The following is a 117,424-nucleotide window of genomic DNA, read 5'->3' as shown; positions in this document are numbered from 1 at the left end:
AACAGGAAGGATTATACTTGATCCGGAGAAACAATATCTCCCAAAGTTGGTGTTCATGCCCAAAGAAGATACTAAGATCCGCTCCTGCTGAAGATGACACAGCTGTGGATGGAACGGAACTAGTAGGGTGCATCCTACACACTAGATCCTTTGCAAGAACCCACTGGAAACTCTAAACATTGAATCCTTTTTAGTCTTTTCTGCAAGACTGATGCCAAAAACTAATTTCTTGACTTCTTTCTCCCACAAAGATCAAATCTTGCAAGAGGGATTGGCGGCGGCTGGAGGAGAACTCTTGGGACGAAGATGGCTGAACAACTTTTCTTCTCTTTGGAGTTTTTGAGATCTAATCTTTGTATGCATAAGACTTTCTTCTCTCTCATAAAAAAAAACTTCTTGTTCGAAATCTAGTATATTTGAATTGCTTTCTCCTCCTTTCTTCTTGACTAAGAAATCCTCCTAATTAGGGGTTATCCCAATCCAAATCAATATTTGGATAGGGGATAATCTTAATCCTATCTGCAGATTAAGTTAGTTTACTCCTGATCTTATCAATAGGTTACTAGATTCAAATCTAATTTGAATTTGGTATCCCAGAGTGGATAAGGTCAAGAGCCCAATCCTTTTACTAACATCAATCTCAGATTCGCCCCTTAGATGGGTGATCATATCAGCCCAGCTCGTAATGGGCTTTTGGACCATTAAGTGTTCAGTGTTTAACCAGTTTCCAATCTGCTGCCCAGTTGGGCTTCTTTGTATGGCGTGGGACCCAAGAATTAATCTACACACCAGCCACATGGGTTCGGCCCAACCTTTATTACAAGGCCTAGCCGAATTCACTGAAAACTCAGTGACCCCTTGAGCCCATCACATGGACCCTATGGGCCCAACATTTACATTAGGTGGTCCCTGGGCCAAGCCATCTTATTAAAACCCAGGGACTGTGGGCAGGTGCAATATTAGCCCATCAGGTATTATCCTAAATGGTCTTACACTTAACCTCTCAGCCCTTAATGATTAAGCACTGCTCAACAAGAGAAGACATCTCCCTCGGTTGCAAGGAACAGTGCCTCACTCTCTACTCATGGATCCTGGGAATTAAAATCTTTTGAAACCGTACATGTACATTTATCCTAAATGGTCTTACATTTAACCTCTTTGCCCTTAATGATCAAGCACTGCCCGACAAGAGAAGACCTCTCCCTCGGTTGCAAGGAACAGTGCCTCACTCTCTACTCACATGGATCCTGTGAATTAAAATCTTTTGAAACCGTACATGTACATTTATATATATATATATATATATATATATATATATATATATATATATATATATATATATATATATATATATATTAATTTTGCAAAACAAAATTCCAACGATTGAAATCAATTGTCAGCGGTTTGGTTTTCATCAGAGAGAGTGCATTCCCGATCATTACCATTGTTCGACAAAAGGGCTGATCATGTCACTATGATCACTCACTCAGATGAATTCTCAAACTACCCCAACATATCTAGGTTTTGACTCCCGCTAAGGATTTCACTGATTAACATATCAAAGACAGCCTGATCCGACACCTAGTGAAGTGTCATAATCGAGCCCAGGGGTCAGGTGTAACTTTTTAGTTTTGCCCATCTATCTCCAAGGTCTAGGGCAATACTGGAAATCTGGTCTAGTTCAAGGATTCAAGCAATCTCATACTGCATGTGTCTTGGGTCTTACCTTGATGGCCGAGACAAGCCATCCCAACACTTGGTGTCACATCAGTATCAGCCTTGACAGGATAAATCTCCCTGTGAATATTTAAAACTAACATGAGTCTCTATAAATGTCCAGTTTTAGGGTCTTACAAAGAAATATACCAAACAACATGAATCAAACATGTACTTTGTTTATTTACACTAAATGTCAAAAGTACATCAAATTGGATTGAAACTAAGGGCATACAAAACTGTCTAACAATTCTGAGTTCAAATTAGCCCCCCACAAGGTTGTGCCCCACAATACATCCCTAGCCACCATATATTAGGAACATCTCCAAATGATGACATCATCGTTTCTGGTATTATCATTGGAAGATGTTCCCAATACATGGCAGGGATGTGCTGTAGGACATTATGGGGCATAGTCTTGGGGGGGGGGGGTTGATTTGATCTCGCGAATCCTAGGCTAGCTGTGAAATTGGATAAACTGCAAGATTCACCTAACTTTGAGACTTAGAACTACCAATCTCCACTTATCTCTAAAAGTCCATACCCTATGGGGCCCAATTAAGCCCTTTTTGCTTCCACCATAGACCATTATAAAATTTTGCTTTCAAGTTATTTGGGTGAGGATAATGAAACAAGATTGCAACAAAAATTTAAGGCACCAACACAATAGTGCTATATACATTAACATAACTAATGTTCATTCCTAATTATTAAGAAATATAAACAAATTAAAGTTCACGTATCAAAAAACAAATTAAAGTTCATTGTATGTACTTTTCACATCTCAATCACTTCAATATCATTCCCTGCTTAGCATATTTATTTATTTATTTGTTTTATAATTTGATTCAAGAGGGGATCAGTTGTGAGCAAAATTAGATTGGTCAGAGCTAAGAGGCGTGTTCAGTTTTTTTTTCTTTGACAAACCAGACTTAATTCTTTAATAGAGATGGCAAATACAAATAGGGGGAGACGAAATCCATTCCCCATGAAGTTCCAATGATAACACTTACAACTAAGGGTCCGTTCACTTTTTGTTAAGCTATTTATTTGGGTAAATGCATTTATCCAGGTAAATGGTTTTTGGAAAATATTTATCTAGGTAAGTGCATGTATCCATATTCTTTTACTTTCCAGGTAAATAATATAATGATTATTTTAGCCATTAAATTTCATTATTAAAGGGGCATTTTTGTCCCATCCAAGTATTGACAACTTTTTCCTAATTGGGAAAGTTGATTTACCCACCTAGGAGATGGGTATAACTTTCCATATAAGTGGTACCCAGAAAGACAAACTTTTCCTACATAAATTTGAAAAAAGAACATAGGTTTCCTGGTGAACAACTTTTCCCCTCTCAAAATCCTAAAAATGAATGTCCCCTAAGTAATTAACTAATAGAGTAAATTGCCTACGAATGAAAGAAAAAGTAATTGTTCCAATTGATTAAGATGAAGTTGGCATATCAATGCCCTTGAACTTCCAATGGCTTCTCTAATGTGAATGATAAATTCTTGGAAGAATGGCATACCTCCCAACATTTGTAACAGTTCAATCTTGGTTGTTCCAAAGCTCACAGTTCAGTGGTTGATCAAATGTCAATTGCAATTGATCAGTGATAGGATTGACTTTTGGCAATTAGTTTGCTAAACTTGATGGACAGTTTTTGGCAAGGAGGTGAAGGCAATAGAGCTGACTATACCACCCTTATAAAAACTTTTATTTGGTCTTATAAAACCAAGAACAAATCCCAATTGAATTGAGAGAACCCATGTACCACCTTTCCTAACCAAACTATATCTAGTAATTGTTAGGACTTTAACTCGAAACAAATCAGTCCATAAATCCTTATTCAGCTCAAAGAGAAATGTGAAAGAGTTAGCTTGTATCGTGTGGGACCTGCAGGAGTCTACTTAGAACCAAAATAGGTTACTCCAGAAGTTAGGAACTAATCCTAACATGAGTGGGACCCATATGGCCAAATTCTCACTTAGCAAGTGAGAATTCGCCCATGCCCATTAGGCCTATAATTAGGATTATTGTGTCTTACACTTTGGTCCTGTTTGCTTTTGTGTTTCCTAGGAAAGACTTATACGGATAAGTGCATTTACTCATGTTCTTTTATTTTTCATGCAAACAAGACAATGATCATTTTAAAAATAAAAATCCATTATTATAAGAGACATTTTTGTCCCATTCAAGTGTTGACAACTTTCCCCCAATGTGAGAAAGTTATTTAACCACCTAGGAAATAGATACTAAGAAAATAAACTTTTCTTAATTCCCACATAAATCTAAGGGTCTGTTTGGTTCACAGTTGAATTCGGAATTGGAATCAAAATCCTCCAGAATCAGAATTGGAATGGTCCATTCCCATAATCTGTTTGATTCAGACAAGAATGGGAATGAGAATTAAAATCAGCAGGAATGGGAATGGGATTCCAATTCCACCTAACCAAACAATTGGAATCAAAATAACCCATTCCAATTCCGATTCCAAACCCTTATTCCTGCGAACTAAATGGGGCCTAAAAAAAGAACATGAGATTATTGGTCAATGGGAATCACAATCCCATTGACCAACTTTCCCCCCTCTCAAAATCTAGAAAAAGAACGCCCCCTTTATGTTTCAGCTTTGCCACCCTCAAAGTCCAAATCCGTTGGTCCTAAGTGAATAGTGTCCATCACATTAGTATGGCATAATATAATCCCTTTGTCAATAATACTCAACACTAGATATGAGAAAATGACTTTTCCTTTTACAAGAGCAGGGGCTATGTTTCTTACCATGATGGATCCCAAGAAATTGCTAATTTGAGATCAATTTGAAATTAACTATCAACGAATTTAGATATTCATCAAAGAAAGCATTCCTAGGGCATTCACTTTATTTGGCAGAGTGACAGATCCTATCACAATAATCATTGACACATACCCAAGTGCAGATCCTAGGAGGATCTAAGTAGTTGGCATATCAAAAGTAGATGCCTCTTAGATTTGGCATATTATTATTATTATAGACTATCTACAACAATCCAAAGGTTTCATCAATCGCAAATTCTAAAAATCAACTAGAAATGGTCTAGTTCAGCATTTCATAAATACCCACATTGATGCTTTAGATTTAACTCTAGTATGTAGATGAGATAAACTACTCCTTCTCACAAAGTAGCTTAAGTGTGTTGGTTCAACATTTTATAAATACCCACATTAATGCTTTAGATCTAACCCTAGTAGTTGAAACAAACTATTCTCATAAAGCAACTTGAGTATGTCAACCTCTTCAAGATAAACTATACAAACTTACCCACTAGTTAAAACATTTGGACTACATTCAGTTTCATGACCATCTCTGATCATAAATATGATCATCACAAACCTATAATGTGGATAATGGTGGATCTAGGACCTTTGATCGATGGGGGAAGGGTATATCCAATGGGGAGGATGGGTACCCAATGAGGATGAGGAAAAGTGTCATCTCTAAGTTTGGGGAGATGAAGTAGAGGGATGAGATTGAGGTGTTGAAGGATGCCAAATGGTAAAAAATACAAAAGGAAAGAAAAGCATAAAAATTAAAATCCTAAATCCCAAACCTCATAACTTAGTCAATATGGAATAGAGACATAGTTTTTATTCTTGTATAATTTTTTTCTTTATTTCTTACCTATTCACCTTTAATAAAATGACCCCATTTAAGAAGCCAAATGTTCTTTGTAACTCCCTATTATTTTATTTGAGTGGGGGTAATTATAAAAAATATCTAAATTTCTTCATAATTTTTATAATTATATAAAACTTTTTGCAAATCTCAGTATGACCCCCAACTTCTATATAGATCCATCAATGAATGCAGATTAAGGACATTTCATAAGAATATACCCATTAACACATGTAAATGTACAAAAAAACTGGACTTTATTCAAAATATATGTGTTTTACAACTATATTGGACTTCTGGGTGAAAATGAATATAGAAAGCAAGGTTTTTAAAATCGAACCGGACAATGAACTGGTCAAGGATCCAGTCCTTGGGTTGAACAGATAGCTCATTTTGACAAAAAAAAAATTAAAAAATAAAAAACAACCAAAACTGCTGAACGACTTGAATGGTTCAACTGCCCAGGTCAACAGTTTGCTGACCAAATAAATATTTTTGGGGTAAAACGGAACCGGTCACCTGACTGATTCCCGGTTTTCTAGTATGACCATCTGGTCCAATTCAGTTTTGAAAAACATGATAGAAAGTGACTTTTAATAGACAAGCTTTTGGAGAGGGAGTCCATTTCAATGAACTTTTCAGATGTGTTATGGATATGGTGGAAAAGGATTGGAACATCGTTGTCAAGCACAAATATGGAGAAACCAATAAATATACTGGTGGGGTAGTAAACTTAGTCCATGTTTGATCCAGATCCAAAAAGGCTTTTTGAACCTTCCCCTCAAATTCTTGATCTGTTAAAGGATGCTCTTTGGATTCAGGATCTCCTACCCACTACCCACAAGAACTCTATCCACATCTATTCACAAAACACTATCTCCGTGCATTGAGTCTCCATGCATATAATAACATATAAGAACATGAGATGTTCTCCATGCATGTGGCTGCAATCTCACGTGGGTAGGTGTGGGTAGAGTTGTTATGGGTAGAAAATGATCTTTGTGGAATCTCTATAAAACTGTAAATAGAGAATGTACAGTGTAGTGCTGAATTTTTTTTTTTTTTTTATTTATATGGGTTAATTGATCAGTATAGATTAGTAGTGGAGATGAAGAAGGGGACATACTAGCCAGTCTTCAACGAAAAAACAAAAAGGGTTCATGTAGGCTAAGGCCCATTGGCGTGCTATTCTATTTGATCAATCCGGCTTGGTTTTATTAAACTACTTAAATATACCATACCATGTGGGGTAGTCCCACTTGACACAAAAATCCCCTTCATTAGTTAAAAATTTTGGGCAGTTGGCACTTTTATTAAAATTCTAGATCTAGTATATCTGTGAAGTAAGGATGTGTTTGGTTTGAAGGAAAAGTAAGGAAGGTAGGAAAACCTTTACAAACCTTGTATAGGTTTACCTACCTTTTCCTTCAAACCAAACATAACCTAAGTGAAACCAAACCAAATCATATAAGGCTGGTATAATAAGAGAACAGTACTTTGACAAATTACTTTCAATTCCCTTCCTCTTGGAGGCCGAATATTTGCCACCAAGATTCCAACTCTCTTACTCTACTGAATTTATAAGAAAAATAAATTTAATAAAGTTAATTAAGTAAATAACTTAAAGGTCTAATTAAACTACCCTGAAGTATTTAATTTACTTAATTAAGTTACACTAATTAAGATGATTATGCAAATTAAGCAATTAAATAAATTAATTAAGCAAACATAGTTAATTAATTAAATTAAATAAGCAAAGATAATTGATCTAAATAAGTAAATTAAGCCAAACAAGCAAATTTTAAAAAATCGACCCAAAACGAAACCTCTTTAGCCACTGGTTTCTGGGTCAATGGTTTGATCACCCAGTTTGAATGGATCAAACCATGATATTTTGAAAAATAAAAAATGACCTGAAAACCATTTATCAAATCCATGTTGGATGAGGTAAATTCTTAAACTCGATGACATCTTCATACAGAAAGGGGATTTTGGAGTGGCTTAGCATGGAACTCTGTTTGAAGTTAGAGCCCTGTCTAATTTATAATCATGACTTCATGATCATCTAAGCCATGTTAGATACCTTTATGTTACACTGCAGCACAGAGCTATAGCCACTCCATGTATTTGCCCCTTCTTAATGGTGCTTTTTCTTAATATGTATAGCCCCTCCCCCTCCCCTCTCTCAAGAAAAAGAAAGAAAGAAAGAAAGAAAAAAGCTTCTTAAAGTTCATTATGCCTTAATTTCCTTTGCCTAGCAATAGAAGCATGAGCATGTAGATGTGATATGGATTTAGCATATTATCTATAGGCTTTGCGAATTGGCATATCAAATTATTAATTAACTCTGATCCCAAATACATTCAACAATAAAAATGACTCCGGATTTCCTGCCCATAAGAACTCTGTCTACGTTAGAGGATGAGATGTTCTCCATGTGTGACTGCGATGTTATGTGGGTAGACGTGGGCAGAATTTGTGTGGACAGGAAATCCGACCCTGGCTAACTCAAGCAGTGAAAAGTAGGGCACTATAGCGGCAATACCAAGCTGAAAATTCTCAACCACACTGAGACAAATAATCCTGCTTGGAACTATCCAATAGTTCTTGACATCTAAACCATCATTTTTTGCTTCTTTGATAGAAATAATTGATGCTTTTTAAGTGTACCATACCATGGTTTGAGATAAACTCATCTTCAAGAAATCATGAATTGGCTAATCATTTTAAGTCTCATTTCTTCAAACAATGCAGTAACCAATTAAGTAACTTCCTTGAATCCTGATACATGGTGGAATAAACATGTGCATCCAATCCTGTCAATGTTTCAGTAACAACATTCCACTCATCATTCTGATGGAATTTTTAAATTACGAAATGCCTGCCTAAGTCAGACCTCATTTCTGGATAGTTGAAGATTCCTTGAACATTTGAGCTGGCTTGTTTGGCTGACTGATGATATTAGTAGGGAAATATGCCCGTTCAATAATTATACACAACATTGTTCACTGATTCTAGAGCCTTTTGCATTTATCTTGAGAACAGCTTCTGGGTATCGAGCTCGAGAAAGGCATACAGAGCAGTTAGAAAAGGTGTAAGACCATAGGCCAATTTGATGCTGAGTTACCGCCTACTGGTCATATTAGCTTTCGCTGTTTGGATATATATATATATATATATATATATATTTTGGCTTGTGGAGTAGAGAGTGACATGGACAACTTTTCTAAGTGATTACTATTAGTTAAATGTTGAACAATTTGAGGATACTTGGTTCCATCAAAAAGAAAAGAGCATCGGTATTATAATCTTGTAACCTAGTCCCAATCAGTTTCTAAGGCCTCAGGAACATCACATATGAGTATATGACTATTATCACCCTTTTCATAAATAAAACGATTAGTGTGCAGTTCCTCTAAAATGAACTGAAATGAAAGTCAGGTAGTCATGATTTGGGGCTGCTCCAATAACTGCATGAAAAATTCCAAATCAAAAGAAAAGGCTAAATTGAATTTACATTCTTATGAGAACTTCTAGCTCAAAAAAAAAAAAAAAAAAAAAAAAAAAAAAGAATGGTGAAGCTAGAGAAATCAATGGTTAAGATGAGAAACCGAAATTAATGAATAGTGTAAAGAGCTCAAGCCTTACTTAGACTGATAATTGAATAAGTATCTAAAGAAACTAACTACAATACAAAACATGGTTGGATTGAGCGCATGCTTGTACTTTTCTACCCAACTCTGTTATTTAAGAATGTTAACCATGGAAGTGCTTTATAGCCTCGAGAGATGTCTTCACAAATATTTCAAATCTTTCCATGAAGAGAAAAGACAAACGGGTAACTCCAAAAAAAATATGATAAAGAAAAGCATGGACATTTATGACTGTTATTGAAGTCCCTTCACCTTGGTCCTGATAGAACTGAAGGCAATAATGGAGTTGAATCTCTGAAATTCACCTCTTTATGGTCTACTGTTGTTCTTGCACGTGCTGAAGGTGAGAAGTTGTAATCTAAGTCAGGTGCAATGTCCATCACCCCCTCTAATACCTTCACCACCATAGACATGGATGGCCTTTTTAGATAATCACTCTGTAAACACCATGCAGCAACCTTCAACATTTTCACTGCTTCTGCTCTGTGTAACTGCATATCCTCATTGAATTTGTCAATCAGATCAAATAGCTCTCCCTCTCCTGCCTTTCTTTGGAATAGACTAACCAGGTGCATGCTGTCCTCCGGTTGAGAACGATCCAAAATTTTCCGTCCACAAACAATTTCCATGACCACAACCCCGAAGCTATATACATCTACTTTCTCTGTAATCATTGAGCTCAACCATTCAGGGGCCAAATAGCCAGGAGTTCCTCTCATGGTGGTAACAACTTGGCTCTGATCCCTGTCAATTAGCTTTGACAATCCAAAATCAGAGACCTTAGCATTGAAGTTGTCATCCAAGAGGATATTTTGTGGTTTAATATCCAAATGCACTATTCTCTGCCTGCAATCTTCATGTAGATAGGCCAGTCCCTTGGCTATATCAAAGATGATATTCCTTCTAGTTTGCCAATCAAGAGAGTATTCTTGGTTTCTGCAGAAGATCCATTTATCGAGAGAACCATTGCACATGTACTCATAAACTAAAAGCCGGTGTGATTTCTTTGAACAAAATCCAATCAGTCTTACTAAATTGACGTGGTGAATGCTCCCAATTGTCTCAACCTCGGCTAAGAATGACTTCTTATTCACTTGCCCTAAACCATTCAAGCACTTCACTGCAACTTTGGTACCATTCCCCAGAGTCCCTTCAAAAACCGATCCAAATCCTCCTTCGCCAAGCTTCTTATTAAAATTCTCTGTTGCATTTCTCAGATCTTCATAAGAAAATCTCGTAGGCATTCCTGGTAGTTGATGTAAATCCTCCTCATCTTCTTCTTCATCCTTTCTCTTCCTATAAAGAATAACCCAGATGCTAATTACAAGTAAAACAGCAAAGAAAGCTGCAAGACTGGATCCCAATATTATTGTAGTCTGGCTTGTTTTCTTTTCAGTAACGGATGGTGTGGGAGCAACACCTGATGAAGGAGAAGTCGGTGATATCTGCACCTTAATGAACGCATATGAACTATAGTAGAGCTTTTCATTGTCATTATTGTTCATCAGTGAGAAGACTTGGGATGGTAAAAAGCAATCCCCATCTGAAACATTATAAACATAAACAAATAAAGCAGCCTTGCAAGAACAGTTCTTCAAACAAGCCTGCTTGCAGTTTTCCATACTTGTACGGCTAGTGTTTGTCCTATCCACCTGAAAAATGAAGTAAGTAATGCTCGTAAATTCTATTAGTCTGTGATACTGAGAAGCTTCACAAGACAGGGGAGAAATTTCTGAACAGCCCAGATTGGGTTGCTTATCATCTAATTGCCTGAAATAGGTATTATTTTCAGTAGTTCCTCCAGGACAACCGCACTGCCCATTTGAACAAATACTATATTTCCCACAAACCGTAGGGTAATTACAGTCTCCATAAGACCCTGTCGTCAATAGATCAGCTACTTCCTTCCACCCTGTTGCCCATTCACAAACTCTCAAATGTCCGTCTGAACCCAACTTCATGTATTGAATTGATGACGCCGTAGGCACAGTTATATTGTCATCTGGCTTGTTTGGTTCGACAGAAAATATGTACAGAGCCAGACTTCCATTCAGGAATCTCGCATAGCTCGGTTCTTTGTTCATTTTGGTGCCAGAAATCGGCCGCCGTTCGAAATACAACTGTGGAGGAAGATCAGACCCAGCACGAGCAAACAATCCTTCACTGGTAACAAAGAGTGATACCACACCTTGAGTCCAGTTTGAAGCGGATATGCTAGCAGTGAGCTTCTCTCCCGCCACCAACGTTTGCCCGGGGACCAAGCAATCCGTTGGGTGATCGAAGGACTGCCAGACGGCCTTGTTGTTTCTGTCGAAGAGCACCAGGTTTCCTGTTTCAGTCATGTTTAAACCTACCACAGACTTACCAGTTGTGTTTGTTGACCAAACTACTGTACCATCAACGTCTTTTAAGATCAAATCACCATCTGCTGTGAGGGTCAAGCTCGCATTTACTCTAATGGGGTGGTCTCGGTTGGAAGACCAGACTACTTTTGGGTAGGCTAAAGTAGGCATCGTAATGAGAGCCCCGCTGTTGGTGTAGACAATGAAGACAGCAAAGTATGAGGAATCACAAGTACCACCTTTGCAGTAGAAGCCACAGGCAAATCCAGGGCCGTAGCCCGCTGCTGGACTTCTGAGAAGAATGGACCTCACCTTGGACCCATCCGAGAAGGGCACAGAATGGGGAAGGGAGTCGCTGTTGATCCAAGAAGTGGAGAGGTTGGCGATGGGGTAATCATAAGGTTGGGCAATGATTGAATAAGAAGAAGAGATCAAAAGAATCAAAAGGTGAAGAACGACATAATGAAACAGGGTCCATCTCATGTTCATTTATTTACACAGAAAGGGAGATCCAGATGCTAGCTAACAGGAGTTAGTCACGGAGAGTCAAAAATGAAGAAGGAACTAAGGAAGAACTCAAAGATTGGAATTACAGATTTTGAAGCTTGAGAAGGTAACGTTTGACTGTGAGGAGTTAAAAGGCATTTGGAGCAGTGATGGGATCTGCTCCTCACAAATGGGCGCTGCGCCTTACAGGCACATCCATCGTGCATTGGGAACATCTCCCGTGAATTATAACTAATATGTATGGAAAATATTCTGTGAGGCGCCAAGTGTTGAGGAGCAGATCCGGTCTCTTTGGAGCAAGGTGGGTATTTAAAATTAAATAAATAAATAATAGGATCCTCCCTGCTTCACGCGCGAGTGTGCACGTCAAACTGTTGCAACTTGCAATTTTCAGAATTGGGATCTGCAAGCACATGCAATATAAATAAAAACAAACTGTTGGCTCCCAAGCTTGTTCAACTTTTATATATTGAAGTCAATTACATTTATATTAATTGTTTGTTCAAGTGGTAAGATAGATGTATAAAATCATGAATAAATTAACAAAAATTTCAATGCATCAGACCAGCAAGGAAAGTTCTCCCTTCTCCTTACAAGAGACGGCACCTTCTTTTTGTTGTAATTTGAAAAGTTATCTAAAATATAGAGGGGAAATTACGAACCGGGCCACGGCAGAATGGTTAGTGCTTATTCCAATAAATATTTTTCTGTATTTGACACCTAACTTTTTCAAGTGCTTGTTTTTTAAAATGAACACTTATTTTATATTGAGCATTTGGTAGTCATTTTCTCTAGTAAGTACTTAAATAAGCATTTGCGGTATTTTGTCTTTCATTTTCTTTTAAATTTTCAAAATATATCATTTGAAAGCATTTTTATTAAATTATTTTTATAAAAGCACTTTTATAAAAGTATTTTTACGAAAGCATTTTTAAGAAATAAAAGTGCTTTCATAAAAGTTCATTCGTAAAAGTACTTTCATAAAAGTGTTTTTATAAAAGTGCTTTTATAAAAGTACTTTCTTAAAAGTGCTTTTGTAAAGTACTTTCATAAGTGTTTTTGTAAAAGTACTTTTAAGAAAGTGTTTTTATAAAAGTTCTTTCTTAAAAATGCTTTTGTAAATGTACTCCCATAAAAGTGTTTTTATAAAAGTAATCTCATAAAAGTTCTTTCTTAAAAGTGCTTTTGTAAAAGTACTTTCATAAAAGTGCTTTTATCAAGTACTTTAATAAAAGCACTTTTACGATAACACTTTATAAAATTCAACTAGGGATAATTTTGGAAGAAAAAAGCTAAAAATTTGGGCTTAAAAAATAAGCCCTTATTTTAAAATAAGCACTTATTTCGGGCTAATTTCCACAATACCAATAAGTGCTTAATGGCCCAAATAAGCACTTATTTTTAAGCACTAAGAGTTGCCACCTGACATGGCTTATCTCCTTTTTTTCCTCTCCTTTTTATTACGAAACTAGTTATCCCCCACTTTCTCTTAAATTATCTCTATCTCTCCCTAATTCCTATTTATCTCCTAAATTATCTCTTATTCCTATTTATCTTCTCCCCCACTTTTCACCTATATCTATCTAAAGAAAGTTTCAATTAAAACATATAAAATTTATTTAAGTATTGTAACGAAATTATGTTAATAACTTTAAAATATTTATTAAAAACACAAAAAAATAATTATAATAGGATTAAAAATATTCATAATATTAACAATTTTATATTTTTATGAAATTCATATAAAATTATGTAATAACAATATAAATTATAATTTTATGGATTATTCAACGAATTTAATAACTAAATAATATTTTAAAAACATAAATAAGAAGTATTTAAATAACAAAATAGTAAAATCAGATAAATAATTATGTAACAAAATATTAAAATGTTACATAATAAACTTTAAATAACAAAAAATATTAAATATTTTACATATTTTTTAAATATTTAAATAAAAAATATTTAACATAAATAAATTTTAAATAGTTAAAATAACGAAATTATGTAATAAATTTTAAATTTTTTTCTTAAGAGTAAAATAACAATTATAATGAATTTCATAACTTTTGAAATAATAATAATTTTATATTTTACAAAATTAATAACGAAATTATCTAATAACAATATAAATTATAATTTTATGGGTTATTCAATTTAATAACTAAATAATATTTTAAAAACATAAATAAAAATTATTTAAACAACAAAATATTAAAAATATCTAAATAATTATCTAACAAAATATTTAAAATTACATAATAACTTTAAAGAAATAAAATTTAAAAAACAAAAAAGATAAATACATTACATATTATTTAAATAGTTAAGATAAAGAAATTATGTAATAATAGTATAAATTATACTCTCATGGGTTATTAAATTTAATAAATAATTAATATTTTAAAATTTTAAATAATGGTATTATTTAAATAATTAAATAATATTATAAATAACTAATTTTTAAATACTTTAAATGTCAAAATATTAATAACTAATTCATATCTTATATATTATTTTAAAAACAAAAAAAAAATAGATTAAACAATAAGATTATGTTATAACTTAAAAAAAATTATCAAAAGTGCAAAAGTAATTATAACTAGTAGGGCCCCATCCGGTGTACAAGCTGTGGCACCCCTCCCTGTCCCTTACCCCTATAGTCAAGACACTCTACCCTATCCCTGCCCCGTCCTTGGTGGCGGGGTGGATGGAGGCGAGGCATCCAATGGCGATGGGGAATCCCCACCCCGAGGCAACCACCTAAAAAAATCTTATTTGTGGATATTTTACAAACAGGATTATGGGAAATTGGGGGTATTTTAGGAATTGAATTATGACAATTTGGTGGTATTTTATAAATGGAATTGTGGGATCCTACGATTATAAGAATATGAGGAAAAACTTAGAGATATTTTAAAAGGCAATATTAAATCTACTGACATTTTACCAATTCACCATCGGGTTTGGGGAATTTTATGCAAATTCCGTCCATTATCTATTCTTGATTTGGAGCAAAAATATTTTTCCCATCCCCACTTTGTCTCTTCCCCATCTCTATTTAAGATTCAAAAAAATTGGCCTCGTTCAGAGCAAGGCAAGGTATTATTTTTGTTTTATATACTATTTTTAATAAATTCTAATTCAATATAAAAAATTGAATACTAAATCATATTTTAAACATTTTTTAAAAAACGAAAATTTGATTAAATAACAAAGTTCTATAGTAACTATAATAAGAAAATAAAATATAAATACATGAAAAAATAAATATTATTGAAATATTGTAAGTAGATTAATTAACTTAGATGTATTAAAGTTTTTTATTAGTTATTTATTGTATTTTCATTATAAATATATTTTTAGAAATTGTGTATTTTTGCTATAAATTTTCAATCATTATTGGAGATTGAAATATTGTTTATTTGTTAGAGATTATATTATTAATTTAGTTGAAATTAGGAGTGTTCACTAGATAATTCAGTTCGGTTGGAGATTGTATGGCTAGCCAAAATGATCTGGTCGAGTTAGGGAGTTGGTGACTTGAAAATTATCAACCGTTAGTGAAAACTAACCATTGGTTAATTAATAAATGTTCAAATTTTTAATGTTTAGCGTAATTTACATTAATCATTAATGTAATTAAATAAAATTTCATTAAATTTTTACAACAATTATTTATTCATAAAAGATATTACTAATTAGTATAATTTAATAATTTCTATAAAATTAATAATTATTAACAATTATCAAATAATTCAGGGAAACTCTTTAACTAATAATCCATAATTTTTTAAATAAATAATAATTAAAAATTGTGAAATTAATCTCTGAAAACAATAATTCTCTAAAAGTATTTAAATAATAGTCCATTATAATTATTCAACTAAACAATTATTAAAAAATTAGGAAAATCAAATTAAGAAATTAATCTATAAAAATGTTTCATATTTATTTAAATAACAATCCATTATTATTATTTTAATAAATAATTATGAACTAATTGAGGAAAATTATTAAATCTATCAACATCGATCTAGACCACTTAGTTGACTTCAACCATACTTGGTTTTATATTAATTAACAACAAATTATATACTTTTAATTGAAATTAATCTAATTTACCATAATTACATTAATATACTATAATTACATTACATTAATTAATAGTAATTAATTTAGGCTTAAAAAGTAAATAATTTACATTAATTCATATTAATTTATTGTTATTGTAAATAACTAGTTTACTATACAGTTTTGCTAATCAACAGCAATTTCAATAATTTTTGGAAATTATCATAAAACATTGGAATTTATTGTTATTTAATTACTAATTGTTAATTAGTTATAGAAATTTATTAGAATTGTAGGGATGACAATTTTCCCTACAAAACTAGGACCCTACCCTGCCCCACCCCGAATGGGGCAAGTTCTCTCAAATTTTAAATAGGCATGGGGAAGAGATAGGGTGTGGACGGGGAAAATATTTTTGCTTCAGATTAGGGATGGGGTTTGCATATAATTCCTCAAACCCGATGGTAAATTAGTAAAATATTAGTATTTTTAATATTAATTTTAAAATATCTCCATGCTTTCTTCATATTCATATAATCCTAGGATCTTGTGATTCCATTTATAAAATACCCCCAAATTCTAATAATCCTATTTGTAAAATATCTACAAATTGGATTATTTTTAGGTGGTCGCTTCAAGGTGGGGAAAATTTGGGGATTCCCTATCCTTTATAGGGAATAGGTGCGTCACCTTGAACCCACCCCACCACCGGGGATAGGGTGGAGTGTCTTGACTATGAGGGCAAAGGACAAAGAGGATGCCCCATCCCGTGCATCGCACAGGGCCCTGCTAGTACAACATTTATTGGAAAGAAAAATTCTCCCTTTCAACGAGTTGACATGGCCCCACAAATGCAACCCAACCATGTGTTTGGAACATCTCCCAATATCAAGTATGGGAGATGGTTCCGACTTCCCAATGCAAGTCTGAATCTCCTACTCACAAGAACTCTGCCCCACATCTATCTACATAATATTGCAGCCACACATGGGAAACATCTAACCTCTTACATAGTATTATGCACAGGAGATGTTTCTAATTCATTGAGGTAGTGTGTTGTGGGTAGGGGTGATCATTTTTGCCTAGCCCAGCCTGGCTTGGGAATTCCGGGCTTGGGCCTAGACCCACATCAGGCCCACAATTTTTTGGGCCAGTTTTGGGCTTAATACTTCAAGCCTAACCTATATACATTTAAACTTACACATTTTGTGTATAATTTATACATATGCATACATGTTATTTTACATTATATTTTATATTTTATATATAAATGTTATAACATGACATGCATAATTTATATCATATATAATATATTATATTATATAGTATATAAAATAAATTTATATACATTTTATGTCATTTAATATATAAATATATAATGTTTTATATATAAATAATATTGGCCTAGAATTAAGCTTAACCCAGCCCAGGCCGGTATAGACAGGAGCTAGGATTTATGTTTCAGGCCCGAAGCCCAGGTGAGGCTGAGCCCAAGCATAAACTACATTTATCATAATTGCAAATCCCGGCCCGTGACTAAATAGCTTGTGCGTCGAAGTGAGCATTCTTTTATAGAAGAGATCCGGAGTCATGCTGATATGTGCATGTGGGGCGTAGAATGGGATCTGCTCTGCGCTCTGCGCCTCGCAGGCACATGCACCTTGCATTGGGAACATCTCCCGTCAATAATAAATTATAAATACGGGATGGTAGGATGTGCGTGTGAGGCGCACTCTTACAACGACCTTCCTGTTCTGATTTTTTTTCTCCTTCGTCATCTTCCCCCGATCCCATTCTGCTACAGCCTACAGGCAACGGCGTCCATGGTAGTCACCGGCGTACATTGACCGTATTCGAAGCTATTCTCCGTTTTCATAGTTTCCGTTCACGTCCAATCCCCCACCTAGTTCTACTGTTATTCTTCAAAGAACCTCGCCGCACTTTCATTCCCCTTATTCCTCTTCCCGGCATTCGGTTCCAAGCAAACCGGCGTCCAAGTTCGTCAGTGGTGTACATTGACTGTATATAAAGGTAGTCTCTGTCCAAGTTAATCGCCGTCTGGTTTCAATCACCCTCGTCGTTCCACTGTCAGTTTTTAACCTACATTGACCCTCTGCAGGTGTTGCATTCCATCTTCATTCCAGTCACGGTGGATGGTGGTAGTTCGTCTTTGAGGTGATCAACTCCACTGTAGTCGTTCGTCCTCACTGGTGAAGCCTATTCAGAGGTCAGATGTTATAGATTATTCTGGCCATCAACCATGGAGGGGAGTGAAGACAGTGCAAGTTGATGTTACTTGTATTGGAAGTAGGTCAAATATCGTATAAATTTTGTTGAATATATTAAGTATACACCAAGCTTTGGATTGAATGGGAATATAAATATACGCTCGGTATTTGGTGTAGATGATTGTGGTGTCTGCGATTGCTGGTTTTGGTAATACAAAATCCATTTGGTTCCAACCGTTAGGGTATTTTTACATCACAGACAGTTAATCAATGAAAGATGGAATGTGAGTTTGGGGAAGACAAGGAGAGATTTGCCCCAATATTATATTGGTGTCAGAAGGAATTTTTCCTTCACCCTGCCTTCGATTCCAATGTTTAACATGTCCAAGATGTTAATATTCCTTGGTAAATACGTGTAATCATGCGAAGTAATGTATCATTGATGTGTCTATGCTTTTGTATTTTGGTATTACCTGACATTCAGTTCCCTTGGTGCTTCTGTAAGTGTTGTAATGCTGCGAACAATGGAATAGTATGTTTTGTTTGATATTGTTTAAGTTTGGCAAACATTTGGTGGCGGGTCTTTTGAATTTTCCACCTTCTTGATACACTGAAATGACCCAAAGTAGAAGTTGCATGTGAAGTCATTGATTTGGTCGCCAGTAGGTGGAGTTCTTCATGCCCTGGGTGAGTAGAGTTGAAGTTAGACGTGTAATCCTTATTGAAGATATTGTTGAATATATGGAAATTGTTTACTGAATGGATTTCACCATGATTATGTTGTTAAATGATTGAATGAAATAATGTTATTTGATTGTAAATTGTTGTATATATTTATAATTGGTTTTTTCCGTCGTGGTGCAGGGAAAAGCTTTCTGACAATGGCAACTAGGGGGATTGGCATGAGGTGTTCCACAAGACAGTTCAGGTAATTGCTTGCAAGATTGTCATTGAGACACGAGCATATTGATGTAATCAAAGCCACTTCTTTTGGAACTTTCTTTGCATCCCACTCATAGCTTCAGAAAAGTTGATACTGGAGTTGGTGCAATGTTGGGACTTAGAGTATTGTTGTTTCAATCTTGGTGGGAAATCTATATCATTTACGAAATGCGACATTGCTGTGATAATTGTCTTGAGACTACATGGACAACCTGCAAATCTGGACAAGGATATTCCGAAATTAGAGTTCGTCAACCGCTTGTTTAGTACTAGTAAGAAAGTAGCACAACTGAAACTGTATCTGGCGGAGAAGAAGCTATTGGAAACAATGCACAAGCAATCAAAGGAAACCATCAAAGATGTGGTTAAGCTTGCTGATTTTGCATCTTTTTGGTTTAGTATTGTTCCCCCAAAGTGGGATGTCGATGTCTTGGTGCATATTGGGGATTATAATTATTCATGGGCTTGTTGTGTGCATTAATTCCTTGTATGTGCACTTGATAGAGTTGTTAGTGGTGTTCATCTGTCTAATAGCGATGGTCAAAGCATGTATTTGGGGAATTTGTTTGGTTGTGTTGTTGCGCTGTTGGTGGGTGGCTAACTTTGTCATATACTCATATTTATTTGTTCAATTTCTCATATAATATGGTATGGAACAATGTTGTCTGTTATTGGAAAAATAAAATATTTGTTTCCTTTCATTTGTAGGCATGGTTGTACGAGCATAGTACATCATTCAAGCTCACAGACCTAAATGCCATGCCAGACTATTCAGGTGGGGCAATAGTTGTAGGGATTGCTTAAGAAGACTAACTTCTGGAATGGCAGGTGCCATTAATGAAGCCTTGTATATTGTGATGATAATATCAGTTGTCATGTCTGGGTGTTCATCTTTCTCTTACCCCTAGTTATGACTATATTATTTATTGTTCAAGTGGTTGATAGTCTGATCCCGGTAGAATATGAAATGGGGTTAGTGAACGTGGATCTCTCAGGGGAGGTGAGGGATAATCCTCTTGTAATCTTATCATGAACACCATTTATTACCTTATGCAAATTTTTTCGTGGGGCATGTTATTCAACTATGTGTGTCTATATGATTTTAACACGTAGGGTATCAATCCCACCACCACTTGTGATGGGCGAGACGTAAAGTCCAGGTGGTTGTGTTGATGGTGATTCATTCGTGGAGCATGATGCGGCAAGACTAGTTCGAAGTCTTGAATTGCAGTATGTGTAGAAAATTTGGCTATGTGGATGGTGTGGTTTCACTCATGGTGGGGCTTGTTAGTTTCCTTGTTATGTAGGATCTCTTGCCTATCACCAATGTACCGGCTGATGAGAGGCCAGGCATAGAGCGATGTTCTGGGATTCTGTCACTTCGGAACAAAATCGTGGTGCACAAGAGTCAAAAAAATATTTTGTATTATTTGTGTATTACCCGACTAATGTGGGGAGATGTTCCTGGTGCTATAGGGTGTGTGTCCACGATGTGTTGATTCTATAAGTTCAAGCACTTGACCAGGAAGTCTAGTCAGGTAAGTTCCTATGTGAGGGAGATTGATTGGTTGCAGGATGAGGTTGAATGATTACATGGAATATTGGTAGCTAGTGGCATCGATCCTGATATCTGTCCCGGGTAGAGATATGTTGTTGATGAGGGGAATGAAATACAGAAGGAAGAGGTACCACCCTTTGAAGATGACACATTGACCTTGCCGCCTATTGGTTTAGATCCCACCTCACCCACTAAGTCATTTGGGGGAAGCATGCTGGCTTCGTGCATGATTGTTTCACCATGTACTAATGGTTTGAACATGGACAGACGTGGGCATGTTTTGGGTAAGCGGGAGAGGTTTCTAAGTAGCCTTGTTGTGTCCCTTTTTCGACCCCCTGGGCAGTGATGGGCAGGTGGCTAAAGAATTTGTTGTTGCGGCTGGTTCTACATGAGTGCTATGGAAAAAGGTGAAATGAAATCTAATATTTATGCAATTTTATCACTTTGTTGTTTAATCATTATTTCCTTTAATGTGACAGAGAGTGAGTGGGGTATCACTTTGGGCATCATTAAATGAGGAGTGATTGGCTGTGAAGGACGTGGAGTTGGTGAAGAGGTTCTTGCACAAGGATATTAGAGAGTAAGAATTGTATCTTTTTCATTCACCATATTAGTCATTCACCCATGCCACATATATGTTTACCCTTGTGTCTTTGTTGGATAGGGAGGGATCAATATGTATGGAAGACGAATGATCTATCCCTAGACGAAGCTAATCTCCTCTCTATTTTTAACAAGAAGGGATGGTTGTCCGAGGAGGTAAGCACTTATATTTGTGTACTTGTCTGGTATCAAATCAGTTGGTTGTAATTGATGATATATGTATGCCTGCCAAAACTTGATGTGGTATTGTTGTTGCTCATTTGGAATAGGTTATTGATGCCTATGGTAGCTTACTTAGGCTGAGGGAGCATAATACAGTGTACCTGCATATTTTACCATTTCACCATGAAATGCCCCTTTTGTTATACTGATGTAGCAAATTATTTAAACACAACGGCCAAAAAATGAATGCTCTCTGACGAAGCATGAATTTTACCCATACAGTGATGTGAGTTAACAAACAGCTATCTGTCTTTGTCTAGACACTGTCACACAAGGCAGATGTTTCCCAATAGGAGTTTGGATTGCTGTCCTGATAGGTTAAACGAAATATTTTTTGATAAGTTAGGTTAGACGAAATTGGCTTACAGAAGATGTTCACAGGAGCTCCAAGATCCTCAGCAACGGAAGGTGTGACCTAATCTATATTCATAAATATGAGAGAACAACTAACTTTATTGATCACTCTGAATAATCTGAACTGCAGAGGAAGGAACTTACCCATATATACCTAGTAATGACAATCGTTCCCTCAAGATTTAGGCACTAGAGGGAAGCTAAGCCAGCTTCATAATGGTGATTACAAATTAATTACAATATTACTACTTGTGATCTTCAACATTCTCCTTGTTGGAGAGTTATGCCCAATAAAACAGCCAGTCTTGGGCTTTCAGCCTCTAAAAAGCATAAGAAGAAGATCAATCAGGCTAATTCTTTGGTTTTCCTTAACACTAGGTCAAATATCAAGCTTACTTTCCCTATATCCTCCTAAGTCCTACCGAAGTCACTGGCTGACTATTGAGGAAATTCTTCCATAGACCCTTGAAATCAGCATTCATGTGCCTGGACTTACAGACTATTGTTGGTCATATTTAGCCCTTTTGAGGTCATCTGCAGTTCAGAAAATTTATAGTTTGTTCTTGCACAATTACCACCCACCCCACCTTTCCATTCTCAAGTATGTTAAAAGTGGCATGAGTATCTGCATTGCCACTGACCTTGCATGGCTGTCGTACATGATAGTTGTGCATGAATTGCATGATGAAGACAAATTGTTACAGTAGTTAATATAAAATGTTAATTATTGGGTTGCATAAGATTAGCTCTAATGTATCAATTTGACATGAATTGCAACTTCGGAGGGTCTTAGCATGGAACTCTTTTTAAACGTTAAAGTTGGAACCTTGTCTAATTCGTCATTATCATCTAAGCCACGTCCCAGCTATATGGGGTTGGCCACATGAATCCTTTTTCGCCATTCCATTCTGTTCAGTGTCAAATTCATTGTTAATTATGAGCACTTAAATCATTTCTTACTACTTCAGCCTATGTCCTTTTTGATCTGCCACAAGCCCTTTTAGCTGCTTAAGCTTGCGACAGATTGCTTCTAATTATTACATATAATTTGGGTCCCCTGAAGTTTGGTAATTACAATCACCTCCCCTGAACTCTTTGATACAGTTGCAAGTAGATCCCTTCTATTAGAATCCTCTAATAAAGGCATGAAAATGTCCAAAATACCCATGCAATTACTATTGAGGCTGGTTTCTACAGAAAGAAAAAACAATACAAACTTTATAAACTATAAAAAAAAAGAATTTAAAGTTGCAACTTTACCTTTGAGTGATTGATATGAAGGGTAAATTTGGAAAATAAATCTATTTTAGAAAAGAGATTGGAAGGGTTTGGGCTAGCCATTCATATGAGGTGAAAATTTAGAAAATAAACATTTTGGTCAAAAGTAACTGAATGGGTATTTTGAACATTTTTGTGCCTTTTATTAGAGGATTCTATTAAAGGGGGTATATTTGCAACTGTCAAAAGGTTCAGGGGAGCCAATTGCAATGACCAAACTACAGGGGAGGTTTCAGAAACAGTCAGAAACTTCAGGGGAGGTTTCAGCAGTTTACCCCATATAATTTTTTGAGTACTACTTGAACCTAGGATTGGATCCACTTGAAAAGCTCTATATGCCCTTATGCATGCATTGCAGCACCAATCAACCGCCCCGCCTTTTTTTGCCCGGTGCTCATGACGCGCTATGGAACCTCCACCGTGCCGGGGGACACTCCATGTCTTTGCCCCTGCTTTGCTTTTTCTTAATATGTATAGTCCTAAATCACAACCATAAAGAACTACAGTCACCAAAAACCAGCTTCTGTTCTCTAGTTTCTTAAAGTTCATAATGGCTTATGCTTCCTAGGATAGCACCAGAAGCATGAGCATCTAGAATGCCATGTGCTTAGCATATTATCAATTGATTTTGGGAATTGGCATATATGAATTGACTTTGGGAACCCAGATACAATGCTCAACAGCTCAACACCAAAAATGCATACTATCTAGGTTATGATGACACCAAACATGCTAATATTTTTCAATAACAGCTACTGTAGTTGGGTAAATATTTTCTAGATATTCACCACAATTACATGGAAGACAACATAGAGAAATCTCTTGACAGGAATGAAAATGAAGTCCTAATAGTTTCTCTATCTCTAAGCTTTCTGTAAGACCTTTGAGGCTGGTTTTGGTCTTCCTGGGAAAAGCTTGCTGGAATTCCTGGTGGCCACTTCTCCTTGCTTCATCTCTCTGGCTAACTAAGGTAGTGAAAAGCAGGGGACAAGAGCAGCAATATCAAACTGAAAATCCTTAACATACCAAGACAACATATTAGACAAAGATAATTCTTCAAATAAGCCTGCTTGCGTCCAATTGGTCTTGATAACTGCATTACTGCACCATCATTATTGATATGATGGGACTAATGGGCACTTTGAAGTGTACTACACCATGGGTTGGGAGGCTATGGAATGAAATAAAGTCATATTCAAGAGTTCATTGTTTGGATAATCATTTTAAATCTCTTCTCTAGTAAATTCTTCAAACATTGTATTAACCAATTAACTTCCTTGAATCCTGATACATGGTGGAAGTGGAACAAACATGTGCACCCAGTCATGTCGATGTTTTAGTAACCATGTTCTACTCATTATTCTGTTGGCATTTGTAAATTACCAAATTCCTGGCTAAATCAGACCTCATTTCTGGATCATTGATCATTCCTAAAACAGTTGAGTTTGCTTGTTTGGATGACTGATAAAATTAGTAATGAAATATGCCCATTCAATTATATAGAACTTTGTTCAGTGTTGTTTAGAGCATTTTGAACAGAGCTAGAGAACAACTTCTGGGTATCAGACTCAATAAAGGCAAGCAGAGCAATTAAAGAAAAGTAGATGACCGTCAGGCTAATTTGATGCTGAGTTACTGATCATATTAGTCTTTTCCATTTGGAAAGTTTAAGTGAGATGGACGACTCTTCTAAGTGATTGCTTTAGTTAAATGTCAAACAATTTGAGGAGATTTGAGTGTCAAAAGAAAAGGTCATTGGAATTATGATTTTGCAATCTATTCTGTTACTAAGGACCCTGGAAAATCAAATATTGGCTATTATCATCCCTAGTTTCAAAAATAGAATGATAGTGTACAGTTCCTCTAAAACGAAGTGAAACAAAAATCAGGTAATTATGATTTGGTGGTGCTCCAGTAACTGCAAAACTCCAAAACTAAAGAAATGGCTAAATTGAATCTGTATTCTTATGAAAATTTATAATTCAAAACATTAAATAAAAAGAATCAGGAAGAGAAACCAGAAGCAATAAATGGTATAAAGAGCCCATGCCTTAATTAGACTGATAACTGAGGAAATATCTTGCAAGAAACAAACCAAAATGTAAAGCACTATAGTTGGAGAAGCTGTATCAAGAATTTTAGTCTTCACCCATATTATTAAGGAACAATATATGTACACCTCAAATTGGTTGTTTGCTTGTACTTTTCTACCCAACCCCTCTATTATTTAAGCATGTTAATTGTGATGTTTAATATCCTCCAGCGATGTTTTGACAGCCATTTCAATTCTTTTTCTAGGTTCCAGAAAGGTAGAAACTGATGAAAAGGTAAATTCCAGAAGTATAATAGAATTTCCATGAAGGCACACAACAGCTAAAGAGGTTCCACTTCCATCCTCCCCAGAATAAAGAAGAAAGAAAGAAATAAAAGAAAAGGAAAAAAGCAAAAAAAATGGCTATTATTGGAGTCCCCCTCCACCTCACCTTGGTCCTGATAGAACTGAAGGCAACAATGGAGTTGAAACTCCGAAATTTACTTCTCTGTGGGCTACTGTTGTTGATGCTGGTGTTGGAGGTAAGAAGCTATAATCCAAGTCAGGTTCAATGTCCATCACACCCTCCAATACCTTCACCACCAGACATGGGTGGCCTTTTCGCAAAATCACCCTGAACACCATGCTGCAAGTCTCATCATTTCCACCGCTACTGCTCCTTGCGACTGCATATCCTCATTGCTTTTGTCAACCATATCAAGTAGGTGTCCTTCTTCTGCCTTTTTTTGGAATATACTAATTAGATGCACACTATCCTCTGGTTGCATACGATCCAAAATTTTCCGTCCACAAATAATTTCCATGACCACAACCCCAAAGCTATATACATCCGCTTTCTCTGTGATCATTGAGCGCAATTCAGGAGCTATATAGCCAAAAGTCCCTCTCAGAGTGGTAACAAATTGGCTCTTATCCTTGTCAATTAGCTTTGACAACCCAAAATCAGAGATTTTAGCTTTAAAGTTGTCATCCAAGAGTATATTTTGTGGTTTAATATCCAAGTGTCTGCCTGCAATCTTCATGTAGATAGGCTAGCCCCTTGACCATATCAAAGATGATATTCCTTCTAGTTTGCCAATCAAGAGAGAATTCTTGGTTTCCGGAGAAGATCCATTTATCTAGAGAACCATTGCACATGTACTCATAAACTAAAAGCCGGTGTGATTTCTTCGAACAAAATCCAATCGGTCTTACTAAATTAACGTGGTGAATGCTCCCAATTGTCTCAACCTCGGCTAAGAATGACTTCTTATTCACTTGCCCTAAACCATCCAAGCACTTCACTGCAACTTTGGTGCCATTCCCCAGAGTCCCTTCAAAAACTGATCCAAATCCTCCTTTTCCAAGCTTCCTGTTAAAATTCTCTGTTGCATTTCTCAGATCTTCATAAGAAAATCTCATAGGCATTTCCGGTAGTTGATGTAAATCATCCTCTTCATCTTCGCCATCCTTTCTCTTCCTATAAAAAATAAACGATATGCTAATTACAAGAATAACAGCAAAGAAACCTGCAAGACTGGATCCCAATATTATTGTAGTCTGGCTTGTTTTCTTTTCAGTAACGGATGGTGTGGGAGTAACATGTGATGAGGGAGGCACCTTAATGAACGCAGATGAATTATAAAAGTAGCGCTTATCGTTGTGATTGTTTATTAGTGAAAAGAGTTGGGATGGTTATGGTAAAAAGCAAATCCCAATCGAATCATTATCAGTGAATCGAAAAAACAAAGCAGCCTTGCAAGAACAGTTCTTCAAACAAGCCTTTTTGCAGTTTTCCATAGTAGTACTAGTTGTGTTTCTTCTATCCACCATAAAAGTGAAGTAATGTCCGCGTACTCTATAAGCCTGTGATACTGTGAAGCTTCACAAGACAAGGGAATACTTTCGGAACAGCCCAGATTGGGATGCATATAAGCCAATTGCCTGAAATAGGTATCGTTATTGCTGGTTCCTCCGGGACAACTGCATTGCCGCCCATCTGAGCAAATACCATATTTCCCACACTGTTGGGTAATCACACTCTCCACGATAATCTTTCAACAAATCAGCTACTTCCTTCCACCCAAATCATACTGTCGGCTCATAAACTCTCAAATGCCGTCCGAACCCAACTTCATGTATTGAATTGATGACGACGCCGTAGGCCCAATTATAATATCATCTGGCTTGTTTGGTTCGGAAGACAATGTGTACAGAGTCAGACTTCCATTCAGGAATCTCGCATTGCTGGTTCCTGCTGTTGCAGTCATGTTTAAGCCTGCTACAGACTTACCAGTTGTATTTGTCGAACAAACAACCGTACCATCAACGTCTTTTAAGATCAAATCTCCATCTGCTGTGAGGTTCAAGGTTGCATTTAATTTAACAGGGTGGTCTCGATTGGCAGACCAGACTACCTGTGGGAAGTCCACATTAATCCTTGTAATGTCAGCTCCACTGTTAACGAAGATAATGAAGACAGCAAAATAGGCGGAATCACAAGTACCGTTGCAGAAGAAGCCACAGGCAAATCGGTAGCCGGTTACTGCTGGAATTCTGAGAAGGGACCTCACCTTGGATCCATCGCCAAAAGTCACATAATGGGAAAGGTTGTCGTTGTTGGTCCAAGAAGTGGAGAGATTGGCAACAGGGGAATCGAGAGCATTAATTGAATAAAAAGAAGAGATCAAAGGAGTCAATAGGTTAAAAACAATGAAATTAAACAGGATGCACCTCAAGTTCATTATTTACTCAGATAGGAAGGATTCAGAATGAAGTGAAAGGAAGAACTTAACAGGGACGAATGGGTTTCCAAGATTGAAATCAAATTACAGTTGATTATGAAGCTTGAGGAGGTAATGCTGGCGTGTGAAGAGTTTTGAAGACGTTTGGAGCAGGTGAGTGGGCTACACCCCGATTTAGATTCGTTGACCTCGTTTTCCATTTCTTTGTTAAAGAAGATCCTCCTTGTTCACCTAATAATGACAAAATAATGCAAACCCAACGGCAAACTGTTGCAACTTGCAATCTCCTTGGCTCTCCCAAACAGACCCACATCGACATTTCAGCGTGCATTGGATTTTTTGGGAATTGCTATTTATTTATGGTTTTATCCTATACATTTTAAGTTTTAACTAACCACTTCAACGAACTGTTAGGCACTTTTGTATGCCCTTAGCTTCAATCAGAATGATGTACTTTATGAGTTTATTATAAATGAATAAAAATGCATATTTGATTCATGTTCCCTTGGTATGTTTCTGTGTAATACCCTTAAATTGGACGCTTAATGAGGATTATACTTGATACGGAGAAATAGTATCCCTTAATGAATGTATTCACGCCCAAGGAAGGATCCAAAGACTGTTCCCACTAAAGATGGCGCAGTGCAGGATGGAACAGAATCAACAATATTCTTCTCCATGAATTCTGTTCATCGCAAGAAACAACAGGATGGCACGTGAGCAGAACTTCCTATCAATTCTTTCTCAAAGAACTGATGTCAAGATCAAATCTTGACTTCTCCCACAACTGGAGATCGAACTAGATGTCTGGCAGCTACAGGAAGGAGGCGGCAAGAAAGATCTTTGCAAGGATTGCAAAAATCTTTCTTATTTTATTTAAGCTCTGAAGAGGATCTGATCATTTTTTATTCTTCTAAAGGCTGCTGCCCCCTCCTTCTTTTGTAAACCTAAAAGATCAACTCCTAATCCCATTAGGAGCTACTGATCCAAATCATATTTAGATCAGACCTTTCTTTAGGTGATAAGGATAAACTCTTATCTTATCTGCAGATTAGATCAGTTTTCTCATAATCTCATTAGGAGGTTTTTAGATCTGAATCATATTCAGATCTGGACTCTCTGAGTGGATAGGGTTAAGACCCTATCCTATCTGTTGACCCATCTCAGAATTCGTCCATATTTAATTTATTAAATAAGTCCAGTTCGAAATGGGATTTAGGCCCGTTAAGCTTATATGCTCACTTAACCTTTCTAACTGTTGCTCAGTTGGGCTTTCTTGTATGGCGTGGGACCCAAGCATTGATCTACACATCAGCCACATGGGTTCGGCCCAGCCTTTGTTACAAGGCCTGACCGAATACACTGTTATTGACAGTGCACCCCCTGAAACCCATCAAATGGGCTCTATGGGCCCAACACTTGCCCTAAGTGGCCCTTGGGCCAAGCCACCTTGTAACACCCAGGGACTGTGGGCAGATGCAAGATTAGCCCATCAAGTATTATCCTCGATGGTCTTATACTTAACCTCTCAGCCCATAATGATCATACACTGCCCAACAAGAGATGACCTCTCCCTCGGTTGTAAGGAACAGTGTTGCACTCTCTGCTTATATGGATTTCGGGAATTAAAACCTTCTTGCAAACATTTTAGAAACCATAATATATATACTTTTATATCCCATATAAAATATACTTTGCAAAACAAATCTCAATGATTGAAATCGGCTGTCGGCAGTCTTGGTTTTTATTAGTGAGAGTGCATCCCCGATCATTACCTATATTCGATAAAGGTGCTGATCCTGTCACTATGATCACCCACTCAGATGAATTCTCAGACTGTCCCAACATACCCAGGTTTTGACCCCCGCTAAGGATCTCACTGATTGGTACATCAAAGACGACCCAATCCGACACCTAGTATAGTATCATAATCGAGTCTAGGGGTCGGGTGTAACTTTCCAGTTTTGCCCATCAATCTCCAAGGTCTAGGGCAATACTGGAAATCCGGTCCAGTTCATAGATTCAATTAATTCTACACTGTAAGTGCCTAAGGTCTCACCCTGGCAGCTGAGACATACCACCCCAACCGACTTGGTGGCACCACAGTGTCAGCCTTATCAGGATAGGTCTTCCCAGACTGACCCACTGGTTGTGAACATTCTAAACTAACACGAGTCTCATTAAGTGTCTAGTTTAAGGGTATTAACAAAGCAGTTCATGCTAGCAGATACAATTGCAACTTGCAATATGCAAGTACATGATTAGATGGAGGGCTTGGCTTATAAATTGGAATTGTTATTTATTTATGGTTTTATATTTAAAAAATTACCCCTTCAACAATCAACTCATTAACAAATAAGTATATCATGGTAGGTTTTTTTTTGAATTATTTCTTCTCTTAATTGAAAAAAATAAAATCTATGAGTGGGCATGACACACCATTTTGTCTCCCACCATCTTTCAAAATGAGAGAGAGAGAGAGAGGAGCCCAGATCTCTCAACAAAATAAGTTCCAACACTCTTCCAATATGATTCGACACTGCACATCTCATACATGGCAGGTCCCAGTTTTTAGTAGGTCTCAATCTCATGGTGAGAATTGAGATGTACAGCTTCAAAGGTATTCTGTTGGCAGGAGATCCCAACGAGAGAGAGATAAAACATTTAAGCTATGGCTACTATTAAGATATCCCAAGTTTTAATAAAATTTATATTTTGTACTTGATTGTTCTTTAAATTTTCAAAATAAAACCAATAAATTACAATTGAAAATTTCAGAACAAACCCAACAGATCAGATTTTCAAGACAAGACTAGATAGCAATTGAAAAGCATTAAAGCTAGATAAATGAAAACATACATGCTCTGTAATTTCAAGGGTTGCTTTTATGTCATGATTCTTTCATTTGTGGTTAGAGCTTCCATCGCAGTAATACAGAACTCATTGGAACAAGTACGAAAAAATCATACAAACCTAGCACGAATGTCCAAATACGAGGAAAAAAAGAAACTGTCGTCTATTCTAGTGACTGGTAAAGTTTTGTGCGAGGCTTGTTTACGTGGGAACCTAGACTTCGTGAGTAGCTTGTCTTGGTTTAATTTACTTCTCGTCTTTTGCAATTTTGAATTACATTGCCCTGCTCTAAACAATATAGAAAGGAAACGGATTAGAGTGGCATAATGCATGTATAGCTATAAAACCGGATTAGAATGGCATAAAGAGTAAAGACAATTACGGATTTTGGCCATGTAGGGTTAGGGTTAGAGACTCAAAGTTGTATAAATATCATGACAACATCCACTTGACCATCTACAGGATCTTGCCCTAACCATGGGAATTATATCTTTTTATTCTGTTTTGACACTCTAATTCAATCCCAGCAACAATACCAGTGTTTCTTATGCTCCTATGAATCCGGATATGCTCCACACTTAGTGCTCGAGTCTGGATCTCCTGCCCATACAAACTTTATCCACGTCTACCCACATAACATCGTAGTTACACATGGAGAATATCTCATCCTCAGATGGTATATACAGGAGGAGATATTTCCAATTCATGGGGGTAGTGTGTTATAAGTAGACATGGGCAGAATTCTTGTGGGCAGGTGATCCAGAGTCGTAGTGCTCCTCACAATGACCCCACTGGCATATCCCACCATGTATTGGAAACATCTCCCATACTTTTGTGTATGAGGAGCAGATCCTAATTTTGCTCCTTTATTTGAGTTCGAAGAGCACTTGTGGGTTTTCCACAAAATGTTCAAGCACTTTGATATAAATCGCTGATGTGGCAACTAATTGGGATGTTAGCATTTCCAACTATCAACCAACTATCAGTGATGATGTGTAGAGACCTAAGCAAAAATATCTCACAGACAGCTGAGATCATACAACTGGATAACAATCGAATGTCCCCTAATCATCTGTAATAGTTTCCAGCTTTTTACTTCTAGCTGCTTATGATAATGGTCAAATCCCAAGAATGCCGTTAAATTGTAACATCTTTCATTAGTTAATGGACACCAACCATTTTCTTTTTGGCTGTGTTTGGTTGCAGTCCAAATTTACTTTTACTAGTATAAATGCATGAGAGTGTAAATGAAAAAAAATGCAAATTCTCATTTAATATTGTTCTTCATCTGTACTGTAATCAAACAAAATAAACTAAAATTTAAAACAAAAATAGGTCATAATTTACACTCAAACCATTTGCACTGCCATAATTTTGCAGCAGTGCAAATTTATTTGCATTACAACCAAACACATTGGTATGTGTTTATTTCCATTAGAGCCTCTGTGAAAGTGTTCTTTACTATAGATCGAGGTAGGAGCAAGGTCTCTTCTCAATCTCGAGGAGAGTCCAATACCATTTTGGTATCAAAGCCACAACCTTCGTGGATAGAAGCCATGCATAGCAAGCTTAGAAGATTGAACGAGTCAAATGGAAAAGAACCATGAAGGCATATAGGTTATATGTTGGTTGAGATCTTGGATCGATTGGCTACGATGAACTTCTCAAGGGAAGGCGATGTGGAAACCCAAACTCGAATTACCCTAGTTTAATGAAAGAAATCTAGATGGCTGGTTGATTCGTCTTCTTCGGCAATATTTTGAGTTGCAGACTATTCCAAAAGATCAATGGGTGGCGATGGCAAGCTTAAGTTTCAACAGGAGGGTGGTGAAGTGGTGTTCTTGGTCCATGGATTGCAAGGGGCCAATATGACCAGTCAGTTGGCAAAATTCAGCTAGTCTGGGATGGTGTAGGACAGTAGGAGTACATAGATCAGTTTCAGTTGCTATCCAACCGAGTGAAAGGGCTGAACAAGGATTTCTTGGTAGGAGTTTTCGTTGTAGGACTCAAACCGAAAGTTTGTGTTAGTGTGTAGAAGTTCAAGCCCTCAACTCTCAATCATGCTTTCCGGTTAGCTCTTTTAAAGAGCAACAATGGATTGTATTTAAGAGACAATTTGGGCAAAAGCCGCACAACCCAAACCACAAGGGTCAGCCCTCTCCATTATTCCTAAGACCACCCCTGAGATCAAGAGACTCACGCTTTCTGAAGCTAGAGAGTGAGAGAAGCATGGGTTGTGCTTCCATTTTGACTTAAATACACACCACAGCATTGCTATAAAACCCAAAAGCTATATTGGGTTACAAGCTTGCTAGAAGGGGAAGATGGTGACTCGGGTGGATTGAAGGGAGAAAAAGAGCAAGGTGGGGAAAAAGGTGAAGATCCAGAAATTTATTTAAACACACTCTTAGGCACCAGTTCACCTCGGACCATGCAACTCACGGGTTGGTTTGGTTCAGCTATACAGTATTTTGGCAATCGAACTGAACATTTTAGGTTGGCAATTGTGCCAACCAAAGCTGACCGACAAATAGTAAAAGTTATGTTGGATGTTTGGTTTAATTGGTTTAAACCGAACTGAGATCTCCATTAATATGTTCTAACGTTGCATACTTTTTTCTTATATTTTTGCAGTTTTTCATAAGATGTAGCTTGGGGTTTTGCCAGAAATGATATCAAAATTTGAAAATAAAGAAAGAGAATCATTATGAATCCTAGAGTTAGAGTTTTAGGACAATTGTTATGACAACAATAATCATTTGAATACTTTATTCAAATATTAAAATAAAAATCAAAGAAATGGTAGGTCATGGGGGTAGGGGCTAAAAATAGGCCTAGGGGGTAAGGGCTAGGTTGCAAACACAACAGAAAGTGGTAGGTTATATCATTGTAAAAAGTGATTTATGGGAAAGGGAAAGTAGGAAATTTCATATGAGAGAGAGAGTTCACTTTTTTTTTTAATGGCTATACTATATCACACTGTATATAGGCATTTGGGTTGGTTTTACTAAGTTTATAAATTCATAAACCACAACTCAAACCGATAAGTCAGTTTATCTATATTTTTAAACTGAGGTTGACCGAAAATTAAAGAAAACCGACCAACTCAGATCGAGTTGGGTCAAATTGATCATTTTGGCCCAATTCATGAATAGCCCTACATGCAAGTAAAGGGACTCTTCATCAATAGATTGTCACCATCTTGATAAACAATGAATCCACACATAATTTGCTAGATCCAAAGGTAGTAGAAAGGCTTGAAATCTACCACCTTTGTGGTTATTGCTAGTCAAATCTTGCGATCATACAATTCCCTTCCTAAAGAAGGTAAGGTCGTTCCTATTAAACTTAATAGATGCCTATTTTATGAAAAAAATTATTCTCTTCATTCGTGTTATTAGTTAAGAAGGATGGGGCCGGATGGTGTCTCTATGTTGACTACTGGGCATTAAACAAAGCTACTATTAAAGATATATTCCTAGTGTCAGTTGTGGATGAACTTCTAGATGAGCTGCAAAGGGGTAGAGATTTACTCCAAACTCAACTTGAGATCAAGGTATCACTAGGGGTATCAATGGTATTCAAAAATCTGATTTCGAATTTGAGATTCGACATAATCGAATTAAATTTGGATAATTCGATACCTAATCGGTTGAATTCGGATATCCTATTCATGTCGAATAGTTAATCAGATTCGAATTTAGACATGGCCTGATTCGAATCAAATCGAATATTCGAATATTTAATTGGATTTGACTTCGAATATTAATTTCGATATCTGTTAGATATCGAATTGAATTCGGATATCAAATTTTTTAATCAGATCCAAATTTGGATATTGCCTGATCCAATTCGAATTCGATCCATTTACACCCCTAGGTGTCATTAGGTTTGAATAAGGGATGAAGACATCAATAAGACAACCTTTTACACCCATGAAGGACACTATGAGTGAGTTTCCCATTATGCCCTTTGGGTTGTGAACACGCCCTCCACCTTCCGGTCTTTGATGAACCAAGTCTTTAGGGACCAACTGGGGTGACATGTCCTTGTTTTCTTTGATGATATCCTGGTTTATAGAAAGGGCTAGAGCGAACATATGATCCATCTCAAACAAGTGCTTAACACTTTCTGAAAGAATAAACTAATTGCAAAATGAATATTTGGGACATGTTATTTTAATTTGTGGTGTAAAAATTAACCATTCGAAGATATAGAGCATTATTTAGCGGCCCAAACCCAACTCCATCAAATGTTTTAGGGTGTTTCTATGGCTCACTAGATATAATAGAAAATTCATAAAAGACTATGGACGAACTCATTGCTCATCCTCTCACTCAACTACTAAAAGCGGGGGGGGGGGGATGGAAATGGGAAATTTAGGCAGAAGAGACGTTTCAAAGGTTGAAGGAAGCATTGACTACAACATCTATCCTTGCTTTACCTAATTTCCAAGAGCCCTTCACGATAGAGACCAATGCAAGTGAAAGGGGAATAGGGTCTACCTATGATCGTGAGTTATTAGGGGTAGTAGTAGCTATTCAAAAGAGATATAGCTTTCTAGGATAGAGGTTTCACATCCTAACCAACCACTATGGCATCATTCACATTCTAAAGTGGAAAATTTTGACTTTCCACCCAACAAATGCTGTTAAATCAACTCATTCAATAATGTTTTTCAGGTAATTTATAGAGATGGATGAGAAAACACTACATCGCCTCCTCCTTGATTCCTAGTTGGATCGAAGAATTTAAGAAGAAAGTTGTCACAAATAACCACAAATGAAATGATGTAGGGCATCATATAAGAACTCAACAAAGGATCTAGAACCTTAGATAAGTATTCTATTAAAAACTGGTTTAGTATAGGAGAACAAGATTATTATTAGCTTCCAATCGGTCTTCAAGAGACATTTATTCAAAGAAACCTATGCTTTCCCTAGTGAAGGCCATTCTAGCTACTATAACATCCTTCAAAGATTGATTAAGATCTATTGTTTGAAGGGACATTGATCAAAGGTAAAGAATTGGATCAAAGAATGTGACACATGCTATACGTAGACACGACTGAAATCTAGAAAGACCTTGAAGAGAGGTTAACATTGGTTTTTTGAATGACAATCTACATGAGGAAGTCTACATGGAAATTCCATTAGGTCTTTTTAATCTAAGAGACAACCAAGTGTGTAAATTAAACAAATCCCTTTATGGTCTATGACAAGTCTCTCGACAGTTGTTTGAAAATTTTCAGACGTCTTCAAGCAATATGGGTTTACTTAGTCATTAAATGACTACTCACTCTTCTTCTCTTCTAATTCAGATTCATACATTGTTGTCATTGTTTATGTCGATGATTTGATCATCATTAGCAATAATCTTGATTAAATTAATGATCTAAAGCAATACCTTCACAAGTGTTTCCATCTCAAAGATTTGTGACCATTCACTTATTTCTTGGGGATTGAGGTTCAATAGTCTCTATTTTGATTTTTTTTTACATCAACGAAAGTACCTACTTGACATATTACATGAAACCAACATGACTGGTTGTTGCCCAACATCATTTCCAATGGAACAACAACTACGGTTTGATGAGCAAAGTCCCTTACTTATGGACCCTAGTTGTTTCCACTATCTCATTGGCCGATTAGTGTATTTAACCATTACACGACTAGAACTTTGTTACTTTGTTCATGCCCTTAGTCAACATATGCAACATACAACTGAAGCTCACATGATTGTGGCCTTATACATCCTCAGATATCTTTTTGCCTCTTCAAACAACGACCTTTTCTTACCTTCATCAATTTTGACTATTGTTCGAGCCTATTGTGATGTTGACTAGGGCAATTGTCCAATGTCCCAATGATCCACAATGGGGTATGTGATCTTTGTTGGTAATTCACCTGTATCTTGGAAGACAAAGAAACGAAATACTATAGTCCGCTCATTAATTGTGGCAGAATATCGTGCAATGGCTTCCAGCACTACAGAGTCGCTATGGTTCAAACGCCTCCTTGCTGATCTCAACATTTCTGTTACTCAGTCATTATTGCTTCATTGTGACAATCAAACGATTTTTCATATAGTAGCAAATCCAGTTTTTCACGAATGAATGAAGCATATAACAATTGATTGTCACTTCCTGCGTCGTGAACATGTTCAAATCAAGACAATCAAAGCCTTAGGGGCTGATAGATTTCATTATCTACTTGGCAAGTTAGGCATTTGTTTCCTTCATGCCCAACTTGACGGGGGAGGGGGGTGTTAACAAAACAAGATTCTGTTAAAGAAAATTAAAGTTATATGCATCGTCATTTGACAAATAGAGAATGAATAAGATAGATTTTTTCTTTAACAAGTTTGTTTCTTCGATGCAAACTGTACTCTATTTTTTGTAAGTTTTGTATCATTTTACATATGCTAATGTCACAAGTATGAAAATGCCCTCTGTACAGGCTTGCTATAGCCACTCCCAATCTTAGATCAAGCCTAGATAGATGTCTTAATGGATTTTGTAGGTCTTCCAAGTCTAATAGCAAGACTATGATTTGGGTTGTAATAGACAAACATACAAAGTTTACTCACGTCATTGCTTTATCCCATCCGATCCACCCAGAGAGTTGTTTGATCGTTCGTTCATGAGGTTTACATGGGATGCCAAGGTCCACCGTGAATAATCGGAACCCTATCTTCACTAGCACATTTTGGAAGGAAATATTTAGATAGGCAAACCAAGGTGATCAGTGGGACCTTGGAGCCATACTTGCGGTGCTTCACCAATGATCAACCTCATTCTTGAAGTCGGTAGTTGCCTTTGGTTAGGTGGTGGTACGTCACCACCTTCCAATCGAAGAAGAGCCATACTTGCGGTCCTATATTCTAGGCTCTACGAAAGCCCTAACAATCGAAGAAGAGCTTCAAGATAGGGAATCTGCCTTCCAATAACATAAATAGAATCTTATCTTTACTAAGGGCATATGAAGAAAATAGCGGATAAGGGCCAAACAGAAAGAACATTCCAAGTAAAATGACTAATTTACTAAAAACTATGTTTGGTTTGAAGGAAAAGGTAAGAAAAGGAAGAAAATTGTAGAAAAACCCATACAAAATTTGTAAAAGTTTCACCATCTTTCCCTTCTTTTTCCTACATTTTCCTTCAAATCAAACACAGCCTTTAAGATTGTAGCCTTTTCGCCCAGTCTCTAATGTTTGTCGTCGGTCAGAAAAATTAGCAGCCATTCAGAGTATTGGAAAGAATTGGTCCTGTGGCCTACGGACTTTCTTAATTTACCTAATAGTTGCAGACTCCACCTCGGATTTCATGTCTCCTAGCTCAAGGCAAAGCTAAGAAAACAGACTATAAAGTCAACTTTACCCCTCTTACAACAAAAAGTAATCTACAACGTCTGCCTTAAGCAACTCTGGAGCATAGAATGGTTAAGAAGAGAAACTAAGTCATCACTAAAGTACTCATATACGGGGTGGGAACCAATGCTGATGTTACTTGATGTAACCGTTTTCGGCCATGTACCAATGTTTTGTGATGTAAAATTTTTTGGCTAAGTACCTCGTTATTTGACCCGGTGGTGGCGTGCCTTAGTGATGAGCTACTTGGTGGTGAACTGCCTACTGGCGAACTGCTCGGTGGAGAACTGCCTGGGGGCGAACTGTGGGTGGCGAACTGTCTGGTGGTGAACTGTCTGGTGGCGAACTGTCTGGTGGTGAACTGTCTGGTGGCGAACTGTCTGGTGGCGAACTGCTTGGTGGTGAACTGTCTGGTGGCGAACTGTCTGGTGGCGAACTGTCTGGTGGTGAACTGCCTGGTGGCGAACTGCCTGGTGGCGAACTGACTGGTGGCGAACTGCCTGGTGGCAAACTGCTTGGTGGCGAATTGCCTGGTGGCGAATTGCCCAATGGCGAGCTGCTCGGTGGCGAACTGCTTGGTGGCGAATTGCCTGGTGGCGAACTGCTTGGTGGCGAATTGCCTGGTGGTGAACTACCTGGAAGCGAACTGCCTACTAGGCTGCCGATGGCTTAGAGAATGCTGGAGCTCCCTGGTGCAACGCAGTCCGTCTGCCCTCAGCATGAGGTGGTCTTCTTTCCTTTGTAGGTAGTGGGAGCTGAGGGACCTACGAGAAATTCATCTTTTCCTCCTCTTTGTAGGTGGTGGGAGCTGAGGGACCTGCGAGAACTCCCTCTTTTCCTCCTCTTTGTAGGTGACGGGAGCTGAGGGACCTCAGAGAACTCCATCTTTTCCTCCTCTTCATAGGCGGCGGGAGCTGAAGGACCTGCGAGAACTGAATCAGAGGTCCCGGGGGTATTTTCCCGGTGGGGTCTCTCCGACGCTTAAGTTAGCACTCTTATTGTAGAGAGCTTTGAAGATAATATGAGAGAGCTAGAGAGTAGGGTTACTTCCCTTTTTTCATCCCCCTCCCCTTTGGGGGGTGAGGTCTTTATATACCGGAGTCCTCGCGGGTTAGGTAGGTGAAAAGCCTCCAAACAGTAAGACTCGTCGCATCCTGTCAGAACCGGGGTACGGTGGTGAACTCCTCAAGGTCGTCAGGCTGGCGCTTGTGTCAGGCGGCCAGGTCGGCGCCTGGACCGGGATGTCAGGGGGCGCCTGCGTTAGTCGGCGGGTCAGTGTCTAGGCCAGGTCGTCAAGTCGGCGACTGTGTCAGTCGGCGGGTCAGTGTCTAGACCAGGTCATCAAGCTGGCGCCTGTGTCAGTTGGCGGGTTAGTGTCTAGGCCAGGTTTGTCGGTGGGTTAGTGTCTAGGCCAGGTTTGTTGGTGGGTCAGTGTCTAGGCTAGGTTTGTCGGTGGGTGCCTTATGGGCGGCTTGGCCGGATCATGTGCTAGGCTGGTCCAAGTCGGCCAGGTCGCGCAGGCCGCACGCCGCACGCAGCTCGCGCAGGCGCGCGGCCTTGCGCGCAGGTCGCACCAGGCCGGCCAAACTGGTGCCCGGGTGGGTCACCAACTTCGTAAGTTTGTTGGCTGGGTGTTTTCCTAGTTGTCACGAGGTGCCACGTGTCACAATTTCACTAGAGGGCCACATCTGCCCTCATCAATATCCCCCCACTCCCGAGCTGATAGTAACTCAGCGAATGGAGTAGATTTCTTTTGGCCTGTAAGTCGATGAGCTATTAAATGCCGATCCAATTACTAGTGTGGCCCGTAGGCTTTGGGAGCGACTCGTAGTCTACTCTTCCTTGACTTTTGCCCGTGCCGGAGAGGCGACCGGGTCTTTAGTAGTAATGTGGCCCGTAGGCTTTGGGAGTGACCAGTGGTCTACTCTTTTCTAACTTTGCTCGTGTCGGAGAGGCGACCGGGTCTTAAGTAGTAATGTGGCCTGTAGGCTTTGGGAGTGACCAGTGGTCTACTCTTTTTCTAAATTTGCCCGTGCTAGAGAGGCGACCGGGTCTTAAGTAGTAATGTGGCCCATAGGCTTTGGAGTGACTAGTTGTCTACTCTTTTCTGACTTTGCCCGTACCGGAGAGGCGACCGGGTCTTAGGTAGTAATGTGGCCCGTAGGCTTTGGAGTGACTAGTGGTCTACTCTTTTTTGACTTTGCCCGTGCCAGAGAGGTGACCAGGTCTTAAATAGTAATGTGGCCCATAGGCTTTGGAGTGACTAGTGGTCTACTCTTTTCTAACTTTGCCCGTGCTGGAGAGGTGACCGGGTCTTAAGTAGTAATGTGGCCCGTAGGCTTGGCCTGCATCAGCTTCGTAATGCCGGTCACCTACTCCTACAAGAAGCTACTAGGGGCTCGACCTTCGAGGGCAGCACTACTAACTTTAGGTTGCCAGCTCACACGGGAGCCTTGGAAGGCTCGACCAGTAAGGGCGCCTATGTAGTCAGTTGGCCGCCAACTCCCACGGAAGCCACGAAGAGCTCATTTTTGTAGGCGGGACCTTGTGGAGAGGACTGATGTGGCATTATCTGAATTGAAAGTAAGGTTGGTAGAGCTACTTAGTCTGTTAGCTCCTTGCATAGTCTCTGAGTTCATAAAAAATGTAAACTATAAAGCGATAGCTTCAATTTCTAGAAAGTGAGGACTTAGTTTTGGCAAGATGAGAACTTAGCTTTTTGTAGCGTGTCCCCACAGACGGCGCCAATTGATGTCACCGTTTCCGGCCACATACCAATGTTTTGTGATGTAAAATTTTTTGGCTAAGTACCTCGTTATTTGACCCGGTGGTGGCGTGCCTTAGTGATGAGCTACTTGGTGGTGAACTGCCTACTGGCGAACTGCTCGGTGGAGAATTGCCTGGGGGTGAACTGCCTGGTGGCGAACTGCCTGGTGGCGAACTGCCTGGTGGCGAGCTCCCTGGTGGCGAACTGCTTGGTGGCGAACTGCCTGGTGGCAAACTGCTTGGTGGCGAACTGCTTGGTGGAGAACTGCCTGGTGATGAACTGTTTGGTGGTGAACTGCCTGGTGGCAAACTGCTTGGTGGCGAACTGCCTGGTGGCGAGCTGCTCAGTGGCGAACTGCCTGGTGGTGAATTGCCTGGTGGCGAACTGCTTGGTGGCGAATTGCCTGGTGGCGAACTACCTGGTAGCAAACTGCCTACTAGGCGGCCGGTGACTTAGAGAATGCTGGAGCTCCCTGGTGTGGCGCAATCCGACTGCCCTCAGCATGAGGTGGTCTTCTTTCTTTTGTAGGCAACGGGAGTTGAGGGACCTGCGAGAACTTCATCTTTTCCTCCTCTTTGTAGGTGGCGGGAGCTGAGGGACCTGCGAGAACTCCATCTTTTCCTCCTCTTTGTAGGTGGCGGGAGCTGAGGGACCTCCGAGAACTCCATCTTTTCCTCCTCTTCATAGGCGGCGGGAGCTGAAGGACCTGCGAGAACTGAATCAGAGGTCCCGGGGGTATTTTCCCGATGGGGGCTCTCCGACGCTTAAGTTAGCACTCTTAATGTAGAGAGCTTTGAAGATAATATGAGAGAGATAGAGAGTAGGGTTACTTCCCTTTTTTCATCCCCCTCCCCTTTGGGGGGTGAGGTCTTTATATACCAGAGTCCTCGCGGGTTAGGTGGGTGAAAAGCCTCCAAACGGTAAGACTCGTCGCATCCTGTCAGAACCGGGGTACAGTGGTGAACTCCTCGAGGTCGTCAGGCTGGCGCTTGTGTCAGGCGGCCAGGTCGGTGCCTGAGCCGAGTTGTCAGGGGGACGCCTGCATCAGTCGGCGGGTTAGTGTCTAGGCCAGGTCGTCAAGTCGGTGCCTGTGTCAGTCGGCGGGTCAGTGTCTAGTCCAGGTCGTCAAGCTGGCGCCTGTGTCAGTCAACGGGTCAATGTCTAGGTCAGGTTTTTCGGTGGGTCAGTGTCTAGGCCAGGTTTGTCGGTGGGTGCCTTATGGGTGGCTTGGTCGGGTCATGCGCTAGGCTGGTCCAGGTCGGCCAGGTCGCGCAGGCCGCACGCCGCACGCAGCTCGCGCAGGCCGTGCGTAGTTCGCGTAGGCCGTGCGCACCGCGCAGGTTGCGCAAGCGTGCGTCAGGCCGCGCACAAGTCGCGCCAGGCCGGCCAAACTGGTGCCCGGGTGGGTCACCTACTTCGTAAGTTTGTTCCTATTTGTCACGAGATGCCACGTATCACAATTTCACTGGAGGGCCACATCTGCCCTCATCATTACTGAGAAGAATGGAAAGGCATTATAGGAAAAATTCCCTCGAGTCTACCTTAGTAAAAGGCAAATCCAAAGGGGTACGATGATGCCTAATATTATAATAGTCACATATGTCACATGTGAATAGAATGTGATGGATTACTACTAGGTAAGAGGTATTTGTGATATTGTCATAAAAGTACTTTAAATCATTTTGTAAATAGTAGTGATATAGTTAGTTAATTTTACAAAACCCAATATATGATAATTTAAATATTTTACCCTAATTTTAACTTCTAGTTTCCACAACGAGAATGAGATAGAGAAACAATTTCTGGATGGAAGATTTTCAAAGCAATTCAGCTTTTTTATATTGGTAAAAAACTCTTATGTCTTAATTCATACCTAAAACTTTATTACAGAAAAATTAATGTCTAAAAATAAAAATTCTCATGTCTTAAGAAAATTCCATACACTAAAAATGATAAATTTGATTGGAAACGTTGAATATCTATACATTTGATTATCCCATTATTAAAGAGGTATATATATGATTCCATTAAAGATGATTGCAAAAGTTAGGGGTGTTCATTTGGTTGGTTTCATTCGGTTTAGTTCGAAAATGGAGCATAATCAATATTTTGATTAGGCCATTTTCATCAACCAAATCGAACCAAATTCAAGTTGATTCTATTCGGTATTAAATTGGTTAATAATTAAAATATAAATATATGTTATATTTATAATTAAATGCATATTAATATTAATATTTCTAATTCAGATATAAAATATATATTTATTTCAGTTAATTCAGTTAATTCAATAAATGATGTTTGTAAATTTACCAAACCTAACTGAACTGAAAGCTGAGTAAACTGAGTCAAATTAGCTCACTTGGTGTTGTTCTCTCTCTTAGATAGTAGCTCTCATTAGAATTGCCAAATTGCCATGAATCTAAATGGTTTGAATCTATCTTTTTGTTTTTTTTTTTTTTTTGTTTTAAAAGAATAGCAGTATCTTATATATATATATATATATATATATATATATATTAAAGGGATAGGGGTGGTCTCCCCTTTTGCCAAATGCATTTCAAGAAAAATTACGGAATCATTCTGGTCACTGGTTTTGGGTCGACAGTTCGACAGTTCGGTTCGAACAAATGGCCCATTCAGAAAAAAAAAATTATAAGCAAAAAATTACAGAATCATTCTGGTCGCTGGTTTTGGGTCGACAGTTCGACAGTTCGGTTCGAACAAATGGCCCGTTCTGGAAAAAAAAATTATAAGCAAAAAATTATGGAATCATTATGGCCACTGATTTTTAGGTCGATGATTCGATTGTTCGGTTCGAACAGATGACCCATTCTGACAACAAATATTATAGGGAAAAAATTGAGTGTGTGAGGTCCATTAAACAATATCATACATGTTATGTCATTCGAGTGTGTGATCATACAACCAAAAAATGGAACTGTTTTGACCATCGGTTTTTGGGTTGATAGTTTGACCGTCCAATTCGAACAGATGGACGGCTTGTTCTGACAACAAAAATTAAAAAAAAAAGACCAAAAACCATTAAATGGGTCGACGGTTCGACGACTCGGGTCAATGGGTCATTGGCTGATTCAACGGTTTTTGGCCAAGGACCAGGATTGGGGTAAAATGGAACCGGTTGCCTGGATGACTCTCAATTAAAAAAATAAAAAATAGTGGCTCAACTGTCTGGTTCGATAGATGACCCATTCTAACAACAAAAGTTACAGGCAAAAAATTGAGTGTGTAAAGTCTATTAAGTAGTATCATACATGTTATGTCATTCGACTGCGTCAACGGGTCATTGACTAATTCAATGATTTTTGGCCAGGGGCCGGGTTTGGGGTAAAATGGAATCGACTGCATGAATGGTTCTTGGGCCAAACGACCCTATTTTCTGGATCAACTAGGAGTTCTTGATATGAAACAAATGACAATTATGAAGTAGAACTCAGAACTATCGTGGTATGATCGTATTAATTCTTTTATATGAGATGCTTTACTGAAACAATATTTAATAAACAAAAATATAATAATATTTTTTAAGATTTTATATAAATTTTAAGACTCAGGTACTTAGAATAATCTTTTTTAATATTTGATATCACCATTAAGGGAGCTGGCTTAGCTTCCCTTTAATGCCAAAATCTTGGTGGAACACTTGCAATTACTTGCTATATATAACTATCTGTAGTTGCATATTATTCAGAGTGATCAATAAAATTAGTTGCTTTCTCATATTTATGAATGTTCATTAAGTTATACCTTGCCGTGGGTCTTGGACCAGTTATGGAATCCAGATATGTTTTTCATAAAGCGTTCCTCATATCAACCTCACAATACGTCCCAGCCGTATATTGGGAATATCTGCCCTTGTATATTTTTATTGATGGAGAGGTGTTTCCAAATATTTGGTGCGATTCTCTGCTTTGAGGTTCGTTCTGTGGGGAGCAAATCCTAATTCTCTGCTGTGAACATCTTTTATAAGCCATGCCATGTGATCAAGACAGTAATCCAGAGTTCCAGACTCCTCCAAGGAAAACCTTTGCCTTGTGTCAGTTGTGTGACAGTGTGCCCAGACACAGACGGCTATTCAACCCTGTTAACTGCTATATATGCAACATACCGTTAACTCGCATCAATTTTCATTTTTTATTTTGTTTTTTGTTTTTTTGTCACCTATGATCTTTATAATCTATTATGGTGAATAAAGAGCTAAAAACAAAAATTAAAATAAAAAATAAAAATGTTAAGATAATCAAATTGAATTTAATATTTGAGGGAATTTTTATCATCATACGATTCATTTCATAATACTTAATTTATTATTAATTTTGATGTTCTAGGGTATAAAATAGCTGTCCATGTCAACATTTATCTCTCTGTTTTTCTTTTTTTTTTTTGAAACTTCTCTTTTTTGCTTGGGAAAAATGAAAGACGTGTTTGCTTCCTTCCTGAGATATCAAGCTCTTAGGAATCAACAGTTCTAGGGAGCTATTTTACTGCTCTGGAACTTCCAATGAATCAAAATCCTCTATTCAGCAATGGTGTTTTCCATGAAATTTCGTATTATTTAATAAGAAAAATTTCAGAAGTCGAAATCCACCAAGGGAATAGAATAAATATATACAAGTACACACTTCTAAAGATTCTAGTTAAAGCACAAATTGGCTGCCGGATGAGTTCAACTCCTAGAACTTAAAGATATCTTCATACAATGGGAATTTCGCCTGCAATTTCATTTCTCATCTCACTTCTAAAAGAAAATGAGATATCTTCATAATTGCAAAACCTTGATTTCAGATACATCCATGCTCAGATGGAGAAAAGTACATTCGGTGCTAAAGAATAGGCAGCATAAATTTCCATTGATGTCATAAGAAAAGAAAATAAATATTCAGAAAGAAGAATTGTCATGAAAATGAAAATCTGATTATTTGTTTGCAAGAGTCCTCTTCTTCACCTTGGGCCTGATAAAACTGATGAAAGTAATGGAGATGAATCACCAAAATTTTCCTCTCTCTGAGCTGGAATTATTGCTGGTTGTGTTAGGGAATTCCCAAAGCTATAATCCAGGTTAGGTTCAATATTCATAACCCCCTCCAAGACCTTCACTACTACTGACATGGAAGGCCTCCTGGAGAAATCATTTTGCAAACACCATGCAGCAAGCTTCATCATTTCAACAGCTTCTGTTGTATGTAATTGCATATCCTCACTGCATTTATCAACCAAATCAATTAGATTTCCTTGCTCTGCATTTCTTTTGAACAGATCAACTAAATACATACTTTTCTCTGGTTGAGAGCGACCCAAAATTTTCCTTCCACATACAATTTCCAAGACCACAACTCCAAAGCTATATACGTCTACCTTTTCTGTGATCATTGAGCTCAACCATTCAGGAGCCAGATACCCAGGAGTTCCTCTCATTGTGGTCATAACTTGGCTCTGATCCCTGTCAATAAGCTTAGACAACCCAAAATCAGAAACTTTAGCATTGAAGTTGTCATCCAAGAGGATATTCTGGGGTTTAATGTCTAAATGAACTATTCTCTGCCTGCATTCTTCATGGAGATAAGCTAGTCCCCTGGCAATATCAAGGATGACATTTCGTCTCTTATTCCAATCAAGGGAGAGCTCCTGGTTTCTGTGGAAGATCCACTTATCCAAGGATCCATTGCACATGTACTCATAAACTAGTAGCCTATGGGATTTCTCTGAACAAAATCCGGTCATTCTTACTAAATTGACACGATGAATGCTTCCAATTGTCTCAACTTCAGCTAAGAATGACTTCTTCACTTGCCATAGACCATCCAAGCACTTCACTGCAATTCTGATGCCACTGTCCAAAGTCCCTTCAAACACTGATCCGAATCCTCCTTCCCCAAGCTTCTTGGAAAATTTGTCAGTTGCATCTTTCATAATTTCGTAAGAAAATTTCGTGGGCATTCCTGGTACTTGTTGCAAATCATCCTCCTCATCCTATTCAGCATATTTTTTCTTCCTGTAAAGAATAACCCAGATAGTTGTTAGGAGAAAAATAACTAGGAGTGCTCCAACGCTGGATCCCACTATGATTGCTGTATGGTTTTCTTTCTTTTCAGGTGGAAAATTGGTGAGGGAGCTGGTGAAATTGGAGTTCTCTGAACCTTAATGAATGCAACTAAGTTATAACTAATGCCTTCGTTCTTGTTGGTCATCAGGGAGAAGAGCTGGTTAGGCAAAGAGCAATTCCCAATTGAAGCATTCCAATCATACTTAAACAGATCAGCCTTGCAAGAACATTTATTCAAACAGGCATGCTTGCAACTCTCCATGCTTGTCTGGTTAAGGTCTGGAGGAGCAAGGTTGAAGTAATTAATGTCTCTGATCTCCTTAAAACTGTGATATTGAGAAGCTTGGCAAGACAAGGGAGTAATTTCAGAACACCCCAGATTCAGTTGCCTGTCATTTAATGGCTTGAAGAAGCTTGACTCTCCATCAGTTCCCTGGAGACAACTGCACTGCCCATCTGAGCAAACACCATATTTCCCACAGATCGTAGGATAACCACATGAAGTTATAAATGTTGTCAGCGGATCGCTCACAGTCTTCCATCCCTGCGCCCATTCATAAACTCTCACATGACCATCTGGTTCCAGCTTCATGTACGTAAGCAACGGTGGAGCTGTCGAAAACATAGCCCAAACATTTGGCATGTTTGTGTACAGAATAAGACTTCCATTGAATAACATCACATAGTTCAGTTTGAAGTCCAGCGTTTGCTTGTAATAAACCTGCGGAGGATCAGACTTGATGGAAGCAAAGAAACCATTACTAGTAACAGAAAATGAGAACAAACCTTGAGTCCAATTCAATGCAGATACGCTAGCCGTGATTGTCTTCCCAGGCAAAAACTTCTGCCCGGGGAGCGAAGAGTCAGTTGGGTGCTCAAACGACTGCCAGACGGTCCTATTGTTTCTGTCGAACAGCAGGAGGTTTCCTGTCTCGGTCATGTCCAGGCCTGCTACAGACTGACCAGTTGTGTTTGTCGACCAAACTAAAGTACCATCTGCGTCTTTCAAGATCAAATCTCCTTCTGCAATCAGCTCCAAGGTTGCATTTTCTCCCACGAGATGGTTTCGATTGGCAGACCAGACAACTTGTGGGGGTGAAGATGTATCAGATACTAGAAGATCCTCTTCGATTAGGATAATAAAGACCCCGAACAGGAAAGAATCGCAATTCCTATTGCAGTAGAAGCCACAGGCGAAACTTGGACGTGATGAAGATCCTCTGATAAGGATGGGCCTGACGGCCACATTGTACTCATAATTGAAATTCTTGGAATTCTTAATGGCGGGGCTGTTCTTCCATGAAGTTGAGAGGTCAGCCATGGGATAATCCAAAGTTTTGCTGGTGATTGAATGGCAAGAAAAGATTAAGAGAAGGAGAAATTGAGCAAGAGTACGGCCCATGATCAAGCTGATACCCATAGAAGTCCTTGCCGATGAGCAAACTCTGACGCTATATAAGTCGACATCACGGACGACTCAAGGTGAGGTAAAATGTGTGTGTGTGTGAGAGAGAGAGAGAGAGAGACTCGTCATTGAACTCCCGTTCAATTCATGGATGGATCTTTTACCAAGAACGAAGTAATAAAATGAATTCTACTTTGCAATAAAAAAGAATTTGAGCCATAGAATTTGAACGTCTATGAGCTCGAGTCAGCAGCATCGTACAGAAGTAATAGGTACATCTTGGCTGTGGAAAAGTCTATAAGAATTTTCCAAGAAACCACCTTCTAGATTCAAAGGCTTATGCTTGGAAGCCAACCCTGCAGTTGGAAAAGTCTTTGACTCTTTGAGTTGCTGCAGAAAAGGAACCTGTCGAGAATTGGCGCGATGGCAAATTGTAATAATTTAGGATATAGTCACTGACCCCATCCCCATTCAGTTTCACACCACTTTTGCTTGACTTGTAAAAAATCATCATGAATAGGCAACTTAAAATTACAGTTTTAAGTTTATATTTATTTAATCAAAATTAAAAATTAAGTAATAAAAATGATATAGGCGCACATGACGTGATCCAATAGCACGCGCACACGCACATGCACACGCAATAAGTGGGGGCACTCAGGGCGGACCCAATGAGGATGCGTAGAGCAGAGGTCGACACCCTATCTGGAACCAATGATGCAGTCACAAGCGGTGGTCTTAGATGACCGTGCTCTTCAGCCAAAGACCACACCCTATCTGGAACCAACTCTTTCAAGGTAAACATTTTGGAATAAGGACTCAAGACCATTAAGAATAAATCAGTTCCTTTCATGGCTTCGTTTGAGTATTCTCACATCAGGCCTCACCCACCTGGTGTTGCACCCGTACTAAATTGACCATTGGATTTTCCGTCTTAGGTTAGCACCTAGGGCCTCTGACGTTCTCTCTCTCTTCGCAGGTTCAATGTACCTGTCCTCGGCCAAATAAGACCTCAGACTCTTCATTCAATCTTCGGTTCGAAAGCAAAATTATTGTGTTGCCCTCAACCCATTCTAGGTCACAACAAAAAACATCATAAATAGGTTGAGTCACTCAAAAATAATGTTTGCATTCGAATGGGATTAATTGGGAAATGGGAGGGTGACAAATGAGAGTGTTTGGTTCTATGGGCGTTTATTGAAAAACACCACCACATCAACATTACATAGGCATTCACGTTTACTATATATAAAACCACTATTTGATTTCACCATTTATCAAATAAATAATAAAAAAACTGAAATACTTTTGATTTTTATGCATGGGGCATATAGGGAAACGTCAAAATTTTGTTTCCCCCAACTAAACAATAAAAGCAAAAAACATTTAAACTAATATTGTACAAATAAATATTTAAAGTAAAATACAAAAACCTCCCCTAAAGTTTCTAACAATCATAAAAGTCCCTCCTATAGTTTCATTTTAACAAATACCGCCCTTGAACTTTTGAGAAACTCAACAAAAACCTCCCTTCTGTCACTGTCCTAGACGGAAAACGTTAGATTGATGCACCGGTTTTTTTCAAATATCCATTCTACCATTTTATAAATTATTTTACATATAAAATTACTGAAATAATCCCATTTTAACTCAACAAAAAAAAAACATATTCAGTAAGTTTGTATGTAAAATTACTGAAATGATCATTAAAAGAGGTTTTTATTGAATTAAAATGGGATTATTTCAGTAATTTTGTATGTAAAATAATTTATAAAAGGGTAGAATGGGTATTTGAAAAAAACTGGCGCATCAATCTAACGTTTTCCGTCTAGAACAATGACAGAAGGAAAGTTTTTGTTGAATTTCTCAAAAGTTCAAGGTAGGTATTTGTTAAAATGAAATCATAGGGGAGGTTATTATGATTGTCATAAACTTCAAGTTAAGTTTTTGTATTAACAATAAAATGGTACTTGGTATGAATTCAGTTTATTTGATAAACCGTGGCACCATGTGGGCATTTATCCCATTATGTTATTTGGTGGAATAACTTTTAACAAATCAAATAAAGAAACGAAAACAATATCCAATACCCCTAAATGGCCCATCCATTAACGCCAAAGAATCAAATATACACAATCTTATTTCTTTTTGTTTGGGTTTTACTTAAGAAAGCTCATCCATCGCATCGAAACCATGTAGGTAGGTATAGGTCATAGAAATACAAAGAATGTAGAATTCTTTTTCTGCTTTGCATTCATAATTTTGACCTTTATGCTGTGTTTGGTTTTAGTGCAAATAAGCTTGTACTGATGTAAAACCATTACGGTATAAATAATTTGAATGAAAATTCTAATATATTTTTGTTTTGAATTTTAGTTTATTTTATTTGATTAATTAAAACATAAAACATAATAAAGTAAAATCTAAAATAAAATTAAACAAGAATTTGCAGTCTTTATGTATTTATACTAATGCAAATAAATTTCCACAGCAATCAAACACAGCTTTAATAAATGATTTTTTATTTCCATTTTGGCCTATATCATGTCATCAATATAGTCAAGAGAATGGCTCAATACATGAATGGGACACGATCATACGATACGGCCTCAACCGATCTGTGAGCCAACAGTAAAGCCTCCTCTGTTCTATTATGAATGCAAAAGAAGGGATGCTGTCTTGTCAAATTTATGGCTCAACGACAAGAAAATTAACAAATGAAACGTACATCCACATAACTGTCACAGCAATAGAGTCCAGGACGCTGAGTGAATCCTTCACTCTCCAGCATTTTCCTAGCCTTCATCACAAGCTCCTTATTGGTAACATTGCCATCTGTTTCAGCAATAATCAATTGAACCGCATTACTCATTGCACCATATGCCGCTTCCTCATTCTCTGTTGGGGTTGCATCCGCAGCTGTCTGATCCGTCTGGCACCCACTGATCAAGATACCATGCTCAGGAAGTGAACCCTTGGTTCGTCCAGCATAAACCTCTTGCCTGCTTGAAACTTCCGTTTTCATGGCTGCTTTTGCATAATCCTCGTCGTTTTCCTCCAGTTTCTGCTTCACAAACTCCAGAGCCCGATTTCCCACCGTGCCCATGAATTCGCTACCTCTCGTGCCTTTATGGTGGAGTTTGTTCATGATAAACTTCATGAATTTCTTCACCTTTGGACTCGCATCCTCCCCGAAGAGGTCAAACAGTGTTGGCCGCAGCTTCCCTATATCAATTTCGTTCTTCCCTGTCTTCTGCTTTAGTATTTTTATCAGGGTGGACGGCGGCAGGTATTTGCTCTTAATGCGATGACCCTGCTCGTTGTACTGGGGCTCCCCCTCTTGGGTTTCCTCTTCATCATGACGTCGGTCGTGGTGGTGGTGGTGGTGGTGGTTGTGGCGCCTTACAAAAGGGAGTTCTATTCCCCTTGTCTCGAATGCATCTCTGACGCCAAAGCTGGAATCCGCATCTGATACTAGCTCTTGGTGCCGCTTGCTGCTCTCCCCAATTTGCTCCTTAGCCTCGTCAATTAGGCCACCGCTGTGGCATGAATCTGATACAATTGTTATGCGACAGCCTTCCGGGACTAGTTCGACGAAATCCCTGATCTCATCGTCTGCACATGAACACACAATAAGCACACACACCCAGAAGCTTCGGTTCAACCTTCAGTATGCTTTCTATCCTGGTCAACGCCAGTCAGAATTTGGGCATTATCCTTCGTTTCAGTAGATCAGGGAAAATCAGAGTGGAACAGAAAGGTAATTAATGAACAGAAAGATAATTAAAACGTACCGGTAATGAGGTTCATGTCGCAAGGAACAATGCACTCGTCGTAGCCGGTGTCATCTTCCTCGCCGGTCTCGGGAGGGAGACGGTTACCATGACCGCTGTAGTGGAAGAAAAGGAAGCCACCGGACTCAGCCGATCGTACGAGATCGGAAAGAGCAGCTCGGATGTTTTTGCCGGTGGGCTGGGTGTACGAATTATCGGTATCGATCAAGACGGTGATATCTTGTTCGGAGAAGCCGTAACGGTCGATGAGGGATTTGTGCATCCTCTTGACGTCATTGACGCATCCCCCGAGTTCTATCTCCATTCCCGGGTAATTGCAACCTACCAGAAGAGCCCTCTTTGCCATCTGATCAAACTCTCTCTCTCTCTCTCTCTCTCTATATATATATATATATATATAGCAGCCTATTACCTCTTTCCTCTGAATATTATATAGGGAAAATTGGCTGTATAGATGGACTCCACACAAGCCGCCCACTCGTCGGCGTATTCTGTTCCAATCCAACAACGTTCGACGTTATTTCTGTGTCGTCCACCACAGACACAGTTGAACAATGAGAGCTTAGACTTTGACTTTTATTTATGTACAAAAATTTAAGAAAAGTTGCCAATTTGAAAAGGTCATTGCATCTCTTCCTTGCACGACTTGTATTAAATGACTTTGGCTACATGAAGCCATTAATCTCATATGGAAACGTTCAGATTGGCTTTGAGGCTTGAGTTGAGTGCTGCTGGTTTCATTTTGCCATTTTGGAACTGCAATTAGAATTGAATGATTCCAAAGTTCCTATCAATAAGAAAAACGTGGAAGTGGAACTGAAGGCATAAAATCTTTTCTCTTCTTTTTTTTTTTTAATTTTAAGTAGTTGAAAATCAATGGAAGATAATGAGCCTCGGATAGGAGAAACAGGATTTATATATATGTAGCTATTGCCAACCCAAGTGGTTGAATGTGAATATTGCAAGCCTCTGGAGTCTTGCCAGATAGTAGGAGGTAGGCAATTAGGCATTTTGTTTAGGGGGAACTGGGAAGGTGTAGGGGATGGTGCCCAGCATTCGCAATTAAGCGATGGAAGAAGCTGGTTAGAGCTCCAGTTTTTTCTGAATTACAAGTCTTAACTTGACCTTATCCAATTATTTAGCTCAGAACTCAGATGTCATTTCTCGAGCAGCCTTTGAAAGCAGTTACGAAGAAGGAAGAAGGATTCTTGAACTTAAGAAGGGGCAAGTCTCTGAAGCATATGGATTCCTTTCAAAAAAACGTTTAACAAACTAGCACCATTAATGCAATGGTTTATACAGATTCATCCCCGCAATGAAAAGGAGGATGTAATTTGGACAATAAAATAAAAAAGAATGCTAAGAGATGGCGTCTTTGAACTCCAATGCTTCCATCCAACTTCTTCTTCAACTTTTTCGGGGCATATGAAATGAGATAGTGTCTCGATCTACCTGAAGTGTCTTTAAAAGTCGATCAGAATCTGGTTTATTATAGTCGTATGAGGAGAAGCCAAGGGCCTCACTCGCTCCTCCATCTTTGGAGAGAACATCGTGCGTTTGGTTCATTTTAAGTAGCCCAAACGAGAGCCGACTTATTTCAGACTTCCAGTGTAGGTCTTGGTGAGCCTGACTTGTCAGTTCTCACCCTAGTTGGTTGTCCACCAACACTAGAGTGACTTATCATATCAGGCTCCACACATTTGTCAGCAAAAGTTAAGGGAGGTTAAAGAAGAAGAAAAGAAGAAGAAGAAGAAGAAGAAGAAGGGGTCAATAAGCATAATTCAACCCAAATGTGAAGAGTTTTTTTTTACAGAGGTCAAAGGGAGGTTAAAGCAGATTTAAATTTCTCATTATGGATGCAAGTGCAACATTAAATTTGTTTTGGGAGATTTAAATAATTTACCCCAAAACAAATTCTGTAGCACCCATTATGGATGCAAGTGCAACATTAAATTTCTCATGATGCAATATTTACAGCTCAAGGTGCATTTTATGGCACCGATAGTGGAATATATATATATATATATATTTCTGTAACATAAAGTTGTCCTTTTATTATTACATTTTTAGCAAACTGAGGCTCAGTGGAAAAAGGGCTTCAAGCAAACCAATTTTCCTTCCTGTTGTGAGGGTTGCATCCAGTTCCTCAGAGCATAACCCTACCTACCTAAACTCCCCACTTTACAAATGGCAGACAATGATAGCACACGGCTTCACAGATCTCCCTGATTTCATCTGGTTGTCTCAGATTAGAGATGTATGTCCCCCCACGCCCTATTCCTTGGTCCCAAGGCCTTTGGATTCACTCCATGAAAAGGGTGCCTACTACCAGCTTTTTACCTTTCCTCTGTAACCCTGCGAACCAGCATGTATGGGAGCAGAGCAAGCGGCAGATGTTGTAGATATTCCCCACTGAAAATAAAAATAAAAAATAAAAAATAAAACCAAAAATGTTATAATGTTTGTTGTATTTAAATATTGATGATGGACAACTAATAAAATGAAAAACATAGTAACCTACTTTGAGAAGCATTGAGGACAGTGCTGTATGGGTCCGCCTCCTCTACACATTGGACTTATGGTAGCCAAGGCCTGAGGAGTAGCATTTTATTACTTCTTACAGGTAGGCATCATTGGACTCTTGCAATGCCTTAATAACACACGCCAGTGAACAGTTCCAATGGTTAATAACCAGCATACCATATCCCTACATACTTGTGGTAAAAGTAGCAAAAGAGCAGATTTGCGAAGGTCCACTTACACCCATCAGGAGTCCCTACTCGTGCAAAAGATTGCAGACCATTTTCTTTGAGGTACAAAACATCATGTTTACCAATTATCTGATTGGATCTATTTTCTGATCAGGCATCCGGCCAGAAGATGGCAAATGCCACAGTTGAGAAAAGTATATTATTCTAATCTAAAAGTCACAATTGTCTTGGGATATAATCCTACTTCTTGCTTTTTTTTTTCAAGTATTCCTGGTTAAAAACAGAAGATATTTACTTAGATTGGTATCTATGTATCTCTCTTTGGAGTTCCATTTCCATGCCTCATCACCCATGGACTAATATAAAACCAGAATTTGTGTGAGAAACATAAATCTGCTCACCAATGATCCACTGCTTGCATGAACTATAACAAAGACTAATAATCTAATTATCAAAAAAAAAAAAAAAGACTAACAATCAACAGTTCACCCAATTCTGCATGTTTTTTGATCAATAACTAGAACCTTGAGTAACTAAGTCAGATGGTTAGAAACTCAGATCATTCAACCCGTTGCAATTTCTGGAACAAAGGCTAGCATTAGAAAGGTAGTCCGAAGGCCCATATAAATTGAAGCAAAGAAATCCCATATAAAAACTAAAACAATATAACTTTAAATGTTTGTGACTAATACAAAATTATGGTTTTAATTGGCAATAAAAATAAACAAATGGAGTTGCTAGTAGGGGTGCAAGTCAGGCCGAGTTAGGTCAGGTTGACCCAACTTTTTCACTATGGCTATGTTTGGTTTAAAGGAAAAAGTAGGGAAAGGAAGGGAAAGGTAGGGAAACCTTTACAAACCTTGTATTGGTTTCCCTACCTTTCCTTTCCTTTCCCTACTTTTTCCTTCAAACCAAACACGGACTATACATATATGATGCATGCATACATACATATATATAGCCCAACCAATCCTACTTTTTCCGGTTTCGGATTGGGTTGGGGGCTTGGGGCTAACCCAGCTTAAGTTGCACTCCTAGTTCCTACCTGGTCCTCCCAAATAAAGCCCTTATCTTATCACACCACCCAGAGTATTCAAGCACGAATATCCTTATAAGGAAATAAAAAAAAAAAAAAAAAAAAACTGCAAAATCATAGTTGCAGAAAGTGATATTCATTTCTTACCAAATGTTTCATGGCTGAAATATTACATAGAAGGAAAGACTAGAGAAATATACCAAGAGCCCCACTCAGCATTCCTCAAACACAGTGAAGCCTCTACCTGTATGACCATAAGCATGTATGGCTATCATTGGTCAAAATGTTACACCTTAAAAAAGGAATGCAACCATGAAAATGAAATCTTTGAGTTGCCAAACAGAAAAAAAAAAGAACTATATTCCACCAAACAGAGAAGAAAAGAGATAAGGGTGCTCATTTGCCAGTCAAAATTCTCCAGATCAAAAGAAGAAGAGATAAGAGTGCCCAAATTCTGCACAGCTTGCTGTTACCTACACATCCTTGAATGCTTTTACAATAAACCAACTATATTTTACCAAATGGATTCATTTGCTAGTCAAAATTGCCCAGAATTTGAGATAAGAGTACTCAAATTCTAAACAGCTTGCTGTTACCCATGCATCTTTAAATTCTTTTACAACCAACCAACTACATTCCACCAAGCAGGTTCATTTGCCAGTCAAAATTGTCTAGATCAGTGCGCCAATTTGCACTGCTCAGTCACCCATATGGTCTTTGAAGTTCCATGTTGACAATCTCATGAGACATTGTTAAACATATAGAAGCTCAAATGAGCAAAAGGTGATTCAGTGAAGGTCCCGCAGAAGAAACAGCACTACTTTATGAGCATCCAATCCATATGAAGATGATGCATCCATCTTCAGAAGAAACCAAAATAACCTTGATTTATTCACAGTTGACCTCTTCTGAGGTTAAGAAAGAACAAAAATGATATTGATCCACTGCAAATCGTGTTTAGATATTAAAATGCATTCACAAGAATTATTTGAAGTATTGGACTTCATGGGAAGAGAGAAATAATAGACTATTTAATGGCAAAGCTCGGTGTAGTTGTGTATGTGTTATCATTGAGAGAATAACAGTGAAAATAGCTTCTTGGTTCAAAATGACAAGTATTTGATCCATTCTCTATAGAGAATATCATTAGGGGATGGCAGCTGGTTTGCACAATCCTCAACAACTAGATCTCTTGTTCTCTCATTGTGGAGGCCACTGGATACAAATGTGATAAAACTAATTTGATGGCTGCAGCAGGGGCAATCCAGGTCCATCTGGCATAAGTGTGGATCTATAGAGACCATATTGGGTAATCATTGCTTTATTTTTCAGGACCCATAGACCATGGAAATTTAATAGGTTCATCTGGCAGAAATGGGAATCTATATAGACCATAATGGGTGATCATTGCTTTATTTTTCAGGATCCATAGGCCATGAGAATTTAACAGGGGGGAAATTTGTAGCAGAGCTACAAGAATTGATGCTTGTCAAGTAAATAGTGACAGCAGTATTTTGAAAGGCGTGGGAGGCACCCCCAAAACGCCCTGAGGTGTATGCAAGAGGTGTTTACACCTCTGAGGCATATGCCTCAGATGGCAAGAGGCATACACCTTTTTCATGAGGCATGCTAGAGGCATATGCCTCGTGTGCCTCACACACACCTCATATAAAAAGACAAAAAAGAAAAAAAAGAAAAAAAAAAAGAGAGAAAGCAAGAAAAGAAGAAAGAAGGGAAGGAAAGGAAAGATTTTTATTAAAAACTAAAGAAAAATGAGATCCTCCTTCCTCTTCTTCCTCCTCTCCCTCCTTTCTTCCTCCTCATCCACCTCCTCTTAAGGAGACTTATACCTCCTTGTGTTCGTGAGGCTTGTGCCTCTTACATTCTGAACTACGTCTCACACTCTCATGCCTCTAGGTACTGGAATGCCTCACGTCACGCCTGCGCATTTTAAAACATTGAGTGACAGTAAAGGTAGGTAGCAGCAGCCAGCCTAAGCTGAGAGATGCTTGTCATCTTTGTAAATACCACATTCTTTTATTATTTTAATGAAGTTTCAGGTGACAGTAAAGGTATGTCCATATAGTTTTTTAACAATTAAACAAGCCCCCTTTAAAGGTTTCCAAATTACAAACATGGGAAGATGAATATAAATTTGCATTGAAAATGATTTATCCAAAATGTATTCTGCAATGAACGTGCAATTCATAGGTTTATGGGTAATACTTTATTTATATTTTCTGATTAAAAAATAAATTTGAAGGCTAAAAGGTTATAACCAGTAGTCTAATTGATTTCTGGCACATACTGTTTAAAACTTACAACTTCACAACCAATCTATGAAATAGAGAGGTTTTCCTTTATCCATCTTCCATCCCAAGTCCCAGTAATCATGGCTACTCTTGCTACAGCCCCAACATTGGGAGACTCCAAGGCGAATTCATTCTGACATTTTCTGAACTGCAAAACATAAATACAAAATTAAGATAGGGTGAAAGTCAACACAAAGCAACAGAGATATCCATAAGATCTTCATCCTCAAGGAATAGAAAAAGGAGGTAAAGATAGAAAGAGCATTAAAAAATAAAAATTGATTACATCCATACTCCATAATACAAATAAACAAAAAAATCCAATGCAAATAGATCATAATCTTAACTAGAAGACATTTAACCAGTAATTAAGCTACTTCCAAGCTTGGTTCTGCAACCCGCAAGTATGCTACCCACACTACCCAGAAGACACTACAGCTGCACATTGGGAACATCTCTTGTACTTGTATGTTGCCATTCATGGGGAGATGTAATACTTTCCCCTTGTTTAATTTCATTGTTTTGAGGATGCTTATGCAATCTCTCTCTTGCCACCTTACAAAATATGTTCATTCTGCACTTGCCCTGCCCACATTATAAAAACAACAAAGCAGGATCAAAATATCTATGATGTTCTATGTTAGTGAACAGGTCTGTTGCAGCCAGCCCGAGTGAATGGAGCCCACTATTTCTTAATTATATCATCCACTGAGTAGCTCCCATTCTAAAAAGTTCTCTGATTTCTCTCCTTCCAAATGTACCATGACACTGCAGCTGGGATGTACCCCACAATCTCCTTCATCATTTAAACCTCAGTTTCCAGGAGTGCAAGTGTCCTAGAAATTTGCAGGCACAAACCAGGAAATGTTCCACAATCTGCAGAAATAGGAATAGACCTGGCCCTGGGCCACCATAGTGCACTGCAGAAATAAATGATTTGCAGTTTCTGTCTCTCCCGCATAGTACATAAGCCTCTGAATGAATGCTGACTCCTCTTCTTTCTAGACAAATTATCCCTGGTTAAACAACTATCCAGCAGCCCACGACAAGAAAGCCACTTTGGATGGAATGTGGGATAACCAAACTTGCTTATGAGATAAAACAGGATTTTGGCTACAACTGCCTGCACAAAGACTTAACTGAGAAAGTCCCTGACTTCTCCCACTTCTAGCTCCTAAAATACTCTTGATCTGGCTTTGGGTAAAATCTGTTGAGCAAACTGAACAGGGAAACAATAGGTATCAATCACCCTGACTTCTCCCAAATCCCAATCATTCAGGCTTCTTCTCAGAGTTAGGCTACAGAAGACAACCCTTCTTGGACTTCATAGGTATCAATCACCCTAGCTTTCCTATTCTCTGCAAGGATGCAAAGGGTAGGAACCTTCTCCATCAAAGCTCGATCTTCACACACATATTTCTAAAACATAATCTTATCTCCCATCCCACTTTCAGACAGATGCCTTGAATGAAGTTACCGCATAACTTCTCAAAGCCACTCCAAACTGAACAACCATAAGGATCCTCTGCAATACCTGAATCCCAATTAAAATTCATGATCCCAAATTTTTCTGCAATGATCTGCCTCCATAGCAACTGAGGCTGAGAGCTAAATCTTCAGAACCACTTTGCAATAAAAGCAGCTTTCATTTCCCTCATTTTCTCCACTCCTAACCAACCTCTTGATTCAGGTAAGAAAACTTGATCCCAATGTACCAGATGAATTTTATTTTTCTCCTGCCATCATTTCCAAAGGAAATCTCTTTCTATTTTTTCTAGCTTCTCTGCAACTTTTTCTGGTACAGAAAAGGAAGACAAGAAAAAAGTGGGTAGTTGTCATAGGATGCTCTTTAGTGAAGTCTTCTTAGCCCAGGATGATATATATTTACATTTCCAGGTGGGTAATTTTCTGGCCATTCTTTCTATCACTGGATCCTAGATGCCCTTTGCTCATTACCTATGTATATGAAATCTCTTTCAGGTGGATCTTTTTCATATATCATGTAATACTGACATTTTAAATGAAGTTGCTCATTACCCATGAAAAAGAAAGAAATATCTTTTTTCTTTTTATTTTTGGTAGGTGAAAAAGAGAAAGAGATATCAGGACATCTCAAAACTAACAGGTTCATCTGCGAAGCATTATTATTGTTTCCCAACCCACAACCTCTAAATACATTATTTTCTAAACATAGTTCAGGTTAGATGAGGCAAATCCAAGAGGCATCATCGTTGTTGTTTCATCCTGCATCAGTGAAACCCACTTGTTATTTGTTGTTTCAATATTCATTCTTGAAACAGATAATTCCTCCTAGATATGAGCTCCAACATTTTCTTTATTTGACAATTACTCTAGTTCTAGGACCATTAGAGTCATATTACTGGATTTTATGATGTGAATCTCCAAATACAGATATTAACACCAGAGGTATGGAGGTACATCTAGACAGGCTCTTATAAAAAAAAGTAATGAAAAAAGGAAAAAGAAAAACCCAGAATGAAATAGAAAAAGAAAGATATTCTGTATTTTTAACTATGCTATCCTTTTTCTACTCTCTTGGGTGGCTCATCAATTTCACCATAGCCTTTAACAAAAGCAGTTAAATGAGGACCCACCATGCCAAAATAACACATCTAAGCATGCACGTACCAAAATAACACATCTAAGTATTCCATTAAATTCTGGAACACTGTGAAGACAAATCCCATTGTTCATTTGGTGATACAAAACCACCTTTCCAGAAGCATTCCTGACAAAGATCACACCATCCCTCACAAACCATGCCAGTTCAAATTAGTTAAAAGGGTCATTTACTAGAACACCCCCAATAGTTTCACAGATTTACTTAAATCCACCCTATAGTTTGCATTTTACTAAAACACCCCTTTTTTTATCAATAAAAAGAAATTTCATCGATGAAAAATAGAAGTTACAGGGGTTACAGTTTATGAGTAGCCTCAGCTACCCCACTACAATGTACTACATCCACTATTAAGTTGATTTTTCACTCTTACAGTTGGGCCCAGAAACAGTGATCCCTGTTTACCCCTTGTTTGGCTAGCTGGTCTGCAAATCCATTTGCTGCTCTAGGAGTCCACCTAATTGACGGTTGCATGTCCTTGGATAGATTTTTAATCTTCTTGATATCATTTCTGAATAGCCAGGGTGTGCTGTCCTGTTGTTTTAGCCAACTGATGATAACTTTGGAATCCCCTTCCGCAACCAGTTTTTCCACCCCCATCTCCTTAGCTTTTTGTATCCCATATACCATTGCCTTCAGTTCAGCTGTAGTGGAATTTCCAATTCCAATGGGACCTGAAAACAGCCCCAGCACATCTCCTCTTTCATTTCTTATAACCCCTCCAATTCCAGATCTTCCTGGGTTTCCAAAACTGCTGCCGTCAAAGTTTAATTTGATAAAACCTGGTTCAGGGGGCACCCAATCCTTCAGGACCTTCTTCTTTGCCGAGGAAGAGCAAGCAACTGTCCTCCAATTCCTTATTATATCATCCACTGTAAAATTTGAGAAAAAATCAGTGTTTTCGCCCATGAAGTCACCTTCACCATGATACTTTCTATTAGTTTTTCCTTGCATCTTTCCTTGTCTTCAAATATTCTCAAATTTCTTTCCTCCCATAGTACCCATAGCACTGCTGTCCTTGTGCATCTCCACAGTATTCTCCCTCTTCGCTTTGGCCATCTAAAAGTAGATGGCTCAAACAATCTTTCCAAGCTCAACGGTGTGTCCCACCTGCATCCAAAAAGGTAGAAAAACCAATCCTAAACACTACTAGAAAGAGGACAGGAGACAAGAATATGAAAAGCATTCTCACCAGTTGACTTGCACAAACAGCACCAATTTAGTTAAAGGCACCAACCAGGTCTTTTCCTCTACATCAGATCACTAGTGTTAATTGCACTATGATAGACCTCCCAACAAAAGGCACCCACTTTGTGGGGGATAGGTCGACAGCAAACTTCTTGTAAAGGGAAGGGTACCCCAGTTTGGGCAGGAGAAGACAAGGACTTGAAAAAGGAGGCATAACTGAAAACTCCTGAAGGATGAGGAACCCAAAGTCTAGTGTCTAGAAACACCCCATCGAAACACCCCAGACAAGGATGGGGAAGGGGCAAGGAAGTCAACAATCGGTCTACCTTTGAGGGAGGAGAGAGAAAAAATTGAAGGGAATAAGGCTTTTAAAGAAGAGTCCCCCACCCAAATATCTTCCCAGAATTTGATTTTGTTACCTGAGTTGAGATCAAATCTGATATGATTGAGAAATGAAGGGAGAAGTTTGTGAATTGCCTTCCATGGTGAATAGCTCGAGGTCTTACTAGATACTCTAGCATCCCAACCATTCTCTGAGAGCTCATGTCTGGTTACCACTTTGTGCCAAAGCCTATCTGTCTCACCTAGGAATCTCCATAACCACTTGCCCAACAAAGCCTCATTCCTCTCCTTCAGTCTTCCAAGACCCAATCCTCCCAACTCCTTCCTTCTAGTCGCTACTTCCTATCTAATTAGATGATCTCTCTTCTTCTCGTTAAATTCCCATAGAAAATCCCTCATTATCTTCTCTAATTTCTTCCCAATAGTTTGAGGCATACTAAACACCAAGAGATAGTAAACTGGGAGATTTGCTAAGGTGGCCCTAATAAGAGTGATCCTACCCCCAAAGAAACATAATTTCTCTTCCATGCTGCCAACTTCTTTTCAAACCTCCCTAGTACCGGTTCCCAGAATCCTAAATTTTTTGGGCTTGCACCTAGGGGGAGTCCTAAATATTTCAAAGGCCACTCACTCCGCAGACAACCTAATTCCTCTACCCAAACATTGACCTCTTCTTGGGTTAAGTTAATCCTAGCTACCACACTCTTGTTAAGGTTCACCTTCAGATTTGTCACTTTTTCAAAAAGATTAACCACCAACCTTAGGTCCCTTGCAGCCACCTCATCTCCAATTTCACAAAAAACAATGATGTCGTCTGCAAATTGAAGATGAGTTACCACCAAACTCCCCCTTCCTGCTCTCCGGCCCTTTAAAATACCTATCTCATCTGCCTTCGAGATCAATATGCTAAGCACCTCTACTAAGATCGTAAAAAGGAAGGGGGATAGAGGGTCTCCTTATCTCACTCCTCTTTTAGTGTTAAAAAAGTCCTTTACTACTCCATTGACTAATACTGAGAAATGGCAGGACTGTAGACATCCTTTAATCCACCTACACCATCTTGCTCCAAATCCAGACTTCCTAAGAGCCTCCAACAAAAACTCCCAATCCACACTTCCTAAGAGCCTCCAACAAAAACTCCCAATCTAGAAAGTCATTGGCTTTCTCTAAATCTAATTTGCATACAATGCCTTTCTTTCTAGATTTCATGAAATCCTCCACACATTCATTAGCTATTAGAATTTGATCCAAAATTTGCCTTTCTTGGATGAAAGCCCCTTGAAACTGAGAGATGATTGCTGGTAGGACCTTTTTTACACCTCAGCTAACAACCCCTCTATGATAGAATTCCTCAAAAACCTTCATCACATCCTCAAAACATATCTCTAGATTTCTGCTCACCACCTCTTATAGAACTGGCCACTCCAATCCTTCCAACTCCCATCTTCCTGACGTAGGCCTTCTAAAAATTGATTTAAAGTGATCCACCAATGCCTTAGCAATCTTGTCCTAATTTGTTAAAGTTCCATTTTCCAGTTCTAGCATAGAGATTTGATTCTTTCTTTTTCTCCCATTTGCTATCATGTGGAAGAGTTTAGTGTTCCCATCCCCTTCTTTAATCCATTGCACTCTTGATTTCTGCTTCTAAGTTATTTCCTCTCTCAGGAGTGTAGTTTCTAATTCTCCTTTCAAATTTAGTCTTTCCTCGTTCTCCCCTATCTCTAAAGCCCCTCCCTCCTCCTTTTTATTGATCTCTTCAATTCTGCTTATCAGTTTTGCCTTTCTTTCTTCTAATCTCCCATATTGAAATTCCACTCCTTTATTTTTTTTCTTTTAAATTCCTGAGTTTCCTGTGGAATCTAATCCCTTCCCAATCAGCTTGGGGGTTGTCTTCCTCCCACCACTCCTTGATTTTTTTGCATAAACTCTAGAACTGTAAGCCACATGTTCTCAAATCTAAATGGCTTCAGCCCCTCTCCCTCTAATCCTTGTTGAATGCAAATCGACCAATGATCCGAAGTGATTCTGGGTAACATTCTGCTTACCACATTATTCCAGTGTTCCTCCCAATCCATATACACAAGGAATCTGTCCAATTTTGAGAATAAAGGATTTTCTTAACAATTAGTCCACGTGAGTCTTTGTTGACCACTTTCAATCTCCTTTAGCTCAAAGGTTTCTATAAACCTATTGAATCTCCTCATGCTGGTGGATATCCTCTGTCTCGGGTTGTTAGATTCATCAGGATGTCTTACCACATTGAAATCACCCCACAAGCACCGCAGTCCTTGTCATAGTCCTCGCACATCTACCAACTCTTCCCATATTTCATTTCTTTCCCTATAAGAATTAGGTCCGTAGACATTTGTGAGCACCCATTTGCAACTATCATCTATCTTCCTCAAGTTTACAGACACTGAGAATCTCCCTATTAAGTCCTCTACGCACTCTATTGTCTCCTCCTTCCACAATGTGACTATCCCTCCCGACGCACCACAAGATGGGGCCATAGCCCAGCCAATCCCTTTGCCTCCCTAGATACTTCTCACCCACTTTCTATCAATATTCAGGGCCTTTGACTCTTGTACCATTACAATGTCCGGCTTCTCTCTCCTCAATAATTCCTTCACAAGCCTTCTTTTTGTTGCTCTCCCTGACCCTCTGAAATTCCAACTCACTATCTTCATTTCACCTTGGCTCTGACTCCCCTTTACCCTTCCCAATCTCTTCACCTTCCGCTTCCACTACTCTCACTCTCCTTAACTCTCTTGCCCCATCCACTCCTTTGTTTTTCCACCTCCCTCGATTTCCTCTTACCAGTTTTACCCCAATTGACCTTCATCTTCATTTGGGTCTTGGCTGGAACTAACTTAGAGATTTTCAATCCCATCCTTTCTGCCAATTTCAGTAATAGGATCTCCTCATCTGATAGGCCTTCTCCTAGGCTTTTCGCCTCTGCTTCCTCCCCTCCACCTTCACTTCCCCCTTTTTCCAGTGCTGACTTCTCTATACTTTCCACTGTTACACTTTCTTCTCTATCCCCCTAGAGACTACAAGCCCTGCTTCTCCATCCTTGGCACATTCAATATAATGGGTCTCTCTTAAGCCATGGTTTACATCTGTAGAATCTGTAGGGGCAGCACTAGCATCATTAGTAACCATAAGCAAATTCGCATCGTTACCTGACAAACCTTGTGCCCCTGGGGTGGATATGGCGGAAGGACTCGAGGGGGGATCTCTGACCACAGCCCCAAAACTCGACTCTGCAAGTGCTTCTGTTAGGGAGTAATCCGGCTGAATCACTTGGGATTGACCTGGTTGTGGTACTTTATTCTTGCTTGGTGCTATTGTGTTTGTCTCCTGGTTCGAATCTTTCATAATTACTAAATTCCCCTGTCTGTGATTGAATCTGGTCTAGGTTCTTCTCCCTTGAGTGCAGATCGTCCATTTTACCCGATCGAACTTGAGTCGGGTAGGTTCGAGGCTCGACTGAACTTGAGGAGAGAAACAGTCAAGTCGGAGGTTGAAGAAAGCTTCTAGGTTGAGATCTTCAATAACCTGTTCAGTGACTCTGCCTTGGTCTTAATCGCTCTCACCGTAGGAATTTTCATCCGAGCTAGGGGACTCAAACTCTTCTTCTGAACTACTCTCTTCAGAATCACTTTCGTCGAACTGCTCCTGGCTTTTCCTGGAGAACCTCAGATTAGGGCGCTCTTTCTCTTTTCTCTGTCGTATCCTCCACATCAGGCTGCCCCCTTTTTGCTCTCTGGGTGAGTTCGATCGAGCTGGAGAAGATGATAGATCAGGTCTTTTGTCTATCGTTTCTCTGTCGTATCCTCCACATCAGGCTGCCCCTTTTTGCTCTCTGGGTGAGTTCGATCGAGCTGGAGAAGATGATAGATCAGGTCTTTTGTCTATCGTCTCTTTGGTCGATTGGCTCACGTGACTACGAAAGCTCGCATGTGCTGGCTCGCCCACCTCCCTACTAACCAACTGGTCCACTCTTCTTCCGCTTCGCTCCAACGGGTCAATTGAATTTGAAATACCTTGTCTTTTCTTGTTAAAGTTAAAACCCGCTTCTTTTGCCCCACAATTTGAAGTAATTTCCTTTTTTGGACACTGGTCTACCCAAGAACCTGGCGCTTTGTCTTCTGCCTCATCATTCCTCTCTAGCTGTCTGGTTATATACTTATGACATCTGCCCCTTCTCTTTTGCTTCCACATGTCACCCACCCGATCACATCATCTTCATCTTCAACCTTCGAGCTTCCCCTCCATAACGTGGCTTCCAATTCCGAAGCAACTTAAACTCTAATCCACAATCCTTCAGTGAGCAGATCGAAAGAACGATGGATGTCTTCAGCTTTTTTTAGGAGATTAGAGCCCCACCAAAGGCCACTATTATCTTTTCCAGCAGAGGTTTACGCCAAAGGTTATTGAAATTCTTCGAGTTACAGGAAGGACACCAATTTTCGATCATTACAGTGCCCTCCCAAGTTTCAATGGTAGTAAATTCTACCTCCTCAAAGCCCACATCCATCATCGCCTTATTCTCTTCAAACAGCATGAGAATGGCACTCTGCTTCAGTCCCAATTTGTTTGAAACTTCTCTCTGTCCTTTACCCTGTTTTTCACATTAAGCACTACATTTTCCTTCTAGTGTCCCTTCTATCAGTATGTTGGGTACCGTAGTTGAGAGAGCCACCGATACAATCTTTACATCATCTAACCCTTCATCTAGCCCCAACTTTTCTATTCTCTTCCTTCTCTCCTTCATTTCCTCCTTCGAGACCACCCTATTTTCCTTCATTCTTTCCTCAGTCTGTTTCTGAACCTCCTACTGTTTCTACTTCTCTATCGTCCAAATATTGGTTACGATTTGATACAATTCATTGGCTATCCCAATTCACCCTTCTAGGTTTTTACTTATGTTATAATAATTATTTATCTTCTTCCTTTCTCAAATCTCTCTTCCAGTGTTACGAACCATCAATTTTGAGTTTCTTTTTCTATTTTCCATGCAAGTTTCGTTAGATAGTCTTAAGGTATGCATCTTTCCATTCTGCTAATCAACATTGAAACCAAGCGACCGCTGACCCTACAAGGTAAATTGTTCCTTTTCTACCTTCCCTGAACTTCATTGTCATCTCTTTTTTAGCCTTCCCTGAACTTCACTGTTATCTCTTTTTGGTGAAAGACCTCTTCCATCAGTAGTTCTTTTGACTCTATCTTGATTAATCTTTGAAAATAGTAATATGATTACACTAAAAATTAAGTCAAAAGGCATGGATTGTTTATTCCAAAAGTACCCCTACTTTGTTTAAGGGTATGGATTCATGGTTGTTTATTCCAAAAAGTATTTCTAATACTTTTTTGTATATAAAACAAATTAAAATTAACTAAATAGAGAAAAAAAATAGAATGGTTGTTCATGCTTTATTGAGGGAAAAAATGATATTTTTGTTTTTAATGGGCTCAGCCCAAAATCTGACCCCGAAACAATGTAAAATTGGGCTTGAAGCCCGGCTCGTAAACAGGTCTAGATGCTAGTATTAAAATTGTTATTTCCATTTTTATCTAATGAAAAGTCAATTAAGTAAACCATTGCAAATTTAGTGATATTTTAATAAATCACAAACTATAAGATAGGTTTTTAGTAAATTCATAAAACTATAAGGGATATTTTAGTAAATGATCCTACTTTCTATCGACTCATTTTGTGTCTTTTTATCTTTTTGCCAGTTTTGCACTTGGTTTAATGCCTGTTGCATCTTACCTCATTTTAAATAAAATCTCACAATTATCAAATAAAACAAAAACAAAACCATTCTTAAATTCCATAGAATATAAGAAATAAAAAAAAAATATTATCTAATCTTATAAGATCAATTTTGCCTCTAGAGGGGAAAATCCAACAAGAAAAAACAATCAAAGTACCAAACTATAAACAAAATGACTTAGCGCTCATGGAGAGGAGCATTGAAATTGGAACAATTTCAAATAGGTGGAATTGGTTGAGATAGGAAAATAGTTTTTTGTAAGGTGGTGCAATCATCATTTCTATATATAGAATGCTTATGGAATCACCACCAGGTCCTAGATGGCTTCATTCAAATAACCAGATACACATACCCTTGTTAGCACAGATCCCAGATTATCACTGAGGTTTGAAACCACATTTAAGTAGAGCCTGCGCAAAACATAGAATTAATGAAATAAGGAAAAAGAAAATTTTCTTTCACCTGAACTTCCTTCTTTCCTTTTCTCTCTTAAGTTGCCTACTCACTCCACTGTTAGCCTTGAGAGAAAGCGGCGAGACGAGGGTCTGAACATAACCAAGTATTCTTTTAAATTCCCCTTCCCTAAATTCCCGATCCCGAGCATTTGGAAGGCGAAGAACCCTGTTGCGTATTGGATGATACAAAACCACCTCCCCAGAAGCATTCTTGAGAAAAATCTCCCCATCCCTCACAAACCACGCCGGATCATACGACTCAAAACCCCTAGCTATTGCTCGCCACTGGAAGGAAAACTGTCTAATCCAAGACTCTTTTGCCCCGTAATCTTCCATTACCCAAATGTCAATCCTTTCTCCATGAACAGAAAGAAATGCACAAAGGCATCCTCTCAACACCCCCAATTTAATCCAATCCTTATCAACCTCTCCCATGTCGGGCGATGGGACCTCCCAGAACACCTCGTCCTCAAGATCGAAACAAACAATGAGCATCAAGACACCCACCTGAAAGAAGCGAGCCGCCGGCCAATGAATACCTCCATGCAAGAGCAGTCCACCGGAACGACAGTCAATTTGGAAAGAGACGTCTTCCCCAATCTTTCTCCATGAATCAGTGCCCAGCGTGTGCACCAGAACTGTGGACCGATTGACGCCAGGACTTCTGGAAACATCAAAAGCATCAATAACTTTTACCACCTTGTATTCGTCGAGGGCGGAGATGTAGCCGAACGCAGAAATATCCGTCATTAATAAGTGGGAGGAGGGAGGACGTTCAAAAGGGGTTTCCGGCAACTTCACGTAATCCCCGGTAGATGGGTTCCATACAAACAAGTCTTCTGGTGTGTCATCGAGTCTCTCGTCGGCCAAGCACACCAACCCATTACAGGAACCCGCTACCCATGGACTTCTGATAAAATTCTGAAAAGGCAAATCCAGTTTTCTCGACGACCCATCATTCGTTTCTGTCTCAGAACCATTATCTACGTGAAAGACAATGCTGGCAGAGATGACGATGAAATTGGAGGACCCGCCGTCGTCGTTGGGGATAGTGATGTTTTCTAGCACTCGATTCAGATGTTGTTTAATGAATAGAGGGTCGCTGATTAGGGCGAGCCATGATTTGCAGACGCACTTAAATCGCAGCAGTGACTTTACGGGAAGTTTACAGAGAATATCGAAGATGACGTCTGCAGGGAGGCTCCTCGACGACATAGCGTCTGGGTCAAGCAGTTGTTCTTCGATCCTTTTTGTGCTTTTAGCCTTTTGCTCGGAAAGACAAAGGACACGAAGCAATATCGGGTGACCGTTGATAGTCGTAAGGCATGTTTGGTACCTCAACCGATTTGTCGGGCAACATTCCTACCTGATGCTGGGAAACTGTAAAAGTAATTAAGTCGAAATGCCTCATCCAACAAAAACTACGCTTACATGGCGCTATTAATATAAAGGGGCACGTGTACAAATAAAAATGAAAGGGCAAAATATATAATTATAAAAACTTTCCATAAGTTTCCTGATAATCATAAAATCCTCCCCTATATTTTCACCTTAACAAAATCTTCCCGTAGTTTTAAAAAATCATCCATTTACATCCCTTCCGTCATTGTTCTATTATTCATAGAGAAAGTTAGAGTTTACATCACCGCCCCACAGCCCATTCCTATCGTGTATTGGTAACATCACCTGATGATGGTATCAAAACGGATAATGCCATCATTGGGAGATGTTCATATACCTGTTTTACCCTTCTATCTATTAATTCAGATATAGATTTATTAAAAAGGATAAGTGGACTGCAATCCACCTCAGAAATCTGAAATTGCAGTCCTTCTTAATCTACTAGTAACCCCCCTATAAATCACATCCTGCCCATGAATTTAGCATCAATCAATGGATAGGATTCAGTCCATTCCTAGAAATCCTATCTCCACCCTAGGGGTGGACTGAACTATAAAAACCCCTTATTAAACCCCCAAAACACTATTCATCTTCTTCTCCAAGAACTACGAACTCAAGGTGGCAAAAACAACTTAATTGGTCATCCTGGTCTTTTCAGCTCCTCTCTTGAATTTTTATTTGTTTCCCTTTATTTTGAGTTTTTACTTGTTTCCCCTTATCTTGAATCGAGCTTTAATGCATTGCTTGTGAGTAGTAGCCATATCGTCCTTCCAATCCCAAATTACTGATTAGTTGACTTTAGTCAAATGCACCTTAATTTCTGGTACCCTACTTTCTAAGGGCATGCTCGTTGGCTCTGAAAACTAGTATCTGAAAGTGTAATAATTACATTAAGAGGTATATTGGTATTAGTGAACTTTTCTTTCCTCTGAATTCTGAATGTAGATAATGTTGTTTTGAATTCTAAATTCTGAAAATTATGAAATATATATTTTTTACTTCATATATGAGAGTTTTTATTTGTTTTTTGAGAGCTATCATTGGAAAACAAAAAGTTGTATGATTGCACTTTAAGAGATAAGAGATAAGATGAAACGAACAATCATTTTTCTCTTAAAGTAAAAAAATTAAGAAATAAGAGTTAAGAAAAAACGGATAGACCCTAAATCTACCTCAATCAAACAATCCGATGCCAAAAAATTCTGATAGTGGGCCAAAGTCCCCCAAATCTCGATATCAGACACACTAGAGAACCTATGCTCTTCATACAATCCATAAGAACTGGGAATGCCACAATTTATCGTTAGCTTTAGAGAAGCAGATGCTTCCCTCACCCCTACGTCGCTTGCAACGACAGAGTGAGGATGACCTCTTTCTTTTAAATCAACATGAGAGTGCGACTTCTCTGCAGTAGCCATTTCTAAAACCGAAGACTTGAAACTTCATGTAAAGGCAATGAGCAACTTGAGACTCTACCATAGAGGGAGAGCATGCAATCCCTCCAAGGTTGAAGTTTTAGAGGTTTAGTTGTCGAACACTTGTTACTTCAAACGCAGGATAAATGCGGAAAAAAATCTAGAATTGCAGAGATTACAAATAGATATTTGAGCAATTAGTCTCTTTCTCACCTCTCATATTGTCGTACTTATTGACAATAGAGAAAAAGGTGTGTAAGAACTTCTGTTTGTACCAGGCCACAACTAGAGGATTTAAGGAGGCAAATACTATCTGATGTAACCGTTTTTTGCCACGTACCAATGTTTTGTGATGTAAAATTTTTTGGCTAAGTACCTCGTTATTTGACCCGGTGGTGGCATGCCTTAGTGATGAGCTACTTGGTGGTGAACTGCCTACAGGCGAACTGCTCGGTGGAGAACTGCCTAGGGGCGAACTGCCTGGTGGTGAACTACCCAGTGGCAAACTGTCTGGTGGCGAACTACCTAATGGCGAGCTCCCTGGTGGTGAACTGCCTCGTGGCGAACTGCTTGGTGGCGAACTGCCTGGTGGCGAACTGCTTGGTGGTGAACTGTCTGGTGGCGAACTGCCTGGTGGCTAACTGCTTGGTGGCGAACTGCCTGGTGGCGAACTGCTTGGTGGCAAACTGCCTGGTGGCGAACTGCTCGGGGGTGAACTGCCTGGTGGTGAACTATCCAGTGGCGAACTGTCTAGTGGTGAACTGCCTGGTGGCGAGCTCCCTGGTGGTGAACTGCTTGGTGGCAAACTGCCTGGTGGCGAACTGCTTGGTGGTGAACTACTTACTAGGCAGCCTGTGACTTAGAGAATGCTGGAGCTCTCTGGTGCGGCGCAATCCGACTGCCCTCAGCATGAGGTGGTCTTCTTTCCTTTGTAGGCAGCGGAAGCTGAGGGACCTGCGAGAACTCCATCTTTTCCTCCTCTTTGTAGGTGGCGGGAGCTGAGGGACCTCCGAGAACTCCATCTTTTCCTCCTCTTTGTAGGCGGCGGGAGCTGAAGGACCTGCGAGAACTGAATCAGAGGTCCCGGGGGTATTTTCCCGGTGGGGGCTCTCCGACACTTAAGTTAGCACTCTTATTATAGAGAGCTTTGAAAATAATATGAGAGAGCTAGAGAGCAGGATTACTTCCCTTTTTTCATCCCCCTCCCCTTTGGGGGGTGAGGTCTTTATATACCAGAGTCCTCGCGGGTTAGGTGGGTGAAAAGCCTCCAAACGGTAAGACTTGTCGCATCCTATCAGAACTGGGGTACGGTGGTGAACTCCTCGAGGTCGTCAGACTGGCACTTGTGTCAGGCGGCCAAGTCGGTGCCTGGGCCGGGTTGTTAGGGGGGCGCCTGCGTCAGTCGGCGGGTTAGTGTCTAGGCCAGGTCGTCAGGTCAGCGCCTGTGTCAGTCGGCGGGTCAGTGTCTAGACCAGGTCGTCAAGCTGGCGCCTATGTCAGTCGGCGGGTCAATGTCTAGGCCAGGTTTGTCGGTGGGCGCCTTATGGGAGGCTTGGCCGAATCATGCGCTAGGCTGGTCCAGGTCGGCCAGGTCGCGGAGGCCGCACGCAGCTCGCGCAGGCCGTACGCAGTTCGCGCAAGCCACGCGCGTAGTTCGTACAGGCCGCGCGCGCCGCGCAGGTCGCGCGTGCCACGCACAGTTCGCGCAGGTCACGTGTGCCGCGCGCAGGTCGCGCCAAGCCGACCAAACTGGTGCCCGGGTGGGTCACCAACTTCGTAAGTTTGTTGGCTAGGTGTTTTCCTAGTTGTCACGAGGTGCCACGTGTCACAATTTCACTAGAGGGCCAAATCTGCCCTCATCAATAGCCCCCCACTCCCAAGCTGATAGTAACTCAGCGAAGGGAGTAGATTTCTTTTGGCCCGTAAGTCGATGAGTTAGTAAGTGCTGATCCAATTACTAGTGTGGCTCGTAGGCTTTGGGAGCGACTCGTAGTCTACTCTTCTTTGACTTTTGCCCGTGCCGAAGAGGCGACTGGGTCTTTAGTAGTAATGTGGCCCGTAGGATTTGAGAGTGACCAGTGGTCTACTCTTTTCTAACTTTGCCTGTAACGGAGAGGCGACCGGGTCTTAAGTAGTAATGTGGCCCGTAGGCTTTGGGAGTGACCAGTGGTCTACTCTTTTCTAACTTTGCCTGTGCCGGAGAGGCGACCGAGTCTTAAGAAGTAATGTGGCCCATAGGCTTTGGAGTGACTAGTGGTCTACTCTTTTCTGACTTTGCCCGTGCCGAAGAGGCGACCGGGTCTTAAGTAGTAATGTGGTCCATAGGCTTTGGAGTGACTAGTGGTCTACTCTTTTCTAACTTTGCTCGTGCCGGAGAGGCGATCGGGTCTTAAGTAGTAATGTGGCGCATAGGCTTTGGAGTGACTAGTGGTCTACTCTTTTCTAACTTTGCCCGCGCCGGAGAGGCGGCCGGGTCTTAAGTAGTAATGTGGCCCATAGGCTTTGGAGTGACTAGTGGTCTACTCTTTTCTAACTTTCCCCGTGCCGGAGAGGCGACCGGGTCTTAAGTAGTAATGTGGTCCATAGGCTTTGGAGTGACTAGTGGTCTACTCTTTTCTGACTTTGCCCGTGCCGAAGAGGTGACCGGGTCTTAAGTAGTAATGTGGCCCATAGGCTTTGGAGTGACTAGTGGTCTACTCTTTTCTGACTTTGCCTGTGCCGGAGAGGCAACTGGGTCTTAAGTAGTAATGTGGCCCATAGGCTTTGGGAGTGACCAATGGTCTACTCTTTTCTAACTTTGCCCGTGCCGGAGAGGCGACCAAGTCTTAAGTAGTAATGTGGCCCATAGGCTTTGGAGTGACTAGTGGTCTACTCTTTCCTGACTTTGCCCATGCCGGAGAGGCGACCAGGTCTTAAGTAGTAATGTGGCTCATAGGCTTTGGAGTGACTAGTGGTCTACTATTTTCTGGCTTTGCCTGTGCCGGAGAGGCAACTGGGTCTTAAGTAGTAATGTGGCCCATAGGCTTTGGGAGTGACCAATGGTCTACTCTTTTCTAACTTTGCTCGTGCCGGAGAGGCGACCAAGTCTTAAGTAGTAATGTGGCCCATAGGCTTTGGAGTGACTAGTGGTCTACTCTTTCCTGACTTTTCCCATGCCGGAGAGGCGACCGGGTCTTAAGTAGTAATGTGGCTCATAGGCTTTGGAGTGACTAGTGGTCTACTCTTTTCTAACTTTGCCCGTGCCGGAGAGGCGACCGAGTCTTAAGTAGTAATGTGGCCCATAGGCTTGGCCTGCATCAGCTTCGTAATGCCGGTCACCTACTCCTACAAGAAGCTACTAGGGGCTCGACCTTCGGGGGCAGCACTACTAACTTTAGGTTGCCAACTCACACGGTAAGGGCACCTATGTAGTCAGTTGGTCGTCAACTCCCGCGGAAGCCACGAAGAGCTCATCTTTGTAGGGGGACCTTGCGGAGAGGACTGATGTGGCATTATCTGAATTGAAAGTAAGGTTGGTAGAGCTACTTAGTCCGTTAGCCCCCTGCATAGTCTATGAGTTCATAAAAAATGTAAACTATAAAGCGATAGCTTCAATTTCTAAAAAGTGAGGACTTAGTTTTGGTAAGATGAGAACTTAGCTTTTGTAGGATGAGAACTTAGTTTTTTGTAGCGTGTTCCCACAGACGGCGCCAATTGATGTAACCGTTTTCGGCCACGTACCAATGTTTTGTGATGTAAAATTTTTTGGCTAAGTACCTCGTTATTTGACCTGATGGTGGCGTGCCTTAGTGATGAGCTACTTGGTGGTGAACTGCCTACTGGCGAACTGCTCAGTGGAGAACTGCTTGGTGGCGAACTGCCTGGTGGCAAACTGCCCAGTGGCGAATTGTCTGGTGGCGAACTGCCTGGTGGCAAACTGCCTACTAGGCGGCCGGTGACTTAGAGAATTCTGGAGCTCCCTGGTGCGGCGTAATCCGACTGCCCTCAGCATGAGGTGGTCTTCTTTCCTTTGTAGGCAGCGGGAGCTGAGGGACCTGCGAGAACTCCATCTTTTCCTCCTCTTTGTAGGTGGCGGGAGCTGAGGGACCTCCGGGAACTCCATCTTTTCCTCCTCTTTGTAGGCGGCGGGAGCTGAAGGACCTGCGAGAACTGAATCAGAGGTCACGGGGGTATTTTCCCAGTGGGGGCTCTCCGACACTTAAGTTAGCACTCTTATTATAGAGAGCTTTGAAGATAATATGAGAGAGCTAGAGAGCAGGGTTACTTCCCTTTTTTCATCCCCCTCCCCTTTGAGGGTGAGGTCTTTATATACCAGAGTCCTCGCGGGTTAGGTGGGTGAAAATCCTCCAAACGGTAAGACTCGTCGCATCCTGTCAGAACCGGGGTACGGTGGTGAACTCCTCGAGGTCGTCAGGCTGGCGCTTGTGTCAGGTGGCTAGGTCGGCGCCTGGGCCGGGTTGTTAGGGGGGCACCTGCGTCAGTCGGCGGGTCAGTGTCTAGGCCAAGTCGTCAGGTCGGCGCCTGTGTCAGCCGACGGGTTAGTGTCTAGGCCAGGTTTGTCGGTGGGCGCTTTATGGGCGGCTTGGCCGGATCATGCGCTAGGCTGGTCCAGGTTGGCCAAGTCACGCAGGCCGCACGCAGCTCACGCAGGCCGTGCGCAGTTCACGCAGGCCGCGCGCAGTTCGCGCAGGTCACGCCAGGCCGGCCAAACTGGTGCCTGGGTGGGTCACCAACTTCGTAAGTTTGTTGGTTGGGTGTTTTTCTAGTTGTCACGATGTGCCACATGTCACAATTTCATTGGAGGGCAAAATCTGCCCTCATCACTATCTTTTCTACAAAAATTCATGGCTTACTCTATTCTGAAATCTGGATTCAAGCCAAGACACAAACATTGTAAGATGATAAAAATTTTTAAAATAGGGTTTTGTAAAAGATTTGATGGAAATGTTTGAGAGAAAGCTAGTGTTGAATATTTGTATATATTTCCATCGAGCCATGAAAATTTTATATCATACCAAAAAAAAGGGAACAAGTACATGATCACTATATCATACCAATCACAGGGACAAATACGTTATCATTATATCATACCCATGGCCGTTTAGAAGAAACGGCAATGGGTCTGTGACAGACGTGGAATATTTGACATAGTAAGGAGGACAAAGTGGTTAGAGAAGAAAGATAGAAAAGAGAAAGGGATGAATGGACGGTTAAGTTGTCTTTGTCGCATTTAGAGAAGAAGATGAATAGTATTTTGGGGTATTATAATAAAGGATAAATTTTTTAAATTTTCGCTGTTGTTTAGTTAATTGACTAACTCTATCTTTAATGTTTGCATATTATCTTACAAAGCTTCCTAGGTTTTTTGACAATTGACTAATTCTACCTGTTAACATCTCTAATATTTCGTCAAAATCTGTACACATATGATATCACGTGATATATAATTTTTTTTTTAAAATCCAATATTTCTCTCTCTCCATCTTTCATAAGTCAGATAAGAATCATCGCCAGTCAGCAAGACTCTTACTCCAAGTTGAAAAGTACTCCTCAACTATTACGCCCACTTCCTAGAACTATACATCAATCTCAGTTCTGCCAGAATAAAATGGAACATCAATCCCACTACATAAATAGGCAAGCAAGCAAAACAAATCACTATAACAAAACGATGAAAAACAGGATTAGGAAGATGATAACACAGGATGATTCCTTGCTCAGATCAGATACCGGTAACCAAAAAGAGTTTGTAAGAGACGAGCAGCCACAGGAAATTTTCGAATCGTCATTTGTATAGAGGACAGAAGAGGGGAGCTTCGATTTTTCGAGCATATAATTCTTTATCTGAATCATGGTTTTCAAAATGGATCAGACCGGATGGTCGAACCGGAAAATTGGGAACCGTTTTTCCTCAAAACCGGATATTTACAAGAAAACATTGATTTGGTCAACAAACCGTTGATCCGAGCAATTGAACTGTTCAACGGTTTTGATTGTTTTTTATTTTTTTAATTTTTTTTGCTAGAATGAGATAACCACTTAGTTTGAAAAACCATTTGACCCAAGAACCAAACCCCTGACTGGCTCGCTCTCCAAATCGGTTTTAAAAACCTTGATCTGAATTATGCTTTCAAACTGACGATGGAATTGAAACTTGAAACAGAATTAGGGCTAATGGAATCCTCGGATTCCCCTCGAGTATCTTCAGCAGATCGACGCCTCATCCAATCGCCCAAATCTATAGCAATAATTAATGGCGAGTATTGTTGGTGAAGTGCCCAAATGAGATCAAATTCATCTGCATCAAAGTTGATTATGCTTTTATGCTTGGATTGATTCTCCAGTATCCCAACATTGTTGATAAGGATGTCAAGATGGCCGTGTCATGAAACCATGGAACTTAGCAACTTCTCAACATCTTCTATTCTTCTTCAAGGCTAATGGGCTAAGGAGCTAGCAAGAACAATTCCCAACTCATCTTCACCGTCACTTCTCTAATCCCTCTCGCACCTCCAGTCACGATTGCAACTTTACCCTCCAGCCTTCTAGGGGTGGAGGAGAGAGAGCTGTTTTTGTAGAATTTTTTAATCTTAAATCTTAACTCAATTTTCATTATATATATTAATCTTATGTTTTATTAGTATTTATTTGTTAATGTTTTTATTGGTTCTTTAAGTATAAAATAAAAAAAAAAAAAAAGTATTCGAAATGACTATAGTTTATTATGAGTTATAACTTATAATAAATTTTTTATGGGCAACAAGCTATGGGTGGCAAACAGTAGAGAGGCCGATAAAGAATAAAATATTCAAAAAACATAAAATATGTTATTAAGATTTTAATATTTTCAATTAAGACTAAGTGAAGTGGTTATCTTAAAAGAAATAAATGATAGTATGTGGCGGGGGCTATACAACTATCATGCATCTAAACAAATCAATGTATGATGTATCATATATATAACATATATTTATGCATGAAATGTACTACAAAGTCGGGTTCGGATTGGGTCGGGTTACTTGAGGGGTCACCCTTAATCCAATCCAAAGTACAGTCAGATTTATAAATTACAACTCTAACCCTAACCCAAGCATCAACCTGACCCAACCCAAGCTGACTTTTTTGGGTTGGGTTTGGGCCAACCTGGGCCAAGTTACAGCCTTACCTTAAGCATTAATTTTAAAATCCACTACATTCATAGTGTACGTTTTTTTTCATAGTGCATATCACTATTAGAAAAAAAATGGCAAGGAAAAGTTTTAGTAATTCAACTCCATTCAAAAAAAAAACACATCTATGTTGCTTTATTCTCAGAAGGAGAAACCAGTACACATTAAATTTTTGGGGTTTTAGAAGACTTTCATGTTAGGTTTTAGAGTTCTGTTAGATGAATTTTACCAATAAGCTTAAAAAAAAAACTTTTAGTGTTATGTTAAAAAACTTTAGGCTCAGTTTGAAAGGAGTACAAATACAAATTTGTATAGTACAAAAAAACCTTATATTTTATATTATTTTGTATGTATATTTGTATTTATACTCTTTCCAAACTGAGCCTTAATTTCATTTAAGTATCATGTTAACCTTGTGAAATACTCTATTTGTTTTCTATTGCAAAAGAATGTTTCATTTGCCGCCTATAAGTGGAGATCATGAGCATCCTGAATAGATACATTGCCTCCATTATTTTATCCTATTTCTATTTTGTAGAAACCTTTTTTCATAAAACAAGGTTAGAATGGATGTAGATGGTCTCTAACCATTTACAGAAGGAAACCAAAGGTGAAAAAACATGGTTGAAATGTCACGAGCCGATCATTCTATTTGGATAAGGAGGTACAACTCGCAAAAAACTCATGCCAAGTAATGATATATTTAATTATTTAAATAAATGATAAATAGTTATTAATAATTAATAAAATAATTATTAGTCAATAATATAAATATATAATAACATCTATTAATTATTATAAATAATAAATAGATATAAACAAAGTCTATGCAATGCGTAAATCCTCGCTAGTTTATTATTATTCTTATTCTTATTATTATTATTATTATTATTATTATTATTATTATTATTATTATTATTATTATTAAAAAATCTAAACTTTGTTAAAAAACTGGTTTCTAGCATTTATTTCCACTCTAGAACCTAGGTATTTAGTGCCCCACATGATACTCATCTTGAGAACTTTGGAGAAGAACTTTTGATGCTGACGAGGTACGTTTCTGGTAAACATCAAACTTGATTTCCCATAATTGATTCTCTGTCCTGATATCTTCTCAAAGTTATAAAGTATTTATCTAAGGGCCTTGTTTTGCAGTAAATCAGTCTTACAGAAAAGTATACAGCCATCAACAAAGAAGAGATGTGTGATAGGTGTGCCATCACAACATAATTTGATACCTTCTATGAGACCTGAGCTGGATGCATTGTTTAGTAATTGGGTGAGGAACTCCATGCCAATAATAAATAAATAAGGTGAGAGTGGGTCTCCTTGATGAAGGCCTCTTTTGAGATGAAAGTGGCCATGGGCTTCTCCTCCTAATTTGATGGAAAAAGAGGGAGTGGAGATGCATCGATATATTAAATTACACTATTTATTGGGAAAATTCATTTTATGAAGAGTCTTGTAAAAACTCCCACCCCACTCTATCAAATGCTTTCGACATGTCAAGTTCGAGGACTATGTATCCCTTACCTTTTTTATGAGCCTTCATCATGTGTGTAACCTCCCTTACCAAAAGAATGTTATTGACATTTTGCCTCTCCTTTATAAAACTTGACTGAAATGGCGAGATAATCTCTTGCAACAGAGGTTGTAATCTCATGACTAAGGGTGTTCACATTAAATGTCAAACTGACCCAACCCAAGTTGGTCAATTTTTCAAAACCACTGGCCGGTTTCGATTTGAATGAGAAAATAAACTGAACCAAACCGATCCTATATGTTTAAGTAATTATTAATTAATCCCTACCTTATATGTTAAATGTTGATATATTTTATTTGTGTTCTGTTTAAACTTTGAAAAAAATGGTTATTTACGATAAAAATTAAAAGCATAAAACCAATACAAATATAATACAATGGTACAATATCTAGTTCAGTTTTGTATAAATTTAAATATATATTGACAAAAAATCAGTGTTGCACAACAAATTAATTGATTTAAATATATGTTTTGATTTTGCATAAAAACTAAAAAGAAATGAACTTAAATATAAATAAATATGTTAGTTTAATATATATATATATATATATATATATAAACCGACTAAACTGATAAACCGGCCCTTCATGCTTGGGTCAGTTTTACTTCAAGGTCGATTGATTTTAGTTTAGTCAATAAGTAAATGGACTAAGTCGGGTTAGTTGAAGAAAATGACTCAAACCAACCCATGAACACCCCTACTCATGACTAGCCATTTGGAGATGACCTTGTAGAGCACGTTGCAAAGGTTAATCCCCCCTTCCATAAGCCCCCAACCCTGGTGCTAATTCATACGAAGAACAAACCCTGGTACTAGCAACAAGTTTACAACGAATTAGAGGAAAAGATTTTTATCGACAAGAGATTTAGAGGCAAGATATTGCTTGTTTTTACCAAAAAAAAAACAAAATATTATAGAGGCAAGATGAATAAACGGGTAGATTTTACCCAAATCAAATGAAACCAATTTATGAATTGGCCTTGAACCAACCCTGTCCAATTTATTATTAGGTAGGGTCTGGTTGTAGATTCTTGAAACCAATCCCTACTAGGCTGGTTTCAAATTTTAGAACTGGCTAAGGATTTACCATACCTAAATCGACTCAAAGAGCTGACCTTGATTAGCTTTAGTGGAACCAATTTCAGAGACAAATTTAGCTCAAAATACCCATACCTATCTTTGGTTCATGGACATGCTTCAAAATATTGATACTATATATAGGATGAATTCCATATCATTTTTTATTACTTTTGAAGGGCTACACTGTGGGGGTAGCCCATTCCCCAATCCAGCTGTAGGCAGGATTTGATCCCAAGTCTCCATTATAACCAGCAAGAGACCTTATGAACCAGCTGGTTGGCACCTCGCATAAATGTATTAGGCAATATCATATTGGATTTTAGGGTCAAATGCCCTGACCTTTTACACTATACAAGGAGGAGGGAGAGGGGGAATCGATTAATGGGGAAGTGTGGTTTTGCAAGGATGTAAATTCCACGGAAAATGCATTTTTACTCGCCATAGGCGGATAAATCATCGAACTAAAATGCACTCAATAGCACAAAGGAATGGGGGCGCTTTTGAGAAATTGTCTCACTTATTCAAGTAGCAGCATTTTTTTGACACACAAAAACAGCTTCATTGATTAGAAAATAATTTTACATGATTGTGGGTAGTAGAATTATATGTTAGAGTGAAGTAGTAGCATTTTGAGAAACTAAATGCCGTAAATTTTTCCATGGATAAATTCATCTACCCGAGTAAATTGTAAAAGGGATAAGTGGAGTGCAATCCACCTCAAAAATCTGAATTTGCAACCCCCTCCTAATCTACTAGTAACCCCCCCCCCCCCTGTAAACCACATCCTGCCCATAAACTTGGCATCAATCCTCGGGCAGATTCAGTCCACCCCTAAAAATCTTAGCTCCATCCTAGGCATGGACTGAACCATAAAAACCCCATTGTAAAAATGCTTTCAAGAAAAGAACAGGGCCTAAATTGAGTTAAGGCCATTTAGTAGCCACTTTCGCTTATTAGGCATTTTGATACTTTATTCTTGTAGCTGCAGAAATTTGATGATGTAGTCAGTAGTCCTCCAAAGGAGTAAACCATTTTTTTATCAGTAGGAGCAAACCATTTTTTTTTGAGATTGATGTTAACCAATTCTCTTATTAGCTAAAAAAAATTAGGATAAAATATAAAAACCTTTCCTGAGTTTTCTGACAATCTTATAACTCCCCCATGTTTTGATTTTAACAGAATCCTCCCCTATAGTTTTGAAAAAAGCTATAAATACCTCCCTTCCATTAAAGTTCCGTTAACTTAAAAGAGAAATTTATTAAAATACCCTTAAATATACCAAGTCGTCCTCCTCTTTTATGGGATTATCCTTCTATGTCAAGTTCAACAAGAACAGAGCAAGCTTCTCTTTGAAACAAAAACATCTCCACAAATTCACTGGCAACATTCCCATAGGTTTCAATAAGATTTTAACAGGCAGTTATAATTTTAATTTAGATTCCATATTTGGTTTCTCTAGTTTATCAAGATTTTTGCTCTTGGGGACCAATCCGTGTGGAAGGCGATGTCTTTGACTTTGTTCATGTTAAACTTAATAAAACAATCCAGGTCAAATTGAAAGAAATAGGTTGGCACTTAATACTTAATAGAACCTTGAAATATTTTTTTTATGTTTTATGATTTGAGATCATGTTAGTAATTTCTTTGAACACTTGAAGTATTGTCACATATCATATGAACGCATTATAAAGATGAATTCAGTACGGTTGAAGCTTTTTGGGTAGATTAAATAGTTCTGTTAAATTACTTAAATAGTAAAAGGAATTGCTTAGAACCATTTAACAGGCATCTCCACGAAGTCTCTAGACTGTGGTTCTTATCTGTCTGTCACTTGAAAAAAATAACCATAAAATGAAAAGAAAGAAAGAAAGAAAGAGAATGAAGAACAAAGATAAGGAAGAAGAAAAAAAACAGGAAATTAAGAAAATGTGAAAAATAAATAAAACAGAGCAAAAGAAGAAAAAAGACGAGTGACGATTGGTGAGCTCAATTGAGACAAAGAAGTGGAAAAAACAGGGGTAGGAGAGTGATTGGCTTCAGTTACCACTTCAAGGGTAAATCTGGTATTTTAAGAAAATTAATGTATGACGTTAGTGTTTTCGGCCAGAAAAACTAATAAGAGGGAGGTACATGCACCATTTTTCAAAACTATAAGGGAGGATTCTGTTCATACCAAAACACGGAAGATTTATAAGATTGTCAAAAAAACTCGGGAGGTTTTTGTATTTTACCCAAAAAATTAAAATAAGTTTTGCATGGGAGCATCGAAGTTGGAAAAATAAGGATTATGAACTGTTTAACATCTGAGCTTTGAGGTACAAATTTCTTCCTGTATGAGGTCATATCCAGAAGCAGTCTAAACACCTAAGCAGCCAAGAAGATCTAACCGTGAAGCTATCTATCAAAGAAAAAGATCTAACTGTAAAGCTATCTAACAAAAAAAGATCTAACTGTAAAGCTATCATTTTTCTTTCTCTGAATGAGCTTCCTAATTTCTGTTCTTTCAAACCAAAACCATCAAGACAGCTCCGTAATCACACGCTCACACTTGTCTTCCAAGATCTTCACAGCTTCAGTAAATAGCACTTCTGGAGGCAATGCTCCAGTTGATTCAATAGTAACTGGAAAGAAAAACAAGAACAAACATCAAAACATCAGTTTATGCAAACCTTTTCGGCGGTTTTCAATGGCATGCTTACAGTCAGCCCTGTTTTGAGTCTCCATATAGGTGACCAAAATTAGGAGTTAAAGTCAGCACAGGTCGTATAGGTTGGCTAGTGTCAGTTTCAGTGAACCCAAAAATCACTAAACAAAGATTTATCAATTTGGCATTTTTATGGTGTAAATAAGAAACCAACTATAAGTTGAACATGTGCCACAACTCCTCTCTCCTGCAAATGTCATTCAACTGGACTTTACCAATTCAGGAAGCATCTGCTTGGATTTGGTAATGGAAGTATGGAATGTCTGCTTGGATGGACCATGGCCAAAAAAAATGGATAGACCCAGAAATCAAATTCAAATATGGATCTTTTCCTTTAGGTACTTTATCAGTTTAGGTTGGAACTGTTTGGTGCAGCTCTAGCCTTTGATCCACCTAATGGATAGGTTATTCGACATTTTGGTTAAAACGAGTCGGTGGTGGAAACAGTGCAAAGGTGCAAAGAACCCATATGGCATCCCATGTCAGCAGCATGAGATTCTAACAATCAAGCAAAGGGGAAAAAATGTTTCATCAATGAAATATCAAGGGGTGTTCTGCTTAGCTATTACTTGTTCAAACACATCAAATTACTTACAGATGAAATGGTCTTTAACACGTCTTAAAGCTACACGCTTTTCCCAATCTTCCCCTCGAATGCATTCTCTGCACAGGGTACAAGCTCGTGATCGGGCTACAGTAGCCCGCTTCTTACCTGCTCATTATGAAAACATCAATCAGAAAAAAAGGAAAGCATGTAGAAGGTAGCAATGAAACCACAGCAGGAACATCCATAATTTCAGAAAGGATATGAATCACCTTTACCAACATCTTCTATGTCAAATACATTAACTGGACATTTTTTTACCAGTTCTTCAGCCATCTCATCCTCAACTTCTTGTAATAATACAACCTAACCAGACAAGTGAATAGAACTCAGAATAGATTTAAACTCTTTCTAGGACTGAACAGCTTTGCAGTGCAGTTACAAATTGTATGAGTCAAGGTCCTTATATTACCTCAGGAAGCATTCTATACCAAGCTGTGGACACAGGGGACCACTTGGCATGAGTTTTACCCATGCCTTTTACAGCATGTGCTTCAAGTTCAATTTCCTGCAAAAGGAGACATCTTGGATGAGGAAGTTTAATGAATTTATAAAAGCCAGTGAGTTAAAGGAATTCCCACTCTTGCAATCTAGGTACACCTGGTCAGCTGATCCAATTTTCAGGCATAGTTTTCAAGGCACCAAGGCGAGGCTAAGCAACAGGAGGGCACCTTGTCGCCTAGGCGATGGATTTTTTTTTAAGTAAAAACATGTATCCTAGGGTAGTTCCCTAGGTTCCATAATTATATTTCATTAATAAATATCCATAGTTTTCATAAGAAAAGTATAAACTTCATGTTAAAGTATAGAAAATCAACATATTCCAACATATTCATGAGAAGAAAAAGAAGAAAGAAAAGAAAATTCAAAAAATATAGGGGCTGAACCCCTATTTCTGTTATAGGAAAAGAAGAAAAGAAAAGGTGGAAGAAGAAGAAGAAATTAATATATAAACACACAAAATTAGTTAAGTAAAAGAAGAAAATGTGTTGATTGGACAACATTTTATGTTCTTCCTTACTTATTGGTTCAGGTTTTGAAGTCTTTGAGGGTTCAATACAGCATTTAGCGATGTTTGTGTTGATTAAACCCTAACAAATAAAAATAATAATAACAAGAAATTAGTAGATAAGCATTAATGTTTTAGTTTTAAAATGTCTATTTTATAACTGTAACCTCAAAAAATTAAGAATATAAAACTTTTTTATAACACGCTATAGAGAACTGCTTGGCAATTAGGTGAGGCGAGCCTCCAAGGGCGCCTTGTCACCTAGGCATCGCCTTGACAACTATGTTTTCAGGAAATCCCACTTTGTTCAAAAGTGTATAGATTCCTCTTCAATGTGGAATGGAAGAGTCATTGGGGAGATTTGGTGTCTAGAGCTTTGCCCAAAGCCACTTCTGACCATTGCTCTATTAGTTTAGGTTCAGAGACTATGCTAGTTGACCCAGACCTTTTGGGTTTGAGAACATGTGGTTAATGTAGAGAACACTGAAGTGGGCCCCACAGCTACGGTCCCACTGTGTTCGTAGGGTAGAAGATATTCTAGTCTGCCTAGGGTTAGCTATTGGTCATTTAGTTGTTTCAGTTGTTATTTATTTCAGTCTTTGTTTTACTCTATTTGTTATGTAAAGACTAAGGGCAGATCTGTCCTTTCCATGTAATGAGCATAACCTATAAATATTAATTAAAGTGGCGGCGGCAGAATATGAAGCTTCTGCTCCTCCTTTCAACCCTTGTGTTCTACTACTTCTTCTCCCTCTTTCTCTTCTCTCCTCTCTCTTTCTGCTTATCTTCGATCCTGAGATTCATTAGGGTTCAAGACTGATAACAGTCCTGAACTTCTAGTTGGTATCAGAGCTAAGTTCTCTCATGTGAGCCTAGTCCAGCCGACCACATGAGAACCATCTAAGGTTGGAAGACTGAGAAAGCAGAGTTCGTTGACTGGTTCTTGGAGATCTCCAGAGGATTAGCAGTTGTTTGAAGAAGTATCACAGTTGTAGCAAGTTGGTGATCAGGAAGAATCAGAGAAGGCTAGGGTTCGGGTAACCTTGGTAGGCAGCGAACTGCATTCTACTGTAAGTTTTTTACTTTCTGAGAGAAGTAACATCAGAAAAGATAGGTTGGACCTATCCAGTAAGGGTGGCTGAACTACTCTAGGGTTTTATCTCTCTATTCTCTAGGGTTTCTCTAGGGTTTTGTCCTATCCCTACGGCAAACCCTAGTATTAGGCCGAAACTTGTGATCTTATTCCTGCGGCAAACCCCAGAATTCTCCTCAACATTGATCAGTTTTAGGGTTTCATATTAACCCTAATACAAACCTTATCCGTAAGGCTCTTAGGACCGATTAAAACCTCGAATTGGCTTCAGCATATCAGATTGCCCTTCAAACTGTGTTTCAGTCTTTTTTTGGGGTTTCAAACACTTTTGAAGGGGTGAAAACAGTTCGGACTGTTGCTGTTGTGTGTGATTATTGATTTCAGATCAGTCTTATATATATTTCATGCACATCTATCGTGAGTACAGATTGGTTCTCTACTGATTTTGTGACTGTTGTTGGGATTTCTAGTGCTGGTTTTGACTGTAGTAACCATAATCTTTGATACTTCTGGTTCTTGACTGAAATGGAGCTTAAGAATCAGGCAGAAGGCAGTTTTGGGAACAACAGTTATGGTGGTGGTTCTAATACGGGTTTTCAGATTACAACCGTAAAGTTTGATGGATCAAACTACTTGGAATGGGCCCAATCAGCCATGATGGCTATTGGGGGAAGGGGCAAAGTAGGGTATCTCTTGGGAGATGTAGCAGAACCTTCCAAGGGAGACCCTACGTATACCAAGTGGGTCCAAGAAAACTACTTGGTTATGACATGGCTCTGTAATTCAATGTAGCCCCATATCAGCCGAAATTACTTATGGGCAAAGACAGCCAAGGAGATATGGAATGTGATGAAAGAGACTTACTCCCAACCCCTTAATGTTGCCAGAGCATATGAGTTGAAATGTGAGGTGAATGCCCTTAAACAAGGAGAGAAACCGGTGTCGGTCTATTTCTCTAACTTGCAGTCCCTGTGGCATGAGATTGATCACTTAGAGACTCGAGTGGGAGAGTCCCAAAGATGCTCAGATACATAGAAAGCACATTGAGACAAACAGAGTGTTTGAGTTTCTGGCAGGACTGAATTCAGAATATGATATTGTGAGGCAATAGATCTTGACCAGAGATAGTGTGACCCTCTCTCAAGCATACTCCTTAGTGCACAGTGAAGAGACCAGGAGGAAAGTCATGATGCAACCTTAGCCGCTTACACCTGCCTTGATAGCTGTCAAACCCAAAACAGAGGGTGATTCAGAGAGGGACAGAAAGAAGGATGATAAAAGGGATGTGGTGTGTGAGCATTGCAAGAAACCTAAACACACAAAAGAAACATGTTGGAAGCTGCATCCACATTTGGTCCCGGCAAAGTTGAGAAATAAAAGGAGTAATGCTCATGTGGCTACGACTACTGATTCAGCATCCTCATCTGGCACGAGAGGCACACCATTAGAGACCTTAGCTGCAGTTTGGGCAGCTCTAATACAATTGGAAAAGGAAGTTGGCAGTTCAGCTCAGTTACCGCAGTCATCATCAGCTCCAGCTACATCGGCCTTTGCACACTCAGGTACTCGAGCCTCAGCCTACCATGCCTCCGCTCCAGGTACTACTGAACTGTGTTGGGAAATAGATTCAGGTGCATCTGACCATATGACCAGCTTGCCCTCTCTGTTTACTACTTATCACTTATCTTCTGATAGGGATAAAGTATCTATAGCTGATGGCTCTCTTGTCCCTATTTCTGGCAAGGGTGACATCAAACTGTCAGATACTATATGCTTGTCCTCTGTCTTGCATGTTCCTAAACTGGATACTAACCTCCTTTCCGTCAGTAGCATTACCAAACATTTGAACTACTCAGTAACTTTCTTTCCTGACCGATGTTTTTTTCAGGACATGGAGACGAAGAAGGTGATTGGGACTGGCTGTGAGATGAATGGGATCTATCTGCTCGGGGAGAGTTCTCGTCGGGAAGAGACAGTGGATAAGAAGTTAATGGTTTCTCAAGTTGTGAGTCCGGTTATGTTGTGGCATAACCGATTGGGTCATTTATCTTTTCGGTCCTTGAAGAGTCTGTTTCCTACTTTGTTTGAGTCTGTTGAGTTATCTCAGTTGAAGTGTGAAAGTTGTGAGTTGGCTAAACATTGTAGAAACTCTTATTCATTGAGTAATAAAAGGAGTAATAGTTCTTTTGATATTGTGCATAATGATGTTTGGGGGCCATATCACATTCCTTCTATGGGGGGGTACAGGTATTTTTTACTATTTGTTGATGACCACACCCATTTTTCATGGGTTTATCTTATGCGATCACGAGATGAGGTGCCTGTCCTGACCCAAAACTTCCACCAAATGATCCTAACACAATTTGATGCCAGGATAAAAGTACTTAGATCTGATAATGCAAAGGAATACTTTGCTAAGCCATTGGCATCGTACCTCCTTAATCATGGGGTTATCCACCAGAGCATGTGTCCTCATACACCTCAGCAGAATGGGGTTGCAGAGAAGAAGAATAGGCACATCTTGGAGGTGGCTAGAAGTATTATGTTTACCTCTAATGTCCCTATTCGCTTCTGGGGTGATGCTATCCTTACGGCGGTATATCTTATTAACCGGATTCCTTCTCGGGTTCTTGATATGAAACCTCCTTTTTCCCTTCTATACCCCAATGAGGAGTTGTTCACTATTCCCCTCAAGACATTTGGTTGTACCTGTTTTGTTCAGCTTCTTGGTCCCAATCACTCCATGTTTCAACCCAAGGCTTCCAAATGCATCTTTCTTGGTTATGCACAAACTCAAAAGGGTTATTGTTGTTATGATCCTGTCTCAGGGAAGAAGTTTGTATCCATGGATGTCACTTTGTTTGAGGAGACACCCTACTATTCTCGGGTCTCTCCTCAGGGGGAGAGTAGTGAGCGTGGAGATTTGGGTCTTTTTCTTCAGGGGGGAGGAGTGCAGTGAGGACAGGGTTAATACCTTTGGGGCTGTTCCCTTACCTATTCCAGTTGATGATGAGGGTTGTAATAGCGAGGGTGGTCAAAAGGATCGGGAGTTGAGAGTCTATCATAGGCGATACAGGTAGATTGATCCTGGTCATCAGTAGTCCCAGCCAGCTACAATCTCTTCTGCGGCTCCAAGTCCAGATATTACAGTCCCAGGGCCCACAGAGACTCCTTCCATTGTTGCTACCTCACCCTCTGCAGATGACCTTGACCTTCCCATTGCCCTCCGTAAAGGAAAACGGCATTGCACCACATCTACAGCCCACTGCATCTCCCAGTTTTTGGCCTATGACCGCCTATCTCCCTCCTACAGGTCCTATCTCACCTCTGTTGCTGATGTCCCTATTCCGAGAACAGTGCAAGAAGCCCTATCAGTCCCGGAGTGGAGAGGTGCAATGCAAGTTGAAATGGATGCCCTGTTGAAAAATAATACCTGGGAGCTAGTTGACTTGCCCAAAGGAAAGAAACCAGTTGAATGCAGGTGGGTATTTACTGTGAAGCATAATGCAGATGGTTCCATTAAGAGGTACAAAGCTCGGCTAGTTGCAAAGGGGTTCACTCAAACTTATGGTATAGATTACTTGGAGACATTTGCCCCAGTAGCCAAGATGACCACCATTCGGGTTCTATTATCTCTTGCAGCAAGCTACACTTGGCCTTTGTACCAAATGGATGTTAAGAATGCTTTCCTGAACGGGGACTTGCAGGAAGAGGTCTACATGCAGTTGCCTCCTGTATTCTATGATACAGAGGCATGTAAGAAAGTTTGTCGGCTCAATAAGGCTTTGTATGGTTTGAAGCAGTCACCTAGAGCTTGGTTCGACAGATTCAGACTAGCCCTTGGGAAGTTCGGTTATGTATAGGCCCAGTCAGATCATACATTATTCATCAAAGGGGTGGAGTCGTCACTGACACTACTTGCAGTTTATGTTGATGATATTGTGGTCACAGGAAACGACAACCATGAGATTGAGTCCCTCAAACAGCTTCTTCATCAAGAGTTTGAGGTGAAAGATCTGGGTACACTACGGTATTTTTTGGGTATTGAGGTTGCTAGATCTAAGCAGGGGATCTTTGTCTCTCAGAGGAAATATGTGTTAGATCTCTTGGCTGAAACTGGAAAGCTAGGTGTCAAACCTGCAGATACACCTATTGAACAGAACCACAGAATTAATGCAGAGAGTGGGGAGCTGCTTGAAGACAAAGTTATATTCCAGCGGTTAGTGGGAAAGCTCCTATATCTATGCCTTACCCAACTAGACATCAGTTATGTCGTTAGTGTTATAGTCAGTACATGCATTCTCCTAGAACCACACACCTTCTAGCAGCAGAAAGAATACTAGCATATTTGAAGAGATGCCTGGGAGTGTTGATGACAGAAGGTCTACCTCTGGATATTGTGCTCTTGTGGGAGGTAACCTGGTTTCTTGGCGGAGTAAGAAACAAAGTGTTGTCTCTCGATCCAGTGCTGAAGCTGAGTATAGGTCAATGGCTAATGGAGTGGCTGAAATTCTTTGGCTGAGATCACTACTTGAGGAGTTGGGCATTAAGTATGAGAAGCCCCTGATGCTGTATTGTGATAATCAAGCAGCTATTAATATAGCACACAACCCAGTGCAACATGACAGGACTAAACATATTGAAGTTGATCGACACTTTGTACGAGAGAGGGTCTCATCACAAGAAGTATGTCTCTCATACATCACCTCCAATATGCAACTAGCAGACATCCTCACTAAAGTTCTATCACAGAAGAAGCTAGAGGCAGATCTATCCAAGTTGGGAATGATAAACATTTATTCCCAACTTGAGGGGGAGTGTAGAGAACACTGAAGTGGGCCCCACAGCTATGGTCCCATTGTGTTCGTAGGGTTGAAGATATTCTAGTCTGCCTAGGGTTAGCTATTGGTCACTTAGTTGTTTCAGTTGTTATTTATTTCAGTCTTTGTTTTACTCTATTTGTTATGTAAAGACTAAGGGTAGATCTGTCCTTTCCATGTAATGAGCATAACCTATAAATATTAATTAAAGTGGCGGCGGCGGCAGAATATGAAGCTTCTGCTCCTCCTTTCAACCCTTGTGTTCTACTACTTCTTCTCCCTCTTTCTCTTCTCTCCTCTCTCTTTCTGCTTATCTTCGATCCTGAGATTCATTAGGGTTCAAGACTGATAACAGTCCTGAACTTCTAGTGTTAACAAACCATACTTCCTAAGCAAAGTGAAAGTTTGGGGGAATGAAGATTTGAGAGGGGTTAAATGGAAGGGGATTAGATTTCACAGGAAATTGCAAAGGTTCATAGTCAATTTAAAAGAATGGAACAGAGACCACTTTGGGAGAGTTGAGAAACAAAAATTGGCCACGGGATACTAAGGAGTCTCAAAGGAACTTGAATGAGCAAGATAGACTTCTAAGAAGGTAGTTGAAAAAAAAACTAGAACAAGAGAGGATTCTTGGAGGCAAAAGTCAAGGCACAAGTGGATTAAGGAAGGTGGTGAGAATACCAAATTTTTCCATGACATGGAAAATAGAAGAAGAAAAATTTAACGCTAACACCTATGTGGCACTGATGCGGTGGCATTTTTTCAATAAACACCCACAGAACCAAACATCACCATAGTCAGCCCAAGAGTCAATGCCACTTTCTTGACCTTAGTCCCTAAGAGGTCTGATGCTAATCACCTGATAGACTTTCAACTGATAGTTTGGTGACTAATATTTATAGAATTTTAGCTAAAGTCCTTTCTTGAGGATTAAAGAGGTCCTTGCTTTTCCCATTAGTCAACCCCAAAGAGCCTCCATACAAAGAAGACAAATAATAGATCAGATTTTGGTTGCTAATGAATGTGTGGAGGAGCTGACGAGATCTAGGCAAAAAGGCTTTGTATGTAAATTGGAACTTGAAAAAGCTTATGATTTGGTGAACCAAGAGTTCTTAATAGAGGTGTTGAGAAATTATTACTTTGGGGAAAAATCGTGTAATTGGGTGTTTGGTTGCATTAGCTCACCACTATTCTATTTTGGTGAATATAGTGGTGAAGGACTTCTTCCCAACTTCTAGGGGTGTTAGGCAAGGTGACTCTCTTTGTTTCTATTCATTTTAGTAGCTGATTTGTCTATTAGGCTGATCTCATCTGTTGATAGGGAGGACTTGATAAGAGTTTGGAGGTTGGAAAGTAATTATTTTCCAGTTACACACCTTTAGTTTGTAGGTGATACAATTATTTTTGTGAAGGGGTGAATATCAGAAAGGTAAGGAATTTGAAATGCTTTCTAACCTGAAAATTAACTTGGATAAAAGCTGCATAGAAGGGATAAATATGGAGGGTAGGAAAGTAGACGCTATTGTGGCTTGCTTAGAGTGTTCTATATCTGGTTGGCCTTTGAAGTATATGGGCTTTCCATTAGGAGCCAACCCTAGGGAGAATGTGTTTTGGAACCCAGTAGTAAAAAAAAAAAAAAAATTGAGAAGAGACTAGCTTTGTGGAAGAAGAATTGTATCTCTTTGGGAGGGTGTATCACTCTGATTAGGACTACTCTTGCCAATTTTCCAACCTACTTCCTCTCTATCTTTAGGATCCCACCTAGAGAATACAACATTATTAGGAAAATGATTGTGGAGGTGGCCTTTGGAAAGAGGGAGTTTGTGGCATAAAATGGTGGCAAGTATTCATGGTTGTTAAGAGAATGGTTGGGATGCCGGTGTATCTTGTCAACCACATTGGCAACACCATTGAAGGCAATTCACAATATTCTTTTCCATTTTTTCAGGTATGTTAGGTATAATGTGTGTTTTAGGAATTTTGTTAATTTTTGGGAGGATGTTTAGGTTGGGGATTACGCTTTAAAAGACCTTTCTCCTTCCCTATATTCCATCTCTTTGTACAAAAAGGAGGTTGTGTCCAAATTTATCCCCACTCCAAGTAACTCCTTTGGCCCCAACCTGGGACTTTGGTTTTCATAGAGGACTAAGGGATGAGGAGATTGGTTCCTTGTCTAGTTTGTTGAGTACCCTTAGTAAGGTTTGTATGGATCCCTCAAAACCAGACAAAAAGGATTTGGTCTTTACTTCCCAAAGGGTCTTTTTGTGTGCCTCTTGTTTAAATCCCTTTGTCAGCTTCATTCTTCTCAGTATTTTCCCTTTAAGGAAGTTAGGTGTAGGCTTTTTCCCCTAAAGTTAGTGTTTTTTGTTGGGAAGTGTTCTATGGGAAAGTAAACACCTTTGATAACTTACAAAAGAGAAGACATTTCCAGTGCATCTCACCTAATCGGTGTGTTCTTTGTAAGTATAACAGTGAAGATTGCTATCATTTACTAATTCCTTGTTTGGTTATTGCATAATTATGGGGTTGGCTTTATCTTTGTTTGGGTGTAGGTGGACAGTGGACTTTGTCATTAGAGGTTATCCATTATCATGCTATTTGATTCCCCTACCTTTGCTTGGCCTATAAAAAGAGGAAAGTGTATGGAGGTGTGCTAGAGCAGCTTTACTGTGGACCATTTGCAAAGAAAGGAACACAAGAATCTTCTGAGAGGAGAGAAGTCTATAAGAGATGGAGGATTGTTTGATGTATAGGGCAATCCATTTGTTAAAAACTTTGGAAGTATTCATTCCTTTTTCCTTTGATGATCTCTAGAGGAATTGATCTTCTGTGGCAAGTTGCTCTTCCAGAAAGAACAGATTACCAGTGACTTGGACACTCTCCCTGAAGGTTATGTAAAACTAAACTCTGATGGAATGGAAGTAGTCTTAGTAATCCAGGCCCGCCTGGTATAGGTGGGGTCCTCAGAAATGAAGTTGGGAATATTTTATCTTTTTCCTCGAGTCTGATGGGAGTTGGAAACTCTATAAGGGATGAATTACTACCATCTGTTCAAGGAGTGCAAATAACAAATCAGCTCGGAGTGGAGTCCCTACTAATAGAAGGGGACTGGGTGGTTAAAGGATTTAGATTCTATTATGTGGTGCTATAGGAATGAAATCAAGAAATTCAATGAGCTTACATAGCATATGAATATAAGCATACAATGGGTGGGAAGGGCGGCAAATACTTTGGCTGATTGTTTAACCAAGCAAGAGGTTAATAGGGAGCATTTGTTTTGGACACAGTTGTAACTTGCTCTTTGTTTAACCTATGTTTTTGGAGAGGATGCAGCTCGTGCCTCTCATAGGGATGCTTGCATTGCTCTGATCTTTTGATTAATAAATTCTTTTTCATTGATAAAAAAGGAGACATCTTGTAATGTACTTAAAGAAAATTATAGCAATAGTAACTTCTATAGTAAGAAATAGGGCAGCTCTTTAATCAGTAGACATAAGAAATAAGAAGTTAGCCTTTCTATTGCCAAATGGTAAAAAAATCCATAGCATGCAGTCTTTCTGAAAGTTAAAATCATGCCACCTCTAGTGAGTGTAATGATTGCAAAGTAGCATCCCTTTTTCTCACTCTCCACTGCTATAGTGGAAATGTGAATGCTGAGATGAATGAATGAGAATACTCGAAAGCATAGGATCAGAAATGAACTTGTTCAAAGGAACCTAAAAGTAAAGTAGACTAAGAGTTTAGGCACATACAAATAAGACCATTTACATACCAGTGTGTAAAAGTGATTTGTTACAAGTTGAAGGGTCTAGAAGAGCTAGGAGCAGATCAAAAAGAACATAGGGCTAAGTAGTAAAAATGATTTAATGGTCCATGAGTTAAAAATGATGGTCATGGATCCTGAACTGTCTTTTTTGGAATGGTGAAACAGGATTCATATAGCTGACCCGAAATAGTTGGGACAAAGCTTTGATGATGATGGTGACAATTTACAATGGATACAATACTGAACAAAGCAAAATGGTGGTATCGGATTCATGTAGCCAAGCCCATATAGTTGGGGCATGGTTTAGTTGAGTTGATATCTCTCTTTATGCAAGCTTCAAATGTAGAAAATACACTGGATGAACATGAGATAAGCTACAATGTTACCTGGCCTGGGCCAAGCTTAGCAATAATAATATCTTGATGTTTAGGAGTAATTCGATTGTTGAAAAATTCCGGCAATGAATCCTGGCTGCAAGTGAATGCCGTGTATGTTTTCTGTTTCGAAGCTGGATCTAAAGTGTGGCTTTCCATTTCCAGTGGAAGTTCACTCCCATTCGATAACCACTTAAGTTCATCTGATTTCACTGCATTATGTATTTGAATCATACCATCATTATCATGAGCCAAATTAGAAAAGAATAGAAACAGACAAGGAAAAAAAAAAAAAAGACAAACAGTTGATACCATGCACAAGAATTGTACCTGTAAGACGGGGACCCTTTATTTTACATTTAACATGAAGTTTGAAAACTATTGTATTCTTTTCATTTGGAGTATCATTTTCTACCAAGATAAGCTTGCAAATTAGTACATCTAAAAATAACAGAAACAAAAGTTAAAAAAAAATATATATATATATATCTTCATGATATATCTGAGATCAACCTGACATGTACTCAAATAGCCTTGGGTCAACCTTGATCGGAATAAGGCCTAGCCTGTGGGCAAGAACTTCATCTTGAACCACCGATGTATTGTTTGCAATGAGAACTTTCTCAATAGCCATTGTTGGAACCTACATGCAAATAATGGCTAACCAGAATTAGGAAAACACTATAAAATCCCAACAAAAATGATGCCACACACATGGTCACTAAATACTAATGCTAGAGAAAGTACAAATAAAAAAGGACATAATAGCATCATAATGTAATTTCAAATATTGGTTGATAAACAAATTGATGGGATTGTGATGAAAACAAGAATTACAGCTTTCACTAATATGAAAAAGAAGGCAAATGGATCAAGAAGAGATGAGGCTAAAATACATGTGGTCGGATATTCAATTGCGTGCAAAAAATTTACCCTAGGCATCATCATGGGGGTTAGTGATTATGATTAAGGTGATCATTTCTAGTACAGGGTGGAAGAAGTAATCCCTTCAGAACTATTACTCATTAGAGACTAAAGAATAAATAACTGGTTCACTTAAAAAGAGTTTATAAAAGTGATATACTGGATTTTATAAAGTTGGGATAAGGCTTAGATGATGACGATGATGATACTGAATTTTGCAAACAAAATAAAACTTTATCTTGAGTAGTTTAAGACATCTCAAGGTTTGTTGATGATTGAGCTCAGTAGCTCATATTTCCAAAATTCAGAGAATATATAGCAGCCATATCAATTAGGTTCTATTTAGTTGTTAAGTAACTGCAAGGATTTTAGGTTGCTTGATTGCTTCTTCTGTCAATATGAATGACGAGTCCAAAATTTCTTAGTTGTAGTTCTTTCGGAGTGGTGAAAAAATAAGTCCACGTCACTGCATTAGGTTGTTTGATACCCGTTTCATCAATGTAGAGCCGTCACAATAGCAGATTGTTGGAGATAGTAGCACATACCAATTCAGAGAAGAACCAAAGACGTAAGATGACTGTTTCTTGCCTTAGATCATACCTCTGCTATGAGAATTCTCCTAAATGCATTGGCTAGTGAAGGGTCGATGCCAACCATGTCAAATTCCATATCATCCTCTGTAAGACGAATTACTTCAACTCTAAAGTCTCGGCAGAACTGGTCCAGTCTCAAGCTATTATCGACTCCAACGGATGCATAAGCACCGGAGTATTGAATAGTTTCTGTCTTCAGGCACAAACACAAAACACCAAGTTGAGTAACCAAAGAATCCAGTAAGTAAATCTCCCCCCGCCCCCACCCCCCCCCCAAAAAAAAAAAAAAAACGAAAGAAAAAAATCTATATATTGAAAAACGTACATGAGTGGGTGCATCAGATGCGCAGAGGACGCGAGTCCTCTGAAGCTCGAGGTGTGGAGGGAGCTGGCCTTTTGGAACATCAGGCAAATCCAAAGCTGAAACCCTAGGCATCTTTGATTCTTCTCCACTCTGTATTCTGAGCCTGAGCCTGAGAAGTAAGAACTAGCAGAAGTTTGCATTTGATACTTGGTCTTGGGCTGAGAGAGAACGAAACAAAAATAAACAAGGTGATGCAGATTAGGGCTATAAACGGATCGGATCCATGTGCATCCGCATTCGCATCCAATTATCAAGCATCCGTATCCGCATCCACTTCTAATTATCAAATCGGATTTGGATTTAATCCGCAATCATATTATTGTATTTAAAATATCAAAAAAATAAAAAATAAAAAATAATGATTTTTAACTTATATATATATATATATATAATAAATATATATCATTATGCTATACATATATATAAAATAATAAATTTTTATTAGAATCAGATTTTAATGGATGTAAATTATAACTCCAAATTCGGGATATCAGATTCAGGGCCAAAAATCTATCGGACTCTCAAAATATAAGGGGATACAATACGTTTAATATAGGATGTATCTAAATATTAAAGCATCGGTATTAAATCATTCAGATATAGATATGAATATGGATAGTTTTTGAAATGCATGAATGTGAATAAAAAAATATATAAACACTTAATGGAAATGCATATAAATTCTATAAACATATTATTAACATCATATTTAAGGTCAAAATAATCATAATTAATGTATAAATATATGAAAAATGTATATTCTAATAGTATATAAAAAATATATATTACAATTAATATAACGGGACACATGTAAACCATACAATTTTATTGATAACATATCAATTAAGAATGCTAGAATATATTATATTTCTTATTACAAATGAATACATGCACAAAGTTATTGAAAAATTCCCCATTAGTACCTTGTATTTTGGGCCTAGTGCCACTTTAGTCTCCAAACTTTAAAATGTGACAATTTAATACCCAAACTTTCAAAACATGCCAATCTAATACCTATTGTTAATCAACCATTAAGTTGCATTTGAAAAGACACAAATGCCCTTTGAGTGTTGATATAACTGTTTTCTGGTTACGTATCATTTTTTGGCTAAGTACCTCGTCAGCTCATCTGTTCTCAAGTGGCCGACGACTCAGGCTGAAGTGGAGCTCCTTGGCGTAGTGCAACCCAGTTGCTCATTGCAGGAGGTGATCTGGCTACCAGTAGCAACAGGAACTAAACCGGCTACTTCCTGCTGGAGATGATTTGCTCCACTATAGACCGCGGAAAATGAGGGACTTGCACGAACTGAATCAAAGAACTCGGGGGTTATTAGAGAATGAGAGAGCTAAGAATGATATTAGAGAATGAGAGAGCTAGAGAGCAGAGGTTACCCACATCCTTCTTTTTTGCCTCCTCTTGCCCTTGGGGGGTGAGGTTTATATATAATGGAGTCCTCGTGGGTTAGGTGGAGCAGTTCTTGGATTCCCGCTATGACGGGACCTGCTTTCGTGTTAAGTGGGGATAAAGCCACCAACTAGTAAGGTTGCCCATTTCCGCCTAACTCGGGGAGTGGGTAAGCTAATATAGCCGTTACAAGTCACAATCCCATAAAATGCGAGGTACGGTGGTGTGTTCCTTGAGGTTGTCAAGTTGGCGCGTGGGCTAGGCCACTAGGTCGCGCCTGGGCCAGGGCGCCAACTTGTGCTAGGACCAGGTTGCGCCAAGGCCAGGCTGCCAGCTCGTGCTAGGGTCAAGTTGCGCTAACTCGTGCCAGGGCTAGGTCGTGTCAAGGTCAGGCCGCACCCGTGCCAGGCTGCGCCTATGCTAGGCTACGCCTAGTGGGACAATATTAACTTAGCAAAGGCAAGTTGTTGCCAAAGTGGTCTCGGGTGTCACCTATTTGTTCTAAGGTGCTAGGCTACATGAGGGCGAGCTGCCTGTAACGAGTTGCCTATAACGAGCTACCTGTAGCGAGTTGCTTGTAACAAGCTACCTGTAGTGAGCTACCTGTAGCAAGTTGCCTATAGCGAGCTACCTATAGCGATGCCTATGGCGAGTTGCATGATGGCGAGCTGCTTGTGGCGAACTGCCTTGTGGCGGGCTGCCTATGGCGAGTTCGAGTTGTCTAGCTGTCAAGGGGCTGCACTCATTTGGCATGAGGTGCTAGGTGTCATAATGTCATTGGAGGGCCAAATTCGCCCTCATCAAGTGTCATTTAATTTTCTTTATCAACCATCCAAATGTTGATAAAAAATGAACCATCCTAAATCCTTACTTCTTCTATTCAAGAAAGTCGGGATCACATAGATATGGAATTGTTCATTTTTTGTCAATATTTGGATGGTTGATAAAGAGAATTAGATAAAACTTGAAGGGCGCTTATGTCTTTTCAAATGCCACGTAACGATTAGTTAATAGGTTGGTTAATGGAAAGTACTGGATTGGCACGTTTTGAAAGTTTAGGTATTAAATTGTTGTGTTTTAAAGTTTGGAGACCAAAGTGGCATTAGGCACAAAGTACGAGGTACTAATCGGGAATTTTCCCTATTATTTTCTATTAAAGTTCAAGGTACAAAGCGTATGCAACTATTATATGTGAATTATTATATCAATTATTTCCTATTTTACTAATTTCAAATTTTAACCTTAACAGAAAATTTTAAGTAAAATTAATTCTCAAATGTTTGGTAATCAGTACTTTTATAATTTTAACTTAAAATATATTAAATATATTAAAATTTCTAAGATGCATATTAAATATTAATTAATATGTTGCTATTTAATACAAATTAAATATTAATTAATAATTTTAAAAAATATTAATTAATATGTTGCTATTTAATACATATTAAATATTAATTAATAATTTATAAAAATTTTAAGACACATATAATGTTTAAAGTTATAAATTTTAAGCATTAAAATAATTATTCCATTATTAATGTTTTTATTTGTATAAATTTATTAACATTAAAAACTACATTTTGATATAAATGTGGGCTTGAGAAATTATTTATTCCATTAGCTTACAAAATAAAAATTTAATGGTATTTTTTCATCTTTTAGTTGAAGTCGTTGAACATGAATATATTTGTTTCGATTACATTTAGACGTTAGAATTGATAAATTTTATTTTATTTCATTAAGTATAACAAGACGAAGGTTGGCCTAGTAGCCTAAAGATGTTTAAAGCTTGTGCGTTGAGAAATTTGTATTCAAATCACAATAGACGTATTTTTTTAAAAAGTCAGAAGTGAAAACATGGTCATTGTCGTATCGGTTGATACAATTCGATATGGCCATACGGGCCAATACAAATGCATATCCTCTTCTTTACCCCCCCTTGCCTGATACCAATATGATATGCCCCATGTCGGGTTAAACCCTTGGGCGCAAGGAAAAAATTCAGGAAAAAAGAAAACAATTTTACAATTCCTAAACCAATTTAGAATTCAACCCAACTCCAACCCTAAGAATTTTGTCTAAATCCCAATGCACTCAGGTTGGGTTTGGGCTTGTCTCGGGTTCGGGCCAGGTTTTGATTGGTCAATTAGCCCACACTAAAAATTGATATACGTGTGCGTATGCATGATTGCATATATGTATAATTTACTAAAAAGTATGCATATATGCATATATGCATGCAAATATGTGTCCGCATATGTATATATACATGTATAATCAGGCTGGGCTCGGGTTGGAATAAGGTTAGATCGGGCTTGGGCTGGATTTGAGGCTAGGCCCAAGCCCAACTTGATTTTTTTTTTGGTATTGAATCACTCGCCTTTGCCCTATAGGCGAAGACCAAACCGCCCAAGTTGCACCACTAAATAAAATCCATTTTCAGGTTTTATTTTATTTTATTTTATTTATTTATTTTTTGTATCACCACCCAAAAGAAATATTTAAAGTACAGGACTTCGTGGGAAGAAAAAAATAATAGACAATCTAATGGCAAAGCTTGGTCCAAAGGTGTTATCATCGAGTATAACAGAGACAATAGCTCCCTGAATCAAAATGACGAGAGTATTAGATCCATTCTGTATAGAGAATATCATTGGGGGGGGATGGCAGTTGGTTTGCACAATTCTCAACAACTAGGTCTGCTCTTCTCTCATGGTGGAGACCATTGGATACAAATGTGATAAAAATAAAATTTGATGGCTGCAGCAGGGGAAATCCAGGCCCATCTGGCATAAGTGGGGATCTAGAGAGACTATAATGGATAAATGGGTAATCATTGCTTTATTTTTCAGGACCCATAGGCCGTGGAAATTTAACAGGGGGGAAATTTGTAGCAGGGCTACAAGAATTGATGCTTGTCAAGTAAATAGAGACAGTAAAAGGTAGGTGGCCGCAGCCAGCCTAAGCTGAGAGATGCTTTGTAAATACCTTATTCTTTTAATGAAAGAACAAATTTGCATAAAACGATAATCCAAGATGTATTCAGCAATGAGTGTGCAATTCATAGGTTTACAGGTTTGCTTACTTGCCTTATATTTTATAATTCAAAAGGAAAAACAATGATAAGATTAAAAAGTTGCAACAAGTTGGTCTAATTGATTTCTGGCGCAAGGTAGAAGATTAGATAGTCATGGCTACTTTTGCTACAGTCTCAGACTCTCAGCAGTGGAAGACTCCAAGGAGAATTCATACTGACATGTTCTGACCTGTAAAACATAAATACGAAATTAGGAAAAGGGGAGAGGTAACACAAAGCAACAGTAATATCCACAAGAGCTTCAAGGAAAAGAAGGAAGAGGTACAGATAGAAAGAGCATTAAAAAATAAAAATTGATTACATCCATAAACCCAACACAAATAGATCAATATCTTAATTAGAAGACATTTAACTAGTAATTGAAAATTTTTTCTGAGTTCAGGTCTTCTACCCAGAAGTATGCTACCCACACTACCCAGAAGACAACAGCTACACATTGGGAACGTCTCCTCTACTTGTATGTTGAACTCTGGATCTGCTATCCACAAGACAACATCTCCCCATGAATAACAACATACAAGTACAGGAGATACACCCAATGTGTGGCTGTAGTGTCTTGTTGGTAGACTTGTGGATAGCAGATACTTGCTTCTTCCAATGTGTCTTTACTTGCAAACCACATCCAAAGAAGTTAAGGTTTTTCTCCTTTTTTTCTTTAATTGTTCTCTTTTGAAAGCTAGAAGAATGAAGATCCAGATTACAGGTGGAGATTCAGATAAAAAAAAAAGTTAAATAGCAAGTCAATTATTGCTCTTAACTGGTGGAATTATAAACCAATAGTATGAGAATTAACTATAATTTAAGGAGATAAAAGAGTTCTATTTTTTTTAATATTCCTTTCAATACCCCCACGAAGAAATAGAGCATTAAATCATTTGTGTTTGTTTGTCTATGCTATCCACATTAGAAAATGCAATGAGCCAGCACAGCAGCACTTTATGGCAGCATTGCCAGCTTCCTCACAAACAACACTTGATAGGAAACGGTAAGTTTCATTAAATTTGGATAACCTTTTAAGGATACACAGGTCCAATCCCTAATACTAGTGATTTCGACCCCCAAAAAGTTTACTATTACAACTCAGCCCAGATTAATTCTCCACTTGTTTGGCTAGAGAGTCATCCAAACCATTTGCTGACCTTCTAACCCATCTAATCAGTAGTCCTATCTCTCTTGAAAGGCTTGTAATCTCCTCAAGCTCTGCCTGTGAGTCCAAAGCCCCATAGTACCTGTTTGCAGCTACCCTATCACCGATTTTGAGTCTCCTTTACCAATCCCAACTCTAGTTCTAGGACCATTAGAGCCATATTACTGGATTTGATGATGCGATATCCAGAAGCCAGCCATTGATTTGAATCTCCAAATAGATATTAACATCAAACAGAGGTATAGAGATACATCTAGACAGACCTTATTGAAAAAGAAAGAAAGAAAAAGTAAAAAAAAAAAAAAAAACAAGAAATGGAAAAGAAAGGAATTCTGTATATTTACCTCTGCTTCCTTCTTTCTACTCTCTTAGGTGGCCTATCAACTCCATTATTAGCCTTAAACAAAAGCAGTTAAATGAGGGCCCAACATGCCAAAATAACACATCGAAGTATTCCATTAAACTCTGGAACACTGTGAAGACAAACCCGGTGTATTGGATGATATAAAACCACCTTTCCAGAAGCATTATTGACAATGATCACACCATCCCACAAAAACCATGCCGGTTCAGATGATGTAAAATCCCTACATAATGTTTTCCATTGGAAGGAAAACTACCTAACCTAACTCTGTTTGAGACTGAGTTCTACTGGGGGTTGGGGGCATTTTGGAAAGCTAATTGACATGGAATTTAAGTCGCAAAAACAATATCTAATCTTAAATAGCACAATCCTGTCTCTAAAGGGGAAAAAACCGAACCAAGACTAAACAATCAAAGTACCAAACTATAAACAATGAATTAGAGCTCATGGATTGAAATTGGAGTAATTTAAAATAGAAGGTGGAATTGGTTGAAAAAGGGATTTTTTTTTTTTGTAAGATGGTACAATCATCATTTCAATGTAGATTGCTTATGGAATCAATAACCAGATCCTAGATGGCTTTATATAACCAGATACCTGAACCCTTGTTGGTACAGATCATAAGTTATCACCAACTGAGAAGGCCACCAACTGAGGTTTGATAGCACATTCACATAGGACCTGCATACAACATAGAATGAAATAAAGCAGAAAGAAAATTGTCTTTTACCTGAACTTCCTTCTTTCCTTTTCTCGCTTAGGTTTCCTATCTATTCCACTGTCAGTGTTGAGAGAAAGCGGCGAGACAAGGGTCCGAACGTAACCAAGTATTCTTTTAAATTCCCGATCCCGAGCATTTGGAAGCGGAAGAACCCTTTCGCGTATCGGGTGATACAAAACCACCTCTCCAGAAGCATTCTTGAGAAAAATCTCCCCATCCCTCACAAACCACGTTGGTTCATACGATTCTAAACCCCTAGCTATTGCTCGCCATTGGTAAGAGAACCGTCTAATCCAGGACTCTTTCTCCCCGTAATCTTCCATTATCCAAATGTCAATCCTTTCCCCAAGAACAGAATGAAATGCACAGAGGCATCCTCTCAACACCCCCAATTGAAAGAAATCTTTATCAACCTCTCCTATGTTGGGCGGCGGGAGCTCCCAGAAAGCCTCGTCCTCAAGATCGAAATAGACAATGAGACTCATCACACCCACCGGAATTAGGCGAATCGCCGCCCAGTGAATAGCTCCATGTAAAAGAAGTCCACCAGAACGACAGTCAATTTGGAAAGAGACGTCTTCCCCAATCTTTCTCCACGAATCAGTTCCGACTGTATGCACCAGAATTATGGATCGATTGACTCCTGGTCTTCTTGAAATATCAAGAGTATGAATAATTTTTACGACTTTGTATTCGTCAAGGGCGGAGGTGTAGCCGAAGGCCGAAACATCATTCATTAGTAGGGAGGATGGAGGAAGCTCAAAAGGGGCTTCCGGCAACTTAATGTAATCTCCAATATATGGGTTCCATACAAACAAGTCTTCTAGGGTGTCATCGTATGTCTCGTTGGCCAAGCACACCAACCCATTACAGGAACCCGCTACCCATAGGCATCTGAAAGAATCCTGAAACGGCAAATCAATTTTTCTCGACGACCCATCATGCATTGCTGTCTCAGAACCATCATCTACGTGATAGACAATTCCAGAAGAGACGACGATGAAATTAGAGGATCCGCCATCGTCGTTGGGGGTGGTAATGCTTTCAAGTACTCGGTTCAGATGTTGTTTGACGAATAGAGGGTCGCTGATTAAGGCGAACCATGATTTGCAGACGCACTTAGATCGCAGTATTGACTTCACGGGAAGTCTACAGAGAATGTCGAAGATGACTTCTTCAGGGAGGCTTCTCGACGACATGGCGATGACGAGTACTGTTGGGTTCGGAACTTAGGCGGTTGTTCTTCGCTCCTTTTCAGGAAGACTATACGAAGCAACTGCTTTTAACAGTCAACTTTAACCTCCTCGTCTGTAGATTCTGAGAACTTCTTAATCCTCCCTGTAGTTTCTGATCTCTTCAAAAACCTCTCCCTGTATTGCAGAAATATGATACAGAGACCCCTTCCGTTAATTTGACGTTAGAATCTTAACCGAAAAATAAAAGTTTATACCTGAAATACTGTCAATGGATGGGATTTACCCAACAGAACCGAACCGACCGGACCAATTATGTTGGTTCTGTCGTTCTGGTCTCCTTTTGTCTTGATTAATTATTGGGTCGGGATCTAATAATATAAATCTCTGAATTTTGTGCCATTCTTCATTTTTGTTAGATTTTATATCTAAAAAAGATAAATTTCATAAACAAAATACAAAATAATAAATTTTGATTAAAGACGCTTGTTTTATTAACAAATTAACAGTTCACTATTTTAATTTGAACAAGACCCAATCTATTGACAGCTCTAATTTAAAGGCGATTTCAACGAGAATTATAAGGACCTCGGTTTTCATTGGCCTTGTAGGGAATAAATGGTTTTAAATGTCCTTATTTTGTTATTCATGTCTCAATGGTTTCCAAAGACACCTGATGGAATTGGGTGAATACAAATACAACAGAGGAGCCGATCTCTTACTAGCAAAAAAACCATTCCAACATGTTTCAGCATATCTATATTTACACATCTCATACATGGGAATTCACATTGGGTGAATATTATATGTTCAAACAGATGCCCCACATGCACATCTGAAATTGCATTGGAAACATATTTTAAAGTTGTCATCGGGAGATGTTTTTAATGTTGGAGAAAATGGGGTCATTGTAACTTTGGAGAAGAAGCTCTGAGGCGTGTCTGAAGATGCTGTCTTTAGAACGTTATTTGCCCTCACTCAGTTTTATTGAGTTTGTTGTTGGGTTACAGGCAAATTCATTCCCAGGATACAACAGAGCCTTGGGCGAGAATCTACAACCAGCAAAGTTGAAGAATCTCCAAAGAAAACTTCTATGAGATTGTAGCAGACCGGACTGAGAGAGAGAGAGTGTGAGTGAATTTCGAAATTGTGTTTTGGAGGCTAATTCATGCTCTTTAAATAATTTGTGAAGAGGTATGAAGAAAAGGTAAGTGCTGGTTTAGAGAAGGCACCTTGAACATTCACAATTTCAAACATTGTGGCTGTTTAAAAAGTAATTAACAGTTAGTGACTATTAACTTTGAATTGTGCCTCTTGATCACACCCGATTGAATTGTGACCGTTGATCTCATCAATGGTGATCAACGGTCAGCAATGAGCAAAGTGCGCCTCTAAAGCGCTTCATTGCATTGCAAACACGTGCGCATGCGTGTTGCGCGATATCGAATCCCCATACTCTCCTCTACTAATTCTAAGGAATGTAAATCAACTCCTATTGAAATACTGAAAATAAAATTTATAATTTTTCAATGTGGGACAAGTTCAAAATTGAGTTTTGTAAGAGAAAAACTTATTTTTCAATCAAGTGTGCATGTGTAATTTCTCATGTAATTGCCCAATCAAACCCATTGGATTTAATCTCTTATGAAATTAAAATCCAACGTCTAATATATGGTTGAGATATATTGTGGGGGCGCAGATGTGAATTCCATATATGACGGATTCTAGTCTTATAGGAGATGTGTAAACCCACCTGTATGAAATGCGTGTACACAGATAGATCATATTGGAATGGTTTTTTGTTGGAAAGAGATCCCAATTCACAATGGAAGACATGGGTGTTGGGAATGTGAATAGCTTAATTGTGCAGGGGATTATTTCTAAAATATTAATATTTTGTTTTCATTTGTTTTGGAAATTATCGTATCAGCTAAAAAGTTTGGTTTTGTTTAAAAACATAATGCATGTTTTTGATATCATTAAGATAATAAATTTTTAAAACAAAAAAAAATCAGCATAATATTAAATAACCAGATGAAAATATATACTCTAAATTAGAAATTCAAGAGCGTATTTTTTAAGCCAAGAGCATTCTTTTTATTTTAGTCTTCGAAACAAAAATACATATATAACCAAGAACATGTTTATTGTGTTTTTATTTTAAGAACTAATTTATTTTTAAATCAATCAATTTTATCTTATTTATGAAACTCGCAACAAAGAAAAATAATTCACATTGGAAAACATTCCCATTAATCGTAGAACTTAGGATGAGATTAACAATCAATCTCATGTTATTAAGGATTATTTTTTTAAAACTTTGATTTTTCATAGGGAAAATTCCTGATTAGTACCATGTATTTTGGGCCTAGTGTCACTTTGGTCCCCAAACTTTAAAATGCGACAATTCAATAGTCAAACTTTCAAAACATGCCAATCTAGTATTTGTTGTTAAGTAGTCTTTTAACCAGCTGTTAAGTGGCAGATGAAAAGACACAAATGACCTTCGAGTGTCATTGCCTCTTCTATTCAAGAAAGTTTGAGTTGTCTCAATGGGAATTTTGATGACCCCAATTTTCTTGAATAGAAAAAGCAAGGATTTTGAACCATTCATTTCTCATCAACATTTGGATGATTGATAAAGAGAATTAGATGATACGTGAAGGGCATTTGTGTATTTTCAAATGGTTAACGATAGGTATTGAATTGGCACATTTTAAAAGTTTGGATAATGAATTGTCACATTTTAAAGTTCAGGAACCAAAATGACAATAGACCCAAAGTACAAGATATTGATCGGGAATTTTCCTTTTTTCATAATATAACCTTAATAAAATAACAATAAAATAGTAAATTATTTATATAGTAATAAATCAAGTATTTTTAATTAAAAGTATCTTGTATATTATCTATCAAATTTACCATACAAAATATAATGAAAATTATAAAAAATAAGAACCTTTACATATTATTGATAAAATAATCAGTTTAGATCTCAATAACTTAGAATAAGCAAGAACTAGAACCACGGAGGCACGGACTAAATCTCAAAATCGGAACCGATGTCGGGTAGAACCGACCCATTTATATGATCAAATGATCAAATAATCAGTTTACCAAAATGTTGCCCTGTGCTTTTACTTGTTAGAAAAGATAAGAATACAAGGCATATCTTTTTAAATATTCAAGAAGGATATGTTATTTAAATCATTTGTCAGAGTATCAGGGCCGTTCTTCGGGTACTTTACAACGTTTTCAAGATATTTGTCCCTCTGTTCTCTATTGGGTCGTAGCCATCACGGTTAGTGGGTTATTGGCACGGGCGACGGATTTGAGGACCGTTGGTAAGAAGATCACTTTAAGCTGTTTGGAAAAAGGGAAAAGCAGGACTGGTTTGGGAGCCTCTCCAGATTGACAATATAACTAATTCCGGAGAAGTCATATCTGCCCCCACAGAATCATTTTACAACACATTCTAAAATATCTCTCAATAATAAATATGAAAAATGTTCTTAATATATGTTGAGATATGCATATAGGGTGTTTTTGGGGCGAGTTCTGTAAGGGCAGATGTAAACTCAATTCATGTCCTCATTTGTCTTTCAATTATAAAGATGGTAAGTGTAAATATTGTTTTAAATGTCACTCACAGCAGAGCATCAAAACAGCCAAAGTTTTTTCATGGGTGACCATTGATGCTTGATTGTTAATTATTAGGGGAGCAAATAGATCGAATCTTGGAATCGGATTCTGTTTTGTGATATCCTCATTTTGGATTTCCGGATTGGATTGAGTGATCGAATCCGATTAAAATGGACCAAATTTGGATCACTCTACATCCCATCCAAAAGGAATCCCATCTGATAATATAATATGTTATTTATTTATGGGTAAATTACAAAGACTCCCTTGAACTTTGGCCCTTAGACAAAGATTCTGTTAGCATCCTATTCGTTAATTTTGAAAAAGATTAGTTTAAACTTTTTAAATGCCCAAATTACCCTTTTAAACTGTTCATTATTTTCTCGAGTCAACCTCAAAACGAACTTCAAGCACTCTACACCATACCAAAGGGTTGGAAAGTTTTTGTATCTTTTTGGGCTGTGCATCTGAACGAAAACCACTATAAAGACGCTCGAACCTTTAATCCCTAAGAGATGGCAGCAGGTCCCCCACCTCTCTCCCTCTCTGTTGAATTCATTCATTTATTTATTTCAATGAAATAATGAGAGAGACATTGTAATATAAAAAATATAATTGAAATAGTGTAATACGGGGGGAGTAGCAACAGCGACGGGGAATCTGTTTACGCCATTTGGCGGAGGCCCACGTCTTTGTCCTGGGTATGAGCTTGCTTGAGTCGAGATCTCAGTCTTCCTCCACCACCTCATCACCCACTTCAGGTATGATTTATACATGCACCAGTATAAGAAAAAAGATACTTTTCTGCGTTTCAGTTTCCGGGTTTTCAAAGATTAACTCATTAATCGTTAAACAAATAATTGCAGCTGGGCTCCGGCCGACGAAGACAAGTTGGTTTTCTTCCCGACCACCAGGACTCTCAAGCGATATCCGATTAACGTCTAGCGCAAAAGGAAAATTTCAGCAAACACAGAAGAAGGAGAAGAAGAAGAAGAAGAAAGAAGGAAAAAAGAAGAAAAGAGAAAAAAACATGAAACGTAGATAGAATAAGAAGGGAAATATCAGAATTCTAGAAGATAGAAATAATGCTCTATTCTAATTCTGGTTCCACCTTAATAAGAAAGAATAAAATAAGATAAGGTCTACGGTAGTAGAAAAAGGAATACAGAATCTATTTCATCTTTATGATATGTTCGTGTGCTCTCTCGAGTCCCGATGTCTCAGTTAATGTATCTTTTATCCAAATGTTTTTGTTCATTATCTATTATTTTATTATCTTTGTCAAAATAATTAAAAATAAAAATAATGAAAAAGGAAAAACCTAAATGTATTGGGAATTGGGACTCATTTATGTTTTCTTTTTTCATTGTTTTTATTTTTAATTATTTTGATAAAGATATAAAATAATAGATAATTTCTATCTAACGGAGCAAAACGTTTGGATGAAAGTCACATTAACTAGGACACGTGTCACATAGTAATTGCATGTTCACTCATTGTGCTTACCTAATGTGCCTACTACATCTGGGCCTTGCTCTCAACCACTCTTCTTTTCTTTCTCTCGTGTCCTTGGGAGTGTCCTCCTCGAACTCCCAACCAGTCACTTGACTGAGTTTCTCTTTACTTTTGGGGTTTCAGATCAGGGATCTGGACATTTGTCAATTGTAATCCCTAGTGTGCCCTCTTACTCAATTTGACTCGGCTAGATGGTCCTCACACCGGCCACCAAACAAGTATGAAGTATTCCATGTGAAACAATGGTATGGGGACCCTTTTTATATTGTTCTACATGTCGTGAAGGTGAAGGCCGAGGAGGTGATCAAAATGGGGATCATAGACTTGGCAAACCATAGCGTGGCGGAGACTCTGGAGGCCACACTACGCATGGGTGAGAAGTTGGCCTTGGCCGCTAGGAAGTGGGATGGAGGGGTTTATTGTCGAGATACGGAAGTCATCATTTTCGGAACTTTGTAGAGTGCTCGCGCTATTGAGGAAGACCAGCAATCAAAACAAACAACATCACTCAGGAGGACCAGGTATCCATTTCCTAGGTTTTAAGAGAAGAAAGGAAAGAAAAAGAAAATAGAAGGATTTTAATGGGGTATTTTGGTAATTTAATGCATTCTGCCATCTGACTTAACGGCCAATGGGATCTTTGTCTAACGGCTAAAGTTCAGGGGGGGTCTTTGTCGCAAAAAAAGTATAGGGGGAGGCTTTGTCACTAACGCCATAGTATAAGGGGGTCTTTGTAATTTACCCTTTATTTATTTATAAACATGTTATTTATATTGCATTTTTATAATTTTTTATATTATTTATTTTTATAGAAACCATATATATATGATGAAAATAATTGAAAAATACTTTTATTTTTTATTTTCTTTATTGAAATTATTATATTTCATTTTCCTTTTAATAATTTATTAATTTTTTAAAAATTAAATCGGATAAGATCGGGTTCAAATATCCAACATCCTTATCAGATTAGAATCCAAATCAATATTTATAAAACCCGATTAGATCAGGCCTACAATTCATCGGATCGTACTCAGATTATCCTAATTCAAATTCAATCCAATCCGTTATCCTTATTGATTGTCCTAGTCCTGCCAATAGGTCGAATCTACCCATATAACCAAACTGAACTGATTATATTGGTTCTACTTTTGAATAATTGCACTTTCCGATGTTAGACGCCAGAGCACCATGACCTATATGTATTTAAGATAATTTTAGTTAAAAAAAATACTTATTTTATTAGCGAATCAGGTGTCATAAACAATTGACCAATAAACTGGAATCATAAACGTGATAGCAAATCAGGTATCATTTATCAAAATTAATGAATGGCCTTTGATTGGTCAAAACTCTTTCTATGTCATATCTTTCCCGTATCATAGATTTTCCCATTTTATTAACATATATATATATATATATATATATATATTTAATATTTACTATCTTCTTATTAGTGTTATATGATCAAAATTTGAAGTTTTAAATTGTTATATTACAGAAAATTATAAATATCAGAAATATAATTAGGCCCAATTGAGCCAAATCCAATTAATCCGGTTCAGTTGTAGGAAAATAGGGACTGGATCTGCATGGTTATCTTATCGGTCTGAAACTGGCTCCACCCTGTCACAGACCAGATCCGACCCATCGACAGCTCTTTAAAGGATTCGGGTCTGATGTACCGAGATTTGAATCCAATCCAATTGATAGGGATTCGAATAGAATCTTAAATATTGGATTTTACTGGACTCGTATTCAATCCAAATATTACATATCATTTATAATTAATAAAATAAAATATTTTTTTAAAGCTAAAATCATATTTCATTCAACCAAAATATTGGTTTACAGAGAATTAACAGTAATGCCAATCATGAAAGCCCAAATACGAATGGCAGTAGAGGTTCCAAAAGAAATTGCAAAGTGTTGATAACAGTAATGCCAATCATGAAAGCCCAAATACGAATCCCAAAGACTAGAACTGTCATCAATAACTGCACCCGCCAGTGAACTGTGCACAGAATCAACCATAGACGGTAAACTCAAAGCAACAACCATTACCATCTATCGCCCAACATAGGATCAAAGAGAAGACAATCCCCTTGCCAAAATCCCTGCACAAAAGAAAAAAAAAACAAAAAAAAAAAAAGAAAAAAATATATGGGAGAGGAAAAAGAGATTGGGTGACAGGAAAGGGATGAAAAAAAGAATGGTGGGGGAAAGAAAGGAGCAGATCAGTCAAGATGAAAAAAGAAAAATGAAGGAAAGGGGAGGAAGGAAGAAAAGGAAGAAGAGAAAGAAAAAGAAAGGGAGAACTCGTAGAGGGGAGCCCCCTCGAAAGAAGTCCATTGGTGGAAAGTGGATACGGAGAAGAACCTCCAGAGGAAGAGAGAGAGAGATGAAACCTCCAAACACACTAAAATGATTTAGGGTCCACTGAATTTGTAGTTGGAATCAGAATCAGAATGGTCCATTTCCATAATCTGTTTGGTTTAGACAGGAATGGGAATGAAAATTAAAATCAGCAAGAATGGAATTTCAAATCCCAAGGGAGGGGTAGGAAATGGCCATTCCCTCAAATGGGGGAATGCCATTCCAATAGGAATGGGAATAGGATTCCAATTCCATCCAACCAAACAGTTGGAATCGGAATAGCTCATTTGGATTCCGATTCCAGACCCCTATTCCCCTGAATCAAATGGGGCCTTAGATATTGATACGACCAAATAATGACGTCCAATAAGGGTATACCATGCGGCCCACACCAGGGGCAAAGTGTGAATTTAATTTGATTACCAACCAACCAAAACCGGATTCAGTTAGTGTAAGGCCCATTTGAACATCCTTTATAGCCTTGCATTGGGAATATCTCCCATGAAATAAAACACACAAGTATGGAGATATTCCCAATTCAAGACTGTAAACGCTGTTAGAAGGGTCTTGCACTAACTAAAGCCGATCTCCAACCAACCAACCATTGCATGCCAATCGAGAAGCAATTGTACGTATATTAACTGCACACCGGTGACTGTAAGGGCCAAGTAAGAACTAGATAAGCTGGAGTGATAGACTGATGGTGGCCATTTCAGACGGGAATTTCAGGCCAACCAAATGATCGTTACTCTACAATCAATATGCCTCTTATGCGTTCATTGTTATAATAATATAGGTGTAAATCGGACTGTGCTGCCCAACATGTGGGCTAATGTTAGGCATGGTGCGATGGGTTGCGCCATGCCGGACTTGGGTTTCCAGGCCCATGGACTGGCATGACATGGCATGACCAAGCGGGCCATGCTGCCCACAATCCGTGGCATGACCCATATATATATTATATAATAATTATAATTATATATAACATAATATATTATATATTATACATAATAATTATATAACAATATAACATATATAATATGTTAATATATATAATTTTATTTTCAAATTTATTATACTATTTCATTTTATTATTGCATATATAAACAATTATATACAACAAATTTATATAAAATAAAATTTTAAGTTTTTTTTTTTTTACTTTAATCTATTTTGTTAATTTGCTTTAAAATTTTCATTATTTTTTTTCAATTGTTTTAAAAGAACATGGCTTGGCACGGTTTGCAGCCCAAGGCTTGGCCTATGGCATGGCATGCGCCTACACAAGCTTGGGTTGTGGGCTATGTGAGGCCAACCCCCCGAAGTATCCCAGGATAGGGAAGCACAACCCAGATCGACCCTCAGGCCGGCCTGGCACGACCTGATTTACATTTCTACACCACGAGATCATGAGATTCCTAGTTGACAAGCTCCTTTTCCATCTCAATTGAGTTGATTGCTAGAGGGTCCTTCCTGAGCTACAAAGTCTCGTACACTACTTTGTTATTAAAAATCACTTTAATTCAAGAAGTGTTCTAGATCTCTCATTGTTGTAAAATCAAGGAACAACAGATCATCAACATCATCATCATGATCATCATTATCATCCATGCCTTACCCCAACTATACGGGATCCGCTACATGCATCTTGTGTTGCCAATTCATTATATTTAAAGTCATATCCACTATTAAATTATTATATAAATCATTTCTTACTATTTTTTACCCATGTCCTTTTTGGTATATCCCTAGCTCTTCTAGCTCCTTCCACTTGTGTTCTATGCATGTGACTATACTATTTTAGTCTATTCTTTCATTTTTTTCACTTATTGGAGCTACTTTTAGGTTTTTGCAAATGGTTTCAGTGCTGATTCCATCATTTATATAGTCTTTCTAATCATCCATCTTGGCATTCACATTTTTACCATACTCATTTTCTGAACATATTTTTGACTATTCAACCCAACATAACTCCTTATAACTGTTTTACAAAATTTTTCTTTTAGTGTAAGTGGTATTCTCCTATCACATAAAAGTCCATATGCACCCGCCCTCCATTTTGTCCAACCTACTTTAATTCTTTGGATGATATCCTCCTCATTCTCTACCTTGTTATAAATTATTGAATCCACATATTGAAAACGATCACATTGAATTATCACTTGGTCTCCATTCCTAAGTTTAATGCTATTAATTTTAAAACCTTTTATTTCGAGCTACCCATGCACAGCATGGGCTAACTTTGACATCAATAAACAGTGGAGAATATAAATACACATGGACATTGCTAGGTCCATGCAATTGCATTGGGACCTTGAGTATTTAAAAAGGAAGAAATTAATGCATGTTAAGCATGGAAACCTAGTGCTACGCGCCTTTGAAAAATCCAGTTCAGGTAAAAAATGGAACAAAATGGATGATCAATTCTTGGGTAAACAGTTTGACAGCCCGGTCAATGACAGTTTTAAAACCATTCTCCATATAACCTTTATACCATAAACACCTCCGTTAGCATTCCATCAAGAAGATAAACGGAAAATGCTACATTTTTAAATGCCGACATTACCCTTTTGGACAATTGCCCTTATTTCTTTATTTCATATATTAAGACAAGAAAGGGACTTTTTTTTTTTACTTGAATGGGTTGGATAATCTCATCATGATGGGTTTACATGCAAACAACACAAAATGAACAAGGACAAAATTACCTAGAATGATAATTTGGACATTTAAACAATTACATTACCATGAAAGTTTAGGTAGTTATACGGTTATATCACCCCCCTCCCCCCACCCCGGCATACTATAGGGGATGTATTTACCGTTTTTTATTTTTTATATATACACTTGGCCCCAAATACTAACTGATCTTCCAAGTAGGACTTTGTTGACCTATGAGTGGTTTAATAAATCGTTTTTAGTTATAAAAAAAAGTAGGACTCTTCGGATGGTAGGTTCCAAAGCTGTATAGTTGGACGAATTTTAGCACGATTGTCTTCACAAAGGGAAAAAAGGGAAATAGAGAATTTAGTTGGACAACCTGATTTTAATTTAATACTAGTGGGGACCTGTGTGATGTACGAAATTTGTTAAGTAAAAGCTAAACAATAGAAATACATAAGAGCATATAATTATTTTATATTTTTAACTTTTTAAATAATTAATAATTATTTATATTTTATATACTATTTTTAATAAATCTTTTATAATACAAAAATAACAATAATTAATTTCAACTAGGGTTGTTCATCAAAATAATGAAACTGACCAACCTGATCAACTCGACCCAAATTGGTTTATTTTCTATTATTTTCGACCGGCTTTGGTTCAATAATCTCCCAACCCGACTAAGTTGGATCCAAGGTTCAAAATATCAATACGCCCGATATGTCGGTATGGGCGTATCGAGTGAATCGATACTCCTTTTGGTGTTTTTTTTTTTATTTTTTTAAGCCAACAGGTTCAGGAGAGCCCGTTTAGGTCTTTGCCACACCTTGAACTGGTCAGACCATTAATACACCCACTGTAGGGGCATATCGGTGGGGTGCCGGAATGATACGCATCGACCGATACGTGTCGATACTTTGAACCTTGGTTGGATTGGTTTCACTTTGGTCATTTGTAAATCGACCAAAATCGAATGACTTAACCATAGATATATTAATATTTTATATTTTAAATATAACTTGTTAATACAAGAAAGCAGAAATATTCTCATATTTCTTAGTTTAAAATATTTTATATCATAAATTTAATTTTTAAGTTTAAATTGTTTGAACTGATTGGCCAAACCAAAAGTTGACCCAAACCAATACAACTAGAGTGGGCCGATTTTCACAAATAGTCAATTGGTTTTGAGTGACAAACTCTCCAACCTGACCAGGTCGACTTGGTTGGCCAAACAACCTACAACCGTGAACACTCCTGATTTCAACTATATTAATAGTCTAATCTCTAATAAATAACAATAGTTTATTCTCCAATAGTTGTTGAAAATTTATAACAAAGAGACAAATTTTTAAAATATATTGATAATGAAAATACAATAAATAACTAATAAAAATACAATAAATACTAAAAATATGTTAAATTAGTCAATAAATAGTATAATCTCAAATAATAGTTTAATCTCTAATAATATTAATCAATAAATTATAAAGTACAATAAATACAATAAATTAAATTTAAAAAGTTCAATAATAGTAGTTTAATCTCCAATAATTATGGAAAATTTTCTGTTAAATAACAAAACAAAAATATACTTATACATAATTATTGAAAATATATTTGTCACAAAAAACAATAAATAATTACTTTAATACAATAACTATTAATTTTAGTATATATAATTATATAATAAATATATATTAAGAGTTTAAAATTATTATTAATAAATATTAAATTTTTGAAAGTTATTTTGTCGAATTATTAATTGATATAAGTGAAATTAGTTATTTACAATATTACTTAG

At 38.5% G+C, this 117,424-nt stretch overlaps 5 protein-coding genes, 1 long non-coding RNA gene and 2 pseudogenes across 16 annotated transcripts; 1 reads left to right on the top strand and 7 right to left on the bottom strand.

Moving 5' to 3' along the window:
* Positions 1 to 9,122: 9,122 nt before the first annotated feature.
* LOC148847771 (G-type lectin S-receptor-like serine/threonine-protein kinase SD2-5) lies at positions 9,123 to 11,906 on the bottom strand. Its single transcript, XM_088952213.1, has one exon. It carries the CDS (start codon positions 11,859 to 11,861, stop codon positions 9,279 to 9,281), a length of 2,583 nt encoding a protein of 860 aa, XP_088808339.1. The 5' UTR covers positions 11,862 to 11,906; the 3' UTR covers positions 9,123 to 9,278.
* A 5,641-nt stretch (positions 11,907 to 17,547) lies between these two features.
* On the top strand, positions 17,548 to 21,654 carry LOC148847770 (uncharacterized). 2 transcript variants are annotated; one of them, XR_016100907.1, is made up of 8 exons: positions 17,557 to 17,987; positions 18,076 to 18,263; positions 19,049 to 19,112; positions 19,835 to 20,126; positions 20,240 to 21,091; positions 21,164 to 21,264; positions 21,349 to 21,443; positions 21,557 to 21,654. It is a non-coding gene; the product is annotated as an uncharacterized LOC148847770 (long non-coding RNA). The 2 variants fall into 2 exon arrangements; XR_016100908.1 differs by lacking the exons at positions 19,835 to 20,126; positions 20,240 to 21,091 and having other exon boundaries at positions 17,548 to 17,987; positions 18,076 to 18,871.
* A 3,808-nt stretch (positions 21,655 to 25,462) lies between these two features.
* On the bottom strand, positions 25,463 to 28,409 carry LOC148847769 (G-type lectin S-receptor-like serine/threonine-protein kinase SD2-5; annotated as a pseudogene). The gene has a single exon (XR_016100906.1). The product of XR_016100906.1 is annotated as a G-type lectin S-receptor-like serine/threonine-protein kinase SD2-5 (transcript).
* Positions 28,410 to 45,621: 17,212 nt separating this feature from the next.
* On the bottom strand, positions 45,622 to 48,622 carry LOC148847768 (G-type lectin S-receptor-like serine/threonine-protein kinase SD2-5; annotated as a pseudogene).
* Positions 48,623 to 50,879: 2,257 nt separating this feature from the next.
* On the bottom strand, positions 50,880 to 52,882 carry LOC148847767 (metacaspase-5-like). The gene is made up of 2 exons (XM_088948332.1): positions 52,169 to 52,882; positions 50,880 to 51,989 (listed from the first exon to the last, which is right to left on the bottom strand). The coding sequence occupies exons 1-2, from the start codon at positions 52,512 to 52,514 to the stop codon at positions 51,085 to 51,087; spliced, it is 1,251 nt and encodes a 416-aa protein (XP_088804458.1). The 5' UTR covers positions 52,515 to 52,882; the 3' UTR covers positions 50,880 to 51,084.
* Positions 52,883 to 54,138: 1,256 nt separating this feature from the next.
* LOC148847766 (F-box protein CPR1-like) lies at positions 54,139 to 69,984 on the bottom strand. 6 transcript variants are annotated; one of them, XM_088949498.1, is made up of 5 exons: positions 68,641 to 69,984; positions 58,224 to 58,375; positions 56,063 to 56,159; positions 54,690 to 54,760; positions 54,139 to 54,580 (listed from the first exon to the last, which is right to left on the bottom strand). In XM_088949498.1, exons 1-2 carry the CDS (start codon positions 69,846 to 69,848, stop codon positions 58,321 to 58,323), a joined length of 1,263 nt encoding a protein of 420 aa, XP_088805624.1. In that variant the 5' UTR covers positions 69,849 to 69,984; the 3' UTR covers positions 54,139 to 54,580; positions 54,690 to 54,760; positions 56,063 to 56,159; positions 58,224 to 58,320. The 6 variants fall into 6 exon arrangements, with proteins under 6 accessions (XP_088805624.1, XP_088805623.1, XP_088805628.1 ...); XM_088949497.1 differs by having other exon boundaries at positions 58,238 to 58,375; XM_088949502.1 differs by lacking the exon at positions 54,690 to 54,760 and having other exon boundaries at positions 54,443 to 54,580.
* Positions 69,985 to 83,512: 13,528 nt separating this feature from the next.
* On the bottom strand, positions 83,513 to 97,677 carry RPAC43 (RNA polymerase I subunit 43). 4 transcript variants are annotated; one of them, XM_088949494.1, is made up of 9 exons: positions 97,455 to 97,677; positions 97,137 to 97,322; positions 96,126 to 96,255; positions 95,943 to 96,023; positions 95,625 to 95,824; positions 84,963 to 85,058; positions 84,763 to 84,856; positions 84,542 to 84,658; positions 83,513 to 83,863 (listed from the first exon to the last, which is right to left on the bottom strand). In XM_088949494.1, exons 1-9 carry the CDS (start codon positions 97,563 to 97,565, stop codon positions 83,760 to 83,762), a joined length of 1,119 nt encoding a protein of 372 aa, XP_088805620.1. In that variant the 5' UTR covers positions 97,566 to 97,677; the 3' UTR covers positions 83,513 to 83,759. The 4 variants fall into 4 exon arrangements, with proteins under 4 accessions (XP_088805620.1, XP_088805622.1, XP_088805619.1 ...); XM_088949496.1 differs by having other exon boundaries at positions 95,943 to 96,053; positions 97,137 to 97,318; XM_088949493.1 differs by having other exon boundaries at positions 95,943 to 96,053; positions 97,455 to 97,674.
* Positions 97,678 to 101,911: 4,234 nt separating this feature from the next.
* On the bottom strand, positions 101,912 to 105,483 carry LOC148847764 (F-box protein At3g07870-like). Its single transcript, XM_088948925.1, has 2 exons — positions 104,237 to 105,483; positions 101,912 to 102,164 (listed from the first exon to the last, which is right to left on the bottom strand). The coding sequence occupies exons 1-2, from the start codon at positions 105,424 to 105,426 to the stop codon at positions 102,110 to 102,112; spliced, it is 1,245 nt and encodes a 414-aa protein (XP_088805051.1). The 5' UTR covers positions 105,427 to 105,483; the 3' UTR covers positions 101,912 to 102,109.
* Positions 105,484 to 117,424: the final 11,941 nt, after the last annotated feature.

Source organism: Nelumbo lutea, chromosome 6, assembly GCF_056320005.1.
Source record: "Nelumbo lutea isolate HS-2025 chromosome 6, American lotus-T2T, whole genome shotgun sequence".
Classification (NCBI taxonomy): domain Eukaryota; kingdom Viridiplantae; phylum Streptophyta; class Magnoliopsida; order Proteales; family Nelumbonaceae; genus Nelumbo; species Nelumbo lutea.
This window is presented reverse-complemented; position numbering and strand designations above follow the sequence as displayed.

Bases quoted from the DNA above. Each gene is read 5' to 3' on its own strand.
- LOC148847771 (XM_088952213.1), bottom strand. From the start codon at position 11,861: ATGAACATGAGATGGACCCTGTTTCATTATGTCGTTCTTCACCTTTTG.
- LOC148847767 (XM_088948332.1), bottom strand. From the start codon at position 52,514: ATGGCAAAGAGGGCTCTTCTGGTAGGTTGCAATTACCCGGGAATGGAG. The intron at 51,990-52,168 runs GTACGTTTTAAT...GTTCATGTGCAG, and splicing joins CGACATGAACCTCATTACCG to ACGATGAGATCAGGGATTTC.
- RPAC43 (XM_088949493.1), bottom strand. From the start codon at position 97,565: ATGCCTAGGGTTTCAGCTTTGGATTTGCCTGATGTTCCAAAAGGCCAG. The intron at 96,256-97,136 runs GTATGATCTAAG...ATTTGCATGTAG, and splicing joins GGAGAATTCTCATAGCAGAG to GTTCCAACAATGGCTATTGA. The intron at 96,054-96,125 runs GTTGATCTCAGA...TGTTATTTTTAG, and splicing joins GCTATTTGAGTACATGTCAG to ATGTACTAATTTGCAAGCTT.
- LOC148847764 (XM_088948925.1), bottom strand. From the start codon at position 105,426: ATGTCGTCGAGAAGCCTCCCTGAAGAAGTCATCTTCGACATTCTCTGT. The intron at 102,165-104,236 runs GTAAAAGACAAT...TATGTTTTACAG, and splicing joins AAGGAAAGAAGGAAGTTCAG to GTCAGAACATGTCAGTATGA.
- LOC148847766 (XM_088949498.1), bottom strand. From the start codon at position 69,848: ATGTCGTCGAGGAGCCTCCCTGCAGACGTCATCTTCGATATTCTCTGT. The intron at 58,376-68,640 runs GTGAAAGAAAAT...TATGTTTTGCAG, and splicing joins AAGGAAAGAAGGAAGTTCAG to TTCAGAAAATGTCAGAATGA.